The sequence below is a fragment of the Amblyomma mixtum genome, chromosome 6 (assembly GCF_055824585.1).
Source record: "Amblyomma mixtum isolate Tamu chromosome 6, ASM5582458v1, whole genome shotgun sequence".
NCBI classification, from domain to species: Eukaryota; Metazoa; Arthropoda; class Arachnida; order Ixodida; family Ixodidae; genus Amblyomma; species Amblyomma mixtum.
In genome coordinates, this window is record NC_143017.1 from 127,380,945 (window position 1) to 127,522,153 (window position 141,209).

Here is a 141,209-nt window from a genome sequence, read left to right on the forward strand (position 1 = left end):
AACCCAGATTTCAACTCTTCTGCAAAACATTTTCTTTGTTTGAGATTTTGTTTGTGGACATCAGTAAGAATGACAGGAATGTGATTAATTTAATCATCTGAATTCTCTTTAAATTTAGAATCTGGTAAGCTAGTGTGTCAAGTGCTGCGGCTTTGACAGCGACGGGCTCACATGCTTGTATGGGAAGAGTCGCAACAGTGGCACCTGTCGAAAGCAATACTATTGTAGTTGCATGAAAGAAGTGAGAGTTTTCTCCTTGAATCACCTGCCTCAGAAGGCACATTGCATTAAATCTGGAACCAAACTACAATCACCGTGCAATTTTTTTTTTTTTCGCTGTTCTTTGAGATACCCCAGAACGAGCTTACTCATCAGGCTCATAAACTGCGAGGAAATACTAAAACTTCTCAACTACTTTGGGTCATCGGGGTGAAGCCCAAGGCATGCACTGGAAAGAGTTCCTACTAAAGTAGAAAGGTGGCACGAGCCGTTGCGAACGAAGAGAAGGCAGTGAAAGAGCTGTGAAGAGTACAGAAGGGAAAAAAGGGCGCACAACCACAGAGCTGTGCAGCACAAAAAATGAAGCAGCTGCATGGTGGCCACTGCTGCGCGCAACTCCGCATACATTAACGTGCGAGAGGCTTCCTGCAAAATATTGGAGATTCTGATCTAAATTCGCGGCATTTAAAATTTTCCGCCACAGAAAATTAGGGGCCTTAGCGATGCCTCTCTGCAGCAATGCTGCTGCTTGAAAATATATTCAGTGCTCCTTCTCGCACAAACTGTGTACACCCCATAAGAAAGAAGCCAGATTTGATGTATTTGCACCTTGAATCCAGCAAAGTCAGATTTTTCTTCACTTCACAGCAGTCTAATTACACTCTAAACAAGCATGACTGGACCTGCTCACATGTACAGTACAGCCATAATAATATGGAGCATGCTTCAGCGATCAAACTCTTGTCATGTCTTACCAAGTGAAAATTCGGAAGTAGTACTTTACACATATGTTAACACATGCCACTGGTGTGCTCTTGCATATGAACCCAAGACACCATAATATCTTGTTTACAAAACGAGTAAAAAAAATTTAAGTGCCGAAGCAGTCTCCATAACATTTTGTCTGCACCTGCACATTTCTGCATGACTGGTATGGCACACTCTGCTAACATAGTACTAGTCAAGCAGCCTGCAATGTGCATTTGATATCTAAAAAAAGTCAAATGAAATACAGCTTCGAGCTGTTCGCAAGCAGTACGGAAGATTAGTCTGGTCAATCTCTGAATAGCCCAAGAACAACAATGCACAGAAGCATTCCATTTACATAGCAACAACATAAAGAAATTAGAGATGGCTGGCCATGCATTGTAAACATGCGAGTGTAAGCCAATTTTTTATAGCTGGTTTAAACTGAACTGACACACTATGGGGTTGGCTATCAAAATAGCAGAGACAGCCGAATTCAGGGCATCCATTTCTGAGCATGTCACCCGTCTTTCGTCTCAAACAAACGATCATTATAATCAATAGGATAATGCCTGCGGATAGTACACAGTTTTTAAAAATGCATTCACTTCAAATAAACTTCGCCAACAGATGGTGCCTGCATGTCCTTTCCCTGCCTGTCAGTAAGTGGCCTTCGAAAGTGAACACACCGTGAAATACCACTTCAATGAACTTGAGGGGACTGGAAGAAAGTTCAGGCAACCTAAAGGAGTGCACAGTGGCTTATTTTGCAAACCGAAGTAAATTTTAGGATTCACATGGTTTTTAAAACATCTGTTTCACAATATCTAAAAATCCATGCGTGTAATGTGTACTTAACATTTTTGATACAATGCAGCGATTTTCTGCTGATATTTGATTCAACATTTCCATCCAAAATGCAAAGCACCCTGGCACTCTAAAAACAAAGGCCACAGCAGTGCTCCACAAAACACAACTGCTATCTCGCTGCAGCGACAACTATGACTAGGGCAAGTGCGCTAGCCAATATCTCCAGCTACTGCTAAGGCTGCAGGCTACATAATTGCGTGTTCGCAGCCTCTCAGATGCATTCTCACCAGGAAGCAGTACTTCAGTGCCTTCCCAAGATGCAACTGACCAGAAAGTTTCAGTGTGTTGAAATGCATTCAACTGCAACTCATTAGCATTGGATCCAATGGTGTTTTGGGGAGGCGATTTTGCAAGTCTGTCTATAAAAAAGCACATTCAACTGATGTTTGTTCATGTGGTATTTCACTGTACATTACTGTCAAGCCATGCCAAATTTGTGCAGTTCCACTGTCAGTCTGCTAACAGCCAGAAATTCACTACCCATAAATTCGGTTATAGTAGGACGGAAAACATGCATCTCAGGTGGCAAGACTGACCATGATGTTGGGGAGGGTGGCATATCGTGGCTCGTTGAGTCGCAAGTCTGCGCTTATCACTGCGGGCAGCTTCACCTTGATGTGTTCGAGGCCACCGTCAATCTCGCGTGTCACCTTCAGGCCGTCTTCTCCGTCTTTCTCTATTTTGGAGGCAAAGGTGGCCTGGACAGAAATACAAAAATGAAGAAGGTTTACCTTACCTCTCCTGCCCATTAAGAGCAGCAGCAATGAAATTACTGCACACTCATGAGACTAGGTCATCTTTACATATGCACCTGCATTCCCACAACCTCTCGCAATGGTATGTAAAGGCCTTTCCATTGTTTACACAGGGAAGTGAGAGCACGTGCTCTTTGGATTGTGAGCACACGCAGAAGGCTCGTGCTACTACTTCCTCAGTGCTTGCCATACATGCACACAACAGTCCAGCAAACAATACAGACACAGCCAGGGAGCCTTCTTTTGCGAAATAGCCTACGGCACATCACTATCCGCAGGACAAAGCAAAGACCTTACTGCAAAAGGACAATAAATGTCAGAGGCTACAGCGGTGAGCCTTTGTATACCCCATGTCTTTAGGTGGGATTTGAGATGGCCCAGCTTTTACCCTAAGTGAACCTTGCTGGCGGGAACTAGAGGGAATGGCACAGGGCTCTGAACCCAAGACCAGCAAGGGCACAGTATGTGTCCTGTATGTACAGTAGAACCCCACTATAGTAAACTTGGTTATAGTAAAAACTCTGATATAGTGAAGTGAAGCTCTGGTGCCATTTCGCCTTCCATAGACGACTGCACATTTTTTTTTTCGCTTATATTAGATTTTTTTCGAAGAAACGGCTATAGTAAAGACTGTCTGGCTATGGCGATGTAGTTCCTGCTGAATGATGACATCGCGGCACGCGAAGTCTAGGATCAAGAGGCAAATAAATACCAAAAGCGCCCATTGAGATGGCTTCACCACCTAGCTAGACAGCCGCGAGGAGAAGCAAAAGCTTGTCAAAGCCATTGAGGCCATGAGGCAAAGCGCACGGCGCGCAAGGAAAAAGTAAAGTTGGCTAAGAACATAAAAAGAAGGCGGCGCAAGTCGCTGAGAAAGGACAACCAGTAAAAGTGCAGCGAGGAGTAGAAAAGGAAGAAAAGGGCGTGCGTTCGTAGCATGGCAGCGCGAAACACAGGGAAGCGTCAGCAAGAAACAGGGGCGCGGCGGAACTGCGTAGGTATTTCTGCCACGCTTGACTTTGTCGTGTGCATTTCTTAACTACTGCCTCTAAATGACGCTGAAGCCACAGAAGACAATGCCACGATCATGGAACGCTTTGGTTTCCACATGGAGTCAAACTTGCTTTATTTTTGTAGCCATGCTGTATTCGTGTAAATGCGGTACTTCCACAAGATGTAAACAATGTCGAAAATACGTGATAACATGTGATAACTGATAATAAATAATTTTCACATAAACGGACGATAAGAGCAAGGCGTCAGGTATTTATGAGTGTTTGTTTTATACACCAACACTTCGTGCTTAGGAAAAGCCACAGAGCATAGTGAGAACCATGCCATCACCAACAACTGATATAGTAAAGACAGTAAAGATTTGTGCTGGTCCGAGCTACTTTACTATAGAGGGGTTCTACCGTACTTCCGGCAGCCAGGCAGAGCAGCAGCTCAAGAAGAACCATCATGGAACATTGAAGGGTTCAGGGCTCTCATCTTTGGATTGTAAACGACAGATAACGGCTCATTTGTATTCTCGCTGAATCCACAGACAGTGCCTTGCAACAAGTCCAACTCTGAAAATTGGCCTAACTGTTGCTTTTTCTTCCTCTGCCCATACAAGCTATAGTGTATCATTTATTACCTGTGGCCAGTCCAAAATGCCAGCTGTCATCTGGGCAGTTTGGTTGCTGTCGTCATCAATGGCCTGCGATGAAAAGAAATGGCATCATGTACGGCATCATGTATTTCAGAAAGAAGCAGCTAACTGAACACATCATGCCCAAGTAATTCAAGGACACATAGCAATGAAAACTCAATGTTTAACATTATGACCTGCTTTTCAACACAATTTTCATACGAAGCATCAAATCGCACACTTTATTGAATGATGAAACAATTCTGGCTGTGCCTTGGGTTTGAAGAGCTCCAGCTTTGTAACAGTCAATGCTCTGAAACCTTCATCTCCTTCAGTGTCCTTTGGAAATTAAAGTGCATAACAGTCACAAGAAAGGCCAGTGCTCTGTGTGGGATGTCACCATACTTGATATAGTACTAATCTACCCATAGTATAAAAGTCTGCAGTAGCTGTGCAAGAATCATCTGACACTACTTATCATTTCACTTTCTTTGCCTATTGCTTCAAAGTTGCTTCAGGGGCATTAAGGAGAACTCTGTCTATCCAAGTTTTTGTTCTTAGTAAAATTCGACAGTTCAACTTTTTGTGGCTCCGTTGACGTTCACTCAGCAGCGAAAAAGATTGTACGTAATGCCAAGATTTAAATTTGACAATAGAACTTTTTTTTCCTACCACTTGGTAAAACTCACTGGGGACAATGACATCAAGAGAATTGTGGACTCTGTGACCACTGGCCATCAGTGCATGGCAGTATGATCTAGGAGATCTGACACAAAGTATTTGACGTCATAACGGTTAGCTGAAAACGGCCTTGGCGGTGATAGTACCTGTACTTAATTCTTCTGTCTTTTCTAGCATATCAAAAGCTATTTTCAGAGAAAGCTGCCTCTTTTTCTATTAAAATGCAGTAATGAAGTGATGAAGGTCAGCTTCAATTAGTGCTTGGAGCCTTTTAATGAAATACAATTGACCGTGAATAACTTGAACTCAAAGGGGACCGAAAATTTGTTAAATCACGCGAAGTTTAAATTACGAAGAACCCCTTCTACAGGCACCCGTAAAACACTGGCTGAAGAAACATGCGATTCACTTGCTGCAATATCGAGAAAATTTCTGATGGGAACACACTGCAGAGTGCTTAATTAAGCACTGCCCTCTCTATCAGGAATCTGCTGAAGCCTAGAAAAGCTTGCATCAAGTGCAACTGCACAGAACTTTACCAGGCCAGCAATTCTCACCTGTTTCCCCACAATAATGACATCCACCTTGTTTTCAGCGGCCAGTTTGGCCAAGATCTTGGAGACGTGCAGCGGCTGTAGCGTCTCATAGTCCTTGCCTTCCACTTCCACATGGATGGCCTTGTCTGCACCCATGGCGAGTGCTGTCCTCAGTGTCTCCTGCAAGACGTGGCAGACAAGTTATGGGCAGCATATAAACAAAGTTCTACACCCTCTGCAGGAGGACAAAAAGGGACAATGTGCGAGAATACCTTATTGATAACAGCGGGGATGAGCTCATTCTTATTTGTAGTCTCATGAATAATGCACAGAAATAAGGACCTCTCCATGCAGTTTCGCTAAATATGATGCACTACGCACAGGAATACAATATCTCATGCTTTATGTGAGTTTTTACCAGCAATACCAATTCCACTAATTAAAAGTGCAATAGTGCTTTTTCCCATATAGTTTCCCATATAGCGGTGGCTCAGCGGTTATGGTGCTCGGCTGCTGACCCGAAAGACGCGGGTTCGATCCCGGCCGCGGCGGCTGGAATTTCTTTGGAGGAGAAATTCTAGAGGCCCGTGTACTGTGCGATGTCAGTGCACGTTAAAGAACCCCAGGTGGTCGAAATTTCCGGAGCCCTTCACTACGGCGTCTCCCATAGCCTCAGTCGCTTTGGGACGTTAAACCCCGTAAACTAAACTAAACTAAACTAGTTTGTAAAATTTTTTTACCCGCTTGTTGCCTTTACCTTTCTTCATGTTTTCATATTTTTATGTTTTCAACCTCGATAGGAAGTTCCACACTCAGGAGATGAGTCACTCATGGATACAAAGTGAAAGTGATGTCTGTCATATTGTGCCCCCATTGACAAGGAACTCAAAGAAAAGTCTCATTTTGGGTTGCTCTCAAGGTTGACTGATGCAAGCGGAAAACTTAGTCATAGCAACTGCACAGCTTGCTCATTCATCGTATTTTATGCAACTAGATAGTGCAAGCATCGGGTGCAAGGCCTCAGACATAAACCTCAGAAAGTTTCACTGTCTAAACACAGTAATGAACTTGATAATGCATGCCATCTGGTGTAAGTGCTATGACTTCAAGCCTGGACATGTTTTGTGCCAATAATTTCAATGAACCACAAAAACGGCCAGTTTCACCTCCAAAAGCATGCACGGGTTGGCAGAAATCAACATGTTCAGTTAGACACAAGGCATTATCCAAATAGTAGCCCCTGAAATTTTACTGTTAAACAACAGCTGTTCCACCACTAAAACTATTATTGTGTTCATTTTTTCATGTTTTCTTTGATCCTGCTGGCCCGCGCTTTTGTCACTGCTCTTGCTATGAAAGGCGCGACCAGAGTGCGAAGGGAAAACCATGATGCAAGCAACTATCTGTGCAATGCAACAGTCTCTGGGAAGCACAGCAACGAACTAATGGTCATGACTACCCTAAGCACAAGGCTTGCATCAGCCTGCCTACATAAGTCCAAAACTAATGCTTTAATACGCCATGCAAAAAAGTCAAGCAACAGTGCTCGATGCTCTCAATTCAATACCTGTCTTGATATCACGAAAAGAACAAAAATGCCCATGTGAACGTGGAGTACTTTAATGCCATGAAAGAGTCAATAACTAAATACCCACATGCATAAAACCTTTCCACATTTGGCCTGCCACTATGCAATGAGAGCACATCTCTGTTAAATGAAACTACTTATTTAGTGCCCTGCATTACAGCCCCCAGCATCCTTCACTCATCAATGGCTCCATCAGTGTCACTGCTGTAATCATTGTCTTTCCAGTTAGACCTCAGGTAACCACTGAACTCACTGCCACCGTATGCTTTCCACCTCTGGCTAAGCCGGCACCTTCAGATTATGACATGATTAAAGATGAGCCTATCTTTGCAAAAAGAGACTGTAACTCAGTCAAGCACCATGCTGGGAACCAAGGTGTGCACGCTGCTCAGAGGAAATTTCCTTTAACTCCTTTGTGTGTGACAGACACAAACATTGCCAAGAAAGTGCAGGAACATGCAGTAAGCACACTGCTTTCTGAAGCATCCAGAATGACAGAAGTATGTCATGCCTGTAAATGCCAACACTTCTTTTGATCAGCTGACCTGCATTTCTGTGGATAGATGGGCATGATTTAAAGAGTGCAAGATTGACATGTTACACAGGAGCCTTCCTTCCTTCATTTTTGTTCCTTACCATTAACTTCTTGTGTCTGATCATCCATTAATGATTAGGTTACCTGTGCTAGATATCAAGTTCAATGTCTCCCAGAGCAAACTTACCTGACATGCAGCAGGTCCACATGAGACAGCAATGATCTCGCTGGCTACTTTCTTTTCTTTCAATCGTACTGCCTCCTCAACAGCAATCTCATCAAATGGGTTTAGACTGTGCTTCACGCCGTCTGTGACAACCCCAGTTTTGTCAGGCCTGACACGTATCTGTTAAAAAAAAAAAGAATGATGTGTCAGTGTTCTGTGCATTGCCCGACACTGATGCTTGTCAAACCTATTGGCGATGTCACTGGCACCATTCTGGGGCCAAGGTATAGAGCAAAATAATAGTAGTGTAGGGTACAAAAAAAAAAAAAGAAAGCAGCAGCTGTAGATTACGCGGCAGAATGCCACAGATGATCCGTGGAGGTCACAAGTTCAGCCTTGATACACAGTATGCTTTGTTTTCTAATCCGAACCCGAAAATTCCCAAGCTCATGTCTGCTACATGATATACCAAGTGGCATAAAAGGTGGAACTAAAATATATTTAGAATATGTTCCATGTTTACAAATATGTGTGAGGAACATTTTCGCCACCCTAATAGCCATTTTTTTTTTGCACATTTGATAGATCTCACTGCATGCAGGGCATTTACATGCTAATTATTAGACCTCAAAATGAGCCACTGATTACATGGGCCGAGTTTGCACCACGTCCTTGGGACTACGGATGCCGTTTATTATGCGACTGACCGGTTTCATCTGGCGCTTTCACCGGCAAGGAGATCCCGAGGTCATTTATCTTGCTTACAATGAACAACGCGCTGCTGAATGAATGTCGACAAGCCAGAAGTACCTTCTGTTTACATGCAAATATGCAAAGTGGCTAGTCTTTTGAGTAAAATTTGCCTGCCAGCACCCGACACAATGACGTAGTAGAACTTAGATTAACAGCTCGGCTTACAGGAGTCAAGTTAAATACACAGAGCGCCGTTTAACTGCAAGCAAGTAAAAAGTCGCCACACACGAATCACCAATAATGCTAACCTCAAGGTCACAGTCATCACGAGGAAGGATCAAACTAATACAAAGGACGTAAAGAAAAGTCTGAAGGACAACAAATTCCGCTATGAAAGGTAACATCGGCTGGTGATCAACGGGATTATATGATGAGCAGCTAGTAGGTGCAACTTATCAGCCGGCGATTTGTCCGCCGTGACGTAAGCAGGCACAGACGCGTGAATGAAGAAGCGCGTGCATATTCTACACTGTCTGAACGTCAACCGGAACCCCATGACACATTAGCAATTAGCAATATCGGTGCGAGCACTTACGGAAGCACTGCGGCATGTGAGACACAAGGTTCCAATTAGTGCACACGAAAGCCTAGCCACAAAATTTCCCCACCAAGCAAGACTAGGACAGTTTGCGCATAAATACAACGACTATACGGAGTGCGAAAGCAAGCATACATACTTTTACGGCATAATCAATCACACGCTTGCAGCCGACAAGCACTCTCAACGCCATGATGGACAGCAGCAGCGAAGAACCTAAAAGCGCAGGAGGCGCCCTCTGCTCCTTTGCCAATAACAATTTGTCCAGATTTTAAGCGCAGCAAGGTAAATCTCAGATCTGGAGTAGATCCTCGCAGGTTTTAGATAAGAAAAAAAAATTTTCAAAGTATTGTCCAAAACTGAATTCAGCATAAAAGTGATGCAAGTCTGTTGTTACATCGTTAAATGAGCGTAGCAAACTTGGTTCAACGTGTTCGACACGAATATTAACCTTGCATTTTTTGTCTGCGTTAAAGAATAATTTGCATGCAGCACAGCTGACGATATGGATCCACCGTGCACCAAATATTATAAAATTTTAATTAACGTCGGAAGAGGCTGGTGCAACGTTTCATGATTGCACGCAGAGCGCGGCGCGGTGAGCTAAACAAGAACGGCACAGCAATGAATTCTCTATGAATGAAAAAGCATAGCACACGCGACGACACGCGGCATACGCCGCACACCGCAATTCTATGTCGCACACGCGCTGGAAAAGCAAAATTAAAAAACAAAAGTTGCCAGCGTCAGTGTGGTCATGTGACAAGTTTTGCGTATCCCGTCGTTCCCTTCGCGCGGGTGAAGCCCTAAAGCAGACTACACGGAAACGCTACTCTTCTGTTTTCTGCACTGGGCCTCCGCCGGTGCATTGGAGTCGTTCTCGCATGAAATTTTACGGAATGTTTTCGAGGGTTACGTTTTATCCCTCGTTAATCTATAATGTCGTCATGGAGCGTGTGTCAACGAGGCGGTGGTACGACCGCATTGACGATACCGTTATCCTCGGAGCGTTGCCTTTCCGAAGCATCACACCGAAGGTATGTGTCTTAGCGTTGTTACACGATCGCTTTTGTGTTTGCTCACTTCTAAACATTCGTAACGACTTTGTGTTGCATCCATGCGTCCTGATTCAGGCATTAGAACAGTATACTGCAGCACGCATCGTACTGGCGCGCTGCGCACGCTTGTTCAACGTTCGTTGCCCGGTTTCGCTCATACTTGCTGCCTCCGGACTGTTACTAAGCGTGAAATGTTGCGTTACATAATAGAGTCTACATTAGTGCAGCTTAACGTATTAAACTGCCTGTCAAGTTTGCGAATTCTGTGTGCTCCAATCTCCCTCTTTCAGCTGCTGGAAGAAGAAAACGTGCGAGGGGTCGTGTCAATGAACGAAGACTTCGAGCTCCGTTATTGGGTCACGAGCAAGGAAGTAAGCACTGTGTTTCGCTTGCGATCTCGTCTGGCGCAGCGCAAAGCTACGTTAGCTTTCCCACCACGTATTGATGGAATACTGAAACACAGCACGTACACGTACATAAAAAAAAAAAAAAACAGCCTCATAATATATGCGGCTCTGTTGTAAGATAGGCGCTGCCGCATACTGAAAGACATATGTCGGCGGCTAAACTTTCTCTGTTTTTATTCCTCTGGAATTATAAACTTTTGCGTATGAATGTGTGGCCAAATATTTGTTTGCCAATAAATATATGACTTTTTTTTTTTTTTTTTTCCTGCAGTGAAAACTTCGAGATGTACGGCCATGGTGCTTTGATATTGGATGTCGTGTGAATTTATTTTTTGCAATGAGAGAACTTCTGCTTGGCCTGTAGGCATGCCAGATGGGTTGTATATTAAAAGATAATCCTATTTCATGTAGCTTAATTGCTATTATAATCTGCAGAATATAATCACTCCCTATATATAGCCCTCATAGATTACAAGAAAGCATTTGACTCAATCGAAACCTTAGTGGTCTTGCAGGTATTGCAGAATCGGGGTGTAGAACAGCCTTATGTAAAAATGCTGGTAGATATCTGTAACGGCTGCACAGTTACCATAGTCCTCCATAAAGTCAGCAATAAAATTCTAATGAGGAAGGGTGTCAGGCAGGGAGACATACTCACCAATGCTATTCACCACCTGTTTACAAGAGGTATTCAGAGGCTTGGATTGGAACAGTTGGGGATAAGAGGTGATGGAGAATGTTAGTAATCTGCAATTTGCTGATGATAAGTTACTCAGGGGATGAACTGCAAAGCATGATCAATGACTCAGACACGCAGACCAGAATGGTGGGTCTAAAAATTAATATGCAGAAAACCAGAGTAACGTTCAACAGTCTCGCAAAGGAGCAGCAGTTTACAATTGGTAGCGAGGCTCTGGGAGTGGTTAGGGAATACGTCTACTTAGGACAGGCAGTTACTGTGCACACATATGGATCAAGAGAGGGAAATAACTAGAAGAGTATGAAAGGGGTGGAGGACATTTGGCTGGTTGTCTCAGAACATCAATGGCAGTTCACCAATATTCGGGCTGAAGAGAAAAGTATATAACAGCTGTATCTTACTCGCACTCACCTATGGGACATGGAGGCTAACACAAAGGGTTCAACTTAAATTGAGGACAACGCAGCGAGCTTTGGAGAGGAAAATGATAGCTATAGGTGTAACCTTAAGGGACAGAACGAGGGCAGAGTAGGTCAGGGAACAAATGAAGGCTAATGAGATCCTAGTCAAAATCAAGAAGAAATGGGCTTGGACAAGGCACGTAATGTGAAGACAAGATAAGCAATAGTCGTTAAGGGTAATTACCAAGAGAAGGCACGTAGCAGGGGGTGGCAGAAAGTTAGGTGGGAGGATGAGATAAAGAAGTTTGCTAGGATCAGGTGGCTACAGCTGGCACAGGACAGGGTTAATTGGAGAGGTATATGGGAGAGGCCTTTTAAATGCAGTGGATATAGTCAGGCTAATGTTGAATTGCAATTGTAGAACTTTCTGTTTGTGAAATAATTGAAAGTGCAGTCTATTGTCCAATAGATAGGTCTGTTCCTGTGTGAGAAAGAGAGCTCTACTGCAGTGTGAAATTTACGAAGTTATTGCTGGAAATTCGTAGGTTCAAAGATGCGTTTGAGCATTGGAAAAGGCAACAGTGTGAGCCTGCGATGTAATTACTGCATAAATTAATTAAAACAAAAAAAGAAGGAAAACAAGGAAGATCATTTCTCGGAGATTCCGTGAAGAACTGTGTTGAGCATATAAAGTGAGCAGTAGAACCCCACTGATACGTTTTCACGGGACCGCAGAAAAAAAAAAAAGAAAACGTAGTAGGGGGTAGAGGTAGTAGCCAGGAGCGCGCATTTAAAAAAATGTACATCTTTGTCTGCGTTTTTTTTTTTAAACTTATAGAGCATGCCTCTCTGGAATTTGCAAGACGTGACTCTCGCGATTCTTCGCATGCACGAGTGCCCCAAACGCCCAGTACGGCTCTCCATCTGCCCAAGCAGCTGTTGGTAGAGGAGCCACTTATCAGCACGAACCTCTCTTGGACGTCCTGCAGACATCCTGAACATCCACGTACAGGACGTCAAAGGGAGTTTCAATGTCCATTGGGCTGCAGTAGTGAAGAGAAAGGGCGCGCAGAATGGGCGAAGTTTGAGCACATGCATGTGCGTGCGTCTGGGCTGTACGTACGGCAGCCGTTTTATTCCTACACAGTCATCGTGTATTGGAACCTAGAAAATGTGTGCGACAAAACAAACGAGGTTGACAGAATTCCTTGGAGCCAGCCAGCACCACTGTATAGCGCTTACCGCGCGGCGTTTAATATTTGTCGGCGTAGTTTCGTTTTCGTGCCTTCGGACATTCGAGCTCGCGCCGCAGCAGCGCTGGAACTGCACCAACAGCCGAAACAATATTCATGCCGCCCGTACGCGTGCTCGGCGTCCGTGGAGTACGTGCAACATTCCAGAGGCCTCCGAACACGGGCCAACCGCTGATCGGCGAGTCTATGGAGTCCCGCTTTGGTCGGTCTGCCGTCGCCGTTCCGCGCGTGCTAAACGTAGGCTGTCAGCATGTTGGTACAGGCCATGGTACAGGCAGTGACGCGGCGTGACACGCGGAAACGCCGCCACGTACGATTGTGACGACGCCGATCCTGTATTGCACAACTTTATATGGGAGCTTGTATGGGACTGGCTCAGGGAAAACGCAGCACCCGGGAACGTAACAACGGAGGTCTACTGTACAATCTTGATGAATAATGGTGTAAATAGGTTTATTTATTTATTTATAGATACTGCGATCTTGTACAGATCATAGCAGGGTGGGACAAAACAAAATACAAGCATATAAACACACTCAAATTCATAACATTTGCAGGCGCATTTCAAACAGCAGTAAAGAATTATGATTAACAGTCTTGCTATTAAGTTTGTTCCAATTGTCCTCGGAAAAAAAGGATATTTAAAGCAGTTATTTCGCGCGTTCAAAGGGGTTATTGTTAGTGCATGCCTTTGTCTCGTGTTATAACCTGAGGAGTAAGAAAAATAATTAGAAGTATGAACTTTGTTATGTCCTTTTATAAGCTGGAAGAAAAACTTTAATCGACAAACACAATTGCGCTCAACGACGCTCACCGCGCTCTCTTCATCTTTGAATCAATGTATACCAGCAAGCAAGGTTCCATTTGGAGGCAATTTTCAGAAAGAAGGAATGTTTACAAATTTTAGTGTAAAAATATGTGAGATTTAATGTGCTGATGTCTTATGAATCTAGATGATGAATGAAAATAGGTTGACAGATCTGGTCAAAAGCTGAGATTCCTCTAGCTGAGAAAAATTTTCATCTTGCCAGCTCCCATAGGCCTCTAGGGTAGTGATGTCATACTTCTTATTAATGTGGTTGGAGGTTTCCAGCAGTAATAGATAATCAGCATAAACACATCTGCAGATCGCTTGATGTCTGTCATTATGGAATGTGCAATACTGGCAGACGACGGATATAGACGAGAAGGACACACAACTGTGCAGCTGTGCGTCCTTCTCATCTATATCTGTTCCCTGCCATCACTACACATTTTGTAATGACAGAACTCAACCAGCTAACGAAGCAACATGTCCTGTGCCTAATTTGTTTGAATTTCCGAGTGCCCGAGTTTTCTTACAAATGGCTCTCAGATCACAGAGGCACGTTTTAACCATGATCTTACTAACATGTTGTGTGGTAATCATTGAACTGAGAAACATATGTGTACATGAAGACATACTTGCAATAAGCAGAGGTGCAGATTTTTTTCTTTCTTTTTTTCGGGGTTGGGGGGGGGGGGGGGGGGGGCTGCTGAACACTGCTGTTAATGGGAGGGCAGCTTAGGCAGAAATAACGTCATTTAGTGATCCCAAGGTAACTGAGTTATCATGAAATCCTTTGGGAATGAAATGAAATGTGCATGTACAGTCAATGGCAAAAGGTTAGGAATATGGATGTGCGGAAAAAAAAAATTATATCAGCGGAGTCACACTAGCCATGCAATAGCCTAAAATGGCTGCAGGTACGAAGGGGCATGCATGCTTCATGCAGTGGTATCTACACTTACTAGGTGTATGGGTCACGAGGCAGTGCTGCAGTAAATTTGTTTCCAAGTACGTGCACTTTCTGTAAACTTGCACTGCTGATGGTACAAGCATGCTTTTCTGACTGTTAATTCAGGAATGGGAAAAATGTGGTGTCAAGTTCCTTCAGCTGAGCACCACGGACATCTTTGAGGCACCGTGCCAGGAGAAGCTCCAGCGTGGTGTGCAGTTCATTCAGAGCTTTGAAGGCACCGGCCAGTCCGTCTACGTTCACTGCAAGGCTGGTAGGACGCGCAGTGCAACGCTTGTCGGCTGCTACCTGATGCAGGTTTGTGTGCACTTGCTTCGGGCATGGTGAAACCACTTAGGAAGAGTGTTGGCGCCCTTGCATAGCGGCGCAGCACCTGTGGCATTGTGCTGCTGAGTTTGAGTGTGTGGACTCAAGTCCTGGCTGAATTTCATCAGAGGAAATGAAAGGCAAACATGCACCTATGTACTGAGATATTAGTGAGTGTTGGAGAACACTGGGCAGTTGAAATTAATTGGTGGCCTCCCACTATGATACATCTCCTAGCTTTTGTGTAACTGTGGTGTCAAAAAATTCATTAATAAGTGCCTATTTAGTGGTGAATACACATAGGCAGGTTGAATGAAAGTTTGTATTGTGATAGTGCATACCAGTAGTTATGAATAAAACAGTTTTATACTGCACGAGTTAATGAAAGGCATTGAGAGTCCGAGCTGCCATTGGTCTGTATGCTGTGAGTGAGCGGCATCTTAGCTACAGCTGAAGCGGCGAAATTCATATTGCCATGCCAATAAAGACATGTTCCTCAAGTATAGTACAAACACAATGCAGGATGCATTGAACATGTGCTCAGTGCATATTTACTAGTCTCGCTCAAGTGTGTCTACTAGCTTTCTCATCACTCTGTTCCGATAGTGAGGTGGTTGAGGTTGTAATTCAGTGTGCACAAAAGCTCATGTTCATAATTGGTAGCCAAAGGGACTGCATGCCGAGATGAACCCTTCAGACATGCATTGTGTTCTGCTATCAAGAAAAATCTGAAAATTTATGCGTATATACTTAGAACCTTCTATTTTGCAATAATAACATGAATGGCCCAAAAATTTAGGAATTCACGCACGCCATACACTTCCATGCGCATGGAATTGTAGTCTACGTTGACTTATTTTTCAAAAAACCCATTTATACCCAGTCAGTTATTTTTTTTTACCATAGGAAACTTTCCACAATGCAAAAATAAGATTAGTAAAACATTCGATTGTATTAGAGGACAAAGAAGTGACACCACCAGACAGCACTCCTTTATAGGCACTGTGCAATTTGGCAACATCTAGCTCTATTTCCTCTGTCCAGCAGAGATTTGAAATGTACTGACTTTCTAAGAGCAACGTTAGACACTTCAAGGAAAATTTTTAAGTGGCATTACTAACATGGACGCTGTGCCTCAAAGGGGTTAAACGAGCTGTGTTGGTTAAAAGGCTGACATAGTCTTAGATTAACAATCTTGATTTTAAGTTCATATTAAAAATGAGTGTTAAAAAGGCAAGAATTGAATTGAAAGCGCTGACAGAGACTCAACATAGTTAATTATAGATACCACAGTGCTTAAGAGCAGTCACAGTAGTATATATATATTCTCAGCAGTTAAAAAGATAAATGAACAGCAAAAATGCAAGAGTGAGAAGTAAAAATTGAAACTCCATGATATGTACAGCCTTTGTCAAAAGTTTGGAGCCCAGGGGGTTTTCTTTTGAGGCACACTGTGTCGTTCTTAATGGATCTCTAGCGCTCCAAATTTCCTGGACATACGAAGATTTCTGGTACTGCCTCCTGCAATAGGTAGGACTTCCACGAATGCTACTGGAGTCCCAGTATAAAGCTTGGAAGTGAACCCCCTGGGCTCTAAACTTTTGACAAAGACTGTACCTTTGTGCATCAAGACACGAGACGTGCTTTGGATTATTGTGCAAGTCACTTCCAAGTTTGAGTCTAAGTTTTATTACCCTTGAATGAGCCATTGGAAAGCAATTTACAAGGACTGAGTTCCATGTTCTGCCTTGAAAACAGACATCCTGGCTTGCATGGGTCTCTTGTACAGCTCAGTTTCTACACAGAGGCCTTCTCTGCACTCAGTGTGTGCGTGTGTGAGGGATGTCTTTTAGTCTGGTCCCATCCCCTCCACACTGACAAGGAAAAACGGCCGCTGCTTGCAGCTTCCTTCTTTGGAGCCTCGAGGAAACACGTATGGCACCAGTGATGTTTATGCGTGAAGCTTTCCTCCTGTGACCATCAATCATCTGTTTGCCTGGATTGTCCATCACGCTGATCATTGTCTGCACAACTACTTTTTTTTTTTTTACTTATTGGTTTCAAGACTGTGCTGTAAGCTTATCATGATGTTCCATCAGCTAGAAAAAATCTTAAGAACATAGGTGCTGCAGAAAGACTTAGTCAGAGAAGAGAATAATTGCAGTTTACATTCACTGGAGCCTAGTAATATGTGGCTGCAAAGGAAAACTATCTGTCTTTTTGTTAATTTTGTTTAAGGTGCACTGAAGAGGATTCTGAACTTGTCTTTTTGCCGCGGGAACTCGATCTACACGTTCCTAGCATTCTTAGAAACTACGACCTATTGCCCTGTATGGCCGATTTCCCTAATTAAATCGAATTAACGTCCGGCTGCCGCCCTTTTTTTTAATTCTGCCTCGTACGATGGGCAGAGTCGACCAACGCGTGAAGTTCCTTTCAGCCAGCTCCGTGGAGGCTTTGCTTTCGCTTTATTTTGTTTTTTAGGTTTCCATGAATAAATAGTTTCATTCGCAGATAATATAGCCGCAAAATAAGCCCGCAGAAATAAAAATACGCGCGGACTATTTGCTACTACGGACTACTACGTATTACTCTGCCGATGGCAGAGCGGCAAGCCGCCACGGGACTGGGTGAAAGGCACTCCACGCGTTGGTCGACTCCGCCCACCGTACGAGGCAGAATAAAAAAAAAAGGGCGGGAGCCGGCCATTAATTCGATTTAATTTGGGAAATCGGCCATACAGGGCAATAGGTCGTAGTTTCTAAGAATGCTAGGAACGTTCAGATCGAGTTCCCTCGGCAAAAAGAAAAGTTCAGATTCCTCTTCAGTGCACCTTTAAGTACTGGATTTGCATCCCAACGTGCTCCACCCACAAATTTGCAATCTCCTGGACATGATCAAGTGCACTTGCATTGTGGAAGTGTATTTGGTTACTTTTAGCTTGACTTGTCTGTCTACTGTGCGTGATACAAGCCGTTTCTAGTCTATTGAAGCAACACATGCAGTGCTGCATAGCTGTTCAGCGATGCTCGATGTGGTAACCAAAAATCCCTCGGTTAAACCCAAAGTGCCTTATTTCAGGCCCTTTTTTCCTGCAGCAGTTTGAAACTCGGCCAATTTAGAAAAAGTGAGACAATTTTGGTTCTTAATATTCCCAGAAACTCTCTGGAATTTCTCTTTTTGCCAAATTTTACCCCTAAAATGCCGTGGAAAAGGAAAATTCTCCAAATGGAACATCACTACAGCTGTTGAACTATGAAGTTGAGCGGTTGAATTGGTAAAAAATTGAATGCAAATGACACAAGTGGTGCGTGAGTGACTGTATCGTATACAGGCACTGATGCCAACATGAATTTTTTAATTTGCACAGGTAGACTTGGCTGAGTACAGTTACTGGATTTACTCGTATTCATAAAATTATTGCTCCTGGTGGTTGTCAATGCAAAACTCATAAGTGTTGACATGAGCCCCTGCTTACTGCAAGGAATAAAAGGATACCGTTGCAATATGGCAGGGAGTGCAGATGAAGATTGACGCGGTTCTTTGTTTCGTGCCTTGCTCCCTTCAGAGGTACCAGTGGACACCCCAGAAGACTGTGGACCTTCTTCGGCAGAAGCGCCCCCACATACTGCTTCATTACGCCCAGTGGGAGGCTCTGCACACCTACTTCAACAAGAATGTGGCTGCCACCATGGAGTCGGGTGGTCCTCCCGTCATCGACAGCAGCCCCGGCTAACTGCGTTTTCCTGTCTCTCGTAAACATTTCTCTCAAATCTTTTTGTGTTTTGCGAGTGCCCCTAGGAGGCAACAAGGCTGAGAGGATCATAGCACAGTGGCACCAGTGTGTGGTGGTGCAGCTTTTGGCAGCCCTCACAGTCCATGTATTTATTTCATTGCCTAACTCAGTTTTTGAAAACTGCAAAATGTTTTGCTACCTTCTAGCTTCCTCTGTAGCCCTCTTAGTTCCATGGTGCCATATGAGAGCCTGTTATTATCAGTAATGACCCATGAAATCATTAGCACAACCTTAGCTGTCGGGGCCCATTCCTAATCTTGAACGCAAGCAAAGGATAGGGGCTTGCAAGTTTGAAAAATGCTCCCCTGCCTATTGTGCATATCGGACTGGAATGGAGCAGATCATCAGCAAATGCACATTTTCTTTCACTCTGCTGCATTTGGTTTGCCGAGCTCATCAAGAGCTGTTGCAATGTTGATAAGAATTCCACTGCAGCAGTTTTGTGAAGAAAGAAAAACTCTCAAGGACCTGGCATGGCGCTGGAAAAATGTTCAAAATGACTGTGTGTCATTTTGTCCACGTGTGTAAATTCAATCCCGTGAAGCTGGCCACAACCTGGCTGGGCATTATACTTCCATATGGCGGTAACGGCGGCTTGGAAAGTTGAAAAACATAATGTGTGCTATACAGGCTTTCACCAAGGTGTTGACCACTGCCGAAGCTTCTGCATCAGGTTAGAAGGGTAGCTTCCTAAAGTCTCAGTTGCATTGACACTTGCCCAGTTTTGGGGAAAGGCATCAAAGTCGTGTGGAATTAGTGTATACCTTGCAATCTTTTCACCATGGTCCACATTGACCTCATTTGCTTTGCTGTGCTAATTCGATAGTTCTGTCCGTGTAGAAAGTATAATTTCACTGTGGCCAACAGTGATCATGTAGTGTCTGCCTACAGGTGCTTTCATCTTTATAACTTTTACAGTGGTATCTACTGGTATGCTTTATTTGTTTTTACTGCAGCGCCACAATTTTTCTGCTCCCTGTAGTTCTGTTGAACACTGATCTGCAAGAGGTCCGTCTGTGCAAGAACCTATTCAAAGTAAGTGACAGCAGTGCTGTGTGGTGCTGTCTAGAAAAATGCACGGCTGGCATGGCAATAAGGGTTGGCTCATTATGGAATAAGGAGGCCTGCCCATCATGCCAGCAGTGCTGGCTTTGCATGGTGCATAAGCGTGTGGGGAATAGAGAGAACGTATAAAGCCAGTGCAGGGACCGTGAAAAAACCATGCTGGCTGCTGCTTGCTCGAGGACTCGTTCTCACAGCACTGTAGTGAGAATAGTGGTGACCACATTTCTTAAAAATGCAAGTTTATCGCCGTTGTGCACATGACAGGAGAGCCAACTCTGGTAAGGACACGTGACGAGTGCTTTATTGGGTTGGAGCATCTGATAGATGGCATTGCGACATAATCAGAATGCTCCTCTTTCCCTGGTCGCTGCTCTCCGCTGTATATTCTGTCTTGCAGCAATGCTGACCAGCGGCACATGTCATGGGAACATGTGGGCACATCAGGCAAATCATGTCTGTAAGGAGGGTGGCAAAAGGGGCACAAAGGTGCAATGGCAAGCAAAGGGGCGCCGAAATTGAGGGTACAGGGAAAAGCCGAGTGCATAACGCCAGCGTGGCATTCTTGGCACGTGTCCAATGCAAAGCAGCATGCTCGAGTCGGCACTTCTGTCTCATTCTGTGGTTGTGGACGATTGAGAGACGCTGAATGAAGCCCAACAGCTGCTTTGCTATATATCTGTTAGCAGTTTTTTTATGCACACCACACGATTTCTGTACATACTATGCTGCTGTTACATGTACTATGCTTGAACTGTTTTTATTTAGGCAGTTATGGTGGAATTTTATCGCTTGGTATCTGGAACCCTCTGTAACGATGTCTGCGTGAGTAAAATGTGAACTTGGGCAACATTTTGGGCAGTAAGGGACACAAATGAACTTGTATGCAATACAGTTGCTTTTATTCTACTTTTGAAATGAACATGGTGCAGTAGCAAATATTTGATGAAAAAAGAGTATCGCTGCACATTTGGCGCTGCATATGCAAGCATATCTTTTGGTGTTGGGGACTATGAATCAGTTCAGGAAAGGAATTAAATCAGCATTTACCAGTGTTGGGTGCATATTTAGTGCTATTTTACTTACCAAGGCTTCAGCCTCTTTCCAAGCTGTGGCTTGCAGCTTACCATAAAACAATAGGTACATGAGACGACTTGCATAACGTGCTAGCAATTGCAGTAAAGTATTGAATAATATTGGGGTGTGACTTCATTTTAGCTGGAGGCAGCTGATATTCAGTCTGATAAAGATACTTGAGAATAGGGTAGTAAATAAAAACAGTAACTTGACATTTCATTCACATGATTTCATTTTGTATGCTGTAGGAAATGCATAAAAACAAAGTTTCTTGCCATTAGTGAGTGCCTGTAAAAAACTATGCAGATTTGGAGATTATCTTGTCTATTTTGGATGATAACTTACGTATGTGTTGAATGTCGTTGCTGGGCTAATGGTTGTAGTTTTAATTATACCATGTGCTGCCTTTGCAAGGTAATTCTATGCTTAATAAAGACTTTTCACTTCGGTGTAACTGTTTGTCAGTTGGTACAAGCATTAGCTGTGTGTCAAGTTACCATGCGGAAAAACTACAGCACAACACAGTGTTTCTCAAAATTTCTGAAGCCACTTCTCCTGTGAACAACATGTTTTCCAATACTGCACCATGTGGCGTGGTGACTGTTCAGGATGTACGCAAAGTAGCATGAAGTTTCAAAAAACATTGTGTGTTCATATGATCTTGCCACCTTTCAGTGAACATTGTTTACTTTACTTTCTGATTGCAACTAATGACAATTCATGGCGGTTTTCCAGAGGCAGAAATAGCCAATTTTGTGCGCATGGTTTTCAGAGTTACTATATGCTGCTTGCATGGGCCATTCGTTAATTGCATCCAAATGTCTTGAGCTTGTTTTCAGCTTAGATGTAAACGCTTGGATCTATACAAGCTGTACTTATGATATATCTTCCTCTCTACTTGCCGTCTTCTTTTTTTTTTTAAATAAGTGCACTTCAGCAAACCATAACTTAAAAAGCCCAAGAGTGAGTAAATTCTCGAATGCACTGCTTTTGAGATGCTTCCAGTTAGTTATTCTTCTGGCTAATTGCAGGCTAGTAAAGCAGAAGCTGTGTGATCTGTTGTTGCGCTTCACTAAGACGGCCATTGCCTAGCCCATTTTACAAAGAGTTTGTGGTGTTCATATTTTCTTTGACATATGTGGCTTGTTTTGAATGCACTGATTTGCCTGCATGACATCACAAAGTACGGCTTCGCACAGGTGCAGTAAGGGGCTAGCTGATGAGAGTGCAGTTGAATAGTTCGTATGGTACTGATGGATGCTTTGCACTTAATGGCAAAACGATTGATGTCCACAATAATGCCATGGTTTGAATGATACGTCCTGTATACGGGTTAGCTTGGAGGCACCTCCTAGAGAGCAATCCTTGAAATCCCCATTTCAGTAGTGTGCCATTTCACTTCAGAACTTCTGCTGCTAATGCAGTAAGGACTAAAACAAGCACAAAGAAAAAACTGTATGCAAATCATAGTCTTCCACTAGAATGTTTTGCACTGTTGTTGAGTGTTTGAGCCTAATGGTAGAGGTGGTCTCAGCATGTGAGAAAGGTTCAGTCCTTGTGACACAGCAGGTATTAATATCTGGGCCGGTTAGTGATGATTGGGGATGATTAACCCTTTACTGCCCAGTGTCACTTTGTGACATGCTGTTTGCACGCCCTGTACTCATTATTAATGCAGCTCGGACGCAAAGCTTGGCGTCAACATATTCTCAGAAGCCAGCACTTCCTCAAAATGTTTGGTGTCACTGTGAGCAGGCCGTGTGAAGAAAAAGGGCATAAATGTGCGACTTCCAGCTAGCATTCAACAATTCCCTGCGTGTCATTTTCTGCAGATTTTGCGGGGAAAGTAGGCGGACATTTAATGGATACAAAAATTTTCTCTCTTTCTACTTTTGAGCTGTTTTGACAACTTCGATTTGATCTTTCACACAAGTCAGACTAGGTGTACAGTATGGACCAAATGCCACTTGTTGCTAATTAACGACATATCAATTTCGCAAAGTTTAATGGTGGTAACAAATATTATTGGCTTTTGAATGTGGGCACATTAAGTAGTGTAATGTTGTGGTAGCGATTTTTTTATTTGATTCCTTCATACTTTGGGCATTAAAGGGTTAATATGAAAGCATGAAAAGAGTACCAGAATTGTGGGACAAATACGTTTATTGACATTCTGTTGTCCCTTAAGTTTTGTTGCCTTGTGTTGCACAACGAAAGAAGTGGATGTTGAAAAATGTCATTAAACTGTCATGTTTGTCTAAGTTTAATAGTTGAAGACTATCTCAAAGATTGTCTCTAAGTTGGTGCAACCCTTTACTGCTGTAAATAGCTGTAAGCTACTACTCTCAGCTTTGTGCTGTTTATTGTATGCTGTAGCATCAGTCATGGTTACAACTCTTTAGCTGAATGACATGCATGTTACACGCAAACAAATGCATACTATCTTGTGGCTAAGCCAAGCTTATGATTGTATTTCGCTGCTGAGGCACAGGTTTCAAAAAGTGTGCACGCAGGTGCGTGCAAGTTGATTTTTAAACAAGCACAGAGTCTCCCCAGTGCGCATAGCTGATTTTTTTTCTTCGTCACAATTAGATGATCTACTTAAATGGCAGATGATGAACTAAGTGATGACACATCTTGCATGATCACTTTCTTTTTCTTTTTTTGTCCCACTGCCATTTCACGGCCTACTGTATTTTTATAGATAGTATACAACTTTGATGGTACATTTATGAGGCACAGGAAGTACTGTGCACTTACTGTAATGAAAGTATGCAAAGCTAGCCTTTACTTTTTTTTTACTAAGCTGTTATTCCTCATGATTGTGGAAGATGTGAAGTACTGTTCTACTGTTCTGGCTTTCTGAGCACTGTTTTAAAATATGCTGGATTAAAGGGCACTGGTAGCAGTGTGGTATTTAAGTGGTCACATTGTCTGCAGTTTGGATTGGCCACACGACGACCATGCTGCTGAAAGCAAAATGCATTTCAATACTGTCAGCTTCTGCAGAAGTGCTTTATCACTTGATTTCCACTGCCTGCTTGGATTTTAAGAAGCATATGTGTCGCAGATACATATTTTGTCAAACTTTACTGTACTGTTCGCACATTGTTTTTGCATTAGAATGGACTTGGAAACGAAGTTTGTGACATCAAAACACAGAAACAATGAAGTTTGTCTCGAGGTTATACCTGTAACATATCCAATACAACGTGGGCAAGGGCTAGGCCTGCCTGTATTGTAGATTTTTGGGAATTTTTTCAATTCTCTTCAGTATTTAAGCTCATGCTGGATAGTGGCAAATGATTTTGCATGATGCCAAGTGATCTCACGTGTGCCTGTGCTTTGCAAGAATTCAAATCCTGCGGATTGATGAAAAAAACAGCAAGTGCAGTGGTCATTCAGGGTATGTAAACTTTGAAGGTGTCGACATGTTAAACATTTTTAACAGGTTACAAGGCTGCCTAAGCAGTAACCACTTTCTGCACCACTCGTGAAAAGGAGCATTGTTGCAGTCTGCTCCTGTACAAGTGCTGCTCGAGTGGCTAACCCACAAAAGTATGTTAACAATGTGATAAGCATTCAGCCAATACTGCTCAGAAGATGAAAGATATGGAACTACCGTATTCACTCGCGTAATGAAGGAATTAACTCTCATATAAACGCACCCCTTTCTTTTGGTGTTCAGTCTGCTGCTGGTGATAGCCAATTCTAGTAGGCTCACCCTATGGGATGAACACAGAAAGTTCTGCTAGGAATCTGAAGAGCAAGTGGAGAACCAATGATGATCACAAAGGGTTTCTCTATTTGATCTGCCATATTATTGACTGTAGGAACCTGTTACGATTGGGCTTTACCCTGATGCTATGATTTATGCTAGAGTAAACACTAGTTGTGGTTTCTCTGGAGAAGATTTTCCAAATGAAGTTTTTATTCTTCTGCTGGCAAGTTACACCTGCGGATTTCAGATAAAGGTTGTCAACTATGCTCTTGAGCACAGAAACCGTGTTGAAAAATGCTTTTTTGTTTTATTTAGAAGATGAGTGGTACCGAATGAAGTGCTTGTTCCACTAGCCTAGTTTTTGTCCCATATCCACTGCTTCAGATTTTTCATGTACACTTTCACCCATGTAATGAACGCGCCCCTAAATTTCCAGAGAATTTTGGGAAAAAAGTGTGTTTATTATGCAAGTAAGTACGGTTTTCAGCTGAGCCTGATAATGATGGCCTAGTGCGTGTTCGCTCATGTTCAGATAGTGAGCCGATAGTTTGATTTAAACTGTCATTCTCTGCTCTGGAGAAGATCTAAAGTAAAGAGCCACTTTAGGCGGCAAAGAAGAGAGAGAGAGAGAGAGGCAGATTACTGTGTAGCATGAGAATGGACTAGTGATGTAGAGTCTGGTGCATGGAGCTGGTGCTTGGTACAGGCTGCCTTTGTATGCCCAGAGGTTGAACTTGGATGCCGACTGCCAGCTTTGGGCAAAGCATTCCCAGATGAAGTTCACACTAACCTGCCCTAGGTATGCTATCCTGTGGATACACCTACCTCTGTGTCATTCCAGCTAGCTCTCTTCTGTGTTTTCACTCATTTAATGGCTACTTGTGTACTTCAGACAAGCGGAAATTCGGTGTTCACTAGACTTTTGGAACCCATCCTTCTTCTAGCATTGCTTTCATTTAGCTCTCTGGCACAATAAAAAAAATTTCACAAAACAGAATTCAAGGTCAGTAGCAAGTGCCGAACTAGGTGATCTGTACACATGAAAGAAGCCTATTTGAGCAAAGAAAATGGTGCCTCTGCTATGTCGGCTGATTCCATTTCACTGAGAGAAAGAAAAAAACTTTGCAGCAAGTACTTGGCCAACTGTATCGCCTGTCTCTATTGTTTACTGAAATGGTTGCAGTTTTAGGGCTGTGTGCAGGTGCCGTTCTTGCCTCTTTCCACTGACTTCATCCAAACTTGTGTGTGCAGAATGTTGAATGCACCTTTTTTCTGTGATAAACACATAGTAATTCTATTTTAACCATGGTGACCTTCCCAGTCCTGTTGAACTCGGTGATGAATTGTGTACAAGCACGGAGTCTTTCCCTTTTGCACAGAGAATGGCAACAGTGCACCTTGTCATTGTAACTTCAGGAATAAATAGTCTTCTTATGGCACTATGTGGTGTAAATTTTACTTATTGTCACTTGTACCTCATGATATTTCCTCTTATGTGGCAAAATCTGCATTGCAGTGATTTATAAACTCATAATGTACAGTCATGAACAAAGGTTAATGGGATGCAGATTTGCAGTAGAGTTTATTCTTGCATTGCTTTGCTAGCAAGTCACCTGATATTTGTTCTAACGGATGGAGCTATAAGCAAGTCCACTTATAGCAAGTCTACTTTTGCTTCTAAACTTTTCATTTACCTTCTTTTTCTACCGTGAACCTGCATCTCATGATCTATTGTCCATGACTATACAAATCTACAAATCGGTGGCTCAGTGGTTATGGTGCTCGGCTGCTGACCCGAAAGACGCAGGTTCGATCCCGGCCGCGGCGGTTGAATTTCTTTGGAGGAGAAATTCTAGAGGCCCGTGCACTGTGCGATGTCAGTGCACGTTAAAGAACCCCAGGTGGTCGAAATTTACGGAGCCCTCCACTACGGCGTCTCTCATAGCCTTAGTCGCTTTGGGACGTTAAACCCCAAAAACCAAACCAAACCTATACAAATCTATTGACCCAAGTGCAGTGAACATCATCTGACAATATGTCACACTTGTGCGGTGGCCAAGGACGGTGAGCTCCAGCTTTATGAAATAAACATTGACAAAAATGCATGCCTGGTTTCTAAGAATAGGAGCCATCTTCAATGATAGCATGCTTAAATATATAATTGGTACATGCTCTTTGATCATATTAGACATTCGTACACTTTCATCGAAGATTAATGAGACATGCCACATACCGACTGTTGCGCAAATCAGAGAAAATCGAAGAAAAATTCTCTCGGCTTAACCGCGCGTTTGTTCGGGCTCAAATTTCGCACAGAGGTTGCATTTAGTGGTCAGTTTTGTTTTATACTACATTTATGTGGGGTACTTGCCTGATTCGGGCAGAATTATTTGGAAATCCCCATCGTCTGTGGCGACGGAGAACCAAAATCGAAAGACTTCGCAGCAATGGTACGCGTGGTGCCATCTCGCAGCCATCGGAGAAACGAGCTCTCCACTTAGCACAGCTGGGTTTCTCCGGTGGGTGCGAGATGGCGCTACGGGTACCATTGCTGCGATGTCTTTCAGTTTTGGATCGTCGTCGCCACGTACGATGGGGATTTCCAAAAAATTCTGACTGAATCAGGCAAGTACCCCACCTAAATGTAGTATAAAACAAAACTGACCACCAAATGCAACCTCTGTGCGAAATTTGAGCCCAAACAAACGCGCGGTTAAGCCGAGAGAATTTTTTTTCGATTTTCTCTGATTTACGCAACACGCGATATGTTGCATATCTTTAACCACAGATGTTAAAGGGACCACTGAGGGAAACTTCATCCATTTTTTATTTGTCATAAAAATTGATTATATGGTTATTGTTGGCTGTGCCTATGTTTGTCCAGGAGCAGGAAATGCATTTATTGCTGAAGTATTGGAAATAGAAATTTTCCTGCCACTCCATACAAACCCGTGATGATGTAGCTATGAGATGCAGTGCAGAAGCAGAGTGAGAGACAAGTACTGCGTCCTATTGCTCCCACACTCTCTTCACTATGTCGCACCAACTAGCCCAAAGTGCTACCTTCGTCAAGGAATAGCAATGCAGTCTAGTCTTGGTGATCTGTGGGGAAAAAAAAACTATTGTCGCACCGAAGTTTGCCAGTGAAAATTGCCAGTAGTGGCAATACCTGTATTTTATATGCTAATTTATAGCTTATAGTTGCTTCATTTTCAGGGAAAGTAGCGTCTTTGTCATTAGAACACTGTAATTTAAGGGCAAGACTGTAACCACACGCGAACTCATTTGTAAGTACAAGCCCTGCAGGATGCACTTGAATATGCCTATTTACAGGACTGGTCCTATATGTACCATGAATTTCTTGACAAAAGTGTGAAGTTTGGATAGGTGGTGATTGGAGAACATGATGAACAAACAGCGTGTAGTCGCCTCTTCTTGTATCCCGTTTCTAAGAGCTGTTCTTTCATCATAATTCCACTCTTGTTGAGCTTACTTCCAATGGGAGCCAATACAGTTTTCTCATACAAAATGACTACCTTGAGAGGAGTACTTCCATACTTCTATCTCCACCATTGAGAGAAGTGTGCAATTTTTTTTTTACCGTTTTTCTTTGATATGCTCCCTGCTCAGGTAAACTTTTGTTTAGCCCTTTGATGTGCTGTAAAGCTGTCTGCAGTTTCCTTAACTGGCACCCGAATGTTCAAATCTGAGTGGCCACTGCATGTGCCCACCAACAAATAACGCAGCAACGTGCTGAACATCTTGACTGCCTTTATTTGCACCGGTTGTAGGAACATGCTTGCCTGTCATGCCTACCTAGATGATCACAAGGTCCAGAGCAGCTGGATTGCCTTGACAAGACCAACATCCGTAAAGTTGAAGTAAAGCAGTCCCGTGAGAGCAGCGATGGAGAGAGCGTAAACACCTCCAACTGCAATTTTGGGGATAACGCTGCCAAAGAGGGCAGGACGGATGTAGTCCACCACAATTGTTTCAATGCCCCTGTAAAGCACGAAGAACAAGCAGTTGACAACCAAAGCCAGAAAAATTGGCCTATTTAACAGATCAATGTTTTTGACACCTCTGAAGAACTGCAGGTTACCGCTTCGTGCTTGCACTAACCTACTCTGGTTACTGAACTAGCTCTGTCTTAATAGTGTAAATAGTTTTTCTAAGCTAGTAGAGACCCAACCGCAAGGCATAACATGTTCCAGGCCAGCCTTTCTAAATAAGCACCTACCAATTAGCAGCTACTCAAATGTCGCATTTTTTTCTCTTCTGCAACTCACGGCTGCGGCCTTCTAGAAGAGCGCTACTCCTCTTGTCTGCCCTATGCAATGCTGGCTATGCTGGCTGGTGATTGAACGCAAAAAAAAAAAAGTGGACCGGCAGGAGAAGTAACGTGACTAGCGGCGCTCATGGCTCGCTAACGTCGTGTCACTCACCAGTGCATGTGCACGGTAGCGGATATTGCGAGAAGGCAGTCCATCACTGGGTTGGGGAAGATGAATGCCCCAGGTACGATGGCGAGCATTGAAGCGGCGAGAATGCGCTCCGCCTTCCAGATCCAGACGTAGTTAGCTGCAGAGTCCAAAGCAGATGAAGCAAACGCGAGTTTAAATGCGCAAGGACAATAGACAGCTGCACCTACTGTCTGCGGAAGCCAGCCGAACAGTTGTGATCTGGGGCTTATACGGCGCGAGTTTCTGAGGCATGGACGAAACCAGCGGCATCTGCTTCTTGACAACGGTGGAAAAGTATGCTCTTGCTTGGAAGGAACTTGCAGAAGTTCCTGGGAAATGAGAAAAAGTATTCATGTAGTAATTGAACACGCGGATAAGTTTAACGAAGAATGGAAGAATGGTGCCTTGTGAAAGGTTTCTTTTAAGTTGAAGTGTAGCGATAACTTGAAATTCGTGCTCATAAATTCACGGTAAAAACTCTATCCCTTACCTCTACAGACTGCCAGGCGTAACATGCTCGTAGCCATTGTCAGTTTGCGGTTATACTAACGAGAGGTTCGATTCTTGCTCCAGGCAGGGAGGCAAGTTCCAGCAGTCCGTGGAGGTCGGGCAGTCCGTCCGCTTCTGGATTTGGCCATTGATTGGACTGTGGATTGGATCGTTTGAAAACGGGCGAAACCTTGTTTAGCTAATAATACTTGGAGTGCAACTGAGCTCAACCTGTTTTCCACACAATAACGTTTCTCAGTCTACATATCGTTACACAATAAGGACACTTATATTTGTTATTTAATTTCTAGAACGTGTATTTGCCACGTAATTTTCTCCGTTAGCCCACGTCACCCACGTGCTTAATTATCATCATCGAGGCTAGAATGTCATGTTGACGCTGTCATGTTTCGTTGTTGTAGGTTCGGCCGGTTCAAAAATACCGTATTACTTCGCGATTACTACCTTCCTCTTGTACAGTGGTGTATCTGCGTGGACCCAGGAGGACCTTGAACTGTTCGACGTCGTGGAAGATGTTAATGAGAACTTTTACACGTTCCTCGGGCTCTCTCCGGATGTTGACACGGCGGGAATCAAGAAAGCGTACAGGAAGCTCTCTCTTCAGTACCACCCTGACAAAAACAAGGAAGAGGGCTCGGAAGAGAAGTTCCGAAAGATCGTCGCCGTTGTAGAGATACTGAAGGATGAAGAGAAGCGGAAGAAATATAACGCAGTGCTCGAAAATGGCCTGCCTGACTGGAGGCAGCCCGTGTACTACTACCGGCGAGTGCGTAAGATGGGTGTCGCTGAGCTGCTATTCTTTCTCGTCGTGCTGCTTACTCTGGGCCAGCACATCTTGGCGTGGGCAGCCTACTGGGAGCGGAAATTCGAGCTGGAGGAGACAGTCCTGGCCAAATTCAAACGCAAAGAACGCAAGTCGAAGAAGCTGACGCCCGTCGAGGACGAGATCCGCGCTTCTTACATCGAGAGCCTTGGAAAACCGCAGTACCAGGACCTGCTGATAGTTCGCTTCGTTGTGTTTCTCGGCTGGTTAGCTTGGAATTCGCCGACCCTTGCACGCGAGTGTTTCGTGAGGATTCAAGAGCGTCGCAGCCGCGCTGCTGCCGAGGAAGAGAAGACCAGCGACGACGAGTCGTGCGACGAGTCTTCGGAGCGCGAGCGCAAGCCTCGGAGGCGGGCGCGCGTCATCCCCGAAGCTGGCGAGATGCCGGTCGCTGCTGGCTGTGCAATTGCTGCGTTTGACAGCGCGGTGGCAACTGCATTTTCCGCGGGCGGTGACAGGGGCAGCGTTCGAAAAACGCCGTGGGGTGAGGAAGACACCGTTGCCCTCATCAGGGCCATGAAGAAGTACCCAACCGGCACCGTGGAGCGGTGGCAGAAAATCGCCGACCTACTGAACCGTAGCCAGGATGAAGTCATGGCGGTCATGAAGCAGCTGCGGAACTCGCCTGCCGCCAACGCTACGCCGCACTCGCAGGGAGTGACGGGTGAGGACTACCAGTGTATGGACGAAAACGAAGAGCCAGGCCTACCGCCGCCCACGCGTGCCGAGAGGCAGCCCAGGGCTCCCGCGCACAGGGTCGCCGACTGGAGCCAAGAGCAGCAGAAGTACATGGAGGCCGCACTACAGAGGTTCCCCAAGGGAACGGAAGACCGCTGGGACCGAATAGCCGAAGCTGTTCCCGGCAAATCAAAAGAGGAGTGCATGCTCAGGTTCAAGTTTCTTGTTGAGCAGCTGAAGCGAAAGAAGGTTGAGGAGAGGTTGAAAGCCAGTTGACAGTGTGCGTGTGCATGTTTGATGTTGAAAATTAAATATATTTATTTTTTAATTTGCTTTTAGCTTGGTAAAAAAAAACTTACTCGCAGTACACGTTTGTGTACAACGTTGATTTCACGCCCCTACTGTGTGCGTATAACCCAGACAGCTGCCAGACAATGTGACGGAGGTCTTTTGATGTTTCTGTAGCTTCTGGGCACTTTACTGCAGGGAGAATTGTGGTGCCAGGAATTCCTGATGGGAACGCTGGCCATGTATGCACTGGCTTGGAATGTTTTGATGAAGGCTACAGTTTTCCATCACCACATGCTGACATTTCATCTTAAGGAAAACAGATGTGTGTGCCTGGAAAGTATACTGTTGTTACTGTGGGATTCTCCAATGAGACAACTTTAGTCATAGCAGGGGGATGTTGCATGGCAGTAACAACTCTTGCTGAGATTTGAAGGCAGTCAGTCTCACGAGTCAGCTGTGAAGATGATAGTGGTTGGTGCAACCATCTGGCAAACTCTGCCAAATTTGTTCTGTAGTATGGACTGTTGTTGCATTGGCCAGTAATCAAATACTATTCCAAGGAGTGCCAGGAAAATGGTGGCAAAGCTCAGAGTCCCAGTATGCCTGTGCTGGATGATTTTGGCTGCGTGTGCCAATCACTAGTAGCGTACACAAAGTGAAAAACTTTAAAGGAAACTAGGAATTAGGTTAGGCACTATTTTATCAGCTGGCAGTCTGTGCAGGGTGCAAACACATAACAGTCATGAGATGGAAGTTGTCAAATGCAGCCAACTGCTGGTCATTGGGTGGCATTTGAAGACCTCACCTGTCATTCACTTCAATGGCAGCTGAAACCGGCTACTAATTATGGTGTGAGCAACTTGGCTACTAATACCACCCAGAGCACTTTAAATTCACATTTAAATTGTTACCTTTGAAAGCAATGGACATTTTGTTTGAAAAAAAAAAAAATTTATTCTATTCTCTCTGCTATATATGTACAGCACACAACAACAACAGCAGATGGATAATAGAAGCTATAGAAAACTTAACAGGAAATTAAACAAGCTAGTGTCACTGAATTCTTTTTGCTCTCCATTCCAAGATCTTCTTCTTGAGGTCTTCATTTGGAGTCACCATCTCCATTGTCAGGGGGGATCGGTTGAAAGGATCAGTTTGATCACTGAAAAAAACACAAGGTGTAGAAGACTGAGTTAGCAATCAATGATGTAAAGTAATGCAGCTTTTAAATTTCTGTGCAATTGAGAACACTGTGTTGCCGGTTTCTCCATCTGACTAACAGCAATGAAGTGCGCGCAGAACCCTCCAACATGGCCAATTTTTTTTTACTTTCTTACTCCGCAAAAACATTGCCAGAAGTGGATAATATATCAGAAACATGGAGCACTTATTTCATTCCAACTAATTCAAGGGAATGGCTGCTGCTGTTCCCATTCTGACAAGCAGTCCATTCACATCCCTGAGAAATTCTGTTTGTAGGCCCATTCACACTGTTCCAGTTCTTCCAAAAAATCTGAGAAATGTCGGCTTGAGCTGAATGTAGGCAGTGTTGCAACACGACCTTGCTTCACATGTGCCCCGAGTTATGAGTCTTGAGTTTTCTTTGCTTAGTATTCATATATATTTTTGTCAGATTTTCTCCATGCTACCATGCCATCAAACTACACGGTGCAGACCCTAATAACCTTAATTTTCCACATCTAGGTGTGGACAGCTGAAAAAAAAAAAAAAGGTTTGTCTGATTACTGAGAGAACTAGAGAAGTGCTTTGCAGCCATGGATGTAATGCAGGCCCTTTGAGCACCAGTGAGGGTGAGAGGAGTTTGGTGAAATGGGTGTACTGGTAGTACTGTGACTGCAGGTGAGGCTTCGCTTGTGGGTCTACTGAACCAGTTCATTCTGCTAGCGCCACTATGCATTGTGCTGCTCGGTTGTGACACTGGACACTGAAGCAACTGCGCTTGAAATGTAATGGCACCTGAATAGGAATAATTCCATTCATATACTTGAATAAGTGCACACAGTTTCACTAAGTCGTCAACCAAGATTACCCAGCAGCATAGCACTTTGCTATTCCTGTCATGCAGCCACTTCACTGAAGCGGCAGATCGTCAAGAACCCTATATATGTCTGAAGAGACCCCAAAGGGTTTGCCAAGAGTCGCTAAGTTCGATTAAGCTGGCAAAGCTAGTCTTGATTCTGTTTCCATCACCTTCACACTGTGCATAATGTGGGCCTGTGGGGCTGCCACAAAGGCAATCTGCGCAACAGTCGCAAACCCACACCTGATTAAAAGATGGAAGCTGCAGTACAGTGCCTACCTGAGCAGGTGCCTTGCAATGGTGGAACGATCTATGGTGATGCCTGAACTTGGCAGCACCACAGGGTCGGTCATGATGGTGCTCATGATGGGGTCCAGGAACTCCTCGGGGGCATCTCCGGTGGCTTCATCCTCCTGCTTCTGTTGAGAGGCTGCCCTCTGCAAGCACGCACATAAGCAGGCAGCAGTCATTAGGCTTTCTTCCTTAGTTGGACGAAATTTAATTTCGGATAATGCAAAAATTCAGTTAATATGAGTAATTTATGTGGTCCAATAGGCTTCGAATTAACAAGGCTCTACACTATGTTGTGGAGCTTCTTTTAGGGCCAAAAGGCAGCGCAACTTACACAAGCACTAGAAAAGCTTGCGCTAACAAGCACTGACCGGCCTTTTTGGTAAGTGAAAGTGCAAGTAGATGCCATTCTACTTCATTTCTGAGAGTTACATTTTTCAAAACCTTAGTGGTTTTGAATCGCACATTCTCCCAGATAGCACAAACTTTTCTCGCGTAAAAAAACTATCAAAGTGATTGTACTGTATATATCGGACGTCACATAGATAAACGATGCCAAGTTATGCAGGCAAGACAACCTTCTTTTGTTTTCTATAAAAATCCTTGTTGCAATGAAGACTTCTTTTCATTCAGATGTCAGCTTGTTTGTGGGAGCGACCTCTTTGTCCTCACAAAAGAGCAATCAAGCATATACTACACTGTGCTGTCAGAGCAGCATGACATATAAAAGTCTCTGCAATGTCATACTGTATACTGCCTTCATATGTAGCTTCCCAAGGAGGGAAAAAAACAGCAGGGACACATGCAACCTTCTACTAACATAAACTTGCTGACGTGATGAAAAAAATTTTCTGGGCTCTCCTTTGCTTTGCCTGAAGGGGCAGGCACTTTAAATGAACTGAAATTGTTACATGCCACTGGGCAACTTTACATGCGCCCTGAAAAGAAAGTATGCATAATTTCTACACACCTTGATTTTCTCAGCCAGCTCACCAACAGCAACCGAAAGAGCACCCTGCCTAATTTTCAGGAGGACCTTCTGTGCCTGTGGAAAAAGGTCCGGACTAGGGGTAGGGTTGGGGAGAGAGGAAAGTAAAAGAGAAGTATGAACTTCTTTGCTTCACACATGACCGGCGAAATAGCTTTTCTGTTGCCAGGAGTGCATATAAACATGAAGTGTTTGCAGAGCGTTGTTTCGCACCACCTTGTGCTACACAGTAGGACTTGGCCACGTTATGTCGGACATAATTGGAGCATTCCTATCGAAGCTGTTGCGGCTTCATTCCTCTGTCATTCAAAACTGCCACCCACATGACTCTCTCATGACCAGTGCCTGAATACTAGATGTGTCTTGCTGTGACGTTCACTATCTCAAAACTTGCATGATGTCATCTTGTGAGCATTTCGTGCTTCTAATGCTCAACACAAAGCACTTCCAGAACACACTGCCTGAATGTGCCACTTGCATCATCTGCTTGCTATAGCACTACGTAACTAGATCTGTCATCTGCTTTAACATTTTTAGTCATTTGCATGTTACCAAAAATGTGGCTAGGTGTAAATGTGTGGTGTATGCAAGAGTAGGATAAAAATCGAAAAGAATAAGACAAGGATGTAAATGAAGTATACAAAGACTGAACATGATGTCACATAGACAAACCACACAAGAGTAGACAACAACATAAGAGTGTTACTGGAGCATTGCAGAAAGAAAAAAAAAACAAAATAACAGTGACAATAAAATGCCTCAACCCCAAGGTTTCTTTAACCAATTTTACTTTGGAGTTAATCATGCTATAACTGCATTAAAGCAGACTGTTTCACTATACAACCAGTCAGAATTAAGTGAATTGGGGCGTTTCTTCAGAAGCAGCATACATGCATGCTCCCTTTTGCAAGCATGTCAGGCCAGAAGGGCAGAAGCGAAAACATGTGGGGGTTCCTCAGCATATTTTAAAAGTCAGTGGGGTTCGCCGGGGCTAAAAAGATAAGAGAGACTTAAGAACCACACTGTCAAGACTGCCACAGGAAATGTGCCTGCAGAGAAAACTGCCTTAGAAGTAGCAAGAAATGTCATCCAGGGGGAATTTTCAAAATTCCTTAGTAGACTGCTACAGCAGGCCCAATCACATGTGATTCTACAGCAATCTGCACAATTTACTTTGCACCTCGCTTGGTTGTTCTGTGTGATAGGAAACAAATTAGCTTGTGCAGCAAAGAGCTGCTGCTGCTGCTCTAACCTGTAAGAGCGGCCATCTCTGGACACAGCAATGCAGAACGCCTGGGCCGTTGCAGAGTCGGCTGAGCCCAGGTTGGTGTAGATCTTGCAGATGTTCTGGACCAGCTCCTGTGGCTTGAACTCGTACTCACTGAAGTCCTTCACCTTCAGGTTCTTCTTCTGTGGACCCACCTGCATTCACAAGCACCAAATGAGCCTCGCAGCTTGGAAGCACACACAGCCTGTGACAGCCTTATCTATGAACACCACTGTTTTGTTCACACTGCATGAACAGTTGAATCAATGAGCTACCTCCATCTGATGTGATGTGACATCACCACATATTGTAGTTTGCAATGTTTGTCCAGTGGTGTCCAGTGGCCTAATGACGGACAAATTTTGAGTCTCACTGCGATTTCGCCCCTCTTTTATTTATCTGCTTCCAGAAACCCATCCCTAGAAGCAGGCTTTTTTCATGGCATTTCTCATTTTGCACTTAAAAGCAGTTGCCCCGGGGTGTACCAGCCATTCAGAAGTCATTGCAGAGGCTTCAGAAAACGGCGGAATGCGAATGTCCGAAAGGAGTTCACAATAGTGAGGAATACCAGGATGTAGGGAAGAGCGCCAGCTTTGAAACAGGACCAAGATGGTGGCCATCGGGAATGTGGTTGCAGGAAGGGACGGGCGTCAAGTTCTGCTGCATTTTGCTCTGAAATCGTCATTTCGGTGCTTCAGAGGCATCAAATATATTGAATTTTTAGTAGCTGGAGGTAGAATTAGACCTTTAAACCTTGTAGGCAGGTACTTATAGTACTATACTGAACATGAATAGGTCATTTTTTTTATTCCAGATTTCAGAATTTTTTTTTACCTTTTGAAGACTCGAGCCCCCCCTTAAACACAATCCCTGATTTATGCACAAAATGCCAGCGTGTCATGAAAGCTACTTTCTGTGGAAAAATTTATACATGCATCACATCAAAAGTTACAGTGTGGCATTATGGGACAGGGTAGGGCAGAGGAAGACAAGCCAGAGCATCCTGTCTTGTGTTACTGCGCCAAACTTTTGCCACGTTGCATAACCAGAATGTCCTAACAGTTCCTCTTTTAAGCCATGACTCACATATGTATCTTTAATACTTTTTTTTTTGCAGTTAATCACAATTAAAGCAAAAAATGTGGCCTCAACAAGTGAAATAAAAACAGCAACAACGTGTGGCAGTGCCGGAGGATGGCGCTTACGAGATGGAGCAGGAAGTAGTTGAGCATGGTGGCAATGCGGTCCACCATGGTGGGGTGGCAGAAGATGGAGGACACCTCAGCCGTGAGGCGTGCCAGCGTGCGGATGGTCTCGGTGCCCATGACGTTGTGGAAGTGTGCCAGCATGCCCAGGTGCTGCAGGTTGGCCTCGGCGCCCTGCTGCTGCTGCTGCCCAGGCTGCGGCTGCTGCAGCTCCCGCAGGCGGCTCATGTACTGCAGTGTATGTTTACACATTCATTCATGCACCCATTTACATGTTCTTCTCAGTGCGTTTGTTGTTTACTTCATACCCGCATCGCCCTTTCAAGCATTACGGCAGGGGGATAGAAGACTAACAAACACACACACACACACACACACACACACACACACACACACACACACACACATAAAAAAACAATGAAGCACTTAAAGTACGGAAAAACACATCGACATAAGTGCCTTCAGCAATGTCTGGTGACATTCCAGCCACAAGTTGTTTGAACAAAAAACACAGAGAGTACCAGCAGAATGTTGCCTTTAAGGGGAGACACAGGTATTGAAATGATCAAAAAGTGCGAAAATTTCGATTTTGTAAAAATTGCACATTCAGAATCAATACACACTATAGTTCCTGCCAAAAAGTTTCAAGCTCTAAATTCAACCTCCAACTACTAAAATATCTATATATATTTCGCGCCTACGAAGTCAGGAGAGGGCAATTTCGGGGCGAAATGCGGCAGGACTTCGCCCCCGTCACTTCCAATGACCGCGACCCTGGTGGCCGCCATCTTGGTTTTGTTTGAAAGCTGGGCCCCTTCCCCACTACCTGATATTGCTCACTACTCTGAAATATTTTTAGAACGTCCGTATTCTGCTGTTTTTTAAGGCTTTTACAACGACCTACGAATGGCTGGAGCGCGCACTTCAAATGAGATTTTCTCAGCTTCGAGTTTCTTGCCAACATAACTAGCTTTACGGAATTCTCATTGTGTTTTTGTGGTGTAATTTCAATTAATCTTACACTGAGTTCAGAAAGAAGTAAGCTGTGGAGTTATGCCGCTTTTGTTTGGCTGAGCCAAACATTTCTCAAGTTTTGTGAACCATAATGCCAGCTAATTATACTTTATAGTTATGTGTGTTTGGACAAAATTTGACATTTTTTTATGATGGTACACTCAAACAACAATTAGCATAGCTCCTGATGGCAGGTCTCTGGCTACAGCTCCATTTCAACTGAGACCAAAATATGTAGAAAGAAAGTGCCTTAACTACCCGTAAGAATTTTAACTAATTAGACCAGTTATTTTCTTATAGCATGGGAACTAGGTAATTGATATATACTGAAACTAATTATATTTTTGAGAACAGGAAGAAGAAACACATATACACCACCTAATTTCATTACGATATATTTAATAATAAAAATGTTTATTTCAAGACCCGTGTCTCCCCTTAAAAGGAAAACTGTTTAAATTTGAAAGGAGGACGGTGGTCCCTTCCTTGGGATTTATACATGTTGGGAGTTTTGCATGTATTGATGATGGCATGAAACACATGAGGACAAGAAAAAGGGATTGTCAGCTCCCATGTGAACTTTAGAGGATCCAAATTTCTGAAGGCAGTGAAAAAAGAGGCCTAGCAATGAAACAGAGAAAGATACGGCTACACATTTCAAGATTCTTTAGCTGTTTCAGGCAGCTTGCTTTTTTGCTTGTCTTGGTAGTGCTGTAAGATTTAATTTTAATTTTATTTATTCACTTCATAGCACAGAAGCACAACGCGACTAACACGACATCGCCACACGGAATCACTTACACCTTACAGCACTAGAACCAATGCTTTTAAATACTCATTTTTTCCTCACGCAATAACTCAATGGAATGAACTCCCGCCTGAAGTTGTAAACAGCATCGATGCCATTTAACAAAACTGCTTATTAATAATTGCTAAGTTGTTTTGTCTTTGTTTTGTTTTTTCCCTTGTTCTTTACTATGTTCTATTACTGTTTTGTGCTATGTAATGTGCTATGTAATCTGCCGCGCCTCTTTTTTTGTGCTTTTGCCCCTCCTGCTTGGACCCATCTTAGGGTCTGCAGTATTCTGTAAATAAATACAAAATGGCTATTACAGCAAGAAGTTCCAAGGCATGGTAATGCAATGGGACTTCTTATGATCTACTAAAAAAGGATGCGGAAAGAGCACACCTCAACAGTCATCAAAATACATAAACATGAAAGAACTCTGATGTGAAACAAACTGAATCAAAAACTATGCAAAGTAAGTACAAATATGTTTAACAGATTGCAGCAGAGGTATGCTTTAGAATGTGCATGCCTCAAGCAATTCTTGCCCACCAAAAGCATCACAAAAGTACAATAGTGAGGCAGGAGTAGCTCACCGACAGTGCTTCATCCAAAAGAAAGATGGCGTCATTGATGAGCAGGTTGATGAATCTCAGAAAAAGTGGGGGTGTCGAGCACTCAATGTTTGCTTCAGCTTCAGCAGCCAGGCTCTGCAGGTTTGAACAGAGCACACATGGGTGAACTCAACCACAAGATGAACAAAGACTCACTATCAAGTATCTACCGTATTTACTTGCGTAAACTGCACACTTTTTTTCTTTCAATTAAGGCTCCAAAAAAGAGGGCGCGCAAAATATGCGAAAAATTTTGTGAACAAGTCCTAAATTACTCGACAGAGGTCACAACGTGCAATATATATACTGTACCTACATTGCCGCCTATACATCGACCCCCCTCAACTCGCACCCCTCGCTGGCAAAAAAAAAAAAGTTGACTTCAAATATAAGATGCATATCCCCCTCCCCCGCCCCAATCCACGTTATGCAGCTCCCCACGGAATGGCATGATGGAGCATGTGCAGCTCAAAGCAATTAATGTGCAACAATACAATCACAAAATCACAGAGTCAGCAGCAGAGGAAAACAGAGATAACACGGGATAAAACAATGCCTTCGCGTGCAGCCCGTACTATTGGCAAACCGAACAGCAAGCAGTTCGGTAGCTTTGGATTCCAATACACGTGCAACTTTTCGTTCGGGAGGATCGACCACCAGCACGAGTGAGCCTGGTAAACGGTGCGCAATTCATTCCCTCGCCATCCACTTGTGCCTTTTGCAGCCGGCCAATCTTTCCAAGACTGCCTTGCGCACACCTGCGAGCATGCTGGTGGTCTGGCATAGCAGGGAGTGTAAAATATGCGAGTAAAAGTTTTTCTTTTTATAAACCCGGGTAATAAATTCGGGGGAGGGGGGCACAAATTGCTTGAGTAAATACAGTAATAGTTCTCCAAACAGCTTCCTTAATGGTAAGATCAAAGTGTCTATAGAAGTGTCTGGAATGATGATCAAACTAGCACACTACGGTAAAAACTTCCATGAAAGTACCAAAGATTTAACTCTTTCTCAAAAGAGTTAATTCTGCAAAGTGGAAGTGCAGAGAGATAGCATAATAATGTTTAACATATTAGCAGCAGGACTATGAATGTCAGACGTGTTGGTTTGAATACCATGAGCTTCATTTCTAAAATTATGCGTACTAGGGAAATGCTCAATCATGGCCGCAGAGCAATTTCTTAAGATAACACTTCAGCCAAATTTAGTAGTTCAGAAGTCCAAGCATCTACGTGACATTCACACCAGCTGATGAACAAGAACCGAAGCAAAGCCCCACCAACTTTTTTCGCTGTAAAATTAAACAAACTATATGTTTTAAGAGAACAGCCATTCTTACACCTAGTCTGAAATGATACTAACCTTCATTTTATTTCGATGATCAGGTGTGTTCCAGAGGTGTTCCAGAACAGTGTACATGGGCCGCCGGTAGTGAAACTTCTGTTCAAATGTAACACTCTGTCCTGTCATCTCAATGCTCACAAACACATGGAGCAGTGTTGGTGACAGTTCCATGGCAAATGGATGATGCAAGAACAGTCGCTTCCTGTTACTGCTGCAAAGTGAAGCAAGCAAAAAGAAACAAATATTTTTTTGGTCAAATCTTGCCACAGTGATCCCTTGCGTAAGAGGTGTTCATGAAGACTGAATATTCAGTAGCATTGAAATACAAACAATCCATAACGTACTGCCCCTCCTATGTCAACAACTTTTAGCACATGTGAAGAGCAGTGGATACTAGTCTGTGAATCTACTTTTACTGAGGGGAATGAAAGGGCAGCTCATTGCCAGAAAAATATCTGCCATTGTGCGAGAGCACTTCCCCACAACCCCAACGGCCTTTCAATGTCGTAAAGAGGTCCAAGTGTTCACATGCGACAAGTGTGGAAGGCATTTCATCACCCCCTGTCCCCATTGCCACGGCACCTTTCACGCACAAAGACATCAAGCAATGACATGAAATAAAGTAGAAGCCTCTCCTCATAGGTTGACGGTTCTCGACTCCTTGTGTCTTGCAGGTGTGCAGCACTGTAGGGAGCACAACATAGCACCAGCATCAAGCTACATGCGGTTGGAATAGCAGCACCCTTGAGTGCCTAGCAGTAGTTTTGAATCCATGATTCCACAGCTTAGTACCTGACCCTTGTGATCATACGATCAGATGAATGAAAGAAAAATGACGCAAGAATGACTAACTGCCAATTTTTGCACCAAAGCACTAACAGCCAAGAAGCAGTTTCAAGCCCATTTCATTGAAGACTGAAAATTTGTGTCGACCTTCATAACTAGCTCTCGGCACCTGCCATTCATTAGTCTTTAAATTAACAGTATAGAGACCTCTTCACCTTTCTTATCTTGAACACGCACTGACAGGTTCAGAGCAAGAGGCCTTGTGACAGCACCGGAGCAGTGTGTAATAACACATGCGTACATATTTCAGACATCCATGAACTTCCTTGTGGTAAACTGTAAGATATGGGCCGAGGAGCTTGGTGGCACTGCCATCGCTTACTGTACTGGCTGCATTTTGGCAAACAAGTGACCAGGTAGGTGTGTGGCCCCCACATAACCTAGCAAGGTGTCCCTCACAAAAATGCCCCAATGAGGCACATTAAAATGCAGCAGACTTGAATCTGACTCATACAAAAGAAGTATAAATTTTAAGAGCTGAAGCCTGCTCCTGGCATAAAAAGAGAAGAGATGAAGGTACTTCTGCCTTTTCTTTCATGAGAAAAACAATGTTTGGTGAAGTACTTCTCTTTGTTGTCAGCCTGCGAACACCTCGGACAGAAATGGGAGACACATGCCTATTCGTGTCATTTGCGGAACACAGCAAATGAGCCAAGGAATGTTTCTCGTGTGGCACCAGGTTGAGCACGAAAAGCACAGTGGCACTACACTGCTACCAGCACTATATATGCCACAAAAAGCTAAGGCATGCATGCCTTGTCTACTTCAAGGTCGCATATGTGCAACAATAACAGTTGAAGTTTTTGCATCTCACAGCCAGTGATGGCATGAGTGATGAAAATCTTACTGCATGAAAATAATAAGAGACTGCGGTTTTTAACTGACAAGCGTGCAGCCACATTTAATTTTTACAGCCTTTCCCATATTGTTGATCATGGCTGTCTGGGGCTCAAATGACAAATTTTTTTTGCCAGGGGGCACAAGTGACATTATCACCTTTTGTTCCGGCCTTTCACAGCACTTGCACTCCACATTACAAAACTGAAATGGTGCTCCTAGACTCCATTTAGGGGCAAAGTCAGTATTAAAATGATCAAAATGGCTCAAAAGAAGAAAATTAGCCAAGAAACTTGCCGTCCTTCACCTTCACTGTACAATCTCGTGTTAGTCAAGCCAATTTTATCCAAGAACAACTCCCTAAGTGCACCCTAAAATGTGTACCTGCTCATAAAATGAGCTTGCACCACACCCGCAGAGCGCTACTTGTGTAAAGACTTCGTAAACTCACAATGGCACAATGCCAGTGTAGGAATCGTCCTCCGAGGACGTCATGAGGACCTCGAGCATCTCGGCCAGGCGTGCCCGCAAGTGGGGGTTGTTCATGCGCTGGGGGCTCCCCATGAACACAAGCACCAGGGTCATGAGGTGCTCCAGGTCTTGCCCTACAAACTGGGAGACAAAACACAGCTAGGTCAGCTTCCTGCAACAATGCAAAAGCAGGCTGATAATTTTAGTGGTGCGAGCACTTCTGCATCTGTCAGTATCCCATTATGATATCTTTTAAAAAAGTAAAGGCTGTATCCTGGAATGGCCAGCTTCAAAAATACTGCTTCTAGTACGTGGCCAGTGGCTGCAACAGCAAAACCAACCAAGGTAAAGAAAACTGCAGCTTGGCAGAGTTTTCATCGATGTTAGTTTACTGTCATGCGATAAATAAGTTTATTAATATGCACTGGAGAACAGAATGGTCACGTGCGGTGTTCCTGATGAAACAGTTATACTTATGTTACAAAAGCAGTTTCAACCCCTGCTTAACAAACAGCGCTTCAACCACAGTTGGGCAGCGCTACAATGCACCACCAACAAATGCACAGTTCTCAATGCTTGTCGAGTTCACTGCGACCGGAGGACCCAATTTCATGAGCTAACTGGTCTGATAGCAACCACTGGTTTTGCCTTTCTGGTCTACTTTGCCGCATTTCCTACTGTCGTTTGTCCTCTCATGGCGGGGATACAGTGGCCGCAACTGGCGAAGGACAGGGTTAATTGGAGAGACATGGGAGAGGCCTTTGCCCTGCAGTGGGTGTAGTCAGGCTGATGATGATGATGGCACAAAACATTGCCATTGTTGTCTTGGTTAGTATTAAAAAACATTTACAGTTTTCACTAAATAAGCGAGAAAAGCTATGCAAAAGCTGATTGACTGATTGGTGGGGTTTAATACCCTGAAGCGAGTGAGGCTATGAGGGACGCCGCAGTGGAAGGCTCTGAATAATCTATCACACGGTTTTAGAACTAAGGTAGTGCTGAAAACGCACCTCAATTCACCTGCCTGTTTCTGACTCTCAAAACTCTGTATTGTATTGTAGCCTATATGTAGCATATATGTAAGGAGCAAAACTTGCACAGACATTGCACCTTGGAAAAAAAAAATGAAATCAGCGATTCGAAATAAAACTAGATAAAACAAAATAAAAACAAGATAATGGAAGACTTTTTAATTGGTTAGATGTGATATGCAGAACGATCAAGAAAGTGATGAACTGAAGTGAGCTGCATAGAAATCCAGAGAAAGCAAGCCACGAATGCCTTCACCCTGAACAAGATGCAAAGCAATGAAAAACAAAAAAGCGTGCTGCATCCTACCTGCCCCATGACCCTACCGCAGCACAAATTCATGACTTTTCGCACCAACCTCAAGACTGCGTTCGTTGAACCTTTTCACAAAGACAATGCAGTCGCAAATGTTCTCCACCACAAACTCGGGCACTACAGCCAGCCGGCTGTTGCCATGCTGGGGAAAGGGCAGCGAGAGTGGCTGGTAGGAGCCCAGGTCCTGGGCCGTGGCCACGTGGCAGAGCCAAGTGGCCGACGCAACGTGGAACCGCAGCATCTGCTCCAGGGAGGTCGGCTCCAGCAGAGCAGCCTTCAGGGACAGGAAGCGCGTCATGCCTGCAGTGCCAACAAGTGTAGTGCACGGTTGCAGAGGAGACAACAGTGCGAGCTGGGCTTGTCGGTATCGGCGCAAAAATGAAAGGAACAACTATGACAGACAAGGCACCACGCGTCACGGAACCAAACATTAAATACTGGGCATCTCTATTTATTAACTTTTTTTTCTATCCATGTATTCTCAAGCTGCAAGCTTTCCAATGTGCAAAAGAAAGGACAATGAATGACAACAATGTTCAGCACAGCCACAGATACCATGGCTGATGAACAAGTCCGCAAGAGGCCACTGCCAGGAAGTCAAAATTACCTGGAAGAATATTTCCCGAGTAATCTGCCAATGCGTGCCAAGAGTAAAACTGCCATGTCTTCAACACATGACTCAGCAGAAAATGAAACCTTATCATCATGTGGCTCCATCAAGTCAGCATGAACAAGACAGATTATACAAAAAAGGCTATCAAATTTTTGATGTGCAGCAACACAGGAAAAAAGATCCATCTAGAATCTTCATTTATACAGTCTCGATGTTGTGTCAAGAGATGCTTGCTTCTCTCGCAAAAGAAGGTAAAGGTAGCAGGGACTAGAGAAACTTAGGCAGGTAGGTGAGCAGAGGAAGTCTGAGGGGATAGGCTGCCACAAGACAGGCTTACAGACCAATATCAAAGCCTTTGTCCTGCAGTAGATGTAGACGACGAAAGTCTTGTTACCCAAGCATGTTCCGCTGGAATGTTTGTTGACATTGTCAAGTTATGTAATGAAATAAAATGAGCCTGTGAAGACAGTAAACTACAGCACGGGAAGATCTTGCAATAAGAATAACTGTTGTCATCCTCTTAGTGACTAAATTTTGCAATGACAAAATGCTACGAGTCAAGAAGCGAGAATAAAGTTAGCCAGAAACAGCACCATGAGCTGTAGGAGGAGAGAACTATAAACAGAAAAAAAGTAGCGGAAATGCACCTTTTTCCATGTTTTCTTGCAGCCTACGGCCAACCTCCGAAGTCTCGCCGCCTTGTGCACGGGTTTCTTCATATACTCTGCAAGATAATGAAGAAGTGGTTAAAAGTCTGGTAACACATGAAAAGTATACAAAGCATACTGCCACACTTTAATTATTGAACATAATGGCCAAGCAGATATCAGACCATAAAAAAAAGTGTACAAGCAAATCTGATTTACAGTGAACCCTAGATTTTGAAAATTTTCGCCATTTTTAGAGCTTTGTGCTAATGAGGGTTCACTGCATGTTTCAATTCTTACCTTCATAGATGTTCACAGAATCATTTTGTCTTCAGCCTAGTGACACCGAAGTAAATAGCCTCGAGCAATAAGGTAGCCTCAAGTACAACAGGCAAACTCAATCTCTGAATAACCTGGTTGGAAGTCCACTTCGGGGAAATTCGAGCTCCACCAAATGATTCTAATTTCCAGTTCCAGTAATACTAAGCTAAGCACTCCATTATGGAGGTTCTTCCTTTCCGCCTCCTTTTAACCTACCTTACGTCACAGTGAAGTTCGGGCAGCCTTTATGTGCAAGACAGTTACTCTTTAATCCGGTCAGTGAGACACTAGATGTATTTTTCAAAACCTATGGAGAGTTGCCTCCAAGTGCCTCAGGCTCAAAGAAGGGATCAAGTGTACACCAATGCAGTTACCTGCGAACTCTGTTGAGGTCCTGGCTAAGCCTGGCTAGTCGCTCATGAACCACACGGAAGCCCAGGCTAAGAACCCGGTGGCAGGCAAAGAAGCACTCTGTCGGGAAGTTGAAACTGGTGGGTTCCGGTGGGGAGGGCTGACCCTCTTCTCGAGGCACCAGGCACGTTTCTTTGGACAGCCCTGCAGCATATCATCACGATTGTCAGAAGGATACCTGAGACTACCGAAACATATCCTGGAATACTACTCGTGCGGTATGAAAGACGGCATGTATCACTGAAGACTGTTGCAGTCCGAGATTAAACTCATTCTCAAAAGCTACGCTCAACACATATGAAAGGTGCAACTGCTGTATCTATTCGTGTGAGAGCAGCACTTTTTTTTTTTCGTAATTTTTCTCCTATAGGCACAGCCCAAATTACACATTCCTCATTTATGCAGGGACATGCATTTTTGGAATGAATAAGCACAGCCCTGGCGAACCTTTCAAAGAGATAGTGCATTATATGCATGGATACTATGACACACAATTACAAACAAGATTGCCCGACAACTGGCACTGTACGATATCACCCAGAATAAAACTAGACCATTGATGGCTTTACTGGCAGATTTGATGTCATCCACAGTTATTCCAAGTAAAAATTAAGGTGCATACTGGCAATTTTCACGATCTAGTGGGGCACCTCAACTGATCCTACATGGCAGCATTATGGAGGACTGCTCCCAGGGTCAGCCTAAATAGAATTGCGTTTGTTTTGAAATCTGACGATAAACTCTCACTTGTTTTCCAATGGAAGCAACTTCTTGTCGGTAAACTGTCTCCGCTCTGAAGGGTGTAAAGGAATAAATGAGAAACACTGAAGAAATCGCTGTCTGGCAATTGAAAACAGCTGGTGTGAAGGTGGAAAGGTACAGTGCGAGTTTTGGCGAGCATTTAAAATGAATGAAATCGACAATGAAGAATCTTGTACAGTGAGTTAATGATAAACCCAGAAGAATGTAAGCAAGATCCAGTGATAATCAATTTGTCATGCTGCTTCAGATGAAATAAGCTATAAAAGTTACGCAGTTACTGTTGCTTTGGTTTTAACAAAGATGTGCTCTCACTCCGACACGATGTCTGACACTACATGCTGTTGACATGGTCACACTGGTCACAGGCAGTTCCAGGCAGTAGTTGCAGGATGTACTAGTCACCATCTATTAGCTCCCAGTGGAGCGTGCGGTGTGGGCAAAATTATACACACAGGAAATTCCATTCGTTTAGCTGACATTTTATTTATTTTTAAAAATTCCTGGCCGCCAAGCTCGGGGCTGTGCCCTTTACACAAGTATATGTGTTATAAACACCTGGGGCACAGGCTCAGTTAAAGTACAATACCTGCTGCCAAGATTAGATGTAAATAATAAAATTATAGGCTCCTTCAAAAAGAAAGAACCCGGAGGAAAGGAGCCTTTCTTAATGTAGGGCACGTGGTGTGGTGTTCTTGCAAAAATATTTGATGAGCTTTGTGGTTTAGCTTGGGTTCTCAGATGGCATCTTCTTATAGCTGAATTGCAGAAACCATGCACAAAAAAACACTGCTGCTGAGAAGGCCGTGACATAATGGGGACGAAATGCTTAGAAAAAATTTAGCTGAAGGACAAGACCTAAAATTAAGCATTGGTGCCTTGTAAATTATGGCAGTGATTCTCATTGTTTTCCCTCTTTTCCCTATAATGGTATAGTATACGTACATGCATGTATATGTGCACGTATACATGCACACTGGTGACAATGCTGCTCCATTTCATAATGACTGCAATTCAATTGAGCGGCACCAAGTGTTTGCCCTAAGCCACCACAGTTGGCTTTTGAAATGTGAGACCCCATTACCAGAGCTTTCTTGCCACAACAAGACCCTCCCAGTCATGCCCAGTGACTCACTGCGGAGATGCAGACTCAGGGTGGTAGCGTGTTCCTCGGACTGGGGCTCAACAGAACAATAGCGGTAGTCAACCTTGAGCAACTTGGGTGAGCAGGGTTCTGAGAAGGGCCGTGCCAGCCTCAGGAGCACCGCCCCCAGGTTCAGGACAAAGCCATCCCCCCTCTGCATCGTAAGGAACAGCTCCGACACTTGGTTGTTCCACAGCTTGCCTCGATCTGCACAGTGGTACAAGGGCAGTCAAGGTACTGACAGGGGTTCAGGAGAATGGCACACTTCGCACACGCACCACAGTCCCTAATGACTGATGAGCACTTACATTTGCATGGAAGAGAAGCTACTCAGCCAAACTGCACAGGCACTCAGTGTACATCCTGCTTTCGGCCCTTTCTCTGTATTTTCTCTGTAGACCGCATCATTTGCCTAATTTATTGTGTACTAGATGTTTGTTCTTATTTATGATGTTCCCCCCCTACAATAATGCCCCAGTGAGGGCGCTGTAGGTACTGTGTATAAATAAATAAATAAATAAATATAAATAAATGAATTACACGATGCAATAATGAAGCAGGCAGTCAATGGCAATTGTGCATTTTTTGTAATGTGCAAGCAACTACTTAGTTAATTAAAAGCGCAATGTCTGGGCAACATTCCAAACTGGAAAGCCTCAACGAGCTGTTGTTTCAAACTTAGAAACTATAACAGCGCACTGTGATCCCTCCAAAGTCTAAAAGAATGCAACTGCCAATCCTTGTATGCTTGCGATTCTCATTCTAGAGCGTATGTTGCTTAGCAGTGAATTCTGTGTGGAGCTGAGCAAGCTTTGGCATATTGAATGTTGAAGATGGCATAGCAGCAACTGGCCGTTGCAATAAAAATCTGTGCGCCACAAAGTAGCGCTGTGCCTTAAATACCGATCACCATGTCCATTATGCATTGACACTGTGAAGCAACAAATAATATCGAGATAACACCTGCACAGACAGGAAACATCGGCAAACTGCCTACAATTAGGCATGAAGAGGAAGTCAACCACAGGAATCGAACGATTTTAGTAGACAAAGGTGAAAAAAAGCCATGCTCACCGGAACAGGACTCAATGCATCGGCCAAGCCATGTCAATGTCTTGTTACGCGTTTCTGGAGACAGTCTCAGTAGGGTATAGAAGATATTGTGCATCTCTGTGGCAAGTCCTTTCAGTGGCTGAAAATGTAAATTCACTGCTGTAACTTTGATTTGACCACTTGAAAGATTTGCAAAGAACAGCTAAATTTCCACATTAACTTTTCCTAACCCAGACGAGTGCGATGCTTTATGAAAGGCACTGTCCAATCTGCCCAGTACAAAATGGGCCAGAAAGCCATTATTTATTGTCCGCTCAATTTCAATGCACAGTGACAAAAATGCTAAAATTCTTGGCAGAATCCTATAGATGCAACACAGCTGCTCCAAGCAATTTATTACAAGCACACACTATGCACTATAATGTCACAATAGATGAACCATTACAAAATAATTTTTCGGGCACCAACACTTGGATAAAAAAAAAATTCACAACCATGTTTAGCCATTGGTGCAAACGATATGCAACGTGTGCAACCTCACACATCTTGATATCAGTGGGAATCTCTCTAAGAAGAAAATTTTTTAAAATTTTGGGGTCATAGATGGTGTGATCAAATGGAATGCATGAACACAACACGACTGCATGACACATGCAAGATTCATTTCTCCAGAACACCCTTTATATATCTATTTTTCCACATACAAACAGCCACACTCCTTGCGCGCAATCCATCACGTCCATGATAGACTCTTTAGGCATGCTGGAAGCACATATGGCACTAACTCCCGCCATGTCCAGCCTTCAACACTCAAGCCACTTCCCCTCCCCTTCCTCTCGAGTGATCATTCCTTTTCTTCACTTGCTCTTTTCTCCTCTCAACTCTCAGCGTGGCTTTACACATCCACAACCCCCTCCTTCTCTCATTCTCTTCTCTCTGCTCGTTCTTTCCGCCTTTCCGCTCTTGTTGCTCTAGGCACGGCTTCACACGACAGTAGATTTTTTTTCCATCATGGGCATTCTAATGTTTCACACATTAAAATGGGACTAGCTGCTATACATTGCATTGATGCTTTCTAAGTCTCTTAAAGAAAGCCTACTACCAAGCAACAGTGAAATAAAATGATAAAAAAATGGCAGCTGATTTACATACACCTATACCAAATGCGAATATATGCACTAGCAGGGTGTGTTTCGCAATTTTTGCGCCATTAAAAGTTGCTATGCTAAGGTGTTTGTCGCGGTGTGTCTTTATAAAAAGTGAGGAGCCACGTGATTTATAAAGCAGGTGGCTCACCTGCCACCTAGGTGATGTGACCTTATGATATCATACTCTGCTGTGTGTGTGCGTGTGCGTGTGTGCGTGCGTGTGCGCGCGCGCGTGTGCTCACACACACACACAACTGGGCAAGTTGCCGCCTGCCAGAACCAGGCTTCAGACAAACATACAATGGATAAATGCAGGGATTGGCCACTATAAGTGCTAGTGCAGCTTATAGCATAGCTTAGTGCCACCTCGTGCCTTCTGACAAATCCTGCATGCTACACATGTTAAATCACTCCTATAGTCCCTGTACAGCTCCTATATTTGTGCTCTTCAGTGTTACCAGTTATATCTAAGCATCACGACTGCTCTGCAAGCCACTGGGTCAACACCACAGCCAAAAACCCTGATCGCCACTTTGGTGCCAGCAAGCATGCACTTCGAAAACCTGCAAAACGCTGTCACTCCAAGTCTTCCGACACTCGAAATAAGAAGCCTCACAACTGCGGAAGGTTGAGGAGCACAAGCAGCAGCAACAGGCACTCACCAGCCAAAGGTTGCCTTCTGTGATGGAGTGTTCCTGCATAGTGGACCGGGAAGGCGTGTCAAAGAACTCAAAGGCGTCTGTTTCCCTCCGCGGCAGGCATGACACACAAAGTGGTGCCCCAAGGAGGCTCTCTTGGAAGCTCCGCAGGTCGCCCGTGCCCGAAGGAGTGCTGAAGTCCAGCAGGGCCTACAAAAACATTTTGCGCAAGTGCACACATCAGGCCTTTTCCCTATAGTATTACACTTTATAGACATTACACAATGTAAGGCAGCAAAACGCATCCACAGAAAGGGAAAAAGAAGCTAATGAGCCTGCAACAGAAAACTTACTTTTTTGTTCATCCTCAAGATAAGCTTTGCATGACTTTGTAGCATAAAAAGTGCTGTAAACACTTTGTCTGTGATTCGTGTACACATAGCATAATTCACACCGCTAATTAATATAGCAATTGCTTCACATACAAAAATGCTACTTTATCTGCAGCATGAGTCAAAAGGCACTGCGCTTTTAGGTAAAGCAATGGCTCATTTATTATCGTCATTATTCTTTTGCACACTGCAAGGCACAAAACGTCAACATATTTGACAAAAAAAAAGACAAATAAGCAAACTGCATTATTTGCCTTCACTCGAGACAATGGGACTGCAGCAAACTTGCTGTGACTGCTAGTAACCTTAAAAAAAAAATACTGCGGCACATAAAGTCACTATCATCACCACTGCCCCTTACACAAACACTGCTAACACTTAAGCTGCTCTCTTATTCCCTTAATAAAATCCCGTTTAAAATACCACATGTTTGACCACTCCTCACTCTTTTAATTCCCTGACACTGGACAATGAACATGGCATGTTTCCATGTGTGCCATGTTTACTATGTTTTTTTTTTCAATGAAATTTTCCTATTTTGCGCTGTAACTATGGAAGGTTGTCACCAACTCTCCCAACAGCTTGCTTTAAGTACGTTATGAAGCCCCCCTTCTCATTAAATGGAAACCAAAGCACACAAACACCGACCAAAAAGGTTCACTGACCATTCTCGCTGAAAAGTGCCAAAGGCATACCCAGCTCTGTTTGCTTGTGGTATATCTTTTAAATTTATACAGCTGGAACTGCATTACAGCAAGATACGAGCATCAAAAACAAGCATAAAAGAAAGAACTGTGTGCACCCACATATCACAACGCCTCATTGAAATTTAATGAACCGGAGCAGGTTTTCCTCCAGTGGCTACCTTTAATTGGTAAGCGGTAGCATTGGACACATGCCAGATAGAATCTTTGCCCTTGGGTACTGCTAGTGCAAGCAGAGAAAGCCACATAAGTGACCACACCTGGAAGGTCATGGGTGCAACCAACTAAAGCATCACAGGGGCAAGTACAAGCCACAGTCACTGACACTTTCATTGGGAGGACCGCAAATAAGGAAAAGAGAGGAAAATCTTGGCCTGTTGGTAATTACTGCCCCCAGTGCAAACCAATGCTTTGTGCTGGGAAGCTGTTGTACCAATCAAGAAACTCCGCACCTAAACTTAATTCTATGATCCTAATGAAGCCTTTTTAGAAAGACAGCTTTATAAGTCAAGAGAAGAATGCAAATGACACCTCAGAATACACCATAATGACATTATAACTGTACTTTCCAAGTATGGTCCTCCATTAGAACTCCATGTAGCAGTGTGTGTGTTAGTTGATTCACCAAGCTGGGCAATTTATCCAACTCTACACTTTGCCCTGTGTAAGCTCTGACTTTTCAATCCACTGATCCACAGACCACAAAGTTGGCAGTTCTTTTGACACTGATCTGTATGCAGAACATAAAGGAATGCTAAGGACAATGCCATTCAATTTTTTTTTTTGTGGAATTCTATTGTTTCGTTTTTTTTAAGCCTCCGTTGGGATTTCTTCACTAGCAGATGAAATTACTGCAGAGGAATTTAGCGCTGAAAATGAAATATACTTTTTTCCCCCACCAAATTCATACTTGTGACATAGATAATGGCACAAAGTGCCTTAAGAACATCGCGAGTGCCGAACGGAAGTGGGTGGCAGGGTGGTCAAGCCTCGCAGACCAGCACCCAAGAAAGCACTTGATGTCATCACAGTTTGCTTGTGAAACCTGCTTGTGGTAGTGATACCAGTTTTTCTTTGTTTGTATTTGCTAGCTTATAAAAGCAGCATTTCTGTCATTTGAATACGGTAATCAATCGATATCGGCAAACCTCAGTAGTGTCCTCAATGTCCCTTAAAAGTATGCAATGCATGATGCCTGTGGTAGGCTAACGCTATTCAAACTGAGTAACCTCAATGAGCAGCACTCAGATCGAGAAACTAGACCCTAGAGGGCATCTGACTAAAGACAACAGGATGGCGCCTCAAGGCAAGGGGCTACACACACCAGTAAATTTAGGGTACTATTAGCTATCTGAAATGTATTTCAATATAAACTCTCATAAATACATACTCATTTGTTCGACCTTGGCTTCAACGCACACTTAAGAATGCAACTGTGTCGAACTTCTAGTTAGTTTGTTTTCGTATTACTCAATATTTACAAAGAGAGTCGCCGTGGTGTCTTACTTGTCATGACGTTTGCCTTCAGAGCCCAAGGTCTTTTTATTGAATTCCTGTCACGAAAGCCTCATTAAAGATATTAACACAATGCAAAAACCCCTCGTGCTGTACAATTAAAGCACACGAAGGAATGCCGGGTTATAAATTCCTAATGTGGGTAACGCTGATATTAATGCCGTATGTACTGCCTTGCGTGTATTACAGCTTCAGATGCATTGATAAAGGCCTGCCACGCTTCACACAGATGTCTTTCCAAGTTCTGACCCATTAAGTGTTACAGCTTATTCGTATACAAATAATCTCTTGCATTTACACTTACATTTTGCAGCATGCAGGCTACACAAGGAATCTCATAAGCAATCACGTTTTCATGCAAGTACTACTTCAAAGTGCATTTAAGCCAAGTGAAACCTTCATTATGCTGCATACGTCTAGAGCCTCATGCTTCTTTTTGTCCTCGACAAGCCATTAAAACTGAAATTCAAGTACACATAGCCCTCGCAACCTGACAATAATGTTCCAGCAACTGAGTTTGCTCAGCAGTTAATTGCGAAATATAGCGTAGACTTACCATTGCCATGGGTGTGGACTGGGTGAAGTACTTGAGTATATCCACCAGTACAAAAAGCTCGCGACTGCAGATGGACACCTTTGAGAAGCGTGCTCGAAGCAGGTCGAATGAGTGTGAAAGCACCTCAAGCAGAGACACCTGCTCTTCTTCGGCATCAAAACGCTCCTTGATCGAATCGGCGCACTTCCTCACAAAGCTTTCCAAGTGATCTTGGTGACCTGTGCACCACCAGTTCAGATATAGTACAGCTTGCTGGCAACAGCTCAGAACAAGACAGTCAATACCTTGCTTGAATAATTCGAACTTTCTTCTTTGCGTAGCTCAACACCCACTAAGAGCACTTCAATAACAAGAACAAAAACTAAAATCAACTTGACCGCAACATTTCTGATAACTGTCTGGCAATAAAAGGTATTCCAACTTTGGCTGAATAAATAAAAATATTCTTAGGCTTCCCCGAAAAAATTCAGAAAAAATTTTGCCACACACTGCACCGTGGTCAACCTGCAAGCAGCAAAAATACCCTACCCGCCTGTTTAAGTTGGCAAATCCATTTTGTGCTATCAGCCCAGCACTTTCAAATCTATTAAACGAAACCAAAATTGCCTATATTAGGGCATGTCCACAGTCACTTAGACAACCCAATTATTCTACTTTTTTTTTTTTTACTGCAGAAGAAACTCCAAAATGTGCTTTGAACTGCACTTCATCACATAATTTTCTTTGGTTACAGTTTTCAGTTTCACACAATTAGCCCTTCCAAAAGCCTCAAACAACTCAAAACAATCTATTGCCCTAGGTATTGTGAACCGACGTGAAACAACTGTATTACTCAGGCCTATAGGATTATAGCAGTAGCATCTGGAAAATACTAACAAAGACATGTAAACAGCTTTTTATTCTATTAGAGTGTTTAAAAAAGAGAACGCCTAATTTCAACACAGCTTTACTTAAAGGAATGTAGACACCTAATTGCTCGCATTTTTGCTCCTGCATGACAAGTACGGCATTAGCAAAACAGGATCACCAAGTGGAATTCGTCAGCGCTCAATAAATAATTTGTGAATGAATTTTTTTCCCCCTGTAGTTTCAGTTTCTAGACGAGGGACACGTCACAAGTGAACATAAGATCACGTGAGGCATACAAAACAGCAGCATCACCACTGCTTTGTCGTTTTAATTCATTCACTCTTGCATTAACTGCTCCAGGAACGGCAGCAAGTGAACAAAGAGCTACTGCACTGCTGTTTTTGCAAGTCTCAGATGATCTGGTGCTCACTTCTGACGTCAAAGCCATTTGTCGACTCTTGAAACCAAAACTGAGTCTGGAAAAATAAATTCAATCATAAGTTAGGGACTGAGTGTAGACAAATGTCATACAACAAGTCTGTTCACGAATGCCTTACGCATCATTTGAAAGCAAAATTACACCACGAAAATTTTGCTGTCTCTACCCCTTCAATAAACTTGTTTTCTGTGTGAATAAAAAAAAGATGTAAAACGACAAAAAAATTTTGGGGGGTTCTTAGTCATGCTTGCATGATCGTGCAACACTATTTTGGTTAGTGGATTTGTCAGTTTATGTGGCTGTTTGAAAATAAGATTTTTTTTCTTGTAACTATTTGAAAGCACACTTGATTTTATTATTCTGCTTCATTACTTTTGCTCCCAACATAACTGCAATCACCAGTTTGACCTCACCTAATAATTAATAATTAGCCTTAATTTGTGTGACTGACTTCGAGTTTTAAATAACTACAATGAGAGAATGAATTTACGGTATAAAATGCCATCTCAGAGGCATTTCATTTAATGACACAACACTGCAATATTGTGAACTGTTCTTTTTTCTCATCAAGGCTGCAGTCTTCTGATACCTGTGATAGTAATCTCAGAGGTAAACTCAAAGCTATCACATAACACTCATCTGCAAACCAATACGCTCTTTCCAAAAAATGAAACTCTTACCTGCATCTTCATGGTACTCCTCCAAAAGGTAGAACACCTGTTCCTGTATCTTTTTACCAGGGTAAATGTCACAATGGCACAGGCATGTTGAAGCCTGAGATATAATTGTTTTTTCGATGGTTCTAAAATCTTCATTCTGCAATGTGAATGCAACCAAGCAGTCACGTTACTGATGAATAGGAAAATAAGGCCCCCAAAGCAATTTCTATGGCGAGCTAGATTGCAATAACAATTCCTGAGGCAAAGCAACAAGAAAGAAATTCAGCAGCAACGTTGAGTGGTTGAGCACCTCAGATGGCAAAAGTTTCAAATGACCCAAGCCTATTTTATTTTACGCACCCCATCTAACAGTACAAATGACGCAGAAAAACATTTAGGTGCACTTATACAATTAAATATGCCCACAATGTTTTGTGTGTCTTTGCCTTGTCCAGTTGACAAAATAGCAAGCGCATTTTGTTTTTGTTTTTTTACAAAAAATGTTTCAGCGACAATTTTTCATACTGAGAACTTCTGATCAGTGGAGTTTGCAACAACAACAAAAAATTCCTTTAACCACAAAATGCAAATGTGCACAAACACAAATTCCTCTATGAGGCTTGCTACAGGTTGAAGTCCAACTCGGCTGCAGTGTTTGGAAAAGTACCAATCCCTTTCCTATCCACCAAATGGTGCTGTGCAAAGTTTCTAAGTGCTAGTACCGTCTTGCATATTTGTATTCAAGGAATGTTACACAACCAATTCTAGATAAAAATGCGCACCTTCAGTTTGGCACCCATTTTTTGAAGCCTGAAGTAGCACTGGTACAAATAGAAAAACACTCTTGACTCCGATGCATCAGCAATCTCACTTGCGGCAGAACTTTTTCGTACAATGTGGTGCTGCGGGTCATCCAGAACAAGCCTTTCAAACACAACCTGAAAAAAAAGCAATTTTAAGTGAGATGCTTCCAAAACGTCCTTAAACAAAGTCCTGCTTGAATGAGGAACATAGATAAATAGTGCAGACCTCAACAATACTGAGTAGCCAATGACGTGTTAAAGCAAGCTATCTTATTTTCCTCTTTCTTAGAAGACACCATCCAAGCATCTACTGTAGTCATCTAGTACAGCACAAAGAGATGTGCAAATGACTAGAAAAATCAATTTGCCCACCTCATCAAGGACGTCAAGACCAAGGCACTTTTTGGAATCCCTGAAGGACTCCAGGAGAACACAGCAGGGGCCTTCACTGGGTTTTAAACCGCAGTCATCTGGAATAATTGTGAATGAGCAGGCAACAACACACTTCCTTACTCCATGCACTGGCTTGACAAATTAATGCCAGAGATTAGCCAAGCACAAAGGCAGCTACACAATCTTTTCATGTATAAGACAAATAGCAAAACGCTTTAAAGGGGCTCTAATAAAGTTGCGGCATTCCTCGGATGTTAAGGGACGCCATGTTCCGAATATCCTCCAGCAGGATTTTTTAAAATGTGTTTAGTAGAAGCTGGGGCATTTGTAGTCAAAATTTGAATGTCAGTGTCTTCGTGCCTTTCCCTCTCCTCCTGTCACTTTCTGAAACCTGAAAGGTCGGCACTCCTCCGCCGGCCCCACCACTGGAGGCGGAGCTTCCTGACTGGGCGGAGCTGCGTGGATTACTGGCAGCGGCCTGACAACTGAAAGAATCTAGCCAATAGTCATCACTGATTTGGTATACGCAGGAACGTGTGACGGAGGAGGGTGCGAGCATGAAAAAATTGCCGGAAAGGGCTCGCCAACTTTTTTGCGCATGATTGTTGGTTCTCTGCTGCGTGCAGAAGCACATTATTTTGGCTCAGGTCGTCATGACAACACAATACAGTGATTGAGCAAGTTGACGTGCTCTCCTTGAAAAGTGTTTCAGGGCCCCTTTAATCCTGGCACTATTTCAGCTCGCATTCTTGACATTCTTGACCAGGTGATAAACAAGTGCACGTGCCAGACACACAAGGAGCTAAGGGCGCACTACCACAACACGGATTAATTTGCTACCAACAGATCATAGCAAAAGCAGAGTCAAATAGCCTTAGCAGAAACTGTGTCAAGGGTTAAAGGATAAACTTAAAAACAGAAACATCACAGACGTTAGAAGACAACAGCAACAACAAAAAACAAACAAAAGAGCCAGCAACACAGGTCAAAAGATAAATAAGAAGGGGTGCCGATTTATACAACCACCCAGAAAGGCTATTTCCTTCTCCAATAGCAAAATTCATGGCGTGCTAATGCACTGGTCACTAGCCTTGGAAATAAGCCAGGCTTCAATGACCTCCTTCTGACACCTGTCTGTTGTGTTTGCTTTTTATTTCTGACTCTCATAAGGACGGCTCATGTTCATATCTTTTGACCTGCGTTACTAGCTTGTTTTCATTTAAATTCTTCCCTGTTGGCTTTCCTGCTGCTGTTGACTGCTAACAGTTACAGTTTTAGTGTTTTCATTGTAAGGTTTACCCCTGACACTGGTCCTGCTACGACTATTTGACTCTGCTCTGCTCTGCTATGACGTTTTAAGGCGAAAGCCTTTAATGCCTCATACTGCCGTTAGCAGCTGTGCTGGCAGCCATGGTGTAGGCAGCCCTGTGGGCAGCCATGTCCGCAGCTGGGCAGCCCTGTCAGCAGATGTGTCCTGTTTTGACAGGTGTCCACCGAGATATGTGAGACAGTTACTGTGTAATTTCCTTTCCTCAAATACAATTTTCAGTTTCTTCATTAAAGCCGCTCTTTCTTCTTTCACTCCCACTTCCTCCCTTCCTGTATGGCGAGATGACAGAGAATTACTGCGCCATTTCCTTTCCTCAAAAAGAGTTGCATGGGTGGTGGTGTTCGGTGCACTCCCTGGCAGCCCTACGTGTTCCAGTCCTAAAGGCGTAGCTTAAGCGCCATTAATTAGCAGTTAATTAGTATTTAGTAATTAATCAGTAATTAACTCTTAATTAGTAATTTCTCATTACTTCATAATCAATTATGTGTGAGGTAACCAGAGCCACATAGGCAAAGTGGTGCGGAAAACGCTTTCGCCTCTACGCACTTTAGACAGTCAAAGTGCCCCCCGAATTTTTTATCCTACTTTCGCTGTGATCTTGGTTGGTTTTGGTTTTGTGGGGTTTAACGTCCCAAAGCGACTAAGGCTATGAGAGACGCTGTAGTGAAGGGCTCCGGAAATTTCGACCACCTGGGGTTCTTTAACGTGCACTGACATCGCACAGTACACGGGCCTCTAGAATTTCTCCTCCAAAGAAATTCTAGCCGCCGCGGCCGGGATCGAACCCGCGTCTTTTGGGTCAGCAGCCGAGCACCATAGCCACTGAGCCACCGCGGCGGCACTTTCGCTGTGATCTGTTTTTACAAAATTCATCCGCACTTTGCCAGTGCACCCTTGGCTCCTTGCATGTCTGACATTTTGGCATGCGCGCGCGTTTATCACCTGGAATGTGACCGTACCAGTTATCTTGCTGTTTATGTATTCACCTTAAGGTTTGGGGTACCCACATTTGGCCATGTAATGCTCCTGTCTTGTACAGATTGTGGCCTGCTTTCTCCAATAAAACAGTAGGTAGTAGCGCTTACCCTGTCATCTCTACGTTTCTTAGTCGTCCGAGATACCGCTGATGTGGTTTGCTTACCATGCCGATTAAAAACTTTTCTAAACCAAAAGGATGTGAAGGTAGATATTAAAAATAGTGTCAAGTGGCATCAGTATGCACTAGTTGACAGACATCTTTTTTTTTGCACACTGTTAGTAGAAGCAGCAACTTTCTGTGCTTGCCACAACAATAGCGTCTGCTGTGAAATGTCACAGTGGATACGGGTGCTATGCTAAACATTCCGAGCTTAAGGCCCACTCTCGGTGGCTGGACATACTGGAAAATTGTTTTATATAAGATGCATGGCTGCAAGGAAATATCACGTGTTTGAGTTATGGTAACATCAAAACGTCCTTCAAACAGCGCAATATGATAGGCAGAGTGGTTCATGAGATACAATAAATGCTAACTGGCCTGTGCTTAGATACTGGTATGGAAATCCAACTTGAATGCTTTGAGAAAGTATATTGATAAAGGTGCTGAAACGCAACTAGTTCATTAAAATTTACACATCATATGAAGCCAAGAATGCATCAGCTTTCACTCAGAGAAAAAAAAAAGCCATAAACTGCTTACATTAGAGATGAGTTCTGCAGCAATGCATACCCTGCAGCTATTTCACGAAATGAGGTGCTTCATTTTTGCATGCAGCATCACAGCATCACTGCGGGTGGACAAGGTGAAGTACTGGTTTGGTTTATTAGGGTTTTACGTCCCAAAGCGACTCAGGCTATGGGGACGCCGTAGTGAAGGGCTCCGGAAATTTCGACCACCTGGGGTTCTTTAACGTGCACTGACGTCGCACAGTACACGGGCCTCTAGAATTTCACCTCCATCGAAATTCAGCCGCCGCGGCCGGGATCGAACCCGCGTCTTTCGGATCAGCAGCCGAGCGCCATAACCACTGAGCCACCGCGGCGGGGTACAAGGTGATGTACAGGGGTAGTCAAAAAATCCCAGGCCGCTCCGAACAGCCGCGGAGCGGCTGCTCTCCGCTATCGGGGCGCTGTTATCGCACTCGTGTCTCGCCGCGCTCGGGTTGCGAGGGTATCCGCTGAGAGGAGGTGACGCTCCCTCTCTCTCTCGCTCTCCATGATAACAAAGCAGTGAAAAAGACAGTGAGGCGCGCGCCTTCACGCCTGCGCTGTTCGAGATTTCCGCACTCGGCTGCGGTGCAGCGCGTCGCAGAGCAGACGACCATTTGCGCAAAGTGACGCGCGCTGGCGGCCGTATTTAAATGGATTTCGCCTGCTTCTCCCAACTTCTCGGCTTCCTGGCATACGATATAATGCATTTACCTTCACCTAAGCTCTGTTGCGGCTCTCTGAGCACTCACTTTGAGTTGTGACGTGCTATATTTATAGCAGTCTTGTTAAACTTTCTGGAAATTTAGTACACTCGAATACGATTTCAGGACGCATTCTCTGCCTGAAATTCTCAAGGGTTTTTATTGCTCCGTTATTGCCATGTCGCCATGTCGAGTCTTGTATTAATGAGTAGGTTTAATGCTTTAGCGCAGGTAAAGCAGGTAGAGTCGGTCGTGTGTTGGGGAGTTAGCACGTGTTGCTGAAGCTTTGGCGAGTATTTCATGCAATGCTATGCAGTATGCTCGTATGCTCCAGCTAAGAGGTTTACGTTTCCGGCACTTGCACTCCTCCCTCGGCGCTCGCGAATTCGTAGCGAGAATGAGTATTTTGTCACAATGTCAGAATATAAGCGCCCGACGCGTGGGTTTCACGACATGCCGTCATATATGGGCAATCAAAATTGTAGAGATTCAGCCAGATATTCTTACACCATTCCTTCGATTTCAGGCAACGCGCTGCTCTTAGACGCGCCAATATACTCGTCAACTCTGAATAGGCGTAAAGTCGGCATCTGTGATTATCTGCCTGTACTCGGATGTGTTTGTGGTTGGCTTGCCGGACTGCTATCCACTTTGCGTTCAAAGATGTTGCGTTCGGCTTCGGAAAAAGAGCGAATCGTTTCGCGTCTGGGCACTTGTACGCATCTCTACTATATGCGCGCGGTGTCCCTGTCAGGGAACTTTTTTTACTTCTGCGTTCTCACTGTTTCATTCAGGAGCGCAGAAATGGTAGGAATTTAATGTGTTTAGCCGAATATCATATACGAAAACAAGCTGTTTCTTTGACAAAATTCCAGTTTTCTATTCTTCAACGGCGGACTCCCGCTGTATCTGTCGTGGAGCTCTTACTATAAGCCGACTGTCTCCGCCGTTGACGTCAGTATCTGGCCTTGCGTGCTCAGCTGTAGTGGAACTAAATTGCTCATGAAATCTGTGTAGCTATACTCCATCCGCAGCCATCGTCCGGCGAGCTGTTCATAGCGTAAATTCATTTCAGAGGTAAAAAAAAGTTGTTGAACAGTAATTATACGTATAACGTCCGCGACCACTTATAATTATAGAATAGAACCAAGATGGGAACGAAATATGATGAACCAGGATGTGCTACCCGCGTGCTGATGGAATTGTCTTGTGATGGAAATGGCAGTTGGCGCTGAAAATTCAATTATGTTAGCTTATTATTTTTACCTCTGAAATGAATTGACGCTATGAACAGCTCGCCGGACGATGGCTGCGGATGGAGTATAGCTACACAGATTTCATGACCAATTTAGTTCCACTACAGGTGCGCACGCAAGGCCAGATACTGACGTCAACGGCGGAGACAGTCGGCTTATAGTACGAGCTCCACGACAGATACAGCGGGAGTCCGCCGTTGAAGAATAAAAAACTGGAAGTTTGTCAAAGAAACAGCTTGTTTTCGTATATGATATTCGGCTAAACATATTAAATTCCTACCTTTTCTGCGCTCCTGAATGAAACAGTGAGGACACAGAAGCAAAAAAAGATCCCTGACAGGGACACCGCGCGTAAATAGTAGAGATGCGTACAAGTGCCCAGACGCGAAATGATTCGCTCTTTTTCCGAAGCCGAACGCAACATCTTTGAACGCAAAGTGGATAGCAGTCCGGCAAGCCAACCACAAACACATCCGAGTACAGGCAGATAATCACAGATGCCGACTTTACGCCTATCCAGAGTTGACGAGTATATTGGCGCGTCTAAGAGCAGCGCGGTGCCTGAAATCGAAGGAACGGTGCAAGAATATCTGGCTGAATCTCTATAATTTTGATTGCCCATATATGACGGTATGTCGTGGAACCCACGCGTTGGGCGCTTATATTCTGACATTGTGACAAAATACTCATTCTCGCTACGAATTCGCGCGCGCCGAGGGAGGAGTGCAAGTGCCGGAAACGTAAACCTGTTAGCTGGAGCATACTGCATAGCATTGCATGAAATACTCGCCAAAGCTTCAGCAACACGTGCTAACTCCCCAACACACGACCGACTCTACCTGCTTTACCTGCGCTAAAGCATTAAACCTACTCATTAATACAAGACTCGACATGGCAATAACGGAGCAATAAAAACCCTTGAGAATTTCAGGCAGAGAATGCGTCCTGAAATCGTATTCGAGTATACTAAATTTCCAGAAAGTTGAACAAGAATGCTATAAATATAGCACGTCACAACTCAAAGTGAGTGCTCAGAGAGCCGCAACAGAGCTTAGGTGAAGGTAAATGCATTATATCGTATGCCATGAAGCCGAGAAGTTGGGAGAAGCAGGCGAAATCCATTTAAATACGGCCGCCAGCGCGCGTCACTTTGCGCAAATGGTCGCCTGCTCCGCGACGCGCTGCACCGCAGCCGAGTGCGGAAATCTCGAACAGCGCAGGCGTGAAGGCGCGCGCCTCACTGTCTTTTTCACTGCTTTGTTATCATGGAGAGCGAGAGAGAGAGGGAGCGTCACCTCCTCTCAGCGGATACCCTCGCAACCCGAGCGCGGCGAGACACGCGTGCGATAACAGCGCCCCGATAGCGGAGAGCAGCCGCTCCGCGGCTGTTCGGAGCGGCCTGGGATTTTTTGACTACCCCTGTACTAACATTAGAGTTGCAAAAGGAAAATATATGTTGCCTGTAGCCATACAGACGCCAGTTGATCCTTTAACTACACTTTACAAGGAGCAGTTGTGTTTATTACAGCAGGTGCGCTCATTTGCCACGCGCACTTTTTACTCGCCCAATATACCAATCGCTGTCATTATGGATCAATGTCACAGTGCGCTTCGCAAGCGTGCCATTATACTTCCATTAGAGCGCCGGCTTTGCGTGAATTAAGATGCACCCACTATCTCATTCGGCCCTCTCCCAACTTGGCAGCCGTGGACGTTGCGTTCCGCGGTCTCGCAACGTCTCCGCTGGCGTTGAAGGCGAGAGACGCGCGCGCTACGCGTCGGTTGTGTGCTCATGCGTGTTTCGCGACAAGTTCCGATACGATCACGCACTTCCGTGATGCACTGTCGCTTGTGTGTAGTATATGCTCAGAAAGAGCACATGCAGGTGACGCGTTTAAAATGCTCAGGCGCCTTACCAGAGACGGTGACCCTGAATATATCCTCAAGCGCCGTTGACAACACATGCTGGTCATCGGGCATGACGCCACTGGTTACGTGGCTCGCCGAACTGATGATCTCCTGTGGCGAGCTCTGGTCGGACTCCATCCGACGGGTTGCAAGGTCCTTCTCGGTGACTGCCAGCGGAAAATCCCGAGGGGATACCTCGGCGGTGTTCTGGACAAAGGCCTGCACGTCCACCATGGACGGGAACAGCGCCGCGAACGGGTTCCGAGCCATGTCCGAGTCCGACATGGTGCTGCGGGAACCCAGAAACAGCCGTCAAGGAAGGCGGCACAGCGGCGATTGCGGACGTCCACAGGGACTACTTTTACTCGTACACTTTCTCTCAACGAGGCCAGTGAACCCCCGACCTAGAAGCAACTGGGAAATCCTGCGCGCGACCGTTGTTGTGAGGGAAGTCGAGAGACCGCCATCGTATTGTAGGCCACTAGTGCCAAGGTAGAAAGTGAATTCGTGAATATGGGTCAACCACTGCCGCCCTGTTTCGAATGGAGGCTTCGCTTTCCAGTACCGTTATGCGTCTGTACCAGATCGCCTAACCTAGCGCCAAACTTGCGACTTGTAATGTAATGATGAAAGTTTGGAAACCAATCTGATCACAGTAGGCACATTTTCAACGAACGACACCATTGACGCTGACGTGTACTCACTCTGTGATGGTCAGTAGAGGCTGCGGACGCGCCCGTTGAAAGCCTCCCGAGCGACAAACGCTAAAACAGGTGTTTACACACAGCTCACTGACGATGCCAAACTTGCGACTTGTAATGTAATGATGAAAGTTTGGAAACCAATCTGATCACAGTAGGCACATTTTCAACGAACGACACCATTGACGCTGACGTGTACTCACTCTGTGATGGTCAGTAGAGGCTGCGGACGCGCCCGTTGAAAGCCTCCCGAGCGACAAACGCTAAAACAGGTGTTTACACACAGCTCACTGACGATACTGGCCTACCGCCATTCCTGCGATTCAACGCACTCGCCACTTTCCTAAGGCGAGGAGGCGAGAAAATACCAAGTGAGAGAGAAATCTGATTCAGCCGTTCATACTTTGTACACAGTTTCGAATTTCATGGTCATTCGAGAAAAACTCCAATTCACAAACTATGCCTGCCCCTCAGTGTTTTGCCATCAGTTAGAGCACTATACCTCAGTGCTTTCTAAATGCAATATTTAGCAACACACAATTTTGCGGTCAATTACGCTTTACGTTTAGGTATTTACAGTTATTTCCATACATGAGCGGTCACAAAATTATTAAAATAAATTAAATCAAAAGTTTAGTTATGTACATTCGCATAAAAATTGTTTTCTAAAGTAGGTAGATATTTTTATTTAAATAACTATGTATCACTTATTTATAACAATAAACAACTTGCAGCGTCCTCTATAAATACAGGTCTTTCAGTGAAGTGTAAGGCGGTAGGAGCCGTCCTGGCCCGTCGTCGAAGGAAATCGTGCGGCCAAGATGGCGGAGTATTTGGCGTCGATTTTCGGCACCGAAAAAGATAAGTAAGTGCCTTATTTTTTGCTCTGACGGATATTATTACGAACGGAATCTCTTCTTGTAAGACCACGGAGCACTTTTTGCCTAGTTCAGCTCTGGATTTTTGTTGTTTATTAGCGAACCCGCCTAAACAAACTGGCTACGTTTCAGCCATTACGCTCACAGGCTCAACGTTGTCAAGCTGTAGCGTTCGCAGCGGATCGTTTGGTTTTACGGCAGTACACCATACAGCTGAGCGGCGTCATAATCAGCTGCAATATAACTTAACGATACTTTACTCTACTTTGTTGGTCTGAAGGAGAGAGACGCTAGTCTGGGTTTTTTTTCTCTGCCAATCAAGCGGCGGGGTTCATGGCGGTGTTGGCCTCCCAGCTTGTGCCTAGCGGGAATCGATCTTGGAATTTGCCGTTCTTTTTTGCCAACCTCCTCAACTGTCCGTTCTGGCAGGGTCAACTGCTCCTTCTACTTCAAGATTGGAGCTTGTCGACATGGCGACAGGTGTTCGAGGATTCACAACAAACCTACTTTCAGTCAGGTAAGTTGCAAGTGGTTTGCATGCGTAAATGGCCTGCCATGTTTGTGAGGCGAGCGGGACCGCATTGTTCGTCATTGTTAATTTCTTTTGCCTTTTTCAATTGTAGACAGCCGTGCTGCAGAACATCATTGTTAATTTATTTTGCCTTTTTCAATTGCAGACAGTTCTGCTGCAGAACCTCTACCACAACCCTCAGAACTCGGCCCAGACTGCTGATGGATCGCACTGTAAGTTCTGTCACTCTGTCACGATTATTTCGAGGTGAGCTGCAAATTTCTGAGATATGCTCGGAAATAGCTGAGATTACCGGTAAAAATAAGAAGGAGCGACGGCTGCGGCAAAGGAAACCACTCCCTGAAAGAATACATGATTGCAGGAAATTATCGCATGCGTTTCATAATATTCAGTTCAGAGTACCTAGCCAGTAATACAGAGTTCTGTGCGAATGTATAATTTTTCAAGCAGCGTGTGGTAATGTTATGCCAATATTTTCTTTCAGTGGCCAACATGACGGAAGAGGAAATGCAGGAACATTTTGACAATTTCTTTGAAGATGTGTTTGTTGAGCTTGAGGATAAGGTAGGTGATGTTAGTTTGCTGTACTTGTGCGTTCAAAAGTACTGGAATTTCAGGGATGTCTTAAAGACAACAGCTGTAAAAATGAATCTGAACGAAGAAAAATTGCTTCTTCCTTTTTTGTTGTTGTTGAATCTTCTCTGTCTGCTGGGTACCAAGTTAATTCCAGCCTGTCTCCATGCGCTATTTCTTTGGATGCATTTTGTGAAAGAATGAACGCCATTAGTTGCCCTCTTTATGTGATTAGCTAAAGGAAATAGGTTGTGGTGTGCTCTCCTTCCGCCATGTTGAAACTCGCAAACTTAGAACCACTGGCAGATAGAAGGAAGAAAGCCCGTCTCAACTTCCTTCATTCATTATACTTTTCTCGACTTGGTATCCGACCTGAAAATTACATCGTTAATGATTCTGCACGAGCCTCGCGCCATAAGCATGCCCTTAGCTTGAAACCTATTTTTGCACGCACAAATATCTACAAGTTTTCTTTTTTTCCGAGAACAGTTTCTCAATGGAATGCTCTACCGGAGAACTCTCCGTTGCTTTGTGATAATTCTTGATTTTCACTGCTGGTTTAATAGCTGTACTGTAACTGCGTTTTGAATTGTACTTTTGCGTTGTTTGTTTTGTGGCATTTATATCGTTCGGTACTATCGCACCTGCTTTGCTTTTCCCTCCTGTATGTATTTCCCTCTCCTGCTTGGACATACAGCATGTCCGCAGTATTCAATAAATAAATAAAGTACCTCACAAGCTCACAGCATTTAATGCTTTAAAGGGACCAACCACTGAATTTAAGCACCTAGTTTGATTTTTTGGTGCTACAAAATTCTTGCTGTCTAATGTGCTCAAGTCCTCGACAGTTCTGTTAGAAATGGTTTAGAAAATTTCTTATTTCATTAGCTGCATGGAGATAACGAAATGCGTTGCGCAATGCCTCGCCATGAGCGACGGTTCTGCAACATTTGTGCTGCGGATGTCGGGGATCGCAGTCCAAAAATAGAAATGCGCTCAAATCAAGCGCTTTTTTCCCTGGACGTCTTTGTGACCCGTACAGCAAACCACTGAGCAGTATGTGGGCGTATTGAGGACGGTGAAACTCGAGCGCGCGCAACGAGCGTGTACCGGTGTGTGCTGTGAATGCGGCGGCTATCCTCCAACATGGCGGATTGCGCGCGGCGACCGCTAGATGGCAGTGCATTTCGCATAAGGTCTATAGATGCTGACTCAAAAATAATTGCAGGAATTGGGACATAGGAACGGGAGTTACTCGATAAACAAATTTCAAAATACAAACAAACAAAATCCTGCCCTCAACTCGATTTTCTCGGTGCTTCCCATTCTCATTTCACTTTCCCAATGACAATGAGCCACCGCGGCGGCTCAGTGGTTATGGCTCTCGGCTGCTGACCCGAAAGACATGGGTTTGGTCTCGGCCGCGGCAGTCGAATTTCGATGGAGGCGAAATTCTAGAGGCCCGTGTACTGTGCGCTGTCAGTGCACATTAAGGGGGCTCTGAAACACTATTTGAAGGGATGCTGCCTATACTCCAGATGATTCTTTGTCCCATAGATGCTGACTCAAAAAGAATTGCAGGAATCGGGACATAGGAACGGGAGTTACTCGATAAACAAATTTCAAAATACAAGCAAACAAAATCCTGCCCTCAACTCGATTTTCTCGGTGCTTCCCATTCTCATTTCACTTTCCCAATGACAACATTGGGCCGGACGAATCAAAACAGCCTATCTGAGCACGACGCTGAAGTTTGCATACAATAGTTGCCTGTTCCCTCTAACTCCTCCTTGCCAAGGCTGGCACCATGCTTATAACAACCATGTGAATGCCCAGCTGGCCCGGCGGTGCTTCACCGTCACGTCGACGGTGGAGAAAACATTGATCAATGGCCTTCCCTGACTTATTCGAACCTGAGCGCGAGACACTGCGACAGAGTGACGACCTGCGCAAGATACTTTTTAGCATAATGCATACCGCTACTGCCACCATTTACCGAAGTCGGAAGGATTATGTTGTTGTTGTTATGTCGTCTATGCGTAGACAAGATGTCAAAGTACTCGGGTGTCGTGGCCTCACTGCGTAGTGTCATCATTTTCATATAAGCTTGAGGCCATAAACTGGTTTTCATATGTTGTGCCAAGATTGGAGAAAGTGCTTAATAGCATTGTTTGTGGCAGCTCTATCAAACAAATGATTCGCAATTTTTCTTAAGAACACTTGGAAATATTGTTTAGTAATAAAAGAATATAGAAATAGTTTTTAGGGCACTCTCAACAGAAACAAAATTGCTTCGAATCTTTAGTGCTTGCTTCCAGTACGAATTAGGGCTCTGGTGTGTCACTGATCTCTTTCTATTTTTGCATTAGCTTCACTCCTACTGAGGGCATATTTGTTTAGCATTGAGTGCTGTTGGCTTTCGCTTTCTCGTTACAGTATGGAGAGATTGAGGAGATGAATGTATGTGACAACCTTGGTGACCATCTTGTGGGCAATGTCTATGTCAAGGTGAGCAAGGTCTATCTGTTATGCTTTATTTTGTGACATTTAGCTGAATGCTTTGCAAGATTTTTTCTTGTTTAGATTCTTTCCCTTTGGTGTTTTAAAGGGACAGTGAGGAGAGCACTATTAATATTTTTTTTATAGCAAAATCCGATAGTTCGGCATGTCATGGCTTAGTTGCCACTTGGCCGGCAGCAAAAGATGCATTTATTTCTAAGAAATTTGGATTCGAAGTTGAAAAAGTTTTTCCCGCCGCTCTGATTCAAACTTGGGATTCTCCTATGACGACACAGGACTAAGTGACGTAAAACATGACGTGAACATGACGTAACGCAGACTCCGTGATTTCTGGCAGCCAGCAGTGCGGCCTAGCAGCAGCGAAAAGAAAGCTACCGCCGGCCGCACGTTGAAGGCATCTATCGGCTATTGCGGCCGTCGCTACCGTCGCTTCGCTTACGTTTGCACTGGCGTTTTGCCAGCGTTACGATAGATCTCGGTCTCGAAGTTGTCAACGGAGTTCTCGCAAATAGACACCTTTAGCATACCGTGTACCTTGTTACCGCTAGCGGAATACTGGGAGCCCCCCTAACGCCGGTGAGCAGGCGCTGATTGGTCCCGATGCTTCAGGCGCGCTCGTAGCTGCCGGGCACGTGGCGCCATCTGGCGACGTCAAGGAGATTTGCACATGCATTGGCTGCGCCTCAGTGATTGGTGGATTCTCGGGTCCTAGAGTTGCTAGAACCATTGGTTCTAGCAACACTGCTTTGTCCTATGACGTCATCACGCTTGTACTTGCGAGTTTGGCCTGTGGCGGCGATACCTGTATTTTGGTTCTTGCTCTTTTCTACGTTACAAGATTGGTTTGTTGTCAGTGTGAGTGGCGTTTTTGTAATCAGGAGCTGGTATTCTGCCGATACAAGCCAACTTCAATTTCTCCTCAGTGTCCCTTTAAAGCTTGGGGAAGCCTTCGTTTTTGTGAGTGTGGGGCGGGCGGGGCAGATTCTTTTAATCACCAGTATATAGTGCACTTAGTTCCATTGTCACACAAAATGCTGTCCGTGAAAATTTCTGACAAATGTACTTCTGCAGTACATCATCTGGGCTGATTTGTGGCATACTTCAGTGGTGTGCCAAATTGATGCTTCCCTCCCTCCACCTGCTGTTTTCTTCCTTCAAAGTTTCGCAGAGAAGAAGATGCTGAAAAAGCGGTGGCAGACCTGAACAATCGGTGGTTTGCTGGCCACCCAATTTACTCGGAGCTGTCACCAGTCACTGACTTCCGTGAGGCCTGCTGTCGCCAGTATGAGATGGGGTGAGTGACCTCCAGCCTCTTCTTTGAGCAGTTGGACTTTGACTGTGACCTTACAGGCGAGGCTGCCTTTGCACTGCTTGTTACAGTTGTGGTTTATGTTAGGTCCTCCTCATAAATAGCTACTGTTGAATGGCTCATGCAGTCTTCGATTGTCACACCTTTGCGATCCGTGAAGTGATGACTGCATTGATGCAGTTTCGTTTGTGCTTGATCAGCGAGTCTCCACTTTGCTAGTCTTCTTCGAGGTCACAGTAGTGATTGGGGGTGGTTGTTTGGGTTCGTTGTTGCGCTGTTTATGCCTTGAGATTTCGGGCTTGTTGACTGTACTCCCTCATGCACAGGGGCTTTGTGCCCTGCGTTATTCTGCTTTGGAACTTTCATAGTTACTTCGTGAATTCTGGAAAAAATTGAGATATCCTTGTGGGTTCCAAGTTGTCCTTCTGTCAATTGCTGGGTTGCCTTTGTTACTGAATGTGACGATTTTATTTTTGGCACTTGCAGGGCATAAAAACAGTCCATTCTATAGGGCAGTAAACAAACGGCAAGCAACTGGAGCAGTTGTGTGCGCTTTTTTTGTTTGTAACATATCTACTACAGTGTTTTCGCCTTAGTGTGATAGGCAGTTTGCACAAGCTCAGGAGAGTTGTCCCCTTTCACAGTGCTAAAGTAGCAGTGGGTCTTGTATCGCATAGTCCAAAGGGGGGTCCGTTGTTTCTGGTTGGCTGAAGAACGTATTGCAGGAATGTTAAAAAGAAGTTGTAAACCTGGCTGTTGGCTTAGAGGTTTGTCATCTGGCAACCATTTCTTGTAAGGTTGATTTCTGGTTACTTTCCCTCTTCTAGCTGCTGTGCAGGTAGCGTAATTTACTGGATACATCTAGTTATAGGACTTGGATTATCAATGAATCATTAAATGATTGCTTTGTTAATATCAAGTGAATACACTTCTGGATACCTAGGAAATAGGTCCTCCTTTTCTGAGCTTCATGCAGCTATGTGCTACGTGGAAGCTGTGAGTAATGTAGAAAATGAATGTGATGTTACAAAAACATATGAAATGCAACAAGTGGTATCCCACCAGCTCTTGTCATAATGCAGTGTAGTCTCATTGCAACAGTTCTTGACAGCATCGCTGCCACCACGGTGGCTCAGGGGGTGTGGCGCTCGGCTGCTGACCCAAAATATGCGGGTTCGATCCAGGCTGCGGCGGTTGAATTTCGATGGAGGCAAAATTCTAGAGGCCCGTGTACTGTGCGATGTCAGTGCACGTTAAGGAATCCCAGGTGGTCGAAATTTCCCGAGTCATTCACTGCGGCGTCCGTCATAGCCTGAGTCGCTTTGGGACATTAAACACCCACAAACTGCAAACTTCATAGCATCAAAGATTTCAGTTTGCTGTAAAAGAAGTCTGAAAAATTTGAGTACAGTAAAACATTGTTACGTTCCCGGTTTATATGCTCAAAATTGGGCAAGAAAAAAAAGTCCCATCGCTATTTTTTTGTTTGGTTCGGTAGTATGGTATGAGTGAGCCAAGCCTGAGTGCACGTGACGTAAACAACTGAAAGGCATCAGTGATGGCTTCCCTGCTAGGCATGTGTGCTTAGGGGAGAAGCATCTGAAAATAAACTGCGCTAACATACTAGTGGGTTGCGCGGGACGTGCCATGAAGAGGAGAAACGCAGCTTTTTGCCAGTGCCTGCAGGCAACGGGGCGAGGCATCTGAGCACTGCAACAGTGCGCTTGCAGGCAGGCTAAGTCTCGGCCACTGCGGCGGCTTCCACGCAGAGCATTATTGCAAGAGAGAGAAGCATCCGAAAACAACACGGTAGAGCTTCCGGCTACTTCCGCCATTGTGATTGGCGGATCGAATGTGTTGCTAAGTTTCTTCCACACTAAGGACTGCGAAAATGCGGTCTGAATCCTGCGGGCAGTAGAAAAGGAGCTGCTCAGATCTCTTCACTAGGAATGTCAAGCAACATTTTTATGGAGTGGAAGTGTCAGTTCATCTCTTCACTAGGAATGTCAAGCAACATTTTTATGGAGTGGAAGTGTCAGTTCAAAGGTATGCCTTATTCATCAGTGACATTTTTCAAAATTAGGTGATTTGGTTTATACGTTTTCCCAGATAATACTTTTTTCTGCCATTTATAAAAACTTTTTTTTTTTTAATTGTTGCAACAGATTTTGATTCACGGCTACAGATGAGTCTCTTGTAACAAAAGTGTTCTACAAGCCATGCATAGCTACGGACAAGAACGGGTTTATTCATTCTTGAAGGGACACTGAGGAGAAATTGAAGTTGACTTGCATCGACAGAATACCAGCTCCTGATTACAAAAACGCCATGCATACTGGCAACAAAGCTCTTGTAGCGTAGAAAAGAGCAAAAACCAAAATACAGGTATCGCCGCCACAGGCCAAACTCGCAAGTACAAGCGTTATGACGTCATAGGACAAAACAGTGTTGCTAGAACGAATGGTTCTAGCAACACCAGGAACCGAGAAACCATGCATCACTGAGGCGCAGCCAATGCATGCGCAAATCTCCTTGATGTCGCCAGATGGCGCCACGTGCCCGGCTGCTACGCGCGCTCCTGAAGCATCGGGACAAATCAGCGCCTGTTTTCAGGCGGTAGGCGGGCTCCCGGTATTTCGCTAGCGGTAACAAGGTACACGGTATGCTAAAGGTGTTTATTTGCGAGAACTTCGTTGACGACTTCGAGAACGAGATCCATCGTAACGCTGGCAAAACGCCAGTGCAAACGTAATCGAAGCGACTGTAGCGACGGCCGCAATAGCCGATAGATGCCTTCAACGTGCGGCCGGCGGTAGCTTTCTTTTCGGCTGCTGCTAGGCCGCACTGCTGGCAGCCAGAAATCACGGAGTCTGCGTTACGTCATGTGCACGTCATGTTTCACGTCTCTTAGTCCTCTGTCGTCATAGACGAATCCCAAGTTTGAATCAGAGCGGCGGGAAAAACTTTTTCAACTTCGAATCCAAATTTCTTAGAAATAAATGCATCTTTCGCTGCCGGCCAAGTGGCAACAAAGCCATGACATGCCGAACTATCGGATTTTACTATAAAAAAAATATTAATAGTGCTCTCCTCAGTGTCCCTTTAACTCTCCTCTATCTGCACGTGGCAGCGGTGGTGGCTTGGCTCGAGCCAGTAGCAGGCCCGTGCAATTTCCTTTTCATCCTTCTCTCAGTCACAACAACAACCTGGGGTTCTTTAAAGGGACACTGAGGAGAAATTGAAGTTGGCTTGTATCGACAGAATACCTCCTCCTGATTACAAAAACACCACTCATACTGACAACAAAGCTCTTGTAACGTAGAAAAGAGCAAGAATCAAAATACAGGTATCGCCGCCACAGGCCAAACTCGCAAGTACAAGCTTCATGACGTCATAGGACAAAACAGTGTTGCTAGAACCAATAGTTCTACCAACACTAGGACGCGATAAGCCACGAATCACTGAGGCGCAGCAAATGCATGCGCAAATCTCCTTGACCTCGCCAGATGGCGCCACGTACCCGACAGCTACGCGCTCCTGCAGCGCCGGGACCAATCAGTGCCTGATCACAGTGGTATGCGTGCTCCCTGTATTCTGCTAACGGTAACAAGGTACACGGTTTGCTAAAGGTATAGCCTCTATACTAAAGGTGTCTATTTGCGAGAACTTCGTTGACGACTTCGAGAACGGGATCCATTGTAACGCTGGCAAAACGCCGGTGCAAACGTAAACGAAGCGATGGCCGCAATAGCCGATAGATGCCTTCAACGTGCGGCCGGCGGTAGCTTTCTTTTCGGCTGCTGCTGGGCCGCACTGCTGGCAGCCAGAAATCACGGAGTCTGCGTTACGTCATGTGCACGTCATGTTTCACGTCACTTAGTCCTGTGTCGTCATAGGAGAATCCCAAGTTTGAATCAGAGCGGCGGGAAAAACGTTTTCAACTTCGAATCCAAAGTTCTTAGAAATAAATGCATCTTTCGCTGCCGGCCAAGTGGCAACAAAGCCATGAAATGCCGAACTATCGGATTTTGCTATAAAAAAAATATTAATAGAGCTCTCCTCAGTGTCCCTTTAACCCCTCTGAAAGGCGCTTTTGATTTAGAGTGGATCTGAGCCAAGCTAAAGTCAGGCTTGCAGAAGATTCACTGTTATTTGAGAAGTGCACCTCCACGTGGGTAGAGCGCGCTCACCACCTATAAGTACACGGTTACACACCTCTATGGTGTGAAAGTTAAACTTCATTCTCACAGAGGCGCGCATGCTTTCTGTGGACCACATATGGAATAAACAACTTGTGCTACTGTTGCTGTGAGTAAGTCGGGTTCTACCTGCGCTCAGACCTGTTTACACTATTTCTGGGTCCAAAGGTGGCTCTGGCCTACCTGCAGGCATGCACTGTATATGCATATTTCTCTGCATGAAATTGCCTTGAATCCAAACTTTTGAATGACTTTGAGCTGAGCCCCACAGTCCTACCAGGATGCATAGACTTGCATGTGCAAAAAGCCTAGTGTAACCTCTGGTGCAAATCGGTTCCGCTATTATTTCAAGCTGCACACCTTTATAGCCACTTACCTGACAGATTCGCACTGGCGGTCGTAAACTTCAGCATCATAATCGACTTCTAGAACGTGTATTGCACCCAGATCTGAAGCCACGGAGCCACTGACAGCAGTTCGCCATTTACCGGTTTGCTTTGCCGCTCACCCGTCCTTGATCTCTGTTAGCTGCCAATGGTCGGCCTTGCGATTGCGTCGACGCTTTCGTTACCGTGGCTCCGAGACGCCCTAACCTGTGTGTGCACCACAATGTCGGCATCTCATGGCAGCAATGTAGTGCATCACCATGCAGTCAGAGAAATGTTGGTGGTTGTACAGAAAGTCAGTAGATGAAAGGTGAGCGAGCACGGGTTCGGTTCGTGAACAATATACTGAAGAGCACGCTGCAAACGTGCTTCCTTGACATGCTGTGACTACGGGGCAAGAAGGAGCATCTATGTAAGGTTAAAATCAGCTTTTTTTTTCTTCCTCTGCCTGTGAGGGCTACGAATTGGAGATTGGTCGACATAATGAGAGCCTACTAAAATGCAAGAGTACCGTAAAAACCCGCATATAATACGAACCCGAATATAATACGAGGCTAAGTTTTAGAGACGCGAAATGGGAAAAAAAAGTTTCACCCGCGTATAATACGAGTGTTAAAAGCGTGGTTATACTCCGACGTAGCGCGCGTGCGCGCACGGCACGGCGACGTCACGGCGAAACGGGACCCTCTATACTCCAGCGGCGCCCGATCGCCAGCGTGTTCGGCAGCTTCCGGCGCGGTCTGACGGCGCCCGGCGCGGAATGCAGCCAGCTGCATTTCGCGCGGGCCGCGTCGAGAGCGCGCCTCCCACGCCACTCCTCCCCTCTAGTAGACCCCCTTCGCCACTCGCCTCCTCTCCCAGCCGGTTTTCGAACGAAGAACGTTCTGCGCATGCGCTGCCTCGCGTCGGAGCGGCTGGACTGTGGAGCTCCCGAACTGCGCCTGGCGTAGCGTCGCCGATCTGACATATCCGACCACAACCGGCTCTCGCCCGCGCGCCGAGAACGTAGGAGCACGTGCATTGTCAACAGGCGCACGGCACACCGCGACCCCCCTGCGCACCCAACGGATCAACAAAGAAACGACGTCGTTTGTAGAGAGTAACGAAGCCAAGCCATAGCCACGCCGCAAAAACGAAACCAAAACTTCGGGCAACTTCCAGAAATTTTTGTTCGGATCCGCAAATAGTACAAGGCGGAAATTTAGGACGCTAATTATTGGAAAAAAACCTCGTATTATACGCGGGTTTTTACGGTATACAGTAATAAATGGCAGCTGTCATTGTTGCTGGTGCCGCCGCTCTGTCACCTGTAGTCGGATTCAAGTCAAGAATGCAGTGGCGAATGCCCGTCAATGGAGAGGCCCTTCAGCCAGTGCTGCTGACCGTTTCCTTTGAGGGGATTCGCCATTGCATTCTTGACTTGCTTCCGAGTATAGATACACTGAAGTACACGTGAAATTTACCACTGTTTGCCGCAGAAAAGTCTGCTGCAACGAAGAGTGAAGCAGACAGATTTTCGATTGGACCAGATCCGCAGTAAACGAAGCTAACTCAATGGCAGATTGGTGTGTTATATCCGAATATCTCTCGAAACCACGTACGTTGTAATGAGATTACACTGTAGTAATAGCCGTTGTTTTAACAGTAATGCTTTGCATCTGCTTTGTAGTTCTGGGTTTATATATGCGGTTCGACTATTGTCACTTTATTCTGTGGCCTGCAATTAGCATTAGTCCTGTGCCTGCCTAGCTTAACCTTGAAGCCTTGTAACTAAGGCTGTACTCCGATGCCCTTTTTTTGTTGTTAGCACCCATTAGCAGGGTACTAGTCCACCAGATTGTCACATAATTATGTGCGCAAAAGAAAGTATGGAAGTGTTTGCAAAATACCTGACCAGGGTATGTATAAACACACTATCAGCAAATTAACACATTTAGGGGGTGAGCTTTGCTGCACTTATTGCAAATTCATGACCATTGGATGCATTACATTGTTAATGTGTGCTGCTTTGCATAGAGCTCGTTGTGATGGTCATGTTGGCAAGCTTTCATGCGATTACACTTCCTAGTCTTCCTAGGAGGTCTTCCTAGTTGCAGCTTTGCAGTGGTCCTGTTATGCAATTTTGAATGGGCTTAGAAATTCTTACTGCAGTGTTGTGCTTTGTCAGCTGATTTCCATTTGAGGCCTTGACTGGTGCTATAATCTCCAGATCAGTGTAGGGATTGTTTGACTGGTGCAGGTGTTGGAGTTTTGGTCAAAATGGTGATCTGTGTTGGAAGGGTCGTAGTGCCCACTGCACATAAATATGAACATTTCATTTTCGTCTGGCATTGTGCAAACTTTTCTTCAAGTTTAATACTTTTATCAACTAAATGCGTGAAAGGCATGCTTTATTATGTTTAGGGTCCAGTGTGATGGGCGAGGCAGCATACTGGGCTAACAGATGAGATTTATCTTCATGTGGGTAATGCATGAAGCTGTATCCATGGTATCTTTGCTTTTCTCATGCTTTGTGCTTTAGTGTCGGTCCACCAGCAGGATCATTAGGTTGCCATGTGCGAGACTAGTTCAGGTTAAGCTTGTCGTAGCGGAATGTTGCCCTTACTGTCGAAGCTACAAGTTTGGGACAAGCAGGGCGTTAGTTCCCCTTGGCATTTCCATGCTTCTCTTTTGGGAGGGTGACATGCGCCTGCAAACTATTGCCTTCCGCAATATGACCTCAGCTCCTTTCTTCATTGCTTTAGGCATGTATCTTAGCAGTTAATCATGACTAAATAGGGAGAGGCTGGTTCAGGTTAAACTTGTCGTGGCGGAATGTTGCCCTTACTGTCGAAGCTACAAGTTTGGGACAAGCAGGGCGTTCGTTTCTCTTTGCATTTCCATGCTTCTCTTTTGGGAGGGTGACATGCACCTGTAAACTATTGCCTTGTGCAATATGACCTCATATCCTTTGTTCATTGCGTTAGGCATGTATCTGAGCAGTTAATCATGACTAAATAGGGAGTGCAGGCTGTCATCATTGACAGCCACTGTCCGTTAGCTTTAGCTCTAGGTGGCCACTTGTCTCATCAGCTGTCATGCATGCTCAAGACAGTATGTTTGAGTTCCTTGCCATCCTTGTGTAGGCAGTGCAGTGTTCTCGTTTGGATCAAATTGTGTCTGAAGTGCTGTGCAGTGAACTGTTATTAATGGATTAAGAGACATTGGCAGCTATAAGAAATGAAGGCAGCTATGGATAGCCTGCTGCCTGATTGGAAAGCTCTGAGGAGTAACCCTGTGCTCTGTCTTTTTAGCTTGAAAGCAAAGACTTGGCGTTCCACGACAGCTACTGAGTAAGTGGCTCTTCCTTGGGTGGGTTTGGCAGACAGGCTGTGCGGAAACGGCGGCATTGTTTGAATCCACATTTGCAAAATGCACTGAAGGTCCTCGTCTTTGTGCACTTTCATACCCTGGTTTTGTGACAGGTTGTCTCAGAAACTCCTTGCGGTTGCTAAGAAAAGCTGGCTTTGTTGTTAAAAAAACGATGCTGCTTTGTCGCACCTTTTTTTTTCCCGCAGCATTTTATTGCAGCTTCCTCTTCGGTGCAGGCACTGGGATCCCTGTAGCCACTGAAGTTCAGGAATCACCGAGTTCATTTTTTTTTTTTTTTCAGCTTTGAACTGCTTCTTGCAGCCTTAATTCCTTCATTTTTTTTTCTTGCTGTACTGTAGCGTGGGCGCCAGTCTGTGTGCTAAAACCAGGGATATGCTCTAGCTTTGCGACACCACACTTCGTCTGACGTCGTGTTCTCCATTTTCAGCCTCCTCTCATGGTCACCTAAGGCATTTTTGTTTTAGCTCGACAGCGCTTCAGACTCTCCACTGATGTCTTCTTTCTCCTCATATTCAGCATTGTCTTTTCAGCTCCAGCTGGAGTATGGAGGTTGTTGGTTTTGCTTTTCAGCACCCCCTGAAACTTCCTTTACAGCGGCGTGGGTGTTCCTTTTGTCCTCTTATTACAAAGTGCCCTGGCATGGGTGCTGGCGGTAAGCGAGTATCGCTTGCTGGTTATAAATTCACTGTCTTGATCGTCCCAATCATTGTATATTGCTTGTGTTCCTGGATAGTATGGCATTACAAGACGTAATGCTAAAGCACGTCAGTAACCGTGAATGGGAAGTTACTGTTACAGTCAGACCCGCTTATAACGAACAGCATGCTTAATCGGAATTGGTTTGATATATCTAGTAGTTAGGCATAACCTAACAAATTTCAGCACCAAGTTTGTACTAAGTTCGTTGTACATGAGATTATGAACAGCCAAGTGAATGCCGGCTGGTGGATGCGACGGCCCTCAGCGTTCAGTTGTTGCTCGTGCATTCTTACTCGTGGGCAGCTTGTTCTTTAAATTTTTGCTTAGTGTGCTTCTGGCAGTATTGAAGTGCACTGCAACATGTAGTTCCTTATCGTTGCATCGTGCGCAATGACTAAGCTCCGCTTTGTCAGAAGCAGGCAGGGCTTGCCACTGCTTAGTCGTCATTTTGATCGGGACACGCTGCTGTACTAGCAGGATGAACTTTAGTAGCAGGTACAATCGGTAGCACCGTAGGAATGAGTAGAACCTTGGAAGCAAGAACGCAGTGGAAGCGCACAAGGCAAAAAAAGAGAAAGGAGGGTGGGGGTTGGGGCTGGTGTGATCTTTGCCTTCTCTGTCTCCTGACACTAGTTCGGGCACTCCCAATAGGCGCGGACCTGCTTGCGCATAGTTGGTCACGTGGGGGGTAGCTGCCAAATGGGAGTGCAAAGCAAGGTGGGGTGAAGAAGCAGGTGAATGCCCAAAGTTCTAAGGGGGCTGCTTTTGCTCCCGCTCCCTCATCTGGTCCCGCGCAGCGGTGCGACCAGGCACGGCTGCCAGGAGCCGGCACACGTGGGAATTGATGGATTGCACGTGCTCATAGTTGGATATATCCAGTGTGCAGTTCGGTGTGGAAAGTATGTTTCACATGAACGTTGAATAAACAGCTTTGGATGCTCGATATAAAGCATGATTCGCTCTGCCTGGGTTCGTTATAATCAGGTTTGACTGTATAATGCACTGCTTACAGTGTTTGCAGAACAAGTGCCATCTGGATTCATTAATTTATTTAGAGTGCACTGTTATTGCCTCACAAAGACGGTTACTGGAGAGAGAAAAGTTTGCACATGAAATAAAATTAGTGACGTTATAATAAACCCATTACAAAAAAACAAAACTTGCTGCTATTACCACCATGGTTCTCGCTTGTGTACAGATGATTCAGGCTGCTTTGTGCTACTATTTCTTGAAAGAACACCTCGCTTGCTTTGCTTTTTGTTTTTTTCCCGCATGCAGAAGTGTGCGAGTTTTGTGGGGGAGCCTCTTGTGTTCTGAATTAGGTTTGGCTATTGCACAGACTGCAGCATTACAGGAACGAACCTTGCATTTTCACAATGTGCGTATTGCTTCACAATGTGCAGGAATGCAGGAGCTTGACATGAACTTTAGGCTCAAAAGTAGAGACCTATGATCAGTAACATGTACACCGGGTTGCAGTTAATACCATGCCATGATAAACTGTACGAAGGTGTGTGATAACTTGTAGAAGGATGTAATGTTTCTTATGATTGCATGCTGTCATGTGTACACTGGTTGCACTTGCAATACTATAACTGCCCGGGTTGCATTGATTATTTTCAGGCCCATTTTACACATTCTTTATGCACAGTTGCACGTTATAAATGCTTTTCTAAGCAACTGCAAGGGTGTTTCTGTTACATGGTCAGTACCAGAATTTGAGAACTTTCATCACACTCCTTTCCTTTTTTTTTCCAAAATTTGAATTTGATGCTTTTTATGAGCAGCTAATCGGCCATGGCAGAAACATTTGGGTATGAAAAATGTATTTAGCTAGATGCAGTGTACTATTTACCCTGTTGTTCATTATAACAAAATATGAGCACCACACAAGTGTTTGCCCTTGATACTAAATGCTTGTTTGTTAATGGCGTGGAGGCTATGTTTGCAGGGGAGTTCAGTTAAAGGTGCACTGAAGAGGAATCTGAACTCGTCTTTTTGCCGTGGAAACTCGATCTACACGTTCCTAGCATTCTTAGAAACTGCGACTTATTGCCCTGTGTGGCCGATTTCCCTAATTAAATTGAATTAACGTCCGGCTCCCGCCTTTTTTTTTTAAATTCTGCCTCGTACGGTGGGCGGAGTCGACCAACGCGTGGAGTGCCTTTCAGCCAGCTCCGTGGAGGCTTTGCTTTCGCTTCATTTTGTTTTTTAGGTTTCCTGGAATAAATATTTTCATTTGCAGATAATATAACCGCAAAATAAGCCCGCAGAAATAAAAATACGCGCGGACTATTTGCTTCTACGGACTACTACGTATTACTCCGCCGATGGCAGAGCGGCAAGCCGCCACGGGACTGGGTGAAAGGTACTCCTCGCGTTGGTCGACTCCGCCCACCGTACGAGGCAGAATTAAAAAAAAAAAGGCGGGAGCCGGGCGTTCATTCGATTTAATTAGGGAAATCGGCCACATAGGGCAATAAATCGCAGTTTCTAAGAATGCTCGGAACGTGTAGATTGAGTTCCCAAGGCAAAAAGATGAGTTCAGATTCCTCTTCAGTGCACCTTTAAGTGAATGGTGTCACTATTATATGTTGTGGCTTTCTAATAGCTCTGTAACTGCTGATACAAATATCAGGCATTTTTTTTCTTCTTTGTGGCAGTTCCATCGTGCAAGGAAGAAATAGCACACAATGAAAACAGAAAAAATTTTTTAGTTTTGAAATTGAGCTCGAGGCTGACATACAAATCATGCAGCTTTTTCCTTTTTCTTTTTCTCTAGCGAATATCTCAGCCACTTTGTGGTGTAAAAGTTCAGTCAATCAACTCCTGCTCCAGATAAGTGCATACTATAGGGACATCGAGGATTAAAGGTGCACTAAAGAGGATTATGAGCTCGTCTTTTTACTGTGGGAACTCTGTATGCACGCTCCGAGCATTCTTAGAAACCTCGAATTATTGTCCTGTGTGGCTGATTTCTCTATTAATTCGAATTACATATTCCCTCCCCCCCTCCCCTTTTCTTTTTGAACTCTCCTTAGAAAAGGAGTCGGCCATCGCGTGGAGTGCCTTTCAGCCAGCCGCGTGACGGCCTACCGCTCTGCCATAGGCGCGAAGTGATACGTAGCACTCGGTGATAGCAAAGAGTTCACGTGTATTTTTATTTCCGCGGGCCTAATTTGCAGCCATGTAGTCTGTGACTGAAACAATTTCTTCACGGAAACCTAGAAAAAAAATAAAAGCGAAAGCAAAGCGTCTACGCGACTGGGTGAAAAGAACTCCACGCGTTGGCTGGGTCCTCTTTTCGGAGGTGAGTTTTTAAAAATAAAGTCGGGAAAAAAGGGAAATCGGCCGCATAGGACAAAAATCCGACGTTTCTAAGAATGCTCTGAGAGCGTAGATCGAGTTCCCGCAGTAGAACGACGATTTCAGATTCCTCTTTAGTGCAAGTTTAATTGGTCTGTATCGATAGATTACCGCATGTCAAAGACAAAGAGCCACTTTCACTGAAAAGGGAGACTTTATAAGCTGTAAAAGACCGAAAAGTGGAATAAAAGTGTCGACAAAGTGTATCTGGTGCAGATCCCAGAGACACACCCATTTGCTTTAAGACAGTGATCATGGACTCCTTTTCAGTTGAGATATCGAGAGTTTCAATCGAGTTGCAGGAATATTTTTAAATCCCATTTTTTGGCAATAAAGTGTCTTTTGATGCCAGGCAAACCCAACATGCTCAGGAAAACCCATAAAATATAAACCGATATTTGCGAAGAACAAAAATTGCAGTTACCCTTGGTCTCCCTTTAACGTTTATATGATTTCATCCCCTTTTCACATCATGGTCAGGTTTTCAAAATGTGTGTAGATTGAAAGCCAATTCTCAACCATTGTGTATGTTGTTTTGGAAATACGGTTTTGATTTGTTGTGCACACCACTCATCCTGCTGCTGTAAACATCTCGTGACACTTCCTCAATTTGTTGGGGCGAATATCTATGCAGGAGTACACACACTATCTCCCCGTCTGGGGCAGAGCCAAGCACATTGAGTTGGATACTGTCGTGCGCGATGGGAGATTTTTGTGCGGGCGCGTTTAGACTCGCTGCACCAAAGTGTAGGCCTGCCGTGACGGCGTAGTGTGCAGGGCCTTTGTCGTCGAGAGTGGTGCTCACACCTTTGTGGACAGAGGAGGGGTGTTGTCATCAGGGGCTGCCCTCTTTCCTGTTGTATCTAGGGAGTGCACTCGCAGTGGCTTTTGCAACTTCATGCACCTCAAGCCTATCTCAAGGGAGCTGCGCCGGGAACTGTATGGCCGCAAGCGCCGCAGGAGGTGAGCCGCTTTTTTTTTTCTCCCCCCCACTTGGAACCATGTTATCGTTCTTTCAAAATCTAGATGGTTGAAATTTCCAGAGCCCTTCACTACGGAGTCCCTCATAGCCCGAGTCGCTTTGGGACGTTAAACCCTAAAAACCAAACCGAACGCTAGGGGTATTGCAAAAAAAAAAAGAAAAGCAGCGAAAAAGCTTGACAAAGATCAGCACTCCATACACAGATGTAATGCGATTTGCAACAGTTTGGATAAAAGAAAGAGGGTGTGAATAAGCACAAGAGGAGATTACAGGACACCGGATCAAAGGAGCATTTCATCGAGCACAAAACCCTCTTGAAGACTTTTTAGTCTCTTCTGGGAAAAATTTATAGCAGCTGTCTACCCTTTTCCATACACTACATTACATTGTGTCTCTCTACCTTCGATTCATGTCTGCTTTCTCTTGGGTCGTGTATGTGGTCAAACTATGTGCGAGGGATCTCATTTCATGAGAAACCGTACACATACAGTTGCACTCAATATGATTTGCAGCGCGCTGGCAGGGACTGCATTCTGCTGTGTGCTTGATAGGAAATCAATGTGCCGTGATGGAGAACACCATACATGCAGGCATGCTGTGGGGTAGCTGTATGGCTGACTTTTCAGCAGCACCTGTTTCTCACTGGTTCGCAAAGTGAGCTCCTTCCCCCCCCCCCCCCCCCCCCCCCCCAGGCATGTTGCAAGTCATACTGAGCACATGGTACCTGCTGCCCAGTGCTCATTGTCTGTGGCAGAGTTTTCTTAAAATGAATACCTAGGGCAGCATTCTGTAGTTTTTGAGATGGTAGGGTAATTTAATGAGACTGGAGGAGATTTGCTGTAAAGCTATATGTGCCTATTCTTGGGGCCAGCAGTGTTGTGCTAGTGAAGGTTCCAAGTGTTGGAGCTGGACGAATGGCTTGATGCTCCACTTGGTGCTATGCTGATGAGAGACTTGGCCAGATTGTATCGAACACAACTATTACACATTTATTAGTTTCTGGTTTGGTTTGGTTTATTGAGGTTTAACGTCCCAAAGTGACCTAGGATGTGAGGGACGCCGAAGGGCTGCGGAAATTTCAACCACCTGGGGTTCTTTAACGTGCACTGACATTGCACAGTATACGGGCCTCTAGAATTTCACCTCTGTCGAAAATCTAGAGGCCCATGTACTGTGCGATGCGCTGATGACGTAGACTGGGAGAGGTCTGTTGCTTTACAAGTTCATTCGCATAATGTGTGCTGTGTTGCTGTCCTAGGTCCCGATCTGGATCACGAAGTCCCAAAGGTCCCCGACGCCGCAGCCGCAGCCGTGAGCGCAGGCGTCGCAGTCGCAGCCGAGAGCGCAGGTCCCGCTCCCGAGAGAAGAAGGACCGAGAGGAGCGTGCTGGTCGCTTCTGAGCCACTTTCATTCCGTAGACAGACAGCTCTCAGCCCTTTCCCTTCTCCTGCCTTCATGCACTGCCTACTACATATGCCTGCCTGCCTTTTTTTTTCTCCCCCTGCAGCCTGGTAAGCATAGTGTATTCAACTCCTCCCCTTTCCCCCCGCCTGGTATAGGGAGCTGGAATAAAACATGCTGTCAGGGTGCACCTGAGACGCCCTCAGTGCACTCCCTCTACATGACTCGTCTCCTTTATTTGAACATTGTCATCGCATACAAAGAGGCCTGTATGTAAAGCTTTCTCTTTGGTAGGCACTTGTAGCAATGCAAGTAGAGCTAGTGTGTCTTTTTTTAAGAGGTGAAAATTAGCATAGTGCTTCAGCATTGTGCACATGCAGAACTGCTGTACATTGAAATAAAGGGTCGCTTAATCCACATTGTAAGATGACAGTGTGCCACCCCTTTTGCTTCTGTATGCTTGTGCTTTCACTTTGCGTTTAGTATGCATAGTAGAAGGTCCTGGATTCATGCCTCCACTAAGCAGTTAAGCTGCGAACCACTCCAGACACCTTTGATGCTTGAACTGACACATGCGCCACATGTTTGTGGCACCCTCTGAGCGCAGCAACGCAAACTAGTGCTTGCAGTGCGAGCACAGCGCAAGAGCCTGGCAGTTCAGCACATGCAAGGAGAGGCTGCAGCAATGGCGGAGAGATCTGAAGCAGCAGATCTATTCTCGCCAGTACGGATTCAAATCTTGCCAGCGGCTATAAGTATGGAAGGGTTTTATTTATTTAAATGGTCACAACACTACACAGCCACGTGCACACCAGAAGTATGTATGCGAGTAACGCCACCTTTTCGTCGCAATGGGGCTCCCAATGCCTCTAATGCATTAATGACGTAAGCATAGCTGCTTCGGGACTGTAGACTCTCAATTTTAATTGTTTTTTTTTTTTTTCATTTTAGCGATGCATATGACAATACATAAACCGCCACTTTATATTTGCTAAATATTTATGTATTTTTTCGTAATGCTTCATTTTCAACTGAATGACTGCTGTGATGTGTAAGAAATGTTTAGGTCACAAGAGGCATGAAAAAACTGCTATAATCGCTGACACTTTGTTGCCATTCCAGCTCTTGAAGCAAGCTGGCTTAAGCGTGCTCTGCGATGTTGGCGCATGTCAAGACCCCAAGGGGGTCAAATTTAAATTTGAAGTCCTCTCCAACGGCACCTCTCGTAGCCCATGTGCAGCTCTTGTTGGTAGCTGTGTTTTCATGAACGCAACAGTACATCATATCAAATTTCTGATGTGCATATAGCATGTGCAAACAGGACTGTGTTCTAGGAGAGCACATCGCTCTAATCTGCCAGAAGGGGTTGAGGGTGCCTTGATGGCCAGCGCTGCTTTCAGGGTGAAGACACTGCTCTCTACAGGGTCATGTTCGGTCCCACTCTCCCATTTGGCTCCACTGAGCGTAATGCAACGGCGGCCTGTTTCGAAGAGAAAATTGCCGCTACCGCATGGAATTCCACAAAATTGGTGTCCTGCCATAGACAGCGAATCTGAGTTGGTTACGCTAAAGTATATCATCTTGCAGCTAATCTGCCAAGGAACTCGCCACCTTGTGAACAGTCGTTACATTCATACAACGGCCGTGGCACACTCCAGTGCAGTCTGTTGACTCGGATACCAAGGTACCCGGATCCAACACTCTCAACTGCTTGGAACTGCATTTGTATATTTGCCAAATACTGTGACTCTGACAGCTTTTCATTCGCCATGAAATCAAGTGCGAGAAGTCTCCTTTGACAGCTGCTAAAGTTTCAGCAACTATAACAGCGCAAAGTTAAAATGGTGCATTAGACCTCCGCTCCCACTACGAACTGTTCTGGAATGAAGTGTTTCGGATGCCTTAGCTCGCATACTTCGGATATATGTATTGGTTTCCAGCCGTCTTGCTTGACCTGCGGTTCCCGCTGTTTTCTGCATGCGTTATCCTTAGGAAAGTGAAATAGCCGCTGTCCTTTTCTAATGTGGGCAAAATAGCCGGGAACACAACAGCCCTTCATTGTTTGATCTTCAACAGCTGCATCACACACAGAAGCTCACTACGTGTAAAGGGGCATTGCCAAGTGAGTGCAATTTCCCGCTTTCTTCATAGTTTTGCACATTTCGACTGTTCCCCGCCATTTCTCCCGATTAAGGACGCCTCGTGTCACATTGTACCTTCAGCGTCACTCTGTCAAAAGTCTGATGTTTTTTGTCCACTAGACCAGAAGCACGTAAACAGACTACGTACGCTGGGAAAGCTGTAATCGTCCCACAGCAGAGCGTGCCAAGGGTAGGCGACGGTTAAAACCTGCCGGGCCATGTTGTAATTTGTCAAGTGCTTTCTTCAGAACTTGACGACAAAGATGTTTCCCAGTAAGGCAGCCATATTATTTAGGCTCTCTCGTTGGCAAGCGAGTATGTGAAGCTCTCGTCGCTGCATTTTATTCACTTTGTTATTTTCTACTCGTAGTCAACACCGATCAGAGGGAAACTCAACTGTCTGCGCGATTTTGTTCTGGAACAACTCAAGGGAAGCCGTTGAGAAAATATGACTGTTTGGTTTGGTTTGGTTTATGGGGTTTAACGTCCCAAAGCGACTAAGGCTATGAGAGACGCCGTAGTGGAGGGCTCCGGAAATTTCGACCACCTGGGGTTCTTTGGTTTCAGACGTGTCCTCGGCTGTCCACCTGAGAGCAATGTGGCGTTGGACTGTTTGGAAGAGAAGTTTGCCATTATTACTGCGTGGAATTTCCCCCCTGCCGTGCAGTAATAAGACAAAGGGATCGCAGGGAATGTTAGAAAAGCAGGTGTTAACTGCGCAAAAGTAGTTAATTTTGCAGGTCATCCTCCGGGCATGCTGGCATACCTGAGAAACTTGGGGCCTTGTGAACAGTCCTTCTATTCGAACAAATGCGGTTTAATTCTAAGGAATTCGGTGATCCAGGTACTCTCAATTACTATTATGAAGAAAGACCAAATAACCGCTGTCCTTTTTCAATGCAGTCAGCGACTGGGGAACACAACAGTCCATTGTAACTTTTCCGTTGCCGTGTGGTTACAGCGACTGCACCATGCATAATACACACTTATAAGTGCCATAATATTACTGCTGCAAGAGAAACAACTATGCACTGCCTATTTCCAGTTCAGTCGCATTATTTCAGCCGCCACGTAACCGCATACAAACCATGCCATATGCATAGTGCGCAGTACGCGACCGGCGCGTGGGACTGAACATGTCAAAGCAAGGGAGAAGTGGCGGCGCGGGGTGGTACAAAGGGTTTCCCTGCCCTGAAAACTGAGGCGAGCAGACATCACGGCACCCTATCTGTCAGGCTAGCTTGACAAGGACTACCTTCAACTTGTCCTTGTTGACCCCATCTGGCAGATCTTGTGTATGAGCACTATACATCTGTCTGGAATTTGATGTTTTGTGCAACTGTCGCATTCATGAAAATACGGATAGTGTGGAGCTCTACAGCATCTTTATGCAACTACTAAGCACTTTTTCTTCTGTCCATCAGGACAGTGTAATGTTTATTGATGTGACTTGCTGTGAGCTGTTCACATTAAATGAACACAGAAGTGGCAGCAAAAGCTGTATTTCACTACCTACTCCGTGAAGGTAAGTTTCCAAACCCCATTTGTTGAAAGGCATTACTGCTGGACAGCACAACTGAAAATGGTACAACAGTGCTGCCATCTACCCCAAAGTTCTGTGCAGTAGCTGGTACCTCGGGTTTGGTTTGATAGTTTGTCTATTGATTGGCATAAGCAGTGAACGAATGTTGGGTCTACTAAATATGGCTTTCTTATCCCCTTGCTAAGCTGTGACATGCAGTCAGAATAATGCTGGACTAAGAAAATTTTCACACAACACTGTTGAGCAAAATATTTTTATTGCAACCTTTCAGTATAGCATCGCGTCTGCAGGTGCAGCTTTCACCTGAATATGATTTTCACAAATATCGTCACTGTGCAGAAGAACAAACTGTAATTGGATACGGAATGTTGCAGACAGCCCTTAAATTCTGTGCTGCAGCAATACATGGTAGCTCGTGGCCAGTGCTGTGAACAAAGAAAACTAGATGCCACTGTTCCTTCCAAAAGCTTGTTTTCAGGAGGTGCTGCAATTGGTGCGCTGAGTAGCCACGTTCAAGAACTCTCGGCAAACTCGTGAAATCCACAGACCAAATTGGCTGGAACTGCCTTGTCTGAAATGGCCATAAAAGAAACTATTAGAATTGGCTTGGGTGTACATAGCCCTTTGCAGTCACTAGAAGCTCATTAACTCTTTCCTTGCCAGGACTATTCAAATAGTACAATTTGAACGATGGCGTAAGATGGCCCATTTTGCGCAATCCAAGCTGCTTCTGGACGCCGTACATGTGTGCAACAACTTCAGATGCCAGTCCATTTCCTGGCTTGCACCAATATGTTAACACTGTCCAAGAACACCTCGCGCCACCTTTCTTGTGCAAGGCAGGTAATACAGGCCATGTTCACATAGTCTAAATCGTGCTTAAGACGCTGCGGTGGCTCTGTGGTTATGGCGCTCGGCTGCTGACCTGAAAAATGCGGGTTCGATCATGGCAGCGGCGGTTGAACTTCGATGGAGGCAAAATGCTAGAGGCCCCTGTACTGTGCGATGTCAGTGCATGTTAAAGAACCCCAGGTGGTCAAAATTTCCGGAGCTCTTCACTACGGCGTCCCTCATAGTCTGAGTCGCTTTGGGACGTTAAACCTTCATAAACCCAAACATCATACTAGAATTCAGCCTCAGATTACTTCATAGGGTAGCGAATTGGGCTAGCATGTTGTTGACTGTTGCCCTGTAGCATGCTGCCCTGCCTTTACTGAAGCTAAACTGTCAGCAGGTCAGACGATGGCATTTGTACACCTTCAAGCTTAATACAGAGTTTGCATACGGAATTCTGTGCAAGCCTCCAGGGTCTTATTGTTGAAGCAGGTGACAAACTCTGGATAAAATGGGGAGGCAGTCATACCTATCATCTTGGGATAACTGAGGTTGAGATTGTTCATTATATCCACAAACTCTGCCTTTGATTTTGTCAGGCGAGGATTGTACTTGAGCTCCTCTCCCACTGTAGTGGCAGTCTGACCTGCAAGTAAACAAGCAGCACCTCAGTGAAATAATGCACCTTCAAGTGGAGCGATAGACAAGGCACCCATTAACAGCAGACTGTAAGCAGAGAACCAAACAGACTGAAACTGCAAACAAGTAACAATGAAGCCGTTCCCAAGTTGACTGATACACTGCTTCTGCAATAGGCACACATCACAAGATCCCCTGTGCATCATTAATACGGAAGTGTGGATCTTTTTTTCATTCATTATGTTCCCAGTGATACATGGATAACTGTTTAAACATCTTGCCTGGATAGCTGATGCAAAAGATGTGCTATAATGCCTCATGAGGCCTCAGCACCTCGGTAACTTGTTATGTCCGATAGCACACAATGTTACCGTCGGATACCTTTGTATTTTTTCAAGCAACACTCTCAGTGGAAAAGTGAAAGCAGAGACATACTTCACAGGCACAGCCAGAAGAATAAATTGGAAACTTCCCAAAGGCAAGAAAGCTGCTTCGAGCTGACAAGCAACACCAGCAAATAGCAGGTACACAGCCTTCCAAGCTGCCTTTCGTAACTGCCTTTACTGTGATGAAAGTTGGGCCAGGTTAAGCTTGAAGGAAAATGTGCTTGCTTACCTTTGTAGTCATGGGCTGGGTACAAATTGTAGTCATCTGGCAAGCTGAGTATTTGAGAGTGCACAGAGTCATACAGGCGCTCTGAATTCCCTGCAGAGATGAGTAAGCTCTGAACCCATTTGCCACTCCAACAATGCAAGCCACACCATATAATCTCCAAATGTTTTCCAGTCAATATGCATAGCATAATCATGTTACTCATGCTCCTGGCATTTCCTCTACGTATTTATGTACTCCCCCCATCACACAATGCTCCGATCCTTTATGAGGCACCATGAACAATTAAAATTTTAGGCACATCACATGACGAATGGCAATCAGGCAAAGGAATCTGGAGCTCACACAGCTTCATTAGAACTCTGCTGCACCTAAAGGACACATCTACTTGAGATGTTTGAATGATGTTTTGGGAGTCCTCTGGGCACCTCATAACTCCAGAGTGTTTCAAGCTTTTTTATGTGCTCAAAGATTCTTTACAGCAGACATACAGTAGACCTGCAGAACTTCCAGCTGCCAGGCCTGAAGCCCCACAGTTTGGCTATACAGTATATACCACAAAGCAGGTGAATCACCTTTTTTTTTTAAACGCTAAGAAAGCACAATAGTTTTTGTGTCAATCCCTGCATCTTGTGTACAAAGCTTAGCCACAGATATGACCCTAACTCGATAACAGCATTGCCAACTGTTCTCATTCACTGTAGTGGCGCTCATACACGCTGTTGTCGGGGGATAACTGCTTTAGTACATAGGCCTCATGGCCTTAAGTTTAGACAAGTAGCTAAAAACTAAAATAAAACAAAACTAAACCGAAACCATGAATATATATACAGGAAGTATTATTGAATCAACTCACATGTACAGCATTGGTATTCTGAATCATGTTTTTCAAGCAAGTATCAAACAGTATACATGAAATGTGAAGACCTGTTGCCGTAATTTTGATTTGATCAGTCACTACTTTCCCACTTGCAATTTGGATATTTTGAAGCTTGTAAGAAGTCTTCGTTTTGGCAGCACTAATCTTGAGTACTGCATGCATACTTATTTGCAGCACAGCAGCAGTGGTAGAGTAGATATTTAAAGTATGTAATGTAATGCCAGTGTATACCATACTCAAAAGAAAATTAAGTTTCATACCTTCTTGAAAGTCAGTCCGTCCACAACCACGAATAAGCAATGCATCACCCGTAAAGGCCTTCCTTTGGTCATGCCACACATATGTCATGCAGCCTAGAAACAGACATTCACCACAATGAAAATAATTCTCGAATGATTTATGCATTTTTGGCCATCAAGTGTTGGTGTAAAGTGTTAATTCAGTAAGGATACAGCCAAATGTGGAACGACTGAATGGAAAGACTGTTTTTTTAGAATTAACCTTCTTTAGGGTGTTAATATTCGTGCCCCCATGCTATGGCAAACGTCAAATTGTCCCATCATACAACTCAATATAACTGTTTCATGCCAGAGATATGGATGTGGGAAATTGCAACTTAAGGCATTTATGTACAAAGGTGTGAAAGTACAGCACTGGTGGTGCCATCACCAGTGTACTATATCAATTTGTGATGAAAGTACTCAATTCAGACAAATAAATTCGCCCACTATTGGTGACCATGTGCGCATAACGGTAAAGAAGCAGATGACTAAAATTATGTACACAATTGACTTTCTGAGTCCTAGCAATGTACCTGGACCAAGATGTAAACTTTCTATTCTTTGTATTCTTGGTTTAAAGCTTATTACAGATGCTACCTAGGTTGTTATTGTTCATTTAACATTTTAACAACCAGTGTAGTGAATTTGCCACGTGCGTTGTTTGGATGCTGTGCACTCATAATTATATGGAGCTCTCATATAAAGTTTGACGTCAACATGTTCTCAGTAGCCAGTACTTTCCAATCAAAACATTTGGTGTCACTGTGAAGATGCTGCATGAAGAAAAAGGAGAAGTGAATGTGCAGTTCCTAACCAGCATTCAACAACTCATTCCTCATTTTCTGGCAGCTGTTGCAGGGAAAATAGGAGTGCATTTTTTGCATAAGAAACTGTCTAATGTCCCCAGGTCTTCGAGATGGTTTGAGGTCTTCGAACTGGTCTTTCACACATCTCGGACTAGCTGCACAAAACAGACCACATGATGCTTGTTTCGAGTTCGTGACATACCGACCTCCGAAATTTTTGCGCCGCAAACAAATTTTTTTTATATTGGCCTCTGAATGTTGGCACATTATCTCACATAATGTGGAGGTAATGAGTTTTTTCTTTGATTCTCTCATTATACTGGCATTAAAGGGTTAATCTTGTTTCAGAACATGAGCACGCACCAAAACCTATGAACAGTGAGAGTCCTCTTTTTTTCTTTTTTGCTTTCAGCCAAGCTTTTTGACATCCTGACAGGCAACACTTTTGGGCCACTGACTTTTATTTGCCCCCTTAACTTTTGCTCATGCAAAAGTTGAGCTATTCTGGCAGACACCTATCATAACAGGATCAAAGAATGAAGAAAGGTTCTGGTAGCAGCCACACAGCAACAGCATCCCATGATCTTCAATTACCACAATTTGGTTACTACAAGGGCTGGCTTTAGTTCTCTTTATTCCTAAAAAAGGAGCTTACCAAAGTTCTGCTCTTTGGCTGTCTCAATAAATTAATGCTTCAAGTTGTTGCTTTTTTTTTTCTCAGTGAATGCTGAACATGCATAGACTAACACAGAAGCCATTATCGAAGTGGCAAATCTTTTCCCTGAATCCACACATGACAATAACTGTGGATGATTTTACACACCATTTGTGTGGCCAGGAGTGGCCCTAGCTTCCAGCTTAATGCAGCCAACTCCAAACACATCGCCTGGATTGAGGTGCTCATCGGCCTGTGCCTTGGATGCAGCCGATATGACACTGCGGCAGCCTTCCAGAATTCCTTTCAGCTTCCCTGAGCCAGTGATGTGGTCGGCATGGACATGAGTGTTCACTGCACAGATGAATTTCAACACATGTATGAGTCGGCAGCGATAATCTGAAAGGCCTGGTCTCAAGGTCAGATCTAAAGAGCAAGTGAATAGTGATCACCAACATGAAAAAGTGCATGAGTACAGTTGGCAGACAAAGCTTACAGACCATGGGAGCCCAGAAAGGGCACAGTATAGAAACATGCACTTTGCTGTATACAGAGAAAAGTGAAGACTACACCACTGATCATTCAATTGCAGAGGGCATATGCCAGAGATACAAGGAAATTTTGCTTCCATGTAGTTCCAACATCTGGGAAAATTTAGCAGCTAGATGTGCTTATTTGACAGTATTACTTGTCTCAATGCAGCTTGCGACAGAATTCACAGCTCCCAAATGCCTACGCACTTATCAACGTCAATTTTGCTAGGCGGAAGCTGCCAAGCTAACTTCAAGTGCTGCCAACCACATGCTACAAATCTCCAAACAATAAAAATATTGGAATAGTATAGCCAAAATGACTACAAGTTGTGTGTCTCTGCCATGTACTTTTGTCATTATATCTTAAGTGCATAGATAATAATCAGATAGACCAATTGCCGTTTGAAGAGGATTACTAAGTTTCATGGTAAATATAAAGTCTTGTTCACAGTGCTAATTTTTTTCAAAACAGCCGCTGCGGCGGCTCAGTGGTTAGTACTCGGCTGTTGAATGGAAAGACGCGAGTTCGATCCTGTCCATAGCAGTCGCATTTCGATGGAGGTGAAATGCTAGAGGCCTTTGTGCCGTAAGATGCCAGTGCACATTAAAGAACCCCAGGTGGTCGAAATTATCCGGAGCCCTTCACTTAGCCTGAGTCACTTTGGGATGTTAAACCCCATAAAACCAAACCAAATCATTTTGAAAGGTCCAATCAGTAAATTTTTTATTCTTTGCAATCCATGCAGCAACAAGTCACCTGATGCAAGCATGAGTAATTCACAATTTATGTGTGTATGCTATAGGTTTTTGAGGTTAAGATATCGCAAAGAAGTTTTGCATATGTCAAGATGAAAAAAATAATGACACACCTATGGAACAATATATAAAAGGCAGATCTAAAGCAGCGTTCCCAGCCCAATACTGTTGAAGTTGCGTTAAATACCCTACAGTGCAATGTCATCAATTTTTTTACATTAGAAAGCCTGAAGGAGTTACTGCACATGATGAGATAATGCGGTTTCATACATTATTGGGTCATTCATTATAAGCAACATGCAGGACAAACACATTTCCTGAACACATTGAAGCGCTACTACTGAATTACCAACACGATTATATCCAACAAAGCATATCCAAAGTTTTTACGTTTAGATCTTGTCAAAAAAACCAAACCTGCATAGACCAGGCGAAGGTCAAGCTCCTTGATCAGTTTCGCATCTCTCTCGACTTGCTCCAAAACCGGGTCGATCAAGAGTGCTTCTTTTGTGTTCATGTCGGCCAGGAGGTAGCTGTACGTGCAGCTCTTCTGGTCAAAGAGCTACAAGGACACAGGAAACCATTAGCGTCCATACGAATCGCGGCGTGAACGAAGCAGAGTTGCACAAGTGTGCCAAATTTAGGCGCCAGGACCATCAGACATGGAAGAGGAGGTACTTGAGAACAATTACCGGAGTCGCAACTTTGACGCTGCGTTTGAGGTCGCAACACAGAATTGTGGGTATTTATATGCCACAGGGTTTCTATGAACACGCATAATTCTCGAAAAGACGTACATTCCGTACGCTAATTTGCACGTAAAATTTTAACACTTTTTATTAGTCGATACTGTCCATATCCTCGTTATTTTTATTTCCGTATATTCACCGAGAGCTACACAAATTACGGGCTAAAGTACGTCGTGTGGAGAGAAAACACAGAAATGCGTTTTTATTCTTATAAGGCGTCCATCTTCGACGTCTATCGCCCCAAGACGACGTTATCAGCAGCAAGACAGCCTTCGGAGAAAGAAGAACGAAGGGCAGCCGGGACGATATTTCCATGACAGGTTTATATCGCCTACGTGCAGTAATTTTACTGCTTTCAGCAATAAACGACCACGCGTAGCAAACGACAACAGCCAGCGACATGCGCAGAAGCGCGCATCGGAATCCGAAACACGGAAGCTACTTTCGAGCACGCCGTAATACGAGTTTGTGCCTTGACAAGAAACTCCGCCAAAGTGCAGAACTTGAATTGCATGCAGTGCGATATTAAACACCTAATTTCAAACAGAGCTATTCATAATTTCATAATGATTGTATCTCACCTGCCGGAACAGGAGTTCGCTTTTCATGTCGGCGGCAGCTGACAGGAACCGGACAAATCGACGAGCGTTCGCGGAAGGATCGACCACTTTTGCGCGTGCGTGTCCACCAAGCAACGGTCGAAGAGTGACTGACTGTGCTACTACCTGTCGAAGTTTCTCAAGAAAGAAACTCTGGTATCTCAAGGACATCGCAGACTTTCTTCTTGAGCACCTCAAGTCCGGCGCTGGCGCACTTGTTCGCGTGTTCCAAAGATGGAGCCACTAGGACCAGACAAAAACAGAAAAAACCTTTTCTGCTGTGACGCGCGCGTTTGCGCAGCTGTAGCGCGCGTGGTTTGAACGATTGGAATGTGTGGTTCACCGTCACGTCGTATACGACCGCAAATAGCTGGAAAAAGAAAAAGCCATTGAACAATGTAAGTTCAGAAAAACCTATATCGCAAGCCAGCCTGAATATCACTATGTACTGGCCTTCCCATTTGAGTGTGCTACATTAGGTTTAAACCGAAAAAAAGTAATAATAAAATAAAAAAAAGACTTTTGAGGAAAGGAAATGACGCAGTAACACTCTCATTTATCTGGGTGGACACCCGAACCGCGCTGTAAGGGAAAGGATAATGGATGGAGTGAAAGAAAGGAAGGAAGAGGCGCCATAGTAGAGGTCGCCGGTTAATTTCGATCACCTGGGAATCTTTAGCGTGACGTCGCATAGCACACGGGCGCCTTTTGCGTTTCGCCTCTATCGAAACGCGGCCGCCGCGGTCGGGTTCGAACCCGGGTACCCCGGCTCAGAAGAGAGCGCCTTAACCACTGAGCCACCGCGGCGGGTCAGTGAAAGTATGCCGAATTCAATTTTCGAAATCCGGCTTTAACCGAAAGTGGTCAGTATTCTTAGCATGCAAAGCATAGCCAGCTGGCGGTGAGTGCGAGCTGCACTCAGTCAAAGTTGAAAATTACCAAAGTAGGGAAGCCAGGGGCATGATACTGCGACAATGGTACTCTTAGATAAGCACCGCAGTTACCCGATTTTACGTATTGCTCCGATAGCTCATACGCCTCTGCAGACCGGAAGCACCACCTCCTCAGCACCTTCTTGCTAAGTACTGTTTGTTCACTAGCATCACATGCTAAGAGAAGTTAGTCTAATAAGCATAGGTTAATGCATATTTAGGACACTTATGTGAAACCGCGCATGGGCATAACGAAAAAGAATGTTCTGGCTACTGCGACGATCCAGCGGCAGTTCCATCGCTGTCATACCCAACGATAACATGCCAACCCAGTTCTTGCGACTTTCGTTTTTGTCTTCCGGCTATCTCATTTAGCTTGAGCCTTGAGTTACTGTTTTTGATGGCGATAACAATTTCTTCGACAACCACAGCTCAAAGTACTACAATATGCTCGTTAATCACTAGTAAATAAATAGTTCAGGGTGACAAAAACTCTGAGACAAACTTTAAGTGACTTTTGACCTCACAGAATTGTTATATTAAATCACCGAAAAAAGTCCGTATTTCATTCGTCGGAAATAATAATCGCCGAAAAAAACCGATACTTGCGTTCTGGAAAAAAAAGCCGAAAACGTAGGACTAATTCTAAAAAAAAAAAAAAAAAACAGAAAAGTCCAACCCCTACATATCCAGCGTGATAAAAAAAAAAAACACAAGGTAGATATGCTGGCAAGAAGGAATAATTAAGGCACCCCCATCGTGCATGGGCGGACTTCGTACTTCGTGAGAGCTCGAGATGGCGTTTTGTTCTTGGCAAAGACGCTCTGAACATCGCCGTTTCTCGTTGACTTTTCGAAAGCCTTCAAAACTGCTTTCTGGATCGTGTTTGCATGCAAGGCGTAGGGGTTGAAAGAAACACTGAGGGCAAAATTCTACCACATTTTAGTCGCAGAGAGACCACTCTCACCTACAGAAAGCAAGAAAAGACCAAAAAAAAAAAGTAAATGCATGTGTCAGCACCACGGGCCGGTTTCGCAAGTCAACTACGTGCGTCGACACCTTTCTCGCATATCCCGGAGGCTAGGTGGTGGTGGTGAAAACTTTTAATTACTGAAACAGAGTTTGGGAGCCACAGAGTGGCCCCGCTACATGGTCGGCGTCCCTAGTCCGGGACACCGCATGACAATGCCCCGTCTCTCGCCCTTTTCATCAGAGCCCTTTGGGACTCAAGCGAGGAGCAGTTGAGGAGGGCAGTCTCCCATGCCTCTCTGGAAGGGGTAGGGGAAGCGGGGAGGTGGGGATTTTGAGTACATGCCCACACCATGTGGAAAATATCACAGGTCTCCCCACAGTGCGGGCATCGCCCATCCGTGTTAGGATCGTAATGCTTTAAGATTGCAGGACAGAGTAGAGTACCTGTCTGCAGGCGCCTTGAAGTTCGCTCCTCCGTCTTATTCAGCCCCTTTGCAGGGACCGGGAAAAGGCGGTGGATGTCGCTATAATGCGTTATAATTTCGCAGCAGTGGCTGGTTAGTCTCCGAGCCACAAGAGCTGGGATGAGGAGCCCGGTGAGTAAGCGCTCGGGCAGCCGCGTCAGCGGCCTCATTACCTCGTAAGCCCTGGTAGCCAGGAGCCCAAATGATTCTTTTGGGTGTTGGATCAGTGGCAGTCCGTCTTAGAATACAAGCAGCTAAGGGGGAGATCTCCCCTGCCAAGTAATGATCACATGCTTTTCGGGAGTCCGTAATGATGATTCTCGAATTGGCGTGGGCGGCAGCAAGCGCTATCGCTACTTCCTCGGCTCGCATTGAATTCGGGGCTCGAAAAGAGAGTCCATCAACGTGCATTTCCTGGTGAACGACAGCGGCCGTGTAAAATCCCGTGGGCGATGGCCCTGCTACGTCTACATAATATACACCGGGTCGGGAGCCGTGTTGTCTCTCAAGAGCCCGAGCCCGCGCTTGTCGCCTGTTTACGTGCATGTCGGTGTCCTAGGCTCACCGCCACTCACTTCAAACGGTGCCAACCTGTCGTTTTCTGTGTAGACGGCATGACTTTGAACCAAGTAGCAAGAGAATTTTAAAATTAAATTTCGTCAGCCATAAATGGGTCTTTCGCTGCCGGACAAACGTGGACATACCCAGAAAGAGCCAGAGGATCCGGTTTTATGGAAAACAATAATCGTATATGGAGTTTATTTCAGGATATCTTTATTCACGTGTTTTATGTGACCTTTCGATGCGACGGTATCAATATATGCTGCGGCACCTACCATTGGTTTTTCGGTTTTTTCGGCCGACATAAGCGACATAAGCCCGAAAGAGATGTGGAGATCATCTAGTGCATGACCGCGAGCAAATTCATTGAAGCCTTATTACAGTGTTTCTTTGTCGACCCGGTAGTCGACGGAAAGGCGGCAGCCTCCAGCAAAAGCGAAAGTCCCAGAATGGTCTGAGGCGCCCTTTCTGGTGCTGCCTCATCCTCTTCGGCATGTGCAGGCTGTGGGCACGCGGGTCGCTACAGACCATTTCTACGGCGTAAGGTTACCTTCGATCAGTAAAATTGACAATTATCGGCAGATAAGTCTGGCTTCATCCAAACTGTTCTCAAATATATGACGGCTATATACGCGGCAGAATATCGACCTCAGACGCCCACCAAATTCATCGCATACGGTTTCTTGGTGTCATTCTTGGCTCCCGATTTCAACGCACTTAAGGCTCCTTTTTCTCGTCATTACCACTCCTTATAAATGTGTCCCTAACAAGCAATGGAGCAAAACGGATAAACCACCTATCTTCAAAGGCTAGAACGAACGCAAGCTTGCTAATGAGCCATCTAAGGTGCCAACTTTCAACTGCTCCCGCTTTCTCCCTCCAAGCCGCAATTTGATCATCTTTAAGGTTTTCTCCGAAAGAGGAAGAAAAAATTCAGCGGACGTTAACCCTTGTGGTAATGCGTAGGTATAAGTATACTAACCGTAGATCCGGACCATAAAATTGAAATAGATCGGAGTATAAGAATGCATGGAGTGGAAGGAATGTGGCAGGTACTTTCAGGTCACGAGTAGCAGCTTACCAGTGTCTTCCCAGAGAGAGGGGTTTGCTTCAGAGCTCTTCGGCGCGGCTCCTTAACACATCAAACAGTCCAAACCTTGGGAGGATTGAAGACACAAAGCCGTTTTTCTTTCGAGAGATTGCAGCCGCTAAGCATGCATAACTAGGCATGCTGCAGACCTCATAAGGAAACCCCTTAGGCTGTACCTTTGACGGGGGCTCTACATGTTGCCAGTAGTCTCCTACGGGCCAGTAAACTGAGAACAGCGCAGCGCGCAGCGGAAAGTAATAACGAGAGGTGTAATGTTAACAGACCGAAAGAGAGCAGAGTGGGCAAGGGAACGAACTAAAGAGCTAATGATGTCTTGGCTGAAATCAAGGCGAAGAAATGGAAACAAATGGGCAGGGCATGTAATGCGATGCAAAGATGGCTGGTAATCCGTTAAGGCGACGGAGTGGTTTCAGAGAAGACAAACGTAAGCACGGGGCGGCAGAGTCAGGCGAACGGACGGGAGCAAAAGATTGCAGGGATGAGGTGGCCGCAGAGCACAGGAGAGGGTTGACTGGAGGCCAGTGAGAATCGTGAACTTGGGCAGGTGTTGATGATGATCGTTAATGCAAATTTCAAACACAAATGGGGTAGCGCGAAATGCTGCCAGTTAGAGTGTTTGGTTGCTCTGGGGAGCGATGTGGGATGTCTGCTGCATTTGCGCCGCATGTAAGTTTCAGTTGTTCCTTGCAGAGTGTTGGAGTAGTCGGGTGCAGTCACCAGCCATGACGAGTGGGATTGGGGTGCGAGGGGTGTGTCACGCATGGTCCTCATCCATCTATGTGAGGCGGGCGTACGGCGGGAGAGGCGCAGCAAGGTAAACGGGCGAGGGGGACAACGGGAGGGGAAGATCACTGGCAGACCGTTCTCATTATTATGCTGAGTCTGATGATGGAGATCATTTTATGAAATGACATTCTAAATATAAAGTGAACTTAGGTGTGACCCCCCATGATGTGTCATAGAAAAAGTGAGATGAAAATTCTGAATACAGCAGACACAATCAGCAAATAGACTTCTTTTAATAACACCGATAAATATATTTTCAAGATGTATTGCAGTGCCACACCACGTTCGCAAGATGCACTTTTCACGTGCATGGTGACGTGTTAGTGAACAAACGGCTTGTTGCTGCAGGGGGTTTGCGATGCATGTAGCAGGCGGACTTAGGCAGCCGCATCATCCAGACCACATATCAGGTTGGCGGGAACTGCCTTGTCTGAAAACAGTAAGATGATCTGGTCAGAACTTTCCATGTTTACAATGCTCGCAGCGTCTGCGTTTTCCGCACCAGTACAATAAAGGCCGTGGGAAACTACACAAGGCAGTGGTGAGTGTTAGTGACAACTTCATAAGTCTTTCCTGTCAAGCTGAGGGAAAAAATATCTCGAAGTTCGCCTTTGAGAACCTTATAGCACTGCAATAAAATATTTATATGAAGAAATTTTCGGATAATTTTACATTTAACCATAATAGAGGGAACATGACTATTGCTTCTATTGCTGAATTCCAATGGCAGATCGAGACCGCTCCGTCGGATCGCGTACGGAGCGCGTCGGAGCGCGTAGATTTGCCACCTCCCAGTTTGCGATTGGAATGCCAGTGATCCCTCGGGAGCGCGACGCCAGCGCCGCAGCGGCGTCCGCGGAAACTAGGCGCGCCGCCGGAGCGGACGCCCTGCCAGCTTCGTGTTCGAGTGCGACAGGAGTTGCGCGAGGCGCGATCTCCGCGTTGACAGACGCCGTCTCGGCGAAACAAAAAGGAGGTAGTACGAAGGCCGTAATGTAAAACCAAAACCAAAGCGTATGTACAGGATGGTCCACCCTCCGTGAACACGCGAGTATGCGGCCGCGGTCTTCGGAGAGCCGGTGAGCCTGTCCCTACCGTTCACGAAAGAAGTGGCGGACGACGCGCAGGCAAGTCGCTCGCTGCTCAATTTTCCAGCCTTGCGACTGCGAGACGCAAGCCGCTGAACCAATCAGCGAGACAGTCGAGCTTTCGGCAACGACGCCGCCCGCGGACACGCCGAGCGACGAACTGCGCTGCCCCCCCGGCCAACGTTTCTCCCTGGCTGCCGTAGTCGTCGCTAAGCCTAACTGTTTCTCATCGATGCCGCAGCTGAGGGCGCTTCGGAATTGGCCAGCGCTGTAGTAAAGGTGCTACTCGCGTCACCGTTTTACTGTGTTCCTCGTCTCATAATAAAATAAAGACATGATCGATTTCTGCGACGCCTCCAACAGCGGAGCTAGCAGACAGCAGGCCAGCCGCACTGGGCATCAGGAAGAAATTTGCTTGTATCGCAGTTATCACTTCTACCAGCAACTCGGTATTGGCCAACGATCCTCAAAAATGATTCATTTTTCACATTCCTCTACTCCAGGGCTTGTTATGAACGCGAACAAAGAATATTAGCGCATTTTTCTGACGCCGGCGGCAGGCATATACAGGCCGGCAGCTTCACACTCGCTGTCCGCTTCAGACGAATCTTCACTGCTGGACTCTGAGCTTTCAGTGCCCGAGTCGGCACTGTCACTTCCATGAAGCAAAATTAGTGCCGCACGGCTCGAAGCAAGATCATTGCCGTCCACTGTTGAGTGGAAAGTGCCCGCGGTGCCCGGCTCGCCCGGCTCACCCGGCTCACCACGTAGCGACGACAGGAACGAAGCGGCTGCTGCCGGTCGCGACAGGAAGTAGACGCGGCGGAAAAGAAAACGTCACGCGAGGTTCCGGTCAAATCCGCCGATTTCGGCAGATCAAGAATCGCTGCTCCACGGAGCGATCCGGGATTTACGCCTGATCCCGATCTGCCATTGGAACATACAACTCGCGCTCCCATTTTACCATTGGAATACGACTGATCCAAACCGAGCAGAAAAACTTGATCCCGATCTGCCATTGGAATTCACTATATGTTTCGCACTTTCAATTCTGCCTTGGTTGAATTCGTTGGAACGCATATATTCCTGCGTGTTCCAGCCACTGAACGTGCTACAGTTTCGTCCATTGTGCCGTAAGCGCTAAATCATAGATGTGACCTCAATTAGTTAAAAGAAAGAACAGCCCAAAGTTGCGGTCTCAAATTTTTGGAACGCAATGCTTAAGCGGGATATTTCTGGTACAAAAATCATAATTTATACCTATCATCTTGGGATAGCTGAGCTTGAGGTTGTTCATTATGTCCACGAACTCTGCTTTGGACTTCGTTAAGCGAGGATTGTACTTGAGTTCTTCCCACACTGTAGTTTTTGTCATACCTGGAACGAGACAAGAATTAGACGCACTGTCGCGTGCAGGTGAGCCTCGGTGCAGTAATCTTTTCATAAATATACTTATCTAGCAAGCAGAAATCCTCGTTTTCGTGCATAATTGCGTGCATTCGAATGACGTCTGTCAATAGTAACTTCGAACCCTAACTTCGATCTCTCACAGGATGGACCTCTCCGTGTATGCACACAGCGTGTCGTCAAGGGGCATGACCCGGTGGGAAAAATCGCCATTTTGTCCCTTATGATGCCTCGCACGTGTGACGCGTTTCCCCGACGCCTTTATTCTCGTACTTAGACGTGCTTCGGTGCGTATCGCACCTGCTGCCTGACCAGCCACACTCGAAACTCAAGTCTGCAGTGAAGCTCCGCCCACATTCAGGACCGCCAAACAGAATTCCTTCACGACAAAACGCAGACTGTTATTAAAGCTTTTCTTGTTACGCTAACTAGAAACTAATCAATAAACTCAGAAATTTTGATACCAATGACTTGCTTGATATAGGTAAACACTGAAAATCTGATTTTGTCCACTGTTGTAATTGGTAAGCGAAGTAATACAGGACGCCGCGTACTGTGGCCAACGTTTCCAACTGCTGTTTTTTTAAGTTGTGTCCTACTATCGTCAGGTACAAGTAAAAAAAAAAAGCGGCTTTTCTCCGTCAAGGGGCCCCCATCCAGTCAATGGCATCGGCCGATCCTGATGAACCTGCTATCCTGGACAGTGAAGGGAGAGGACTATCCCCTTTCATCTGCCACTCCCTGCTTTGTCACGCCAGCAGATCCATCAGAATCAGCAGACGCCATTGGCTGGAAGGGAATCTCCTAAAGGGAAAAGCCGCAATTTTCTTGACTTGTATCTGACTATATAATGATTCCTCAAAGCTCTTTCCGAATGGCTGAATGAGAGGAAGCGGATGTGCCGCTCAGCTGCACCGCAAAGTGTCGTTGGACACAGCTGGACTAGCCCATAGAGGAAAGAAAGAATTAAGGAGACGCCGTTACGTCACAGTTTTTAAGGCCGGACCTGGGGGCTTCTCCCCCCCCCCCCCCCCCCCTTTTTAATTGGCTGCTGTCTCAGCGCACTTGCGCATGCGCAGCAGACGATGCAGCAGACGACGCCGTTAGGCCCAGCGTTACTATTGGCTGCGCCATCGGCCACAGACTCCCAGTAGTTCTCGCAAAAACACCTGACTTCCGGCACATTTTTAAGTCATGCAGCTTGGATAGCGAGGGTCTTTCATATATGCTTTCCGTTATCCATGGACCAGCCGTAAAGATATCCAGGCGGGCTCTGTTTCCGAAACGTGCTTGATTTGGTGTCTTGTTGGAAGGCCCCCGACGCTGAAAACGGGGCTACAATGGCGATAGCCTCGGATGTGCACGACTATTCTATACAACCGCTTGTAGCACATAAGCAACATAGATGTCGCTGCTGTTCAGACGCATTTTATTAAGGTTATAATCTTATAAGCACACTCAGTTTTGCTTATGTGTGCGGTGTGTTTTCGTTCGAAAGAGCGGTTTACATAACTGAAGCGCTATTTAGGCCTTTTTTTTTTTTTATCTCGGACGTGACGGACGCAGACAGCGCTTTTTGTCGCAACTGAAAGCCGCAACCGCTTCCATTGGCCCAACCAGTCGGTGAGCTCTCTGAAAACGTCGAGGGATCAAAGTTAGAATCGTTGAAAAGTTTCCTCCGCAAAGAAACGTCAGCACAGCAGGGCATCATCGCGTTAGACATGTAATTCTCACGGCATACTTGAAAGAAGAATTATGATGCAACATATTTTAGCGGCTGAGACTGAGCATATATCCTTCATTTAACACGTGGAGCGAGTAAATTCCTGGTGCAGTTGTGATGCGAACTTGGTGAATGCTATCAATCGGTTTTGTTATGACAAGGAATGCTGACGAAAGTGGCTGCGTACCCTTGTAGTCATGGGCGGGGTACAAATAATAGTCCTTCGGCAAGCTGAGTATCTGGGAGTGCACGGAGTCGTACAGGAGTTCTGGATTCCCTGTGGACCAAGCAGTTTTACGTGTCAGTTTGTACTGTCAAAAGAGGACACCATTCCGCAAATCCGCAAAAGAGGACACCATTCCGCAAATCCGCAAAAGAGGGCACCATTCCGCATTTGCGGACATCCTCAAATGCGGATGCATTTGCGAATTCACTTTTAGCATTTGCTCGTGCACTTTATTGTTATCGGCTGCGTCAAACAAACGCGCAGGAATTGACAACTGCATTGTCCTTTTTTGGTTTATTACGTAATGAGAAACACCGGACTGTTATTGTGCATACCTTTTGGACACATTTACTTTTCCTTACGACAGATCGAATGAATTCTCTCTCTGTTAAAAGTTTGGAAACATTATTGGATTTGGAGTTTGGAAACATTGCCATTATTGGATGGCAGTTAATCGTTTTGATATGTTCCTTTAGTCAATAATTCGCGGCGTACATGAATTTGCGTGGTATTTTGGGGGAAATCAATAATAATAATAATAATAATAATAATAATAATAATAATAATAATAATAATAATAATAATAATAATAATAATAATAATAAAACAGGCGTGAACAAAACAGAAATCCGAAACCCATATTAGAGTGAGCAAGCAATGGAAGCAGCAAAATTTGATACGGCAAATGTTGCAATCAGACAAAAAAAAAATGGAGGGGCACTTAAGCTCTGCCTTAAGGATACGACGCGAATACGTAATCAGTTAATTCCCATATATGCAGAAGGTCATTCTCTACTTCACATTCATAGATCTCTGGGAGTCCTCATACACCTACTGGCGCAGCTAGTGGTGCAGCTGTTAAGCGATGCGCCACTGCCCAGCGATGGCAGGTGCTCCCAGCTGTGGGCCTTGTGCGATCCAGGTTGCTCTTTCCGAGCGACCCATCATTAATTTAACTGCCACCTTCCATGGTGGGCGGTTTGCTCACTACCCGGTGGGCAGGTTGCGATGACACCCCAAGGTCACGTGACCAAGGTGGCCCAACCTGCCTCCTAGGTTGCTCTATGGGGACCATCTGTTTTCGCTCACAACGCCGACACCAGATTTTTTTGAGCCACAGCGCCGAGGATAACTGCGTTTTCGAAATTCTAAAAACTGATGTAGATATTACTTATGATGAGCTATACATGCCTCTCAACAAATTGGGAGACTAAAAGTAATGGTTAAAAAGTCCTCTATTCAGTATTAGTTAACAAGCCTACTAGTTGGCATGTCTTAGCTGTATTTTGATGAGCTGACAACGCTATGCCTAATAGAGCGCGCTTCAAATTCAAAATGCCTATTTTAAAAAACTGTACAACATCTGAGATGAAACACTCAGTGGATTCTCCTCGTTGTTGAAAAGAGAGAGGAAAGAGAAAGAAGTGAAAAGAAAACGAAATGATACAAAGAAAACGGAAGAAGGAGAGGGGAAAAGGGGGAAAAGGAAATGAAAGAAGAGAGGAACAAAAGGGAGGGGGAGTAGAATAACGCAATGGGAAAGAACAGAAAGGAAAGGAAAGCATGGACTGCCCTTCGGGGGTTTCCACGTAGAGGATAAAACGATGACATGAATAGTGAGCCATCCGATTTGTTCAGAATGGATGAAAATATGTGTCGGAACTTCGCAGAGCGGTTCCGCCGAGCCAGTACTTCGTCTCGCCGTGCCTGTATACGAATGTGCAGAATATTCGTGTTCCGTGCTGCACGTACCTTGTTGGAAGTCCGTGCGTCCGCAACCACGAATAAGCAATGCGTCCCCTGTAAATGCTTTCCTTAGGTCGTGGCACACATACGTCATGCAACCTGAAAATAAGGAACAGCGCAGCCGTAAACGATACAGAAGACCGAAGGTGGCCGCCATCTACCGGCGATGTTCGACAAGCAGCGAGCCCAACCGGGATGGCGCATAAGAATACGGCTTCTCCACTTCGCTTTCGTTGCCATGTTATTCACCCATCAACCTACCCAGCTCGCTTGAGGTGCGCACGCGGTTAATAGACGTGCGCTACGGTTTGGTGTGTATGTACGGGCGTGGCGGGGCCTCGTGGCTTCCCCTCGACTTAGTTAATGAAGCCCAGGTGTTCACAAGAGTTCCGCTGCCACAGAAACGGGGAAATGGAATAAAAGAGAAGGCGTCGAAAAGTTTTCGTCCGCTTTTCACGCCTAGAGCATTGATTTATTTGTCAAAACACCATTGATTAATGAATCAAGAAACCTTCTTGCCCCCATTAGTGAAAGTAACTTGGAGGTTTCGCCACTGCCAGACTAGCGGTCTCTCCCGAATCCAAATGACATCGGAAAAAGCAAGCATTTCCAATGACGATGTCGCCTAACTGCGTCACATGTGTGAGAACCAAGATAATTTTTCACTATGTTCTTTCTCTGCACGGCCGCACTGCACTCAATGAGGGCTGCTCAGAGAATTACTAAAGTGTCTTTGGCACGGGTAGGATTTTATAGTTTTCGAGCAACCGTGCTTTACCTAATATGAGATTTACGGTAACCAATCTGAACGAACAAACGTAGCTTTTAAAACAGGACACAGAAAGATGAGGACAGGACGGGGCTACATAAGCCCCGTCCTGTCCTCATCTTTCTGTGTCCTGTTTTAAACGCTACGTTTGTTCGTTCAGATTCTGTATGACCAACTGGCCCCACAGTGTACTCTGTTATACGGTAAGCAACTTCGCTCTTTCCTTTCAAATCTGCTTCTCCTTGCCAGAACTTAAATATTACCAGCACCAAAATGAGATGAACACAAATTCGCCACCCACAATAATCGAGTCTACGGCTGTGCATGGACTGTAGGTATTTTACACAAGCAGTTGCCGCAGTGCAATAAAAAAAAAAGAGCTGACCGTTAATTATGCCTGCGCTTAATTGATTAAAACGTAAATCGCTGTCATCAGTGAGTGGCATATACCGTTCGTGCGGCCAGGAGTGGCCCTGGCCTCCAGCTTGACGCAGCCCACTCCAAACACTTCTCCTGGACTCAGGTGTTTGTCTGCCCGCGCTTTGGATGCAGCCGCGATAACACTGCGGCAGCCCTTGAGGATTCCTTTCAGCTTCCCGGAGCCGGTGATATGGTCAGCGTGGGCATGGGTGTTCACTGCGTGGACAGGGTTGACTATGAGCGAGCAGCGAGTGCTGCCGCGCGTATGGACAGGCCATCCTTCGTCGGACACATGCGCAACCTACACGCCGCCGCATGTACAGGGCGCGCCACAAGTTCCCAGGCTACGGAATGTGCTTTTGATCTACGTAGTTGGGGCATTTAGGACATGTCAGTGCGGTATGTGCATGGGGACTGCACACTAAGGCGGAAATTATGCACGCGATAGAGCTCAATCATTAATTAGTTAAAGTTAACTAATTAGCTGCTTTAATTTTTAGCCTTAGGACGCGAGATTATACCACGAAGTTAAAGGCCCTCAACATCGAAGGCAAGCCCATTTTCTTTTTTTTTTCATTTTCTCGATAAACATTATGGTTCAAAAATACCGAGCGTCAAAAATGCGCTTTTGAAAGGTGTTGGGTCGGCTTTCCCGCGTTGCACATTTATAAAATGGCGCCGCTCGCGTATCTACCTATAATGCATCAAATACTGACGAAGTATGTGTATTTTATGATATAGATAGTTTTTGGTTTATGGGGTTTAACGTCCCAAAGCGACTCGGGCTATGAGGGACGTCATAGTGGAGCGCTCCGGATGATTTCAACCACCTGAGGTCGCACAGTACACGGAGTCACGGACTGCTAGCATTTCGCCTCCATCGAAATGCTATCGTCGCGGTCGAAATCGAACCCGCGTATTTCGGGTCAGAAGCCGAGCACCACAAACACTGAGCCACCGAGGCGGCTTTTCTCATGAAGAATTTCGCGTGATTTCGGCGACGACGACTACGCAGCGTCGCCACTTTATAAATGTGCCACGAGGAAAAGCTATTTCAACGAGCTTTCAAAAATGTATTTTTGACGCCTGGTATCTCGAACCATGATGCTTAGTCAGAATGCATGAGAACTGGGCTCGCATTCAATGTTGAGGACCTTCATTTTTGTATAATCTTGAGCCCTAAGGCTAAAAATTTTTAAAAAATTATTCGTTAATTTTTTTTTCATTTCAATAAATCAGCTATATCACGTGCATATGTCCGCATTGCTGTAGAATACACTTGTACAGGCCGCACCGACGTATCTCTTATGATTGTTAAAAAAAAAAATACTGCAAAGATCGAAAAAATCACCCAGTATATCGTAAGTACATACGGCTGAAAGCCCGATCTTGTGACCAGGGAACTTTTTGCGCATGCTGTACCAGCTGTGTATAAGTTACGAATGCGGTCAGAATCGGTTCATCTCGGCTAGAGTAGCCTGGCCTCGGGTTCACGACTGCAGAATATTTGTTCTTCGGAAAAAATGGAGGCTTATGCTGTTGACGATATTTATTACGTTAATGGGACGAAAACAATAAATTTAAAATCAAGTCACAAGTTTGATTAGCGCTATACTACATTGTAACACGTTCGGCAGCCTCTCCAGCTTTCAGAACACACATACACAAATTTGGAGTATAGCCCCACACGGTTCATGCTTGAGTAAGGATATTATTCTCACGATGCCTCCCCTGAAGGTCCTTTCCTGAAGGTGAGGCACGAATGATAAAGCGGCTACTGCGTTCGAACAGAACGTCGTAGTGGAGCCCTTGAGCCCACGCCTTTATATTTGCGGCAGGTTCGTGAGTCTCGCCATGCACAAATGCCACATTGTTTTACGAGGGGAACAAAATTTACGGCGAGGTTCGCGTTTTATATATAGAGCGCAAAAAAGATATCTTAATCAAAGCAGTAGCATCGAAGAAGTTCGTTATTGACCCGCGGATGACAAACACATGCATACAGACCTGCATAAACCAGGCGAAGACCAAGTTCGTTGATCAGCTTGACATCTCTCTCGACCTGCTCCAGAACTGGGTCGATCAGCAAGGCTTCTTTCGAGTTCAGGTCGGCCAGGAGGTAGGTGTAAGTCCAGCTCTTCTCATCGAAGAGCTGCGATAGTAAGTGTGATTCCATTACCATCGGTCACCGGAGCAAGAAAGTATGGTGCACCATGTGCAGTGATGGACGAACGTATACACATTTGAATCTTTACGAAGAGGATAGAAGAGAAGGCGCTAAAAAAAAAAAAAAAATCTGGAATAGCCATTAGTTCTCGCTTCCTCCACCAGGTGTCGCAAATGAGTTCAAAGATCCGTATTTCCTAATGAAACGTCAGCCATAGCTGTTTTCTCGCTTTGCCGCTGGAACGCTATCTTCACACTTTCCACCTAAGCCACCGACCTACACTTCCAGAGCGGTTTCGCTGGCGGCGCCGGCTGTGGACCGCGTGTGTGAAGCGAGCGCTCTTAGCTCCCTAGCCTGCGGTGCTTTGATTTTGCTTCCGTCACGGTCGCGCTATCAGCATCTGGTTGCGATGCGAACACTTTTCACGAAAAGACCGAATGGGTTGCGGCCGGTGTCCAACGCGACAGTTCCCAAATCGCCTGTTTCTGGTAGTGAGCACAACTTTATCGCCTCCAGAAAACCTCAAGTACACTGGAATCGAACATTCACGCGTCAGCGCATGGCCCGAAAAGAACGCGCGAATCGTCTCTCGTTACCGCCACGATGCACAGTGACGCGTCATTGCAAAGGAAAAAAGTCGTCCAGTGTCTAAAATTGTCCGAATTTTCCAATCATTCTTTGGTGCGGGACGGCTTGCTGCCCCGTGGGAACAGACAGCGGGTTACCGGCAAGAATCAAGACGTATACTTATTGTGGCAGCTGCAGCAGACACACCCAGCATCACGGCTCGTGGGTAAAGGACACTTTTCTACTGTGTGCCAGCACGTCAGCCATTAGACGTCGTCTACACGAGGCTGTTCTATGAGGCCCTGCACCGTCGCAGACGACAGCGGTATCTGAAGCGAACAGAAAAGCAAGGCTTGCGTTTACACAAGATGCATGCATCATGGACTACGGAGAACTGGCGTTGCGTGAGGTTATCTAACGAGCCAACGCTTTCAACTCACTGGAACCAGCGTCAGCGAATTTGGAGAGCCGACAACGCCAGGTGTGCCTTACCTGCTATACATGCATGCCGACCTTGCCATACTTGAGGTAGGATTGCTTTGATGCAGTGACCATCATGTCGAGTACTGCGGCGCGAGAAGAGCCCTTAGTTCCTTTGTCAATTCACGGAACCGGCCGATTTTTATTTGTGCACAGTGCAACCAGACGCTGATAACACGCCAATTACGGAAGCAAAATTAACGCGCTGCAGGCCTGGGAGCTAAGAGCACTCACGTCACCCACGCACAGAATGCATGAAGCTCCAGCGGCAACGCGATAGAACGAACGTCAAAGAGAACAAAAGCAAAGCTGTCGAAAAGCGGAAGATCGAGCGCGCCTTTCTCTGATGGCGACAGACAAACGACGTAAAATGGACCTTTTGCAATGCGCTCAGCTGTTCGCATTTCATTTGTTGGCGATAGCATTAGCGGTTTCTAATACAGCGGCTCAAACAAGCAGTGATTACATGCACTGAATGTTGTTCAGAGAATTTTGCAATTTGTTGTTAGAATGCGGAGTGTGAAAAAAAGTAGCCAAGCAATGCCACGTGGCGAAATGCATACGTAGCACAGTGCGATATGGAGGACGCAGTAGTTATATAAAAGCATTAAAAAAATTATGTAAGAGAGAACAACATACAGTAGTTAGTTACATCGCGTCCCTAAAGAAGCTTGTGGGTAGCAGCTCTATTGTCGAGGGGCATGTGACTGCTCTGGAGAGCTTGGAAAGCGTCGTAAGAGAGTGTATCGTGAATAAACAGACGCGCAAAACGGACCGTCTGACTTTTGTATGTAATATGGGAAGTCCACTCACTACGAACCTCGGATACTATACGCCATCCGCGCGACCGTCTGGTTCGTTGTAAGTGGGCTCGACTGTGTGACACTGCTAGCCCTTTCGCGCTTTTTTTCTGACGAAGGCCGGTCCCGCGGCTAAAATTCAATTAAACTGTCTCTTTTTACGTCTGAACCATTGTTGTGTATATCGCTAAAGCAAGACTTTTCTATATACAGTCGAGCCCATGCACTTAAAACGAACCTGACGGTTGCGTGAATCGCGTTCATTGCATCCGATGTTCGTAGTAAGTGGACTTCCCATGTTACAGCCTAATTATAAAGTCAGACAGCTTAAGGCCTGTATGCACGTTTGCTTATTCAAACCAGACTCAGTCACGGCGCTTTCCAACCTTTTCAGCGCAGTCACATGCTCCTCGCCGATACCCTTGCTGTAGGTCAGTCTTCTCGTCGTCGTCTTAATCAGATTCCTGGCAGTGGGAGAGTTCTCGTACGTCGCGTACTATTATTTTCCGTCAGTGTAAGTCTTTCCGATGTCGGCGGCATTATCAACGCCAGTGAGAAATCATCCCAGGCGGCAACTGGTCGGGCCAGCTGCGCATCGACGACGCGTTGCCACAAATACACACGCATCTGATAACTTGGTGTTCGAAAGCGTAGTACATCCTCCATATTTCCTGGGTCCCGAAACGCTTCCTCATGGAAGCAATTCTTGATGCACTCCGCAGTCAATTCCACCCGCGTGACCTTATCAGTCCACGGCGGGGAGTAGGGAGTTTGGACCTTCACATTTTATTTTTCGCCACTTCATAGTCGAATTCAGCAAACCACTCGGCGAACAAGTCGCCTGTGATCACGACGACCCCCTTATTTATTTTGGGTCGCAGCGTTATTTCTGTAAGAAAGGGGGAAGGGGTGACGCGGAGGCTAGGACACACTCGTAGTTCTCCGCTCCTGCAAGAAGAGGGGGTTTTCGACTGCGGGGCCGAGTTTACGGCGTCTCCTCGTTCGCTGTAACCGAGTTGTGTAGGCGAAGGAGTTCGTAGTATCTGAAACGCAGTGCCATTGCCCTAATACTTATTTTGACGGTAGCGCTCCTTCGTTCGTAATAAGCGAGCGTTTGTTATAACTCGTTATATATATATATATATATATATATATATATATATATATATATATATATATATATATATATATACATATATATATATATATATATATATATATATATATATATAAGAAGGGGGTGAAGATCGGATGGATCCGGTAGAACATAAACGTAATTCGGTTGACACACGGTAGAAAAACAACAACTTTATTCTAACGTTTCGACCAGGGTCTGGCCTTCGTCAGAGTGAACACTCTGACGAAGGCCAGACCCTGGTCGAAACGTTAGAATAAAGTTGTTGTTTTTCTACCGTGTGTCAACCGAATTACGTTTATATATATATATATATATATATATATACACACACACACACACATGCGTGTTTTGTGCACCCGCCGTAGTGGCTTGACGGCGATGTCGTTCGTGATCGAAATTAATCCAGAGCCTTCACTAAGGCGTCTCTCATAGTCGATGTGCAGCTTTGGAACGTTAAGCCCCACGTACCACCCCATATACATAAGCAGTATTTAAATTTATTGCATATACCGAGTGGCCCAGTGTGGCACCTCTGGCAGGTCGTGAAAAATGACGATATAAGACACTTGACAATGGTCACAGCAAATCGGTGAGCGGGATGAAAGTGGGATGATATGGCACTGCGCACTGGTGGAGTTGCAGGCTAAAAGCCGGCAAACGTTAATTACTGTGAAGCCAGGAATAAATTGTGAAAGTAGCTGGCGCTATAAGGCTACGTGCTTCAGAACCCGGAACGATCGAGCATCGCGGTATTCTTTGCGTCAGCCGAAGTACTAATTCGCGCATTGCGTCACGGCGAAATTTCGTGCTGCGCATCTTTAATGAAATCGGACTCACCTGCCTGAACAGGATGTCGTTTTTCGCCTTTGCGTCAGCTGAGAGAAGACGTGCAAATCCTAGCATACCTATAGCAGAACCGCCGGCTGTTCGATGAGGAGCGCCGGACGGTAGACAAAAAGGCGATTGCCGTGCAGCTCGTAGAAGCTCCTTTGTCAGTAGGCCACATTTTATAGGCATGGTATCCTCTTTTTTCCTCGGTCCCAGCACCTGCGTGAATCAAAACTCCACCACACTTCTTCCTCTCCGCGCCAGTGACACACGCACAGAACGTAACGCAACGCTCACTTATTTAAGCGCTCAAAAGGTGACGCCACAAGGCCTGCACGTGCTACTAGTGTGCCAGTTGGCCTTGGCTGTCGAAAAGGAAGTGTTGGCAGATTTCCAGCCGGCTACAGCGTCGCTTGCGGTGATTTTTCTGTTCATGCAGACGATTGCTGTGACGTGCGATAGGAAATCCCACAGCGGTTTGTCACTTCGCGAGTGCGCGATAAGGAACGAGCTTTTCATCAAGCCATTGTTCGAAGAATGCCCTCCCTTGCGTTCTGAAATACACCTATATTACGAGTAGGCGCGTTCCGAGAGAAACTTGTGTTGCAGAAATAAACTAATCGGTTACACTCGTGCTCCAGAGATGGCGGCACCGGCGGCGCAGGCAGGCACTAGGATCGACTGCACAGGCTAGATGGCGCGTTAGTGCGCGTTAGGGTCACTAGAAAACTTATCCAGTAAATCTAGAGCACGTCGCCACCGCCAGGCACTGATTTCTCGGTCGACTAGACAACCCGACCGCAGGTGATAACACAGTCGTAGCAGTGGCATGAACGGCACCGAACCCGCCGCAGTGGTTCAGTAGCCATGACGGTCGGTTGTTGATAGCGGGTTTCGTGGGTACGACTGCGGTAACAGATGGGCGGGTGCATTTCTATACATGCGGAATGAAAAAGTGCCTGTACAGTGTTAATGAAGCGAGTAAATTGGCAGAGCAAGACTAGGGACGCGGAGGATAATGATGGCAGCTGTGCTGAGTCAGATTCGAGATCACTTTGCGTTATCACTGATGCCGTATTTAATGAGTTAACGGTAGTGAGACCTCGGTGCGCATTTTAGAACAGCAGGTGGTAGAAATTCCGGAGCCCTGCACTGTGTATATTGTGCCTCATATATATATACTGCAGTATTGCGTGGCCATATAAAATCCATTAACTATTCCACTCTTGTTCTTCAGACTCTATGTATGCCTTAGCCACGTGTTTACCCGCACGGCTTTAAACTCCTATTAGATCAAATTTCAAGTTGAATGAATGGCACCAAAAGTAACATCGCTTTTGGAATATAACTCACATGCATAACATGGTAGCAGCCACGTAAGAGTAATCAGAAAAAAAGGGATAAAAAAACATTCTTGAGCAGCATCTTCCAATGGAAGCTGTAAGCCTACTTGGTCTCTAATGTATTCGTGGAAAATGTTCTGTGCGCTCAATGTTTTCCTTCAACCTTCTGCTGCTTGAATTTCGCTGGTTTCTTCGTGCGATGTGGCAACTGCCTGAGCGCGGGACTGAGTAGTGGACTGCCAAGCCTTGGCTTGGCAGTTTCGTGCTGCTCACGGTCAGCGACTTCATCCTTGTGGTTCTCCCGTCACCAGCTCTGTCGTTTCCACCCATTTTCGTGGATGGCCCGCCTTCCGTTTCTGGGGACCAACAGGCCGAGCTACGCCACGGTACCGTAGCTCCAGACCGTGCCGTCACCCTGTCTACCCGCGATCTGCCCGGATATCAAGCCGCTCAATCGACCGGGACATCAAGTGTCTCGGATAAAATCAGCGCCGATCTGAACACGTCAATGACGTGATGCACTTACATGGCTCCCATGCTATTCGCGAGGGGTAACGAATTGTCACCTTTTGATTGCTCCTCGATGTTGATATGCCGCGCTGATAGCGCTTCCGAGCCCTGGGTGCTGTGTTTGGCACTGCCCGTGACTGCGCTATAACTCTGCTAATGCTTCTCGTATTACCTGACAATATCGAAGCAAACCCTGGTCCCCTACCACTCGCTAAACACAAATATCTTCTGATTTTATTTCGATTCTTGATGAAATTATATCCGGCCAGACATTTCTACGAAATGAAATGAGTTCAGTTCGCTTTCAACTCTCAGAATATTACAAAACCGTCAACGACATAAAAAACAGGCTGACTGAAATTGAACACTATTGCTTATCTGTCAACTCACATTACATGAAGCCGAACAGCGTTCAGGTGGTTGTACAGCAGAATTCCACTCGCATCTCTAACTTGACCGCACGAACTGATGAAGCCGAAGACCTGCAGGGCTCATTGATCGAACCTTGTTTTCTTTGATCTCAAGGATACAGAGCGCAAGACCTGGATAGAGTGTGAAAAATTATTAACCGTGCCGTGTCAAACTGAACTCTGCAACCATCAGTCGTGAAGCGCGATCACCCCATTGGCACCTTTTGAAATCTTTCGAAACAGGCCTATCATTGCTACGTTTATTTTTTAAAGCGAAAGACCTTGTTATTTCCAATTCTAAAAACTGAAGGATTCAGGCTATAATATCTCCAAAAATTCCTCGCCCAGTACTAGTTTCGGCCGGAGACTTCTGGTTGAATTTGCTAGTTCTCAAGCAAAACCTTTCGTGCCCCGCCATGATAAGATTTATATCGGAAACACCACGTTCGTGTACGACCACGCCAGGCAAAAGGCTATCCCACACCACCCTTAGCCTCATGCCGACACTGCAATATATCCTAATCATAAACCGCGCAATTTGCTCCACACAAATATCAGAGACATTTTACTGAAGTGCGACGTTCTCCATAACCTCATCGTCACTATTGAATGCTATGTCATTGCACCAACTGAGACGTGGTTAGATTAATCTATTAATAACACTCTACAGACTACTTCAAATTTTGGCATTTTTCGCTGTGACCTTGTGAAATGGAGCGAGAGTGGTGTGCTCATTGCTGCTCAAACGTCACATCCAGTGCTTTGCTGCCGAAACTCATTCCTATTTCGAAGAAAGGATAGTTTTATCATGCAACACTTCCTACACGCTAGTAATCATTGTTTTGGGCTGTCGCCCGCCCCAGACTGACTCTCATTTTGCGGTTTATTTCAACGAAGACACTCGCAATCAAAACCGACAGAGGCGGATTCGTGGGCCCCTCTTGTAGGGGGCGGTTGGAGGGAGGGAAGAAGGGGGGTGGGGATGCCATTGCATTTGTCCGGCCTCAGTGATCACGCAGTAATTCACGCGCCTCGTTTCGGTGCTGATTTCCGCGTTCAAAAAGCAAAGCGAAAACAAAGTTACCGAACGTTCATCGTCACCATGGTTCAGTCTTCCTCTCAAGCGCCTTCGTAACAGGAAGACACAGTTATACAGAGCAGCTGTACTCATTAAGAGCGCCTGCGCATGGAACAAATATTACGCCACTGAGAAAAAATTTACAGGGACACATGTTTGCACTATGTGTTGGCAATGCGCTAGCATCCAAAGCTGTTGATAAGTTTACCGGATGTGACTGGCGGTGCTTGCAAGACCCAGGTTCCTCTACCCGTGCAATGAGGGGAAGGAGCTCCTGCAAGCCTCTGGTTTTGCACAGACAGTTCCTTATCGGAGGCTGTCTACTTTGCACGTAGGCCTGCCGTTGCCTGAGTCATGTTCTTTGCAATTTGTCTATACTACACCATCTGCCACGGTTGGAAGGTGGACGCGTCACACAGACGAATCTACTCTGCCACTGGTGGCATGATTTGCTTTCAGCCAGTTGGCATTCTCTGGGCTGTACCCGGTCTGGCAACGTCACTAGTGACGTCCATTCCCGCTATCTAATCAGCTAATTTTATGATAGACGAAGCCGGACGCCATCGGGTTTTTTTCTCTGATGAGGCATTTAATCATGTCTCATTTAAAAAGTTTCACCCAAAACTGACCGAGTTTTTTATCATACGCTTTATTCGCCATGTTTACGGTCTAGGGTGAAACATTTTTAATGCGATAGGATAAAAAGCCCCATGGGAGAAAAAACCAGGCAGCGTCCGGTGGCGTTTGGCTTCGTCTGTGTGTACACACGTATATATTTATAAGCCATGGGTGAAGCTCGGATGGATCCGGTAGAACATAAACGAAATTTAGTTGGTGAAAAAAATAGCGCCGAATCATGCAAACCACAGGAAAGAACGAATACGAGACACAAGCGCAGGCGCTTGTGTCTTGTCTTCGTTCTTTCTTTTGGTTTGCGTGGATCGGCGCTATTTTTTTCACCAATTCAAGTATGCACCAACTAGCCCAAAAAGAGGTGGTAATGTAATTGACTTGACAAACGGTGGGAAAAAGACTTTCTTATTGTAACGCTTGGACCAGGTTCTGGCCTTCGTCATAGTGATCTGATGCAGGCAAAGAGCACAGCTTTTGTAAGTACACGTGCGCATTAAGGGAACATTCTGGTTAGCGGGTCGCAGCGGTAGTCAGCACAACTTAGCACAGTCAAAAATAATAAAAGCATCGTAAAGGACCACTGCAATCACGACATCACGAAAATATTGGTCGTGTGCTCAAATAAATACACCAACAAAAGCGAACAATTAGTATTTTTTTTTTTTCAGATAAATGAGGACACAAATGAAGGCTAGTGTAGGTTACACAAGGCGTCGTGTAAAAGGCTACGGGATATGGCGTTAATATGTGATGCTATTGCGGCGAGAGGCAGTATAATAAACAAGCAAAAAAGGGAAACTGTGGAAAAAGAGGACAAAAATGAAGATCAGTGTATTAAACATAGCATCCAGTGGGAGACTGGGATATGTTACTGAAGTAATGTGGTTATGACGAGAGACAAGTTAGCTTCCCAAATTTTTAATTCACACCGCAAGAAACAGTATCAAACTTGCGTATCAGGAACTATTCACGAACTTCGTGTTCACGGTGGGTCTTAAAACCTGATTAGTTTCTTGCACCTTTTCAAGAGGGCGCTTAGTAATGTTTACATGTTTAGAAGTAGCAAGGTCAGGCAGTGTCTTGAAATTAGATTTATGATTATTAAAACGATATCTGAAGGATGTTTCTGTTTGCCCAATATATTAAATTTTCCAGATTGAAGATTCAAGCCTGTAGGTTATCACGTTTTTAGTGTCACATGAGTAGTCACCTCGAATTTTCACTGCAACTAACTTATTTTTGCTCTTCTTTTTTGTCTCTGTAAGTAATTCTGAGAGACAGCACGAATATAGTAATTCCCTAATACGAGAGAAAGTAGTTACGTATTCGTCCATTTGCAACGATCGTTCCGGTGATACTGACAAGAAGCATTATCATTGCTAAAAAAACCATGTGATTTTTGCTGTGTTGTGTGTATCGAGAAACCTCGACATTCATATCGCGATCAATCAATGAGGCGACTCCCTGCATTCAAAAACTGCGCAGTTTCCCTCCTCGTTTCTGTTTGCTTCGATGATACATAGATGGCGCGCGTGGGGCTGAGCCTACAGCCTAGTGTTTAGTTGCTTTGTACAATTCCTGTTCATATCTTTCCCTGTTTCGTTTACGTTCGTCCGTCAAACTTTGCAAAACTATTTTCGTATTCGTCACAGTTCAGTGCTCTTACTGTAGGTACATTTGTGACCAACGAATTGAGGGCAGCGCATTTAAACGAAGGGTGTCCAGCCGCCTTCCTCGCTTGCGATTCATAGCATGCTATAGTAAAGTTTGGTCAATGCGTTGGCAAGCATAAATTTCACCCTTCCTCGAAGACACCAGTGATTGTTTTGTTACGTGTCGGAGGATAATTTACTGATGATGCTGTTTTTTATACTGGTATAAATGTTACTGTATAAGCTTCCGCTTGTTAATTACCATGAGCTCACTTCCACTCATGATATTTTTCATCATTAATTTCACAAATAAGTCTTCTGGAGGCGCTGGCAACACTCAATTGCAGCATTTCCAGTGCACTGTAATAAAATAGTTCATGATTTATTACGCAGCGTATTTCTAACATACCAACCGGTTGTGACGAGTAATAGACAGTGAGAACTTTAAATGCTTGCAGGATAGCTGTTTTTTTTTTTTTTTAGTGCGAAAGCACTACTACGCCAGGTCTAACCGCTCGTCGCGTGGTCAGTGGCCCCCCCAGCTCCTCGAGGAGCCGCCGCCACGCCTAACAGATGGTGTGACGTCAGCCTCTCCGTTGCTATGGCGACGCGTGACGTCAGCTTGCTCTCTGTACCGCAGTGGACGAGCATACATGGGCATTAACCCACTAAAGGTATCATGCCACACCCCTAAGGCGGAGTTTAAGTGCCCCCTCCAATTGAAGAATGAACACCTGCTTTCGCAGGTCTACTCGGTTTAACTATGTTAAGCTCCTATCAATTTTTTTTTTTTGCGGCACGGTTATTATTCCATATATTCCCGAGCTCTCTTGGTCGCATGAAAAACGCAGCACATTTTTTAGAGGTTATTTCAGTGCAGTGCAGTAACTCTTTGAGAGGAATCTAGAGTGAGGAAGATATGAAGAGAAGGAGCGAGCGAAAGCACTTTATTTCAAACAACTCCTGTCCATATCGATCGCGTATCTGCGTAGACAGTGCAGACGTAGAAGATCTCTCTGTGAAGAGATGATTTATTTGTCTTTGTAGATGACATCCAGCCTCCCACCACAAAGGAAACGAGGAGGCGGGTAGTGTACTGTCCTAAAGCTACATGAAAGCTGAAAGTAGGTAAAATATGCGTATGCACTTACAAGCATTACGCTATCGCTGGCCATTGCGAGTTGAAGGCACTGAAGCCCATAAAAACACGTGATATAATGCGGCCAGAAATCCACTTTTGCTTTGGGCCTTTTCTCAAGACAACGTCGGAGAGAACTGCGTGCTCATTTCCGCTCCCACTCATGCTTATTTCCGCACCACTCAGAGAATGTCAAGGGCTCTCCCGTCCACTTGCGAACGACAGCGCTGTTGTTCTAGTCTCGCAAGGTTAGAGTCGCCACCAAGTTATTTGTTCGTTCGTGCCTTTTGCAGACGGGAGGCGAAGAGGAGGAGGAGGACAAAGTTTATTGCTGGAAAAGGAAGGGGATGGCGGAGTGACGAGCAGTTTGGCCGCTTCCCTTAGTCCAGGGTCCAGGGCTCCGCTGGCTTTGTCTGCTTTGCGGACCAAGTGGACGATCGGTTGCTGGTCGTCAAAGGTCTCGCTGGACAGCGCCGCCTCCTACTGTTTGTATGTGCCCTGCGTGTGTTAGGCTTAGTGGTTTGGCTGTGCACACTCATGATATGAGCAGAAGGGTATAAACTGTGTAAATACTCGAAGAAATAAAAACTGAGCAAACGAGATCCCGTTCTTAAAGGGCAACTGCAGCACTTTTTTGAGAATTTCGCGATATTCAAGGATTCAAATCTATATAGGCTGTAGGTAAAGCATGCCAAGTGTTTTTGCACTAGCATTTGAAATAGTGTCGTAATCAACGATTAAATGTTGCGCTTCTGCTGAATGCACTGGAGGTGTGCAAGAAAGTTCAGCGTGACGTCACAGAAGGTATGATTTCCAATTACCGCTGTCGTCAGCCACACCCTGCCCTGACTCGTTAGACGCTGCCAAACAACTCTCGGCAGGGTTTGCCTTCGGTGGCATTGCTTTTTTCCTTCAAAGCAGGCGTTTGCGCGTTGGAAATGTACACCGGTACCTTCGATGACGTCATCTTGCCCCCCCCCCCCTTGGCGTTGTGCGCGGCGGAGAAGCTTGAAGGGCGTCCGGATTTTAATCAGCGACTACTTCACTATTTAAAGCGCTAGCCCAAAAAGACTTCGCATGCTTTACCTGTAAGTTTCACACATTCGACCTTCTTAAGCTCGTTGATTTCTAAAACCTATGCAGTTTCCCTTTAACGCGAAGTGCGCGAAGCATATAGGCTCGCACTGACTGGCGGTGTGTAAGTCCTTCGAGTATGTTGTTTCCTGACTACGCGAAGACTACTGGTGGTCTTGACTAAGTTAAACGAGGAAACGCGGTAGTAAATGAAGAAAAGCGCAAGAGGCGTTCGCTTGGGCGCTGTTTCGCGTCGTCCGACATGCACGAAGGAGCTGCAGTGTTTTCCATAACTTTCTTCCACCAAGAAATAGAAGAGGAAGAGGAGGCTACACTTTATTTAATTACAAAATGAAAGCGCTCCCGGAAGGGCTCCTCAGTCCGAGAGCCCTCTGGCCTTCCCCTCCAGCCTATAGCCCGGCCAATAAGCTTGCGCTGTTCACTAGCTCGTGTGGACAGAAGGGCGGTCTCCCAGTCATACTGTATCAGCTGCGGAGCCAGCTTCTCCAAATGCCATCACCACATCTGGAAATGCCCGCATCCCATCTGTGCACCATCTATTCACAAACCCACCTCTAGAGAAGGGGAAGCAAGAAAAAATGGCGCCAAAGTCAGGTTGCAACCAGTTCTTTGCATTCGGTATACGCACAGACACACAAATGTATCAACAATGGGGACTTCTAATGCTATCACCTTCCGCGTTAAGAGTCCATCAAGTTAAAAAAAATATTAGTGGTTTTTGGTGAAAGAAAACGGCGCAGTAGTTCCTCGGTGGACACCTCAACCTCGCCGTGTGGGATGGGGGGAAGCTGGGAGTGAAAGAAGAAACAGAAAGAGGTGCTGTAGTGGGGGCTCCAGAATATTTTTGACCACCTGGGGATCTCCAACGTGCAATAGCATCGCACAGCACACGGGTGCCTTTGGCGTTTCGCCTCCATCGAAACCCAGCCGGGCGGTCTGGTTCGAACCTGGGTTCTCCGGCCCAGTAGCCGAGCACCCTAACTACTGAGCCACCACAGCGGGATGAGTTGTGAATTTGCATTTTGAACTTGCTGCCCATGCAATTCTCGTGGTTATATCAAAGATATCCTGGAGACATGGAGGATGGTGAGGACTGGAGTAAAACGTGTAAAAGGCTGCAAAAGCATGGCGACCGGTTTTACCGCATTGTGAGTCAACCCGTAGCCGATGAGTTTCAACATTTCTGGCAATATATTTGCTTTCACGACTTACCGAATTTGTATTGTTCAAATTCTGCCCAATTATAATGCCTCCTTTCTTGTGCCCGGCAGTAATTTGTTTAAACGGCAGGAACTGCCGCCAGGGTTGCCAGATCGCTCCGACCTCAGGTAGCCAAATTGACCTCAGTAGTAGCCCAAACGTAGCCAATAGCGAAATTTTTGCGTAGCCCAAAAGTAGCCAAAATATTTTTGTGACATTTCTTAGACATACTAAATAAATTTTTGGCAAGAACATTTGCATATTACATTTTTTTCCAGCACATGATGTCTGAGGTGGTCCACACGGCATGTTCTTTCCGTTGTTACGTTTCGCCTCCGTCATGCGCGCTGACCAGTGCGGCTAACCAGGTCCCGAAGATGGGGCCGCAGTTCCACTTTGCAGGCGCGGCAATAGGCCATATCACCTCAGGCTGATGACGACAGCCAGTCTTTACGCGCAAAAGAACGGCGGCGCGATATAACGCAATCGCAGCTTTAGTTTAGAAATATTTCGCCTTTTAAATGTTCGTACGCAGATTAGGCATATCGACAGTGAAAATGCCTTGCTGTATACTTACGCAGCCTCACATTTTAATTTTATGCATTAAGAGAAAAGTTCTCATTGAGGGCGCCACCTCAAACATCTAGCATGCGCCATCTTGAAGCTACATTCGGTGATATGCATGAGCTCAGAATAAATCAAGGATATATGTCATTATCTGATAATCTATGTCAATTTTATCTTCAGTCTAACAGCACGTTCGCAATAATGAGAAAAACATATTACCCTTGAATTCCGGCTCCTTTTTCCATTCCTTCTTGTAGTTCGGGATGTACTTCGCCAACTTGCCCATTCTGATTAAAGTTCTCGTAGCGACGGATCTAATGCCATGTTATGCCACTAACTTCCGCCGTCCTCATTAGGTACAGTGGGTTCTGCGCCGCGCTGAAGGATGGCGCCTTGGCTGCCATGGCTCCGCATGAGTGCACGCGGATTACGCGACGGACACGGCGCTCTCGCGTAGCTCGCAATGAATCTCGAGGGCTGCACGTGTGCCGCTTGAGGCTGCAGAAAACAGCGTAGGCTCTTGCGAGTGGCGCGCTTACTGTGTCCACCATGAGAATAGGAAGAGAGAGAAAAAGACTTTATTAATGCGTACGCATTACTTGCCTCATGCGTATCTTGAGCAGAATGTGTCCGCAGAGCCAGGATAAAAAATGCAAGAAAAAGACATGCCTGCTGGTGGGTTTCCAACCAGCCACCTACCGCAGCCGAAGCTGGCGCCCAAACCACTAGGCCACGCTTACGGTTTGTGAGCATCACGAAACCACGGAACAGAAGCGAAACAGTAGCATTTAATGCTTAAGCATTCGCACCACGTGGGGAGACTTAAGTTCTTTTTGTTTTTTCCCTCTATTCTGGCGCCAAGGTCACCCGCGCTGCGCCTTCAATGGGAGAACGCTCACATGTGCAGACGGCAAGAGTCTATGTTCGGTGGCGCGCGCGCGCGGGTGGCGTTAGTGCGCGGATTAAGTGGAGCCTATAGGCCCTAAAGTGTTTCCTGGGGGCAACTTTCACGTAGTGTCCACTCTATAAAATAAATCAAAAGGTCGTGATCCTTGACTGCCTGACGCATATAAGTTTTCTCGAACACAGCGTTTTCAAATTGTCATTTTGTAGCAGACGCGCTCAATTACTTTTATTTCTGTCCCTGAGTAATTGTAACAGAGCACATTATAACTGCTTTAACTTTTTTTTCACGCATGAAAAAGATGTAGCCCAAAAGTAGCCACATAGCCAAAACGAAATTTCTGACGCCAACTCGGATAAAAAGTAGCCCAATTTGGCTATTAATAGCCCAATCTGGCAACCCTGACTGCCGCATTTTCTGCCGGTAGATATACTTACGGCTGTGACATAACAAATAAATTCGTAGCGGCAAGTAACGAACCCCGAGGAGACGGTTGTTCGTTCTACCTCTAGGAAGGGAGTTGCTCATCAGCCTGTCGAAGTCTGTAGCGTACATAAGTGGCGCTACATAACATATCGCGCCCCGTATACCCATCCCACAATTCCTGCACATCCCATTACAGGAGGAATGGTGAAATGGGTACGCCTGTTCATAAAGACGTGGAGGAAGGGGGTGTTGGGGGTCTCTTTTCGCCACGCTATGTTGTCGCTATTCACTACACAGTCAGCAGATGTTTTAAAATCGACTCCCTCTATCAATGACTCACTCGCTTTTTCTTTACGATCCCATCTTTTCTGCAGGGCCACAACTCGTCAAGAAGAAACCCGGGCTACTTACGGTGCTTCGCATTAAGGCCAAGGAGATCGCATTTTTTGCGTGAAAAAGAAGCATAAAACTATCAACGCGTGTCGCTGGCCACACGCCGAGTATACATTTATACTGTGAATCAAATTTAAAAGTCCAGCCGCCTTTGACAGCCGATATTTCTTGGTTATCAAGCGTATGTGCATCGTTCCCCGCACACTCGATCGCCGGAACTATGAGACGGTTCTGACCACGAGAAGAATATGTATACAAAGGAAATATCTTTGACCCCTTGCCGTCGGGATGACGTATATATACTTCTTTATTTTCTACTTGGAAGCGTGTAGACTGACAGGTATGTGTTGCGCCCTTGAAGCTCCACTTGTATAGGCTAACGCTCCCATGTCAGCAGCCACCATATACACAAAACAGGAAGCTTTTGCTTTGGCTGCAATGGCTCGCGGTGCGTCGGCGTTATTTTTAAACCTATACAGACTTACCGTTTTCTTTGGACGGCCGTCAGGTTTCTCACGTGCCTGCCTCGTCTAAGCTGCGCAGAGCTCGTTTTTCACCGCCACAACCCCTGCCGCCTGACTACCCCTTTCCCCTCTCCTTTTAATTTTTTTTTTATTGCTCCAGTTTAGCTGTTTTGTTACCTACTGCGCGGCATGACTCAGATGAACGCTTTTAGGCAGAGGGATATTTTTACGCACGGGTACCGATCTTGCTGGTTTTGTGCGCTTTTTCTGCAGGTTTTCATCGCCATACCTAGACAGTTGGATCATCACACGGCATTCTTGAAGGGCGGTCAACTCTGGGATCTGCCGGGTGAAGGAAATGGGTTGGCGTTTCGGCACCGTTTCTGTATGGCGTTTACCTAACGTTGGCGTTAGGCTTTGCGGGTTGTATCAATACACGGTGCCCCAATAGGAGGCAAAGCAATGCAAAGAACCGAAATCTCTTTGTTTTAGCTACTTCACCCAACTAACAAGACTCAAGCTGTTCGGACGCCGACACTACTGACTTGCAAATCGATGGTAAATGGAAGAATTAAAAACGATGTGTAATTATCGGCAGAAGTATTTGCAGCGTCGTCCCAACTGTATCAAGAACTTGTCCCCTGAATACAAATCACATCCCTAAAGTCAAGCTCTTCAGAACAGCTTGTTACGAGAAATTTAGTGCATGCTTTTGACCTTTGTTAGGTATAGTTGGAATAAAGACGAACAAAATATTTGAACAGCATAAAGAAATAACCGGAGTGAGTCGTAAGGCAATGTATGGACCTGTTTCTGACGGCCGTATTTTCTCTCTCTACTGCGCGCACAGCACAGAGAGAGAGAGAGAGAGAGAGAGAGAGAGAGAGAGAGAGAGAGAGAGAGAACCGCCTGTCAGAAGCAGATATGCGTCCGCTACACTGCGCAATCGGAAGCATTTGGAGCGCTGTTAGGGGCTTCCTTCTCTTGTATATCGGACTAGTAGTGAAGCCAATCGGTACCATGAGTCAGTCGTTTAACAAGTACGCAGTGTTCGGTACTTACGTCCTGACGACGCGGCTACAGTGGCACTCGAAAAACTTTCACTTGCAGCGCTTTGATAATGTTCAGCGGCAGTACAGTTGATACGAGGCATATTAAACCGCGGGACAACGTGTACGAGGCATCTCAGAGATGCTTTTATCGCTTCCTGCTATGCGGTATGCAAGGCTGAAGATACAGCTCATTCTTTGAACCAACTGTTTACATGCCCACAAAGTAAATTAGCGGTCGATTTTCTACCAAAAGTTGTTAAAAAGGCGAGGGAGTGATATATACTGTAGCCATTGTCGTTTTTTGTTGTGGTGCACCGAAATGTGCTGAGAGGTTGGAGAAAATGCAAGCTTCTTCAATGTGCGCAGTGTCTGGCAATCACAGGCAAAACAACGTATCGAAACGCCGTGTTACGGCTTCTATTCACGCTAAGAAACTTTCACACCCTCTTTCTTGCATGTTGTTACTCCCACTGTCTAGCTCAAAACAAATAGCGTACAAGGCAGCAAGCCAGAAGGAGCCCTTTGTGAGTAGGTAGAAGTTGTTGGCTGAAAAATTCGCTTCAGTCGGGTAAACCACGGCTCGAACCAGCCCTTACCAATTAAGCTTCTGCGCCCCCCCCCCCCCTCCCCCCGGGGGGGGGGGCGTACGCAAATTGCACGCGGAAGCCAAGGCACGACCTTCGTTCGCGCCCTTGTCCTCAGGGTCACGGTTGTTTCGGCTGACTTGCGCGACGCAGGATCCCTGCCAAGTCTGGCCACGTGATCTGAATGTTACGAACATCAGTACTACGTTCGAAAAGCCTTTCCCTACACCTTCCGCACCATTCCCGTGCCGCCAGAGGGCGTGACGAGATGCCGCCGACCTTACTGCGCAGTTGGTGCGGGCCCGCTCGATAGGCCGACCCAAGGCCGTCTCGCGGAAGCATTGTCCGACAAGGAAGAGAAGAGGCGCTGCCCAAGCGTGGCATCGACCGCGCACCATTCCCTCCGCGCCCTCTCCCCCGCCGGACTTGCGTGCCGCGCAGGCGAAGCGCCTTTCCTGGGGCGCGGTCGTGCTGCGCGGCGCGCTTCGCTTCGGCCTCCGGGTGTCGTGCCGTGGCGCCATCTGTCGCCCGAGTCATGCGGCGCGCTCTGCGCGCCGAGCGCGTGTCTGGCAGCGGCGGCGGTGGCAGGGCGGTGCCCTACGCGGCGACGCACCTCGCTCCTACGCAATACCCCCTGCGGGTACGCGGTCAACGCGCCCCTGCTTCCTCAAAGGATGTCTGTCTGCATTCACGTCAGTTATCTTAGAACGATGAATTCGTCTATATAGCTTTGCCAGGATTCAGAGTTCTCCGCCGACGAGCTATGAAAGGCAATGGGAAGGAACAAGAAGCAGTTGATTGAAAGTGTACGTGACCTTTTAATGTAAAAATAAACAAAGGCATCACGGAAAGAAACCAGCTAAACATAGAAAAAAGAAACAAACACCAGCGCTAGTATGTGCTGTCCTTATCCTTCGTCATGAGCATGCGGGTACATTTCCGCGAACTCCCACCGACAGCTAGCCCAACGAGTGATTTTAACTACGAAAAAGAGCGAACTGAAAGACTAAGAACACTAGGAGAACTAAGAAAAGGAGCAACACTGTGTGAAGAAAATGCGCCGGATAACAAGACGTAAACACGAGCGTTTTGGAACAAGGCAGAATAAAACAGCGCTCGTGTGTGCACCTGCGGCAAGTTTCCGTTCGTCGGTGTTGTGACTTCCGTCACGTTCGCATGGCCCGTATCGTACGCTTGCCGCACTTCAAAGAGAGTGCTTCCATTTTTTTCTTTGTTTATAGAATGGCGTCGATGCCTCTAAAGGAAATGGAATCCCTGCCCTCGCCCCATATAGCGGATCGAAAATTTTCCTCCCACGAGGAGGAAATGATGTAGTCAGCCATTGACAGTGATGCTTTATCGCCGGTCAGGGTCTCAGTCGTTTTTCTCTGATATACCGAGATAAGCTTTTTACCCGCCGCAGGGTATCAGTGTATGGTTGCGGTGTTCTGCCGTCGGGCACGAGATGGCCGGGAGCGAAAGACCCCAGGCGAGCGTCCGCCAGGTGGTCACTATTAGCACGAAGCCTCCACTATGACCCGCCGCGATGACTCAGTGGTTACGGCGCTCGGCTGCTCCCCCAAAAGACGCGGGGTCGATCCCGGCCGCGGCGGCCGAATTTCGATGGAGGCGAAATTCTACAGGCCCGTGTACTGAGCGATGTCACCTCGGGTGGCCGAAATTTCAGGAGCCTTCGCTACGGCGTCGCTCATAGCCTGAGTCGCTTTGAGACGTTAAAACCCAATAAACCACTAGACCAAGCCTCCGCTATGGCATTAATCAGCGACAATCCCAGGACCTGTGGCGTAAAAATAAGCCAATTTTCCCTTCATGCAGATGCTGATCCCTGACCGGGCTTGATTCAGGTAGTGACACGCATCACTGTTCCGTTGGTGCGAGGGAAGGAACGAGGATGCGAGTTTTACAGCACTTAAAAGAAAATTAAACGATATCTCAACGAATACCACTCAGTGGTAGACTCCCTATCGTGAGCCAATCAGTTGTCGGCTGAAGCTTCTTTATTTTAACCGAAAGTAAGAACAATCGGCCTTGACCCGCTACGATAATATTTATTCGGCGCTGTGGCTTTGCCGTGCGTCGCCGCTCTAAATGAGCTCAATATGTCCCGAAAAAAGATGATGGCATCTTGACAAGCTGGCGTAGCTGTGTCTGCCTATGTTTGCCAACAGGAAACTACGCACAGGAGAGACATTGAGACTACAAAACCAGCGCGCACAGAACGCACTAGAAGCACACAGCTGGCGTGACTTACTTGTTCTCATTTGTTTCAGAGTTGCGTAACCAGAATGTTTTGCTGCCGGAGATGGGCGCTTGAATAAGCGGGAGAGGAGAAGACGCAATCGCTCACTCGGCTAAGCTTACCCGCGGGAACCAGAAATAGCGGCACCTCCTGCGCAAGCGGCAAACTAGAGACAATGAAGACGAGCAGGAAGGCGATGTCTACGTGAGCAGGTGAACACGGCCTCGCGAAAACATGGCGCAGGTGAACGGCGGGTCACACTCATGCGACAGCATATGGCGTCATGCAGATTGGGAGCGGGAGGGCAACAACACACCAGCATACCAATTGTTGCATCTATGCGAGGTCGCCCGAGCTCATATCTAGAGGACACCTCTTTTCAATGCGTTTGAACAATTTGGATACAGGCCACGGCTCGATCACAGATACTCTAACTCCTTTTAGCTGAGGATATACCGTGTGCAGCCTGAAGATAGCGCCTCAAGCCTGTTTCGCGAACTTACGAACAGTGCTCTAAGAGTGATTGCATGCTAAAGAAAATAAGAAAAAAAAAGAAACGTCCAAAAGACAACAGGGGATCTCTAAAGCCGACGTCATTTCTTGTACTTCGAACACTAACCCAGCGTTAAAATGAGGAACTAGAAGTCAGCGATCCTATGATTGCCTGGCTTATTCATGGCCGCATTTGGCTTAAATTATATTGATCTCTACAATAATATGCTATTTTAGCATTTTAACTTAAATTACTGACGGGTGAATGTTTTGGTGTGTAGCTATGAAATACAATCCTTTTACCTGACATTAAAAATGAAAACATTGCATTGCACACAATGATAGCTGTGCTCTGATATCTTTCAACAACTAATATCTTTTAAAGATAATATTGCTTAACAAGTGCACTTAGTGATCCCACAACCCTCAATTCGACGATTACATATTCTCCGATGATTATACTCCTGCCTTTTAATCTTCTCCGTTGTACTACGCGCTCGCCCATGTGCTAGAAGTAAATATTATGCCTCGCTGAATTTCTCTTCTCTGTGTGTTCGTCTCGATGCAACGAGGTCAGCTCGCAAGCGAACACACGCTTCCCGTGCGCCCGCTTTGCTTCCCGCAACCGCGTCCTTCCCACCGCAGCTGCGCCCAACTGCTGCGCATCAAAATCACAAATCCGGCCGGCGTATAATGCGAGCGGTGCGAACCGGTCGCAGCCGGTTTTTTCTCCCTCTGCCTCCCGCGGTGATGCTCTCTCCTCTTGCCTATATTTCCAGAACTGTGCGCGCGCGGAATTCCGCTGAGTGTATGCGTATTATAACGAGCGTACGTGAATGCGTCACATGCATTGAGCAGCAGGGAAATATACAACCAAAGCGCGCGGCGCGCTTCTCCGTTTTCGCGGGCGCATGCAATCTTCTGTTTTCAGTGGCTCTCAAGGGCGCATCTTTCAAGCTCACGCTCACACGCCAATGAGTGGGCATTGCGGCAGTCAGCCGCTGTATGGGCAGAAACGGAAGTCGGCTTCGCGCCAGGGTTGGCCACAGACGAACTGAGTCAGATGTGAGCTTTTCGGGTGGGGGGCATGTCAGGCAACTCTGCCAACATGCCTGCATGCGAGTTGGCGCTCTCCAGCGGAGGCCCCATGCGTGACACGAAATTAGCCCACCTCACGCTCTGAAATTCCTTTGAGCAATGTACTTACTCCCTATGAGAGGCTTTATTTTTCTGGGTTGATGTCCTTGGAGCGAATTTTTATATTGTTTATTTGCAATGGAATGAAATAGATTTATAAAGCACTAACACAGTAAGATGTTCCAGAGCTCAAGACTGTAACGGCACCTTCTGTTACTGAATATATCGAACAAATGCGAAATAATGGGAAGAGCATGACGAATATGATTATTTTCTTTCCTGCCAAAATACACTTGAATTCCCCGACGAAGTGCAAGTAAATACTATTGATCCTTAGCAGAGCACCGACAATGCTCACGTGACAAAATAATCAAGGGCATTTGGACGTCGTCGGCGTTTAGTGATCCGCAAGAACCGCTCCAAATTGTCTGCTCGCGTGACATGTAAACGCGCCTCACACCCATTCCGCGGGCGCGCTTGGGCGCGTTTTGTATTTACGTCTTTCTTTCAGCTTTCCACTTTTCATCATTTCGTTTCGTTTCCCGAGTGCAAAGCAGACACTTCTTCCTGTTCACTTCCTTACCTTTTCCTCACGCTCTTCTATCTCTGAAAAATGCCTGACCACACGTAAGCCCTGCGTGACAGTCGAAGCGACCTAACGCTCGCGCAGGTGAGGCAACACACCTGGCACCCAGTGTGGATAAAGGTTGCGAGAACAAGCGAAATCATCGAGCGAGAAGGAGGGCTACAATGGACCCGAGACAGAATGACCGATATGGTATTGTACTATGCAGATAACAGCGATCGTGGAAGTCAAAAAGGGCCTTGAATTGCGATTTGAAGAACCGGCGTCCTTTCAGACCACACTTGCGTACGCTGAAACCGCCCACAGTCCCGAACCTGCTGCAGCAAATCCTTGTCCGAAATCTATGTTCGAAATCACCCTATCTACCCAGTGACCTGGCTCGTTCCACAAACTCTGTTTCACCGCAAATACCAGGGAGCTCTCCTTAAAGGGAAACTGCATAGGTTTTAGAAATCAACGAGGTTAAAGGGGTCGAATGTGTGAAACTTGCAGGTAAAGCATGCGAAGTCTTTTTGGGCTAGCACTTGAAATAGTGAAGTAATCGTCGATTAAAATCCGGACGCCCTTCAAGCTTCTCCGCAGCGCACCACGCCAAGTGGGGGGCGCATGATGACGTCATCGAAGGTATCGGTACATTTCCAACGCACAAACACCTGCTTGGCAGGAGAAAAAACAACGCCACCGAAGGCGAACCCTGCCGATAGTTGTTTGGCAGCATCTAACGCGTCAGGGCATGGTGTGGCTGACGACAGCGGTAATTTGAAATCATACCTTCAGTGACGTCACGTTAAGTTTCTCTGCACTCCTCCGGTGCATTGAGGAGAAGCACAACATTCAATCGTCGATTACATCACTAATTTAAACGCTAATGCAAAAACACTTGGCATGCTTTACCTACAGCCGATATAGATTTGAATCCTTGAATAATTCGAAATTCTCAAAAAAGTGCTGCAGCTGCCCTTTAAGCACGTTATCCAGAATTATTGGTGCCTGACTTGATGTCGGGTTGAAGAAGTCTTCTCCATTAGAAGTGAACGAGCAGACGCACTATGCGGGCTCTAATGCTAAAGTCTTGCCCTCCCTGTGACCTTAGTACGAAGTGCCTGAGTTATTGCGGACGCCAGCGACACGTCGAACATTTTGTCAGCAGTTAAGGTACACCGTTATGTCACCGGACCGGGGCGTCTTTTCTTGAAGCGCTTGGCATGCTCCTGCTATACAACCTCAAAGCGGGCTGGCACTGTGCCCTTCAAGAGGGCGGTTGCCAGCCTTTTTGACCGTGATTCATCCCAGATGCGCTTCGTTTTCTGTACTTGTCCACATTAATGATAATGTTCTGCGTAGAAAGCTTCAATGGCAACTTGCGCAGTTTTCTCCATCCCTTAGACTGCATTTAATGTCCGCTGATTACACGCAGCTGCCCAAACTGACATCTAGTCCTCTACATTTCTCTACTTAGTGTGCAAGCACTGTAGAGGATCGCCACTATTGAGATCTATGCGACTAAGCTGGTGAAAGTCTAGATAACCTTTAGATAACCTCTGGAACATTAGAACAAAAAAAAAAAACACTATTCGCGCTTAGTGTACCTCGTGTCCATGGGTGCACAGACTCGCAAGCACTCAATCTTAATGAAAGATCAAGATTAACTTTATGCAGTTCAAAACTTTCTCACCTGAGGTCTGCTCTCTTCTTGTGCGTACTTATCAGCGATGTGGAAACTTACTAACTAGGATTTATAGGTTACCTCTTCCATTTTTCGAGTTTTTGGTTTTGGCAGTTAATATAGCGAACTAGCCTGCACTTTCAGTTGTTTAATTTCCCGATGAATATAATTTATCAGTTTGTTCATTCGAATCTTTGTTTAAGAAACAAGCACATTCCGGAAAAAAAAAAAAAGATATGAAGAGTTTTCACGTGATGCTCAGAATAACTTTATAAATTGCCATTTTGGAAAAAAATTGATCGATGGAAACACAATCCCTCCAGATAAAGAGGTTCCTCTCCGGGAACTGACTTCAGGCGACCAATTTGACCGGAACGATAAGTTACGCTATCATTTCCTTCTGTAGTGTCTGTTTTCGTGACAATGGATCTCATAATGAGAGTGGTCCGTGTCCAGCAGTACTGTTCCTAATCATTTAATAAGTTGTTTCTCCATGTGCTTCTGGCAATGTTCCACTGCACAGGCGGCATCTCAGGCCGCATTAATCTCTTTTCTTGGGTCCAAGCTTTTCGTTACGAAACACGCGAAGCCAGGTCTTCAACTATACTAATGCTCAATCCATGTGCTCTCATCCGAGTGCACAGCTTTCTCAACGAAAGTCGAAAAACCGCAAATGGTCGAAATTAGTTCGGAGTCCTTCATTGCAGTTTCTCCAGTGCATTAGCAGCTTCGAGGTGTTAGAAATGGCACATAACATAGCATATCACGCCATCCCCACAGCAACGCCATCAACACAGCTGCGAGTGGCTGGGTAAAACTTTGAGGGATGAAAAATGACTCCAGCCATTCATCACAATCATCATCACCATCAGCCTGACTACACCCACGGCAGGGCAAATGCCCCTCCCATTTCTCTCCAATTAACCCTGTCATTTGCCAGCTGCGGCCACCGTATCCCAGCAAACTCCTTAATCTCATCCGCCCACCAAACTTTCTGCCACCCCCTGCCACGCTTTCCTTCTCTTGGAATCCACTCCGTTACCCTTAAGGACCAGAGGTTATCTTGCCTTCGCATACATACCCTGCCCAAGCCCATTTCTTCCTCTTGATTTCGACTAGGATGTCATTAACCCGCGTTTGTTCACTCACCCACTCCACCCTCTTCCGGTCTCTTAACGTTAAAGCTATCATTTTTCTTTCCATAGCTCGCTGCGTTGTCCTTAACTTGAGCCGAACCCTTTTCGTTAGCCTCCACGTATCTGCCCCATAGGTGAGAACCGGTTAGATACAAGTGTTGTATACTTTTCTCTTGAGGGATGTTGGTAAACTGCCATTCATGATCTCAGAAAACCTGCCATATGCGCTCCGCCAGTGCTCCACCTAGTCGGTCTCGAGCACTGGTCTCGGGACATTCGGATTCTCATTAAGATCGTGACTTAAGCGTAGTCGTTTTCTTTATTTCAAGTCTCTTCGCCTCTCTATGTCCTTGTTTTCTCCCTGACACATATTTCCGCCCACACCCTATTTCCGTCAACACGCCAGCTGCGCACGCAACCAAAAGTAACCAAAAGAGCGCGCGCGCGCGCCCCGAAGGCCGGTTCCGGCCGCAGCACGTGTTGGGTTCTAGCATGCGCGCGAACGTTCGAGAAAACACTGGGCGGTCGAGCCGGTCGCGTGCCTCGTGCCACGTCCGCCCGGCGGCGCCCCGTCGTCAGCGGTACAGGCGGCGCCGCTCTGACGCGCCGAGCGAACCGCTGGTAATGCGCTAGTTGCGCACTGACGCTGGGTCCCATGACTGAAGTGTCGCGCGCGCGCGCGCAGCGCTATTTTTGCGCGCGAGGCTGCTGGCGCGTCCAACGCCAGCTAGCGCCGGCAGCGGCAGGCGCCCTGGCGCTGTCGTCGCCGGCGCCGGCGACGCCGCCATGTGGCGGCGGCAAAATATAATAAAGAAGAAGCCCGAGCCGCCACTAATAATGGCACGAGTCACGCGCGCGCAAATGCTTTCGGTTTGCAAGCAGTGCCAGGGTTTATGTGGCGGAAAGAGATACTCTTTGCTATGCTGAACTGCCGTAGCGAGACGAGAGGGAGCGGTTCCCATTTCACGAGGCTGCAAAGCAGGAATAGCTGCCGTCGATTTTTCAAGCTCAGTAAGTGCTGTGTAATATATAAAGAGGTGGGATATTTAATAGATTAAATACAAATATAACCCGCCTCGTCATCACACCCTCGTACCGCGCAGCTCTGAGTTGCTCACTAGGCTCTCAAGCTGCAGTCACTTATTCGTAGAAAGGCCATAAAACTGCATGTAAAGCTACAACAACAAAAAAAGTCAGCGCGAGGCTGTATTCATGTATCACCCGCTTCCTTCATTCATTTGAAAGGGGAAGGAGTATCGGATAATCTTCATTGACTTTCTTGTAACGGTAACAAATATGCATGTTCTCGATTACATTTCTGGCTATCTTGTATCATGGAGTGATATATCTGACCTGATCGTCGTGTGTTTGATAGCATACCCAGTGGCCCTGAAAAACGAGAAAAAAAAAGATCTTGTTTCATGTCGCTTGGCTTCCATTCATTCACTATTTAGTTCGCAGACTGCACCCCCTCTCCTCCTGTTTTCGTCATCGCTGTCTGTAACATGTGCAGTACGGTACAGGCAGTGTAATAACAGTAGGCGACAAAGAACATTTCCGTATTTTCCTGTTTGAATTCTCCTCTATCTGGCAAGCGGTATGGCCTCGATGCATTAATTAGATGTGCGCTCACTGATATGACGCTCTCTCTATCTGTATAACCGAGAGGTGTGTGCCAGCCAACGTACGCCATTCAGCACAACTCGAGCTACGCCTAGTTAATGCGCAGCGCAGCAAAACACCATCGCCGCCGTGCTCACGATGGCACGATGAGGGTACAGTGTCGGCGAACTTACGCCACCTCGTGTAGTGGTGCAACATGAACACGAGGGCACGCACTAACCAGTACCTATCCGGTGAAGTCTATTTTATGTGCTAGTGCGCTGTGCGTTAGTACGAACTGCGCTCTCCCCGTTACATTTATATCCTCTTCGCATGAATCCGTTGATGTTCTACTTATTCAGCCCCGTCTTCCTGCCGAACTTGGCGATAATGGCGCCGCCGTGTGGCAGGCGGCTAGCGAGGAGTTAATGACCGGCGATGCCAGGGACGGCATCCGGACAGGAAGGCTGGCGGAAACAGCTGCGGTATGTAGAAGTGCCGCTATGTGTCGCTGCTGCATAAACGTATCGGCACGAGTAACTAACAAGGCGAACCTAAGTTCAGACCCGCAACAGGTGAAACATCTTCCCCGAACTCTCAACTAAGCCTATTTTTCATTTCCTAGTTGTGTGCTGCTGAGAACTGTGTTCCTTGTAACTCCGTCGTGAGGAATGGAGATTCTTAAAACCGTATATGAATATAGAGCAAGTTGCTACAAATCCATATTGAAAAAAAAAGAAAAGAAAATGATCTCACCATGTTTATTGTTTTTTTTCCTCGCTGTAGTTAACACAAAGCTTCAGTGCATGCGCGTTTCAGCCGTCACAAGTTCCACCTGAAATTTTTGCTTCAGCGATCCTTGGTACGCTGCTGAAGAATCCATCTAGATAGTATGGAAGAGAGTATGAAAGTAAGAAAAAAAAATAAGCAAGCGTATATAGTAGGGCTAGTTGGGGTGAGTTCATCTTGAGAAACGGCTTGAAAGACAGGACAGCAAAGAAAAGAAAAAAAGGCTTACCCGCCCGTCAGCAAGAACGAATACTGCCAGCAGATGTTGGCGGCATGCCCACATCATGATCATTCCAGAACGTGAGTGGTGAGTGATTTAACAGCCCTCGATAGAAATAACTTTTAGTTTTAAAGCGCTTTTAAGACCATATCTGACGTCTGCACAAACAAACAAACAAACAAACAAACAAACAAACAAACAAACAAACAAACAAACAAACAAACAAACAGAAATTACTTTCTTCGCTGTAATCAACTTCCATTACATTTTCTACATTTATGGCAGCTTAGGATACTGTCTGAACACCATTCTTTGCTTGCTATTGACTTTGTATACCAGTGAACATAATTTTTCGTTGTTTAATTAACGCATATTTTGCTCGCTTTTCATTCATACACAACAAGTACATCCAATGCACTGTTTAGTGTTAGTCTCCTATCACCCTCTGTCAACATTATTGTTGCCTTGTGTTGCGTGTTGTACTGTGTACTGGGCACTGCAGCTGTGAAGTGTTATGTATTATGTCAGTTCTAGAGCATTTTTTCCACTGTGCTGAAAGAATACTAGTCAGTGCCACTGTCAGGCACCAAGCCTTCCTAAACAAACAAAAAAAGAAACAAAGAAGAAATTCGCCGTTCGTTCGCTGCGGGGCGCGCAGTCCCGTCCATGCAGCTCAGTTCGGTCACGGTACAGGCGCGTCGCTCTCGTTGTTTTCTATTTCACACCAAGGTCAGCGAGCGTCGCGCTCCTGAGTCGCGATTAGAAGCGCGGACGCACGCGAAATTCTCGTCCAAATGCTGCGTTTTCTTTACTCACCGGCACTCTTCTTCGCGCTTGCTTTTCCCGAAAGAGAGAGAGAGAGAGAGAGAGAAGAAAAATGAAAAAGCCTGCGCGCTTGGCGATCAGGCAGTTCTTTGTGCTGATGAGGAAAAACAGAAAGGCGAATTTCACACTGGTGTGTAAGAACCACGCAGTTGACATCTCAATTCTGCAGTGTGTGCTAGCGTCCAGACATTTGCTCACGAAAATGCTGTCATGCCGTGTATGTGTGTGCTCTTTACGACACTTCTCGCTTCTAACTACTCTGATTCCCTCGCCCACTCCCTGTTTCCTTGCCATGGAATTCTGATCCAGACCTGCAGAGGCCAAGGGCATGAAGTCGACGAGTGAATAAACCACGCGTTGGCGGCGGCAGCGGCGTCGCGTGCACTCACTCTCTCTCTCAGGCCGGTATGCGGCTTCCTCGTCCAACAGTGCGCGCGGAAAGTTTCCAGAGGAAGTCGGCGGCGGTGCCGAGCGCGTGTTTGAGTCAGGCCGCGCCATCACGAACACGAGAGCTGGCGGCGGCGGCGGCGAGTCGCCCAGTGCGAAGTTCTCTAGTTGCCTGCGTCTCCGGTTGCTTTACCTCCGTTGCCTGCATCTCCGGTACGCGCAGGGTGCAGCGGACAGGTATATGGGCTGTCTCGCCCTTGTCTGCAAGGCATCGCGTCTTTTTCTGTTACATAGGGTATGTACGGTATTAGCGTGCACAAGAATAATAATAGAGAGATGACGTCGATAAAAATAAAGAGCGCTGAAAGGAAATGGACGAAAAAAAAAACTCCTGGACTTTTCACCCTCTTATCGGAATTTGATGAGAGGAAGAAATTCTCTCGTGGCATGCGCTGGACTGCGAAACACTGTTTTTGAGGGTATTGAAGTGCGGAGTTTTTGGTTACGACATATTACGATGCCGGGAACGTATCGCTCCACACATGCGATAGCTTAATGCGACTTCCGTTTTACGTTTCGGTGGGGGCGAAATGTAAAATGGTCGTGTACTGACACAGCGAAAAGCATTGTCATAACTGTAATTTTTGCGATTTATTTTCACTCGATTCACTTACGACCTTGCTACCTAAACCATGCAGTAGCCGGCCTACAAAGGCGCAAACATGCGGCAAGCAAGCGGGCCATTCAGAAATTCAAATTTATTTCACGAAAAATCGCTGTTCCAGACAACCCGCGTTAGTGGCGAATAAGTTTTATCGTCAGTGCCCCCACTGGTGCTGTAGAAACTGCGACATGCTGGAACATGAAAAAAAAAAAAAAATCTCCGCAAAACATGCTCTATACAAACGTCGAGAGAGGGAGGGGTTGTTTCAGCCCGTGAGTTCGGGGTCATGGATTTCTGGACACAAATTTCTAATATTGGAAAATTGTAAAGTACTGTTATGGAAATATTGAAAGTAATGGTCCGTATTCTTCCGACGCGTAGCAAGTTTTTCCATCGCTCGCACGGAGCATTTCACACTACCATAAAAAAAAAAAAAAATGGGAAACGCTTTTGACGATCGCGAGAACGTTAATAGCAAAAAGAAAAAAATGAAAGCGTGGGGACGGGATATCTGCGGATATATTGATTGTTGCAACAAAATCTTACAATATATGAAAAAAAAAATTGCGTTCATAAACTCTTTCCCGTTCATAAATGCTTTTCTCCACATTTGTTGTGTATAGGAGGGTGATGTGATCGGGCAACCATCCACTCTCCTTGTCCATGCCATGGATCAGCCTCTGCGTAGACCACAAGGTAGACTTCGCCGCACGCACCGGACATTTCACGAAGCGCACTTCTAGGAGGATACAAACTTAGCCTTACGCGTGCAGTTTATAACTGTTATTTTCCATATCATATTACAAAGTTTAAAAAGCTTTGTGATAAACAGTAAATGGTTTTCTTGCTTAGAGAAGTGTAGTTTCCCCAGCAGGGCACTAAATGTTCCCAAAAAGCGTGAAGCAGGAATCAGCACTGGCACGAGTGCAATTTAGAGCGTAGTTTGCGGTGTAGAGCGTAGCGCAGTAATTTTAAGGCGAATACCATGGCTGACATATGTCCATTTTCTTCCCTCTCTCTCATGGTTACTCAAAGCGCTTTGTAATATCAGCCGGGACCTCATTAATTTCAGTGTCTTCAACATTTTATTTTTGTTTATTCTGGTACCTGGTCAAATATTCCAGTTTAAATGGTGTTTATTCGTCGCAGAGCTTCCGTAATTCGCTTTTTCATTTTAAACGTCCACGGTCGCACTCAGCTGCTCGAAAGCACGTGTGGTGGGGTGGTCAGCGTCTAAATCAAATGCGAACGCAAAACCATGAGATAAGTGAATAAAGGATACAGACATGGTTTGTGATAATTTTCGTGAACCTGCTACAGAGGCGTTACAATTAACCTCTAGAGTACTTAATGCTCCTCAACGAAAACCTTAACTTATTGCTCGACTTTCAGCTGTACCATTCGCGATTCATTTGAAGTCGATAGAACATTTGATTAGCGGTTCCCCATGAGCAAAACTTTGTATAATACAAATGTAGCAGTGGTGATCCATGCAGTAGTCGAAAATTCCCTTAATTAGGCCATAAAATCTCTATTTGTGGCAATA

General features: G+C 45.4%; 8 protein-coding genes and 1 long non-coding RNA gene across 12 annotated transcripts in view; 3 read left to right on the forward strand and 6 right to left on the reverse strand.

The window, feature by feature from the left end:
• The window catches only part of Etfb (Electron transfer flavoprotein beta subunit), an 11,389-nt gene extending 2,074 nt beyond the window's left edge, over positions 1–9,315 (reverse strand). The window contains exons 1-5 of the mRNA XM_089549091.1: positions 9,161–9,315; positions 7,752–7,910; positions 5,463–5,621; positions 4,231–4,293; positions 2,373–2,534 (exon numbers count right to left, since the gene is read on the reverse strand). Coding sequence (XP_089405217.1) covers positions 2,373–2,534; positions 4,231–4,293; positions 5,463–5,621; positions 7,752–7,910; positions 9,161–9,214 — 597 coding nt within the window. The 5' untranslated portion in view covers positions 9,215–9,315. The remainder of the gene's footprint in view (positions 1–2,372; positions 2,535–4,230; positions 4,294–5,462; positions 5,622–7,751; positions 7,911–9,160) is intronic.
• A 494-nt stretch (positions 9,316–9,809) lies between these two features.
• On the forward strand, positions 9,810–19,000 carry PTPMT1 (protein tyrosine phosphatase, mitochondrial 1). The gene is made up of 4 exons (XM_089549097.1): positions 9,810–10,058; positions 10,370–10,450; positions 14,724–14,915; positions 18,493–19,000. The coding sequence occupies exons 1-4, from the start codon at positions 9,906–9,908 to the stop codon at positions 18,658–18,660; spliced, it is 594 nt and encodes a 197-aa protein (XP_089405223.1). The 5' UTR covers positions 9,810–9,905; the 3' UTR covers positions 18,661–19,000.
• An 8,348-nt stretch (positions 19,001–27,348) lies between these two features.
• Positions 27,349–29,693, reverse strand: SdhD (succinate dehydrogenase, subunit D). 2 transcript variants are annotated; one of them, XM_089549099.1, is made up of 5 exons: positions 29,534–29,693; positions 29,232–29,372; positions 29,026–29,161; positions 28,397–28,582; positions 27,349–27,682 (listed from the first exon to the last, which is right to left on the reverse strand). In XM_089549099.1, exons 1-4 carry the CDS (start codon positions 29,568–29,570, stop codon positions 28,405–28,407), a joined length of 492 nt encoding a protein of 163 aa, XP_089405225.1. In that variant the 5' UTR covers positions 29,571–29,693; the 3' UTR covers positions 27,349–27,682; positions 28,397–28,404. The 2 variants fall into 2 exon arrangements, with proteins under 2 accessions (XP_089405225.1, XP_089405224.1); XM_089549098.1 differs by lacking the exon at positions 27,349–27,682 and having other exon boundaries at positions 28,332–28,582.
• Positions 29,694–29,902: 209 nt separating this feature from the next.
• Positions 29,903–31,392, forward strand: LOC149340329 (uncharacterized protein F54F2.9). The gene has a single exon (XM_089549094.1). It carries the CDS (start codon positions 29,924–29,926, stop codon positions 31,328–31,330), a length of 1,407 nt encoding a protein of 468 aa, XP_089405220.1. The 5' UTR covers positions 29,903–29,923; the 3' UTR covers positions 31,331–31,392.
• An 886-nt stretch (positions 31,393–32,278) lies between these two features.
• Positions 32,279–65,112, reverse strand: Ube4A (Ubiquitination factor E4A). Its single transcript, XM_089549092.1, has 20 exons — positions 65,024–65,112; positions 64,328–64,608; positions 57,415–57,512; positions 57,022–57,177; positions 56,261–56,396; positions 54,293–54,510; positions 51,150–51,335; positions 49,361–49,478; positions 48,278–48,493; positions 46,347–46,527; positions 45,652–45,728; positions 44,435–44,691; positions 43,028–43,188; positions 40,912–41,104; positions 39,535–39,648; positions 37,138–37,368; positions 35,918–36,087; positions 34,648–34,741; positions 33,666–33,823; positions 32,279–32,507 (listed from the first exon to the last, which is right to left on the reverse strand). Exons 2-20 carry the CDS (start codon positions 64,602–64,604, stop codon positions 32,399–32,401), a joined length of 3,150 nt encoding a protein of 1,049 aa, XP_089405218.1. The 5' UTR covers positions 64,605–64,608; positions 65,024–65,112; the 3' UTR covers positions 32,279–32,398.
• A 660-nt stretch (positions 65,113–65,772) lies between these two features.
• U2af38 (U2 small nuclear riboprotein auxiliary factor 38) lies at positions 65,773–85,456 on the forward strand. Of its 2 annotated transcripts, XM_089549095.1 has the most exons (9): positions 65,773–65,885; positions 66,328–66,415; positions 66,576–66,642; positions 66,915–66,994; positions 69,440–69,511; positions 70,684–70,817; positions 78,711–78,749; positions 83,722–83,817; positions 85,095–85,456. In XM_089549095.1, exons 1-9 carry the CDS (start codon positions 65,842–65,844, stop codon positions 85,234–85,236), a joined length of 762 nt encoding a protein of 253 aa, XP_089405221.1. In that variant the 5' UTR covers positions 65,773–65,841; the 3' UTR covers positions 85,237–85,456. The 2 variants fall into 2 exon arrangements, with proteins under 2 accessions (XP_089405221.1, XP_089405222.1); XM_089549096.1 differs by lacking the exon at positions 78,711–78,749.
• A 3,702-nt stretch (positions 85,457–89,158) lies between these two features.
• LOC149340332 (persulfide dioxygenase ETHE1, mitochondrial-like) lies at positions 89,159–96,508 on the reverse strand. The gene is made up of 7 exons (XM_089549100.1): positions 96,248–96,508; positions 95,335–95,479; positions 93,797–93,982; positions 92,147–92,239; positions 91,010–91,099; positions 90,285–90,401; positions 89,159–89,492 (listed from the first exon to the last, which is right to left on the reverse strand). Exons 1-7 carry the CDS (start codon positions 96,434–96,436, stop codon positions 89,434–89,436), a joined length of 879 nt encoding a protein of 292 aa, XP_089405226.1. The 5' UTR covers positions 96,437–96,508; the 3' UTR covers positions 89,159–89,433.
• A 4,797-nt stretch (positions 96,509–101,305) lies between these two features.
• Positions 101,306–115,031, reverse strand: LOC149340333 (persulfide dioxygenase ETHE1, mitochondrial-like). Its single transcript, XM_089549102.1, has 7 exons — positions 114,460–115,031; positions 110,478–110,622; positions 108,501–108,686; positions 107,288–107,380; positions 105,497–105,586; positions 103,440–103,556; positions 101,306–101,521 (listed from the first exon to the last, which is right to left on the reverse strand). The coding sequence occupies exons 1-7, from the start codon at positions 114,637–114,639 to the stop codon at positions 101,469–101,471; spliced, it is 864 nt and encodes a 287-aa protein (XP_089405228.1). The 5' UTR covers positions 114,640–115,031; the 3' UTR covers positions 101,306–101,468.
• A 21,354-nt stretch (positions 115,032–136,385) lies between these two features.
• On the reverse strand, positions 136,386–139,873 carry LOC149340334 (uncharacterized). 2 transcript variants are annotated; one of them, XR_016283599.1, is made up of 3 exons: positions 139,002–139,873; positions 137,797–138,923; positions 136,386–137,661 (listed from the first exon to the last, which is right to left on the reverse strand). It is a non-coding gene; the product is annotated as an uncharacterized LOC149340334 (long non-coding RNA). The 2 variants fall into 2 exon arrangements; XR_016283598.1 differs by having other exon boundaries at positions 137,797–139,873.
• Positions 139,874–141,209: the final 1,336 nt, after the last annotated feature.

What these genes read in the sequence shown, in the direction of transcription:
- PTPMT1 (XM_089549097.1), top strand. Translation starts at nt 9,906, where the DNA reads ATGAAATTTTACGGAATGTTTTCGAGGGTTACGTTTTATCCCTCGTTA. An exon ending in TCCGAAGCATCACACCGAAG is followed by an intron (nt 10,059 to 10,369) that starts GTATGTGTCTTA and finishes TCCCTCTTTCAG; the next exon opens with CTGCTGGAAGAAGAAAACGT. An exon ending in ATTGGGTCACGAGCAAGGAA is followed by an intron (nt 10,451 to 14,723) that starts GTAAGCACTGTG and finishes CTGTTAATTCAG; the next exon opens with GAATGGGAAAAATGTGGTGT.
- SdhD (XM_089549099.1), bottom strand. Translation starts at nt 29,570, where the DNA reads ATGGCTACGAGCATGTTACGCCTGGCAGTCTGTAGAG. An exon ending in ACGCCTGGCAGTCTGTAGAG is followed by an intron (nt 29,373 to 29,533) that starts GTAAGGGATAGA and finishes CTCATTTCCCAG; the next exon opens with GAACTTCTGCAAGTTCCTTC. An exon ending in TCGGCTGGCTTCCGCAGACA is followed by an intron (nt 29,162 to 29,231) that starts GTAGGTGCAGCT and finishes TGGACTCTGCAG; the next exon opens with CTAACTACGTCTGGATCTGG.
- LOC149340329 (XM_089549094.1), top strand. Translation starts at nt 29,924, where the DNA reads ATGTTGACGCTGTCATGTTTCGTTGTTGTAGGTTCGGCCGGTTCAAAA.
- Ube4A (XM_089549092.1), bottom strand. Translation starts at nt 64,604, where the DNA reads ATGTCGGACTCGGACATGGCTCGGAACCCGTTCGCGGCGCTGTTCCCG. An exon ending in ATGCATTGAGTCCTGTTCCG is followed by an intron (nt 48,494 to 49,360) that starts GTGAGCATGGCT and finishes ACCACTGTGCAG; the next exon opens with ATCGAGGCAAGCTGTGGAAC. An exon ending in GCAAGAAAACATGGAAAAAG is followed by an intron (nt 44,692 to 45,651) that starts GTGCATTTCCGC and finishes TTGGCACTGCAG; the next exon opens with GCATGACGCGCTTCCTGTCC.
- U2af38 (XM_089549095.1), top strand. Translation starts at nt 65,842, where the DNA reads ATGGCGGAGTATTTGGCGTCGATTTTCGGCACCGAAAAAGATAA. An exon ending in TTCGGCACCGAAAAAGATAA is followed by an intron (nt 65,886 to 66,327) that starts GTAAGTGCCTTA and finishes CCGTTCTGGCAG; the next exon opens with GGTCAACTGCTCCTTCTACT. An exon ending in TGTCGCCAGTATGAGATGGG is followed by an intron (nt 70,818 to 78,710) that starts GTGAGTGACCTC and finishes CTGTCTTTTTAG; the next exon opens with CTTGAAAGCAAAGACTTGGC.
- LOC149340332 (XM_089549100.1), bottom strand. Translation starts at nt 96,436, where the DNA reads ATGTCCTTGAGATACCAGAGTTTCTTTCTTGAGAAACTTCGACAGGTA. An exon ending in ACGGACTGACTTTCAAGAAG is followed by an intron (nt 91,100 to 92,146) that starts GTATGAAACTTA and finishes TCATCTCTGCAG; the next exon opens with GGAATTCAGAGCGCCTGTAT. An exon ending in CCCAGCCCATGACTACAAAG is followed by an intron (nt 90,402 to 91,009) that starts GTAAGCAAGCAC and finishes GTTTACTTGCAG; the next exon opens with GTCAGACTGCCACTACAGTG.
- LOC149340333 (XM_089549102.1), bottom strand. Translation starts at nt 114,639, where the DNA reads ATGCCTATAAAATGTGGCCTACTGACAAAGGAGCTTCTACGAGCTGCA. An exon ending in ACGCACGGACTTCCAACAAG is followed by an intron (nt 105,587 to 107,287) that starts GTACGTGCAGCA and finishes CTTGGTCCACAG; the next exon opens with GGAATCCAGAACTCCTGTAC. An exon ending in CAGCTATCCCAAGATGATAG is followed by an intron (nt 101,522 to 103,439) that starts GTATAAATTATG and finishes TACTGTTTTCAG; the next exon opens with ACAAGGCAGTTCCCGCCAAC.